At 43.3% G+C, this 120,943-nt stretch overlaps 10 protein-coding genes across 14 annotated transcripts; 4 read left to right on the forward strand and 6 right to left on the reverse strand.

The window, feature by feature from the left end:
• Positions 1-22,374: 22,374 nt before the first annotated feature.
• On the reverse strand, positions 22,375-26,403 carry slc22a2 (solute carrier family 22 member 2). Its single transcript, XM_024378676.2, has 11 exons — positions 25,642-26,403; positions 25,423-25,526; positions 25,045-25,199; positions 24,662-24,830; positions 24,444-24,558; positions 24,198-24,298; positions 23,850-24,064; positions 23,646-23,754; positions 23,294-23,406; positions 22,984-23,083; positions 22,375-22,833 (listed from the first exon to the last, which is right to left on the reverse strand). Exons 1-11 carry the CDS (start codon positions 26,062-26,064, stop codon positions 22,731-22,733), a joined length of 1,707 nt encoding a protein of 568 aa, XP_024234444.1. The 5' UTR covers positions 26,065-26,403; the 3' UTR covers positions 22,375-22,730.
• Positions 26,404-27,602: 1,199 nt separating this feature from the next.
• Positions 27,603-61,374, reverse strand: igf2r (insulin-like growth factor 2 receptor). Its single transcript, XM_042300716.1, has 48 exons — positions 61,134-61,374; positions 59,748-59,887; positions 55,383-55,507; positions 54,764-54,862; positions 54,092-54,224; positions 53,869-53,980; positions 53,575-53,680; positions 53,215-53,374; positions 52,818-53,013; positions 52,602-52,705; positions 52,332-52,499; positions 51,960-52,106; positions 51,598-51,747; positions 51,307-51,444; positions 51,045-51,195; positions 50,685-50,862; positions 50,421-50,536; positions 48,787-48,946; positions 48,305-48,481; positions 48,073-48,174; positions 47,654-47,755; positions 47,377-47,551; positions 47,039-47,212; positions 45,751-45,900; positions 45,263-45,438; positions 43,139-43,226; positions 42,809-43,018; positions 42,559-42,689; positions 42,350-42,453; positions 42,092-42,222; positions 41,706-41,902; positions 41,491-41,617; positions 41,170-41,301; positions 40,623-40,885; positions 39,757-39,972; positions 39,469-39,618; positions 39,118-39,276; positions 38,788-38,989; positions 38,404-38,556; positions 38,058-38,292; positions 37,786-37,922; positions 36,860-36,977; positions 36,292-36,438; positions 35,550-35,734; positions 35,116-35,302; positions 34,737-34,880; positions 34,537-34,606; positions 27,603-31,267 (listed from the first exon to the last, which is right to left on the reverse strand). Exons 1-48 carry the CDS (start codon positions 61,274-61,276, stop codon positions 30,833-30,835), a joined length of 7,503 nt encoding a protein of 2,500 aa, XP_042156650.1. The 5' UTR covers positions 61,277-61,374; the 3' UTR covers positions 27,603-30,832.
• A 371-nt stretch (positions 61,375-61,745) lies between these two features.
• Positions 61,746-64,678, forward strand: lg18h1orf198 (linkage group 18 C1orf198 homolog). Its single transcript, XM_024378023.2, has 4 exons — positions 61,746-62,268; positions 63,113-63,163; positions 63,270-63,929; positions 64,155-64,678. The coding sequence occupies exons 1-4, from the start codon at positions 61,963-61,965 to the stop codon at positions 64,209-64,211; spliced, it is 1,074 nt and encodes a 357-aa protein (XP_024233791.1). The 5' UTR covers positions 61,746-61,962; the 3' UTR covers positions 64,212-64,678.
• A 737-nt stretch (positions 64,679-65,415) lies between these two features.
• On the forward strand, positions 65,416-67,307 carry clec11a (C-type lectin domain containing 11A). Its single transcript, XM_024378022.2, has 4 exons — positions 65,416-65,636; positions 65,896-65,995; positions 66,096-66,287; positions 66,407-67,307. The coding sequence occupies exons 1-4, from the start codon at positions 65,526-65,528 to the stop codon at positions 66,805-66,807; spliced, it is 804 nt and encodes a 267-aa protein (XP_024233790.1). The 5' UTR covers positions 65,416-65,525; the 3' UTR covers positions 66,808-67,307.
• Positions 67,160-71,484, reverse strand: selenol (selenoprotein L). 2 transcript variants are annotated; one of them, XM_024378020.2, is made up of 9 exons: positions 71,271-71,484; positions 70,828-70,906; positions 70,524-70,577; positions 70,365-70,434; positions 70,140-70,267; positions 68,868-68,982; positions 68,227-68,349; positions 67,950-68,087; positions 67,160-67,766 (listed from the first exon to the last, which is right to left on the reverse strand). In XM_024378020.2, the coding sequence occupies exons 1-9, from the start codon at positions 71,374-71,376 to the stop codon at positions 67,632-67,634; spliced, it is 948 nt and encodes a 315-aa protein (XP_024233788.1). In that variant the 5' UTR covers positions 71,377-71,484; the 3' UTR covers positions 67,160-67,631. The 2 variants fall into 2 exon arrangements, with proteins under 2 accessions (XP_024233788.1, XP_024233789.1); XM_024378021.2 differs by having other exon boundaries at positions 70,365-70,410; positions 71,271-71,483.
• Positions 71,485-71,658: 174 nt separating this feature from the next.
• Positions 71,659-89,007, reverse strand: LOC112217602 (tetratricopeptide repeat domain 13). Of its 3 annotated transcripts, none has more exons than XM_024378018.2 (23): positions 88,842-89,007; positions 86,670-86,764; positions 86,490-86,565; positions 86,337-86,407; positions 85,325-85,390; positions 84,982-85,074; positions 84,540-84,656; positions 84,326-84,436; positions 84,128-84,210; positions 83,856-83,997; positions 82,881-83,055; positions 82,020-82,176; positions 81,680-81,810; positions 81,250-81,382; positions 80,991-81,083; positions 80,772-80,855; positions 80,155-80,239; positions 78,695-78,801; positions 75,660-75,795; positions 75,174-75,253; positions 74,927-75,005; positions 74,672-74,751; positions 71,659-72,840 (listed from the first exon to the last, which is right to left on the reverse strand). In XM_024378018.2, the coding sequence occupies exons 1-23, from the start codon at positions 89,005-89,007 to the stop codon at positions 72,726-72,728; spliced, it is 2,475 nt and encodes an 824-aa protein (XP_024233786.1). In that variant the 3' UTR covers positions 71,659-72,725. The 3 variants fall into 3 exon arrangements, 2 of the variants coding, with proteins under 2 accessions (XP_024233786.1, XP_024233785.1); XM_024378017.2 differs by having other exon boundaries at positions 78,695-78,804; XR_002948481.2 differs by lacking the exons at positions 71,659-72,840; positions 74,672-74,751 and having other exon boundaries at positions 75,660-75,869; positions 78,695-78,804.
• A 141-nt stretch (positions 89,008-89,148) lies between these two features.
• Positions 89,149-96,517, forward strand: arv1 (ARV1 homolog, fatty acid homeostasis modulator). The gene is made up of 5 exons (XM_024378019.2): positions 89,149-89,286; positions 89,647-89,766; positions 89,923-90,076; positions 90,293-90,514; positions 94,548-96,517. The coding sequence occupies exons 1-5, from the start codon at positions 89,194-89,196 to the stop codon at positions 94,673-94,675; spliced, it is 717 nt and encodes a 238-aa protein (XP_024233787.1). The 5' UTR covers positions 89,149-89,193; the 3' UTR covers positions 94,676-96,517.
• Positions 96,518-104,557: 8,040 nt separating this feature from the next.
• On the reverse strand, positions 104,558-108,525 carry LOC112217601 (family with sequence similarity 89 member A). The gene is made up of 2 exons (XM_024378016.2): positions 108,104-108,525; positions 104,558-106,860 (listed from the first exon to the last, which is right to left on the reverse strand). Exons 1-2 carry the CDS (start codon positions 108,353-108,355, stop codon positions 106,600-106,602), a joined length of 513 nt encoding a protein of 170 aa, XP_024233784.1. The 5' UTR covers positions 108,356-108,525; the 3' UTR covers positions 104,558-106,599.
• A 1,733-nt stretch (positions 108,526-110,258) lies between these two features.
• sprtn (SprT-like N-terminal domain) lies at positions 110,259-114,140 on the reverse strand. 2 transcript variants are annotated; one of them, XM_024378015.2, is made up of 6 exons: positions 113,869-114,140; positions 113,431-113,747; positions 113,145-113,244; positions 112,885-113,013; positions 112,486-112,804; positions 110,259-112,361 (listed from the first exon to the last, which is right to left on the reverse strand). In XM_024378015.2, the coding sequence occupies exons 2-6, from the start codon at positions 113,739-113,741 to the stop codon at positions 111,373-111,375; spliced, it is 1,848 nt and encodes a 615-aa protein (XP_024233783.1). In that variant the 5' UTR covers positions 113,742-113,747; positions 113,869-114,140; the 3' UTR covers positions 110,259-111,372. The 2 variants fall into 2 exon arrangements, with proteins under 2 accessions (XP_024233783.1, XP_024233782.1); XM_024378014.2 differs by having other exon boundaries at positions 113,431-114,140.
• Positions 114,141-114,389: 249 nt separating this feature from the next.
• Positions 114,390-117,000, forward strand: LOC112217599 (exocyst complex component 8). Its single transcript, XM_024378013.2, has one exon. The coding sequence runs from the start codon at positions 114,578-114,580 to the stop codon at positions 116,642-116,644; it is 2,067 nt and encodes a 688-aa protein (XP_024233781.1). The 5' UTR covers positions 114,390-114,577; the 3' UTR covers positions 116,645-117,000.
• Positions 117,001-120,943: the final 3,943 nt, after the last annotated feature.

Here is a 120,943-nt window from a genome sequence, read left to right on the forward strand (position 1 = left end):
GGACTCCAGGCAGCTCAGGACAGATGGGGGACTCCAGGCAGCTCAGGACAGACGGGGGACTCCGGCAGCTCAGGACAGACGGGGGACTCCGGCAGCTCAGGACAGACGGGGGACTCCGGCAGCTCAGGACTGACGGGGGACTCTGGCAGCCGCTGGAGAGGAGGAAGGATCTGGCAGCGCTGGACAGGCGGGAGCACCTGTAGGGAGGAGACAGAGAGACAGCCTGGTGTGGGGGGCTGCCACCGGAGGGCTGGTACGTGGAGGTGGCACCGGATAGACCGGACCGTGAAGGCGCACAGGAGGTCTTGAGCACCGAGCCTGCCCAACCTTACCTGGTTGAATGCTCCCCGTAGCCAGGCCAGTGCGGCGAGGTGGAATAGCCCGCACTGGGCTGTGCTGGCGAACCGGGGACACCATGCGTAAGGCTGGTGCCATGTACACCGGCCAGAGGAGACGCACTGGAGACCAGATGCGCTGAGCCGGCTTCATGGCACCTGGCTCGATGCCCACTCTAGCCCACAGCCGACAGGAGGAGCTGGGATGTACCGAACCGTGCCTGCCCGGTCCCTCTCTCTCTCCGGTAAGCAAGGGAAGTTGGCGCAGGTCTCCTACCTGCCTTCGCCACACTCTCCGTGTGCCCTCCCCAATACATTTTTGGGGCTGCCTCTCGGGCTTCCAGCCACGCTGCCGTGCTGCCTCCTCATATCACCGCCTCTCAGCTTTCGCTGCCTCCAGCTCAGCCTTGGGGCGGTGATATTCTCCAGCCTGTGCCCATGGTCCCTTGCCGTCCAGAATCTCCTCCCATGTCCAGGAGTCCTGCGATTCCGGCCGCTGCTGCTGCTGCCCGTTACCATGCTGCTTGGTCCTTTCTTGGTGGGTGGTTCTGTAACGCTTGTCGTCTGGAGATAGAGAGGAGGACCAAGGCGCAGTGTGGTAAGTGTCCATATTTTAAATATTTTTATGAACACTGAAAACAAAACAATAAACAACCAACGAACAGTCCTGTAAGGTGCAACACGACACTAAACAGAAAATAACCACCCACAAAACACAATGGAAAACAGGCTACCTAAATATGGTTCTCAATCAGGGACAACGATTGACAGCTGCCTCTGATTGAGAACCATACCAGGCCAAACACAGAAATAGAAAATCATAGACAAACTAACATAGACAACCCACCCAACTCACGCCTTGACAATACTAAAACAAAAGAACTAAGGTCAGAAAGTGACACCCGGTATGTATAGTGAAACATATATTTAAATACCAAAATCGCTACAACAAAAAAATAGGATTCACATCATGTTTTTGGAAACAACAAATGCAACAAACATATTGTAGGATGTAGGCTATGCTACATAGTTTCATAAATATGGTATAGGAGGAAGACCAATCAGATGACTGAAGATTCTGTGTTGGTTGCCATGTTAGTGGGCAAGAGATTTGTCAGCTGTTGACTCTTCAGGTGGTTTTCTTTGTTTCCGATCACCAATGGAATATGTAAATTAATTAATATTCCCCATATAACTTTCTAAAATGCAACTTAGTTTAGTTTGAACAATGTTGAAGTAATCTCACCTGTTTGGGAACTCAATGTCATCATTGGTCTCAGGAAGTGGAACACCTCTGGCCTCCAGCTACGAATGCTATTGCCCCTATGTGGTACGTACAACACAACATATGAACACATTGAGTTTCACCCAGCAATGGACTCAGGTGTATAAGCATCTTATAACAGGTTAATTCGTGTTTTAATTATGTACCGAAGATGATGAGTGGCAGCTCCAGCCAGATGGCAGCGAGTCTGTAGAGCAGGAACGGGGCCACGATGCCTCCGATGTCACACAGATTGGAGCACACTGACACAACCAGGTTCCTGAAGAAAGAAACAGTTGTCGTATTTCCAAGCAGTTTCCATACATTTTGTCCTCTCTTAGTTATTAGTTCTCCATTTTGAAATGCTACCTCTTCGTTTTGTATGTCCCCCTGGTTACACTTACCTGACAACAGTGTGGTATAATTCACTGTTCACAAACATCACCATATCAAAAGCCATTGTGATGCTCAACCGGCCTATGCAGGCCAGAACTGTCTTGACCCATGACCCTGAAGTAACCTGTTAGAGAGAGACATTATGTACCGTATGCACACTGCACATTAAATAAGATGGGGTACTGTATTTAATCAAATCTAATTTTATTGGTCACAATCGCTGAATACCACAGGTGTAGACTTTACAGTAAAATGCTTACGAGCCCATTCCCAACAATGCAGAGTTAAAAAGTAAGACAAATATTTGTCAAATAAAAAGGAAATTGTTACACAATAAAAACAACGAGGCTATATACAAGGAGTACCAGTACCGAGTCAATGTGCAGGGGTAAGAGGTAGTTGAGGTAATACAGTATGTATAGGAGGGTAGGGGTGAAAGTGACTAGGCAATCAAGATAGATAATAGTTACAGGAATTAAATTGCTCTATGTTTTAACACCCAATTAAAATTAAACACTCTGTCAATTCATAAGGATTTGTAAGACCCTTATTCTATAATAATGGACAGAGCCCAGTCTTAAAGTCAATCAGCAGAGTTTATGCACGAGAGTACTGAACACGATACAGGTTACCACAGGTTATAAACTGAAAATGACGTCATTAGTTCCAGTACCAACCCGTCTCTTCTCCCACCCTGGTACAAAGGCAGTATCTCAAGCCTTCCCACATCGTCTCCCTATCAATTTAATATAATTTATGAGCCAGGGTCTTCTTGTGTAGATAAGCATTCTAGCCAGTCTGAAGATATCGTTCATTCATTTCTACCAAGGAACAGACAGTCATTGTTCTAATTCTTGATTATATTTACACACATTATATTCAGTACTAGGATTAAGAAAGAAAATTCATACATATACAGTAACATAATAGTATTCTGATTAGTACGTCCTGATTGAAATGTATACATAGTCATTATTGATAAAAATTCCCTTAACAGATAATAAACAGAGTAGCAGCACTGAGTGTGAAAGTGAGTGTGTATAGCATGTGTGAGGGTGTGAAGCATCAATATGCATGTGTGTGTGTGTGTGTGTGTGTGTGTGTGTGTGTGTGTGTGTGTGTGTGTGTGTGTGTGTGTGTGTGTGTGTATTAGAGTGTTAGTGTAGTGTGTGCATAGAGCCAGTGCAAGGGAGTCCGTGCAAAACAATTAACCTTGTACTGTAGTGGGATAAGTCAGGGTCACAGAGTGTTTCTTGGTAGTCTTAAACAAATCTACTTTGAAACAAAAGTATTACACCTCACACACATGGTTATCGGCTTAAAAAAATAAGTGTCACGCGGAACAGGTGAACCCAAGAGCAGACTCAGATGAGGAGACTGGGATGAGGTAACCAAGGTATTTATTGAAACACCAGGGAAGACAGAGTGCAGGCCAGGGGAAGCTCGGGCGGGTTGCTGGAAACGGGTGCGGAGGCTGAGGCTGGAGCGAGAGGTGTGGGGACAAGCTAAGCAGGTCCGGAGGGGAATCCAAGGGAGTAGTAGAGTGGGGAATCCAGGACAGAGTAGCACGATGACGATACGTTGAACTGGAGACAAGGACCAGAGTCAGAGCAGGCAGAACTGTAGTGGAGAGGAAAACAGCATCAGGCAAGGGAAAACAGGGACAACAGGAACACATGGCTAGAAACATGGACTGACTGAGCAGAGATTACGATCTGGCAGTTTGGAAGTGGCAGGATTGAGTACTTGTAGAGGTCTTGATTATGGAACAGGTTGCAGCTGGTGGGGATCTGCTCTGACTCCAGCATACCTGTCTCTGCCCACACAATCACACACACACACACACACACACACACACACACACACACACACACACACACACACACACACACACACACACACACACACACACAGAGAGAGGGAGAGGGAGAGAGCACTGGAGGAGTGGCTGAAGATCAAGGAGACCCTGGATGAGCACTAGAGGGCTTGGCAGGAGCAGATGTGAAGACACCTGTAGCATGTCAGATATAGAATAAAAATGTATTACATTTTGAGTTTGCATCCCAATATTACACTTTATATACTGTACATCACAGAACACAGAAATATAACAAAACCGTTTAACATAGAAACACCAGATTTGCGACATGAATACAATTATGTTTATTAATTATGAAATTATGAAAAATATTAATAACATTCCACCCATAAGGCCACTAGGTCATTTGGCTGCAGGAAAGGGCTACGATAAAGAAAGAAATAATAAAAGGGGGTCAATGTAAATTGTCTGGGTTGTCATCTGATTAATTGTTCAGCAGTCGTACTGCTAGGGGGTAAAAGCTGTTCAGGTGCCTTTTGGTCCCAGACTTGGCGCTCCGATAACGCTTGCCATGCGGTAGCAGAAAGAACAGTCTGTGACTTGGGTGTCTGGAGTCTGACATTTTTAGGGCCTTCCTCTGACACGCTTGGTGTAGAGTTCCTGGTTTGCAGGGAGTTCGGAAGTAGTGATGTACTGGGCCATACGCACTTCCCTCTGTGGCGCCTTACGGTCGGACGTCGATCAGTTGCCATACCAGGTGGTGATGCAACCGGTCAGGATGCTCTCGATGGTGCAGCTGTAGAACCTTTTGGAGGATCTGGGGACCCATGCCAAATCTTTTCAGTCTCCTGAGAGGAAAAAGGTGTTGCATCCTCTTCACGACTGTCTTAGTGCGTTTGGACCATGATAGTTTTTTGGTGATGTGGACACCTTGAAACTCTCGACCTGCTCCACTACAGCCCTGTCGATGTGAATGGGGGCGTGGTTCGGCCCTCCTTTTCCTGTAGTCCATGATCAGCTCCTTTGTCTGGCTGATGTTGAGGGAGATGTTGTTGTCCTGGCACCACACTGCCAGGTCTCTGACCTCCTCCTTATAGGTTGTCGCATCATTTTTGGTGATCAGGCCTACCACTGTCGTGTCGTCAGCAAACTTAATGATAGTGTTGGAGTCGTGCACAGTCGTGGGTGAACAAGAAGTACAGGAGAGGACTAAGCACGCACCCTTGAGGGGCCCCTGTGTTGAGGAGCAGCGTGGCAGATGTGTTGTTGCCTACCCTTAACAACTGGGGGTGGCCCGTCAGGAAGTCCAGGATCTAGCCTTTAGCTTGGTGCGGTTGTTGCCTGTAATCCACGGCTTATGGTTGGAATCTGTACATACGGTCACTGTGGGGACAACATCATCAATGCACTTATTGATGAAACAGGTGACTGAGGTGGTATACTCAGGGCGGCAGGGTAGCCTAGTGGTTAGAGCGTTGGACTAGTAACCGGAAGGTTGCAAGTTCAAACTCCCGAGCTGACAAGGTACAAATCTGTCGTTCTGCCCCTGAACAGGCAGTTAACCCACTGTTCCTAGGCAGTCATTGAAAATAAGAATTTGTTCTTAACTGACTTGCCTAGTTAAATAAAGGTAAAATAAAATAAATAAATAAAATGCCATTGGATGAATCCTGGAACATATTCCAGTATGTGCTAGCAAAACAGTCCTGTAGCGTAGCATCCGCGCCATCTGACCACTTCCGTATTGAGCGAGTCATTGGTACTTCCTGCTTTAGTTTTTGCTTGTAAGCAGGAATCAGGAGGACAGAATTATGGTCAGATTTGCCAAATTGAAGGTGAGGGAGAGCTTTGTATGCATCTCTGTGTGGAGTAAAGGCGGTCTAGAGTTTTTTTTCTCTGGTTGCACATGACATGCTGGTAGAAATGAGGTAAAACGGATTTAAGTTTGCCTGCATTAAAGTCCCCTTCCCCTAGGAGCGCCACTTCTGGATGAGCATTTTCTTGCTTGCTTATGGCCTTATACAGCTCGTTGAGTGTTGTCTTTGTGCCAGCATCGGTTTGTGGTTGTAAATAGACGGCTATGAAAAATATAGATGAAAACTCTTGGTAGATAGTGTGGCCTATAGCTTATCATAAGGTATTCTACCTCGGGTGAGCAATACCTCGAGACTTCCTTAATATTAGACATTGTGTACCAGCTGATATAGACAAATAGATACCCCAACCCCTCGTCTTACCAGACTTAGCTGTTCTGTCCTGCCGATACACGGAAAACCCAGTCAACTATATATTATCCATGTCGTTGTTCAGCCATGACTCGGTGAAACATAAGAAATTACAGTTAATGTCATGTTGGTAGGATACTTGAAAAATTAAAGGAGAGCCGCACACTCTAGGTACTCAGATGCAATAAATTAATAACCAACGTTTCGACAGACAAGCTGTCTTCATCAGGGTATAATGAAGGCAGCTTGTCTGTCGAAACGTTGGTTATTAAATTGCATCTGAGCTCCTAGTGTGCAGCTCTCCTTTAATTTTTCAAGTGTTCTGCTCAGCTAGCCAGCACCTCGCCCAAATAGGTCTGCGTTTCTTTCGCCTCTAGATTAATCCGTTGGTAGGATAGTCTCGAACGGAGATCATCCACTTTATTTTCCAGTGATTGCACGTTGGCCAATAGAACAGATAGTAGAGGTGGGTAACCCACTCGCGGACAAATTATCACAAGGCACCCCGATCTCCGCCCCCTGTATTTCTATATTTTCTTCACGAGAGTGATGGTGTTAAAGTGGTGAGTAGCCACGCAGTTGTGGGTGAACAGAGGAGTGCAGAACCGGACTGAGCACGACACCTGAGGGCCCATGCAAAATCTTTTCAGCCTTTTGAGGAAAGAGGCATTGTCGTGCACTCTTCACGACTGTGTTTGGACCATGATAGGTCTTTAGTGATGTGGACACCGAGGAACTTGAAGCTCTCAACCCGCTGCACTACAGCCCTGTTGATGTGAATGGGGGGCGTGCTCAGCCCTCTGTTTCCTGTAGTCCACGATCAGCTCCTTTGTCTTGCTGACGTTGAGGGAAAGGTTGTTGTTCTGGCACCACACTGCCAGGTCTCTGACCTCTTCCCTATTTGCGGTCTCATCATCATCGGTGATCAGGCCAACCACCGTTATGTCGTCTGCAAACTTAATGATGGTGCATGGCCATGCAGTCGTGGGTGAAGAGGGAGTACAGGAGGGGACTGAGCATGCACACCTGAGGGGCACCCATGTTGAGGATCAGCGTGGCGGATGTGCTGTTGCCTAACCTTACCACCTAGGGACGGCCCGTTAGGAAGTCCAGGATCCAGTTGCAGAGGGAGGTGTTCAGTCCCAGGGTCCTTAACTTAGTGATGAGATTGGAGGGCACTATGGAGTTTAACGCTGAGCTGTAGTCAATGAAGAGCAATCTCACGTAGGTATTTGTCACGAATCTCCCCGAAGATGGTGCCTCTTCCTGTTCAGGCGGCGCTCTGCTGTCGTCTTCGCCGGCCTATTAGCTGCCATCGATTCCCTTTCCATTTGTTTCTGTTTATTGGGTTTAATTGGGTACACCTGTTTTGAGTTAGTGTTGTTTGGAGGCTATTTAAGGGCACTAGGCCCGCTGGGTATTTGTGCGGGCTTGTTCTCTGTTATTTTGGTGTTGGTGTATAAGTGTTCTCATTATTTTCCAGACAGTTTTAGTCCTGTGTATTTTGGACGGGTGATTTCATACGCCCTAGTGTTGGCATGTCCATGTCTCCGCTGTCATTGGAATAAATATATTCACGTACGATATTACCTGCTCTCTGCGTTTGACTCCTCCACCGCACCATTTATAGATGTCGTAACAGAAGCCCGCACCACCTATGGTGTCAGCAGGAGCAGCGACCACCCCTCTCCCAACTATGGAGGAGCGTGTACACCATCATACAGCTGTCCTCCATCGGATCGGTTCAGCGATGGACCAGATGATGGAGAGGATAGAGCGATGGGAGAGGAGTGGTCTACCGACGTCTACCCCAGCTCCCCCACAGACGACGCCACCTACTCTACCTACGTCGTCCTCTGGGTCCAGCACATTGCGTCTCTCCCCCCCGAGGGAGTACGATGGAGCGGCGGCTGGGTGCCAGGGATTTTTGCTCCAGCTCGAGCTCTACCTGGCTACCGTGCATCCAGCTCCCTCGGGTGAGGAGACTGTGAGCCTCCTCGTCTCCTGTTTGAGGGGTAGGGCAATGGACTGGGCCAACGCTGTCTGGAATAGCCCAGACTCGGCACCACTACCCGGTGTTTACCCGCCGATTTCGAGCTGTGTTCGACCACCCACCAGAAGGCAAAGCGGCGGGTGAGCGACTGTTCCACCTCAGACAGGAGACAAGGAGTGCGCAGGACTTCGCGTTGGAGTTCAGGACCCTGGCTGCTGGTGCTGGGTGGAATGACAGGGCCCTGATGGACCATTACCGTTGCAGTCTCCGGGAGGACGTTCGCCGGGAGCTAGCTTGTCGGGACACAACACTCTCCCTTGATGAACTGATAGACATGTCGATTCGACTGGGCAACCTGCTAGCTGCCCGCGGGCGTTCAGAAGGGGTCCTGTCAATTCCACCTTCCAGCCCTCCCGCTCCAACTCCTCAGAATATGCCGATTTGGCTATCGCGTTTAGTAAGAAAAAAGCGACCAAATTACCACCCCATCGACGGTGGGATTGCGTGATGAACCTCCAGGAGAACGCTGCACTTCCCCGGAGTCACGTGTACCCACTGTCACAGGAGGAGATGTTGGCTATGGAGACATATATCACGGAAGCTCTGAGACAGGGGTACATTCGGGCCTCCATGTCACCCGTCTCCTCGAGTTTCTTTTTTGTGAGGAATAAGGAGGGAGGTCTGCGTCCGTGCATTGATTATCGAGGTCTCAATTCGATCACAGTGGGATTTAGTTATCCGCTACCTCTCATCGCTACGGTGGTGGAATCATTCCACGGAGCGCGTTTCTTCACAAAACTGGACCTCAGGAGCGCGTATAATCTGGTGCGTATTCGGGGAGGAGACGAGTGGAAAACAGCGTTTAGTACCACATCAGGCCACTATGAGTACCTCGTCATGCCGTATGGGTTGAAGAATGCTCCAGCCATCTTCCAATCCTTTGTAGATGAGATTCTCAGGGACTTGCACGGGCAGGGTGTGGTAGTCTATATTTATGACATCTTGATTTATTCTGCCACATGCGCCGTGCATGTCTCCCTGGTGCGCAAGGTCCTTGGGCGAATGCTGGAGCATGACCTATACGTTAAGGCTGAGAAATGTGTATTCTCCAAACAAGCCGTTTCCTTCCTGGGTTATCGCATTTCCAGCTTGGGGGTGTGACCGCGTTAACGTTGTGCGTAATTGGCCAACTCCGACCACGGTAAAGGAGGTGCAGCGGTTTTTAGGGTTTGCCAATGACTACCGGAGGTTTATCCGGGGTTTTGGCCAAGTAGCGGCGCCCATTACCTCACTGCTGAAGGGGGGGCCGGTGCGTCTGCGGTGGTCGGCAGAGGCTGATGGAGCCTTGAAGGCGCTGTTCACTGAAGCTCCCGTGTTGGCGCATCCGGACCCTTCGTTAGCATTCATGGTGGAGGTGGATGCGTCCGAGGCTGGGCTGTATGGTTAGTGAGAAAGTCCATATTGCAAATGTACGGTTCCTTACTAGACGTCCGAAAACGTTTGTAAAATTCGGCGTCGGGCCGTGCGGCAGGGCCGGACCTACCGGGAAGTCATCAAACGAACTTTCTCGGACATACGGTTTCCGTTTTATAAAATAATCAAATTTTGGTCATTTTTCCGCTGTCCCGGAAAATCCCACAAGAGGGCATAAGCAATCATATTGCAATTGTACAAAACATCACGAATCACGACGGGGCCTTATCTCCAAAATGGAAAATATTTCAAAGCCGAAACTTGGTGAGCGTAGGCTTGGCATAATTGGCAGGTGGCCCCGAACAAGATGGCGTCTAGGCCTCAACGGTTTTTGAGTTATGGCCATTTCTCTGGGATTAAAGGTCCAAAATGAAAATAGAGAAATAATTTTTCAGCTTCACGTCAAAGTCAAGGAGCCTCCGGTGTCAATAAAAAAGAACCAGCCATTTATCTATCGTCATTTAAGAGAAATCGCACAATGACAAATTGGTGATGTTCAAAGATAGGTGTTTTTTTTTTAAAAAGTTACAGATCCAGTTGCAGGGTGTTCATACGAATCTTTTTAAAGTGTGATGCGGAGCTCTGTGAGATTTCTGTGATTTTCTATGATTTTCTGAAATAACACACACTCACTAAACCCTCCGTAAATAACTCAGTTCTTAACGTAAAGACTTAAAACTCAGGATTCTGTAAAGGCATACCCCAATGAGGATATGTGTTTAGCTATAGCTTCCTGTGCCAACCGGAAGTGCCTTTAATTGGGTCACACTGTCTGTTTTGAATGGTTAAAAAAGGCACATCTCTCCAAAACTTCATATGTGTGACTAGGTAACCCTCCTGAACTGTAAATCAGTCATTTCTCCCAACAGATGTCAAAGAAAAGCTCTCACACACACACAGCAAGGATGGAGTGATAAAGTGCGGTGCTTAAAGACACAGAGAGCAGGCAATGGCATTACCATAATCCCTAGGCCGTGCCGAGTTCAACGAGATATCCCGCTTGACCGTAGCTCGCTCGGTCTAAGCGCAGCGACCACTAGAATAGTAGGCCCAAAATGAAGCCTGCCCCACAACGTCATTTGCTTTTGGGTTACAGTGAGAGAACCGTTAGGGTGAGAAGCACAATTCGACCTCAGGTACGTTCCTAAGGTCCTCCCGATCCGTGCAAGCCTAACCGTGACAGTGTGGCATTAACCCTTAATAGTTAAAAGAAGGTGTTTACATCAAACAGTTTGCATTGACTTCTCTCCCCATAGGAATACATTGCCTGCACTCCTAAATTCAACCTGAAGCCTATGTGGGTTATGAATGCCGTATGAACCTGTCTTCGGTAACAGTCCATCAGGCCACTACGAGGTCTACCTGTGTTGATTCAAAGCTTCCTGGACCAACCGGAAGTGGTTAAAATCGCCCTAAAAGTGTATATCCATACCCTGCCAACAGTTTGATAGACATAGTGCATTCAACCCTGTGTAAATCAGTCAGTGCTTAACGTAAGGACCTAAAACTCAGGATTCTGTAAAAGCATACCCCAATGAGGATATGTGTTGACTTATAGCTTCCTGTGCCAACCGGAAGTGCCATAATTGGTGTCTCAGGGGCTGATTCGAGGGGTTAAAAAAGTCAGATCTGTCCAAAACTTCATATGTGTGATTAGGCAACCCCCATGTACTGTAAATCAGTCATTTTTCCCATAAAATTTCAAAGGAAAACTAAATCACACACACACAGCTTGGAAGGAGGGACATATTGGGGTGTGTAGAGACATACACTGCCTGCATTAGTTAACCTTGTTGGAAGTTTTAAAGAACCGTCAGACCTAGAGTTCCGAAACTTAAGAATCCTGTTCTAGACCTCAGGTCGATAGTGCGTGGTGAGTTACTTGGCTCTAGAAGGTTCTCGGACCGAGAAACAGCCTTGTACATTTGCAATGACTTCAATTCATTTTTGCATCACGAAAATGACGACATTTAGAAATGTCCCAGAGTCGCAAGACTAGGTGCATTGCGACCGTCTCGGCCCATATAGACAGACCCCAACGTTTCTGTCCGATAACTCATTCAAGGACCCCGTAGCAAGTCATGGAAAAAAGTGGATTTTCAGCACCAATTAGGGTTTTGCTCGGGCACCAAATGACCTATCAAGCCGAAACTTGGGATTCGGGGTCGCCTCAGCTAGGCCTACACATGACATCTGAACTGGTCCCGCAGCTGGAACGTAACTACGTGTTTTATGTTTTTATTATGGTTTGAATAGAATGCGTTGTGAATTTTGGGCCATCTCTGTAGTATGTGATAGTTGGCTACTAAACAAGTTGGAAAAAGTGGGTTTGGTGTCAGTTTGTATCAGTTTGGTGTCAGAATGATATCTAATTGACTGATGGATGGTGACTTGCTGGTGACTCTTGTCCATTTGCAATATGTTTAAACAGTGAGGTACCATCACCAAAGTGACATTCTGAAATCAACCCTAACGAGCGATTGAGAGGAACCAGAATCACTGCCCAGCCATCCCGAGTTCATCGGGCCAGTCAATTTCGCATTCCTGCAGGATTTTTATAGCATGACAAATTCGTGATGGTAAATGCCCATTGAACCATATTGCAAATGCACAGTGACTGCAAAAGTGAGAAAACATAAACAAATGGACATAATGAAATCAACACAACGAGCGATGGAGAAGACCCACTATCAATGCCCGGCCATCCTGTGTTCATCAGGCCAGTCAATTTTGCATTTCTGCAGTATTTTTGAGCATGTCAAATTTCTTATGGCATTTGGCCCCAAAAAGAGTGACTTTTGACTTTGACATTTGACTTCCTATGAAATCATATTGTGAATGGACAAAACATAAGCCTTATGCACAAGTTTAAGAAAAAAATATATATATATATGATAATAAAATACGATTAAAGTATGTTGATACAGTTCTTATACGTGTGTAATTGACACAAAATTCGAAAGAATTTCGAAAAACGGTCCAGAAAGCACTTTTTTAAGGGTGTGTGAAGTTTTTTATAAAATGTTGCTATTAATTGACTTTTGACTTTTGACTTCCTATGAAATCATATTGCAAATGGACAAAACATATGCCTTATGCGCAAGTTAAAAAAAATGCAAAAATTATGATAATAAATTTGGACAAAAGTATATTCATACAGTTCTTACCCATGTGTAATTGACAAAAAAAATCTAAAGAATTTTGAAAAACGGTCCAGAAAGCACTTTTTTCAAAATACAGGACTTCTTACAGTTTAATTGACAAAAAAATCTAAAGAAAATTTTTTTAAGGGGTGATAAGTTTTTGAAAAAAATTCACTTTTTCAAAATGTTGCTTCTGGATGTTGACTTGGGTTGCATTTGCAATTTGAAAAACCACAGGTGGAGCGCGCTCGCCACTTGTTGGATTTTCAAAGTGTTACAACTGGCATTTGCCATATGGCATTTGCAATCAACTTTACACGAATCAACGCCACATTGGGTGGTAATTGGACACCGTGTATATGGTTTGTCCAATGCCAATGACTTCCCATTCATTTTTGTCCATTTCGCTATGGTAAAGGCCCTGAAGGTGCGGAGACACTGGCTAGAGGGGGCTAAACACCCTTTCCTCATCTGGACTGACCACCGCAATCTGGAGTATATTCGAGCAGTGAGGAGACTGAATCCGCATCAGGCTAGGTGGGCCATGTTCTTTACACGCTTTAGATTTACGATCTCTTATAGACCAGGTTCCCTTAACACTAAGGCCGACGCGCTGTCCCGTCTCTATGACACCGAGGACCGGTCCATCGATCCCACTCCCATCCTTCCAGCCTCTCGGCTGGTGGCCCCAGTGGTATGGGAGGTGGACGCGGACATCAAGCGGGCGTTGAGGGTTGAACCTGCGCCTACACAGTGTCCGACCGGTCGTAGGTACGTGCCGCTTGGTGTCTGTGATAAATTGATTCGTTGGGCTCACACACACTACCGTCTTCGGGTCATCCGGGGATTGATAGGACAGTGCGGGGTCTTAGGGGGAAATACTGGTGGCCCACCTTAGCTAAGGATGTGAAGCTCTATGTCTCTTCCTGTTCGGTATGCGCTCAGAGTAAGGCTCCTAGGCATCTGCCTAGAGGGAAGTTACAACCCCTCCCGGTTCCACAACGGCCATGGTCCCATCTCTCGGTAGATTTCCTTACTGATCTTCCCCCATCTCAGGGGAACGCTACTGTTCTGGTCGTTGTGGATCGGTTCTCTAAGTCCTGCCGTCTCCTCCCATTGCCTGGTCTCCCTACGGCCCTACAGACTGCAGAGGCTCTATTTACCCACGTCTTCCGGCACTACGGGGTTCCAGAGGACATCGTATCTGATCGGGGTCCCCAGTTCACATCCCGGGTTTGGAAGGCGTTTATGGAGCGTCTGGGGGTCTCGGTCAGCCTTACCTCTGGTTATCACCCCGAAGTAATGGGCAGGTGGAGAGCGTAAACCAGGAAGTGGGTAGGTTTCTGAGGTCGTATTGCCAGGACCGGCCAGGAGAATGGGCGAGGTACGTCCCGTGGGCAGAGTTGGCCCAGAACTCACTTCGTCATTCATCCATATTGGACATGTTGCCATTCGAATGCGTACTGGGCTACCAGCCGGTCCTGGCATCAGAATCAGACCGAAGCTCCTGCGGTGGAGGAGTGGGTACAGCGCTCTAGAGAGACCTGGCGGGCAGTCCAGGATTCTCTCAGGCAGGCCAGTGAACGGCAGAGAAGAAACGCTGACCGCCACCGCAGTGAGGCCCCGGTGTTCGCACCAGGGGACAGGGTCTGGCTCTCGACCCGAAACCTGCCCCTCCGCCTGCCCTGCCGGAAGCTGGGGCCGCAGTGTGTGGGGCCATTTAAAGTCCTGAGGAGGATAAACGAGGTGTGTTATAGATTGCAACTTCCCTCTTACTATCGCATTAACCCCTTGTTTCATGTGTCTCTCCTCAGGCCGTGGTAGCTGGTCCCCTACAAGACGGTGAGGTACCGGAGGTCCCTCCACCCCTCTGGACATCGAGGGGTCCCTGGCGTACACAGTACCAGCTATTCTGGACTCGAGACGCCGGGTGAGGGGCCTGCAGTACCTCGTGGACTGGGAGGGGTGCTGGGTACCGGGGAGGGACATTTTAGATCCTTCCCTCTTGAGGGATTTCCACCGCCTCCACCCGGATCGCTCCGCACCTCATCCTCCGGGTCGTCCTCGAGGCCGGGTCGGCGCACTGCGGGAGCCGGGGGGGGTAGGGGTACTGTCACGAATCTCCCGAAGATGGTGCCTCTTCCTGTTCGGGCGGCGCTCGGCGGTCGTCGTCACCGGCCTATTTTTTAAATATATTTTTTTACCTTTATTTTACTAGGCAAGTCAGTTAAGAACAAATTCTTATTTTCAATGACGGCCTAGGAACAGTGGGTTAACTGCCTGTTCAGGGGCAGAACGACAGATTTGTACCTTGTCAGCTCGGGTATTCGAACTTGCAACCTTTCAGTTACTAGTCCAACGCTCTAACCACTAGGCTACCCTTGCCGCCCGATTCCCTTTCCGTTTGTTTCTGTTTATTGGGTTTAATTGGGTACACCTGTTTTGAGTTAGTGTTGTTCGGAGGCTATTTAAGGGCACTAGGCCCGCTGGGTATTTGTGCCGTCTTGTTCTCTGTTATTTTGGTGTTGGTGTATAAGTGTTCTCATTATTTTCCGGACAGTTTTAGTCCTGTGTATTTTGGACGGGTGGTTTCATACGCCCTAGTGTTGGCATGTCTATGTCTCCGCTGTCGTTGGAATAAATAGATTCACGTATGATATTACCTGCTCTCTGCGTTTGACTCCTCCACCGCACCATTTATAGAAGTCGTAACAGTATTCCTTTTGTCCAGGTGGGAAATAGTAGTGTGAAGTGCAATAGAGATTGAGCCATCTGTGGACCGGTTGGGGCAGTATGTGAATTGGAGTGGGTCTATGATTTCTGGGATGATGGTGTTGATGTGAGCCATGACCAGCCTTTCAAAGCATTTCATGCCAACAGATGGGAGTGCTACAGGGCGGTATTACCATTTTATATCAGGCTTTCTCTCAGATATTGCACACTTACTATCTTTGATCATAGCTGGGATGAAGCAGGATGCTCAACATGAGTATTTTAGAATCATGCAGTAAAGTAGGGCATTGCCCATGGACAGCAGGCCTTAACGATATATATCCTTACTAGAAGTAGGACAGAAAAAAATAAGTATGACACAGTGAAGGCCATCTGTAGCCAGTGGCAGTCAGTGATGAGGTAGGCAATGAGGGTCAGGATGAAAATGCCCACACTGAAGAACATCTGTAAAAGCACATCCACCATCCTCATCTACTCAACTCCCACCAGCTCAGTGACTGAGGAGACAGAAAAGACACTTACTTTATAGTAAAGCAAGTAACTTTAATCAAGCAAGAGTTATTACTAAAACATACTGTAATTTCACCATCCTCCTCAGTTGAATGTTGTATAAGAAATCAAATATAACTTAATATTTGCTAAAACAGACTAATTTGCTGTTGATTATTTATCAAAATCATATACTCTGTAGTTAATCTATTAACTTTTACAATATATGCCATTTAGCAGACACTTTTATCCAAAGCGACTTAACGTTATGCCTGTGTGCATTAACTTTTGTGGGACAAATTGTGTTTTTCATACTAAGCACATATCCAGACATCCAGCATCCCTTGACAGCAAAGCCAAAGATTGTGCAAAATACAAGCATACACTGAACAAAAATATAAATGCAACATGTAAATTGCAGGTCCCATGTTTCATGAGCTGAAATAAAAGATCCCAGAAATGTTCCATACGCACAAAAAGCTTATTTCTCTCAAATGTTGTGCACAAATTTGTTTACATCCCTGTTAGTGAGCATTTCTCCTTTGCCAAGATAATCCGTTCACCTGACAGGTGTGGCATGTCAAGAAGCTGATTAAACAGCATGATAATTGCACAGATGCACCTTGTGCTGGGGACAATAAAAAGCCACTCTAAAAATGTGCAGTTGAGACACGCAACACAATACCACAGATGTCTTATGTTTTGAGGGAGTGTGCAATTGGCATGCTGACTGCAGAAATGTCCACTGGGAGCTGTTTCCAGAGAATTTAACATTCATTTCTCTACCATAGCTGTCTCCACTGTAATCTTAGAGAATTTGGCAGTACGGGGTGCTGAGGAGTATTTCTGTCTGTAATAAAGCCCTTTTGTGGGGAGAAACTAATTTTGATTGGCTGGGCCTTCTCTGCTCACACAGCATAATGTAAATTCACAGAAACAACACAATCCATTCACTTCTATAGAATGGCATGTAAGTAACTGTCAAAAATACACTCACTGTTACAGTGCATTCAGGAATGTATCAGACCCGTTCCCTCTTTTCACATTTTGATACATTACAGCCTTATTCTAAATAGGATTAAATAAAAAAAATCTTATCTACACCCAATACCCCATGAGTGAGAAAGCAAAAACAGGTTTTTAGAAATGTTTGCAAATGTATAAAACAAAAAGAATATGAAATATCACATTTACATAACTATTCAGAGCCTTTAATCAGTACTTTGTTGAAGAAACTTTGATAGCGATTACAGCCTCAAGTCTTCTTGGGTATGACGATAAAAGCTTGGCACGCCTGTATTTGGAGAGTTTCTCCTATTCTTCTCCGCAGATCTTCTCTCTTCGCCAGGCTGGATGGGGAGCGTCGCTAGACAGCTATTTTCAGGTCTCTCCAGAGATGTTCGATCGGGTTCACATCCAGGCTCTGGCTGGGCCACTCAAGGACATTCAGAGACTTGACCCGAAGTCACTCTTGCGTTGTCTTGGCTATGTGCTTATTGTCGTTGACCTGTTGGAAGGTGAACCTTCGCCCCAGTCTGAGGTTCTGAGTGCTCTGGAGCAGGTTTTCATCAAGGATCTTTCTGTACTTTTCTCCGTTCATCTTTGCCTCGATGTTGACTAGTCTTTCAGTCCCTGCCGCTGAAAAACATCCCCACAACATGATACTGCCACCACCATGCTTTACTGTAGGGATGGTGCCAAGTTTCCTACAGACATGACACGTGGCATTCAGGCCAAAGAGTTCAATGTTGGTTTCATCAGACCAGAGAATCTTGTTTCTCATGATCTGAGAGTCCTTTGGGTGCCTTTTGGCAAACTCCAAGCTGGCTGTCATGTGCCTTTTACTGAGGTGTGGCTTCCGTCTGGCCACTCAACCATAAAGGCCTGATTGGTGGTGCTGCAGAGACTGTTGTTCTTCTGGAAGGTTCTCCCATCTCCACAGAGGAACTCTGGAGCTCTGTCAGAGTGACCATCGGGTTCTTGGTCACCTCCCTCACCAAGGCCCTTCTCCCCCGATTGCTCAGTTTGGCGAGGCGGCCAGCTCTTGGAAGAATCTTGGTGGTTCCAAACTTCTTCCATTTAAAAATGATGGAGGCCATGTGTTCTTAAGGACCTTCAGTGCTGCAGAAAGATTTTGGTACCATTCCCCAGATCTATGCCTCTACACAATCCTGTCTCGGAGCACAACAGACAATTCCTTCGACCTCATGGCTTGGATTTTGCTCTTGAAAATAAAAGTGCCGAACACTCTAGGAGCTCAGATGCAAAAACCAACGTTTCGACAGCCAAGCTGTCTTCATCAGGGTATAATCACAAACACTGCAGGATAACTCGTTTATGTAGTGTCAAAAGACACAGGTGTTTGTAATCATGGCCAAGAGTGGCCTAATATCATTGGTTAATTTTTAAATATTAAAATGGCATACAAAGAACAGCATACAAACAACAAATGGATAGCATACGATCATAAATACCTTTTAGACTACACAAGCTTACAAACAATTACAATGGCAAAGTCACAATAATGGCTTCAGATCAGTCTACGTTGAGACCGAAGGGAACAAGGGTCTTTAAGTTAAAGATCCAGACAGCCTCTCGTTTTAACAATAAATTATCAAGGTCACCCCCTCTCCTAGGGAGGGTGACATGTTCGATGCCAATATAACACAGAGACGAAATCGAGTGGCCTGCCTCCAAGAAGTGGGCCGCAACTGGGTAAGTAAAGTTTTTACACCTACTGGTGCTACAATGCTCTGAGATACGTACTTTTAATTCGCGCTTTGTTTTACCCACTTAATTTTAACCACAAGGACAATTTATAAGATAAGTAACTGCCTTAGTGGAGCACGTGATAACACCTTTGATTGGGATCGATTTCCCTGTTTGTGGGTGTTTGAAGGATCTACATTTGTAAGTGCCATTGCATTGAGCACAGGCATTACATTTGTAATTTCCATCCAGTAGGGGCGCAAATAGACGTTGTTCAGGAATATCTTGGGGTGGTAAATCAGTGTACCAATTGGTCTCTGAGATTTCTGCCCCGCGAGAATACGACAAAGGGAAGGTCCGAAAACACATTACCGAGACTATCATCGGATTTTAGAATGTGCCAATGTTTGTGAACAATCCCCTTAATTTGTTCAGAACGCTTTGAATAGTGGGTAGTTAGTGTTGTGCACTTGAGTGAGGACCCAAAAGCGGTTTAACAAAAACAGAGTCCTTTAATGTAAAAACACAGGGAAGACATAGATCCTCTTCAGATGTAGAAAATGGCAAAATAGACAACCCTCAGAGGGCGACAAATGAAGCAGAAAGTCCTTCTGATATTTACAAAAGAGTCCCCTTCTTAGCAGCAGAGGAGAATAGCTGGGTTGCGGCGACAGACTGCTGGTCTCTCTGGGTAGGCGCGGGTCGTAGCGGACAGAGGTACCTGATCACACGTAGCATCAGAAGAACAGGCAGATTCCGACAGGATGGGACAAGGGTGAAGCAAACGAGACGATAGTTTGGTTCTGGCATGAGAAACTCAAACGAGAATCTGACAAAGAAAGAAGCAGGAACAGAGAGAGAAATAGAGACCTAATCAGAGGGAAAAAGGGAACAGGTGGGAAAAGGGTGAACGAGGTAGTTAGAGAAGATGAGGAACAGCTGGGGGAAGGAGAGGAAGAGAAGGTAACCTAATACGACCAGCAGAGGGAAACGGAGTGAAGAGAAAGAACAGGAACAAGACATAATATGACAATACATGACAGTTAGAACGCAAGAATGCGTCTTTTTGCGAGACTGACCTTGAAAAAGGTCATGTCTCGTTTTGTTTAGAATTTTCTCAATGGCAATATTAATCTGATCATTTTTGTAGCCCCTCTCCTTGAACTTTCTTTGCGTCTCAGCCATATTTCTGTCCAAATCGGATTGTTTTTTGCAAATTCTTCTGATTCGACAGAATTGGCTGTAGGGCAAACTATTTTTCAAGGGAAGTGGGTGACAACTATCAGCCCTCAACAAACTGTTACGATCAGTAGGTTTCCTGTAAAGATCAGTGTATAGAACATTATCTTCACACAAGATCAGAAGATCAAGGAAACTGATTTGATGTGTGTCAGATTGCATAGTAAATCTCAGATGCTCAGAACAGGAGTTAAGAAAAGCATGGAACGCCTGGAGCTGTTTTGCATCACCACTCCACAGAACAAAAATATCATCAATATACCGTTTCCAAATAATGATGTTAGGCAAGAAAACTTTTTTGAGAGGATTGAAAATAGACTGTTTCTCCATGTAACCCACATACAAATTAGCATAGTTAGGAGCCATGGGTGATCCCATAGCAGTACCCTTCATCGGAATAAAGAAATAATTTAGAAACATTAAATATTTATGTGTGAGTACTATTTCAGCCAATGTTATAATGCATGCACTGGAAGGTAGTTCATTAGGGTCACGTTGCAGAAGAAAATGTTCCATAGCTACAATACCGCCCTCGTGTGGAATATTTGTGTATAATGACTCAACATTAAAAGTAACTAACAAGGTATTCTCAGGGAGAGGATCAAGAGATTCAATGATAGAGATCATACTGCTGGTGTCCTTTACAACGGAGGGGAGCTGATCTGCCAGTGGTCTAATAAAAAAGTCAACAAAAGTAGATAGAGGGGCCGTTACTGCATCAATGCCCGCTACAATATGGTGCCCTGGAGGTTTTGTAACATTCTTGTGTAATTTCGGCAAAGTATAGAAAGTGGCATAGACAAAAAGTAATGTTATTTTTTGGTTATCTGACCAGAACTTAAATACCCATCTAGGACAGTAAAGATAGTATTCTGAAATTGGGGTAGGGTCACTTCTGAGTTTATTGTAAAAGGTGTTGTCAAGCAGCTGTCTATGACACTCATGTACATAAACTGTCCTATCCATGAGTACAACTGCCTCACCCTTATCAGCAGGACGAATAAGGACTGACGTATCGGATTGTAAATCAAGCAAAGCTTGTTTTTCATCCTTAGGTAAATTATGGAAAGATTTGGACCCCTGTTTATTCTCAAGGAGATTTCCAACATCTTTTTCCACAAGTCTGCAATTTGTCTCGATAGAGTGATTGCGATTTGCTGGAGGTATAAAACAACTCTTGCTTCTAAAATGAGTCGGAGTATGTGCAGGAGAGCCACCTACTGGTTCAATAGTAGTGTCAGAATTAGGGGAGCTAAAATATTCCCTTAAATTTAAACATGTCTACCGTAAGAATCAAAATCGTTGCACTGGGTTGTAGGCACAAAAGATAACCCTTTATTAAGCAAAGAGACATGGGCAGGGCTCAATATCTTGCTTGATAAATTAAAGACACTCAGTCCCGTGGGTTCTGGGACCGTGGGAACGGTCTCCTCTGCCTCTGATAGTCGTTTCTTCTTACCCCTTCTGGTGCGGCATCTCATCGATGCGCGTGCCTGCGGCCACCTCCGCCCTTCCAGTCTCTCGTTGAATAAAAAACTGGAAGCCGATGAGGCGCTGGTTGTAGAGCGTTGATCAGACGAGGGTGGATCGAAGTAAGCGGCATCCCTCCTGCGTCTGCCATGGAGAGGAAGAGGCAGGACCTCCCTTGTCAGGGTTTCTCCAGAAGTAGACTTTATCCTCGGCCTTGTCTTTTTTGTCTTAGTTGAATTTCTTGATTTTAAGTTCCTTTATTTCTGTTGACAACTTGTCCTGGAGCGCTTGGTTAGTTTTCATCAGTTCATTGAATATGCCATCATCATTAACAGCTATTTGTAGAGCTGTGCGTTAGTCTTTAATCGTGTTATCCATTTCAATAAAATCCTTCTTCAACTGGTCAACAATTAATGTCATTAAATCAATAGAGCATTTGTTCAGGATGGAACACCAGCGCTCACAGAAATCATCTGTGCGCTGTCCCAATGATGGTTCTTTTTGCCACCTGATGCCCGGTGGAATATTGCCTTGACGCACATAATCACTAAGAGTGACTATATGTAGATGCGTTCTCGTCTGGCGCTTAGATAAATTTAACAGTTCTTTCGAGAGGTCAGAATTACCTCCCGGCATGTCAAAAAGCGTCTCCGAAATAATGATCTTATCACGCTCCCTTTGGCTACATTCAAAGTAATCTTGTATGGGTCTATGACCAGTGTCAGGAAAATAATTATCTTTCGGCATCGTTTAAGAGTTTTTTTTGTCGGTAGGGTGCTGCTCTTTTGGATTTTGCTCTGACACGCACTGTCAACTGTGGGACCTTATATAGACAGGTGTGTGCCTTTCCAAACCATGTCCAATCAATTGAATTTACCACAGGTTGACTCCAGTCAAGTTGTAGAATCATCTCAAGGAGGATCTATGGAAACAGGATGCACCTTTCGAGTCTCATAGCAAAGGGTCTGAATACTTGTCAAAATAAGGTATTTCTGTTATTTTTCCGCTTTGGCATCATGGGGTATTGTGTGTAGATTGATAAGGAAACATGTGTATTTAATCCATTTTAGAATAAGGCTGTAATGTAACAAAATGTGGAAAAAGGGAAGGGATCTGAATACTTTCTGAATGCGCTTTATATGACGACAATATTACCAACATTTATAAAAAAGCTTGGGCAAAAACGACGACAAAAAAAAAATATGTAAATTGCTTTAAACACATGATTAAACAAAACAACGCGCATGATCTGAGAGGAAAATCATACTGTAACTAACGGATAAGTAAAACCAGGAAACATGGTAAAGGTGAAGGAAATCCTTAATTCGTATTAGAGACAACAAATGAAACAAACAGGTCATTTTAACATAAAATAATAAAATACTGCTCATCACTACTTTCTCATACTTTCATCACAAAAACGTGAAGTTCCCAGGAAGGAATCAGACAGTCTCGGGTTCTTTGTTGGTCATCGTGGCGGTGGGTAAGAGCATTATCATCTCTTTCCTCCTCAGCTCTTTACTCCTCAGAGCTTTTTCTTCGCATCTGAGACGGTAAGAGGAACACAGACATACACAATGAATAGATTGTTCACCGCTGACATTTTATTGAAATATTAACCTTACTGTTTGAAAGCATGATGTTTCAACACAGTCACTTGTAGAAATAATAGAAACTGATGGTTAGACATCTCACTTTTCTGGAAACTCAATGTCATCGATGGTGTCAGGAAGTGGCACACCTCTGGTCTCAGGCAACAGCAAGACCAAAGCTCCAGCCAGAAACGCAAGGGTACCTGTGTTGTACAACACAAATAAATCACCATCAGCATATGAGTGCCTGCATTCCCTAAACAGCTTGAGGCTACATTAGCCAAAATGATTAGTTTCAAGCTCAAGATATTGAGATACTGGTACAGTACATGATTCAACTTCTTACAGCGTTGCCGTGTTAAAATATTACTGACGCATGTGTATAATCATCTTCTAACATTGTAATTAGGTACCAAAGATGATGAGTGGCAGCTCCAGCCAGATGGCAGCGAGTCTGTAGAGGAGGAACGGGGCCACGATGCCTCCGATGTCACATAGAGTGGAGCACACAGACACACCCAGGTTCCTGAGGATGGAAACCACTGTCACTGTCTGGAATTTCAGCTTTAAACTAAACTGTCTGTTATGCGTAATGTCAGTATTCAGGAAAGGATTTTAATAGAAAAAAATAAATAGCTTCTATTCCTCAGGTCATTGACAAGTCATTGGAAATGGATGCCGTTTTTTTTTTTTCAAATTTTGAATTGTTACTTCAGTTTACTTCCTGAATTGACTGCCTTCAAAAGCCCTGCGGGTTACTCTTACCTGACAAACGTAGGGTACAATTCAGTGTTCACAAACACCACCATCTCAAAAGCCATGGTGATGCCCAACCGGCCTATGCAGGCCACCGCTGTTTTGAACCAGAACATGGCTGTATGTGCGAGAAAGAACAATGAGAGGAAAGTGTAACACAAATTCAACCAGGCACGTCATTGCCATTTGACATCGACGTTATCGTAGACTCACTCTCGGGGATCATGGCAGTAATGAAGCAGGCTGCTCCAGCTACAATGTTGGCTGTGGCAAAGGGAAGACGCCGTCCGATACGATCGATGGTAAAGAGGATGAGGAAGGCAGCAGGGAATTCCACCAGACCAGAGATGAGAAAGTCAATGTAGACATTTCCTCCCAGGATTCCTAGACGCATGATAAGACCCTGGTAGACGACAGCACTAGTGAACCTGGAAGAAAGACACCAGTTATTTACTGAGGGGTCTACGGTGGCTGTAAAGGCAATATTATAGTTGTGAGCTGTGACTAATAAGGCCATTAAAGTTCCAGTAATGTTCTTGCTGTTTGTCGAATAGATTTTACCAGTTGAAACTAAGGATGAAGGTGTGTTTTCTCATTTTTGGAGTTCTGATTAGGTCCATGAACGAGGCGGTTGAGGTATCGGCATTGTCGTCTCTCATCGTCTGTAAGTACAGTAGTATTATGTAAGTTACAATACAACCTACTTTACCATGAAATGGCATCTTTGAGTATCTGTAAGATACAATGGCCAAATGTGAGTCATTTTAAACTACATTTCAGTTACTCATTTCAACCGTAATTTCTCACCTCAATGTTCTTGGAGAGGGTTTTCTTGTTTTCTTTCGCTATTGCCTCAGTGATCTCCACAGCTTTCTTTGCATTGTGCTGAGAGAGAAGCCATCTTGGAGACTCCGGGATAAACCTGCAAGCCAGAACAAAAAACTCATTATAAAAAGCTTGAAGACATGAAACATAAACTTAAATATACCTGAATATCTACAGTATGAGGCAGTTCCAGGTCTTACCAGTAGTAGGACAGGAAGAGGATATAAGGTGCAGTGATGACCACCTGCAACCAGCGCCAGTCTGTGATGAAGTAGGAGATGAGGGGCAGGATGAGAATTCCAACACTGAAGAACATCTGGTAGACGACTCCCACAGTCCTCCTGTACTCTACTCCTACCAGCTCAGTGACTGAGGAGAGGGGAGAGAAGCAGGGCATGAGGACAGGACCCCGAGAATACATAGGGAAAGTGAGGTAGCTTCTGACATGAAGCTGAAATATTATCTCCACAAGAGCAAAACTACAACTTGAAATGTAAATATTACAACTACAATATGTAAAACTACAACTTGAAATGTAAAATTAAAATTGTAGACATTGTTTAAGTAAGTAATGTTGTCTTACTCAGAACATATCCAGCCACCCAGCCTCCCTTGACACCAAAGCCATATAATGCTCGGAAGACCAGCATGGTTACCCAATTTGGAGACCATGCCACAAGAATTCCAAAAATCCCATTCAATAGGTTGGACACCAAGAAGCTCGCCTTTCTGCCAAATCTAAAATGAAAGAGAAGAAGGTAAATACGGGGATGTAAATTCAAATTTCATGTTTCCATCTCCGAACATACAGTATTTCAGAAGTTTACTTCTTTGATTCAGGGTTCACTCTTTTAGCAAGTCCATTTCCCTTCACTTTGCTGTTTTTAAGTCATTCTAAAAGTCAGTAAGACATCTGCACTGGTGGGATCTTCTGTCTGACCATCCACATAGACTTCCTTACCTGTCAGCTAGGTATCCAATGGCTATGCTCCCTATGAAGAAGCCCACGTTGAGTGTAGCCTGGTACATGTCCACCACCCAGGCATCAGCACACACCAGGTCAAACTGAAATGAACAAATACCTTGTCATTTACTGCCATCTTAATCTATTCTTTGTTCTGACATCCAATTTAAATGAAATGTCTTGAACATTTTCAGGAATACTTCATGGAGTTCTCACCTCTGTCACAAAGGACTGTCTCCCCTTGTAGTCATACTCCCATCCTTCCTTGCAGGAGGTCATGGGAGCTTTGCTGCGAAGGGCGTCAGTGAGGTCAGACTCTGGGTTGTCACATGTCAGACCCGTAGCATTCCAGTTCAGTTCATACTGCTCACACTGGCTGTGGACCAACACTCCTGAGGTGTTGACCACCGGGACCGTGATCTTTCTAGTGTCCATCAGGTTCCAGCCACAGCTCTTCCGGATCTGACTCACCCCTGAGTCTCGGCACCAGTGCTCTGGGGTGAACCCTTGGAATACAATACCTACGTAGACACCAGCCCATGGCATGGAGACCATGCATAGCAGGGCAAAGATACGCTTCTGCGATCGGCCGAACTTGCCCGCCTCCTCTAGGATGTCATCAAAAGTGTATGAGTACATGGTAGCAGTTCTTTCGGTCTCAAAGACATTTGTGACTGCAGAGGGACCTGTGCAGGGTTTTTAACTGTGTGAAGACATCAAGGGTCCAACAGAGAAGTTGACCTTCGACCTACCAGTGACCAACAACGCATTTAGACATGTTCACTAGAGCAGGCTGCAGACATGGGGAACTTTGAACATCATTTTAGAATGATTAGCTTTTGGTTTTTGGTAAAGTTTCCAATCCAATTACATATTCACTGATGGTCCATCACAAACCACAAAGGATATCCATCAGTTTTTCATTGTTACATTATACACTGCTCAAAAAAAATAAAGGGAACACTTAAACAACACAATGTAACTCCAAGTCAATCACACTTCTGTGAAACCAATCTGTCCACTTAGGAAGCAACACTGATTGACAATAAATTTCACATGCTGTTGTGCAAATGGAATAGACAACAGGTGGAAATTATAGGCAATTAGCAAGACACCCCCAATAAAGGAGTGGTTCTGCAGGTGGGGACCACAGACCACTTCTCAGTTCCTATGCTTCCTGGCTGATGTTTTGGTCACTTTTGAATGTTGGCGGTGCTTTCACTCTAGTGGTAGCATGAGACAGAGTCTACAACCCACACAAGTGGCTCAGGTAGTGCAGCTCATCCAGGGTGGCACATCAATGCGAGCTGTTGCAAGGCTACCTCCGCCTTTGTGCAAGGAGGAGCAGGAGGAGCACTGCCAGAGCCCTGACAATTTACCTCCAGCAGGCCACAAATGTGCATGTGTCTGCTCAAACGGTCAGAAACAGACTCCATGAGGGTGGTATGAGGGCCCGACGTCCACAGGTGGGGGTTGTGCTTACAGCCCAACACCGTGCAGGTGTTGGCGGATGCTTTAGTCCAGGTCTGGGAGGAGATCCCTCAGGAAACCATCCGTCACCTCATCAGGAGCATGCCCAGGCATTGTAGGGAGGTCATACAGGCACGTGGAGGCCACACACACTACTGAGCCTCATTTTGACTTGTTTTAAGGACATTAAATCAAAGTTGGATCAGCCTGTAGTGTGGTTTTCCACTTTAATTTTGAGTGTGACTCCAAATCCAGACCTCCAAGGGTTGATAAATTTGATTTCCAATCACAATTTATGTGTGATGTTGTTGTCAGTACATTCAACTATGTAAATAAAAAAGTATTTAATAAGCATATTTCATTCGTTCAGATCTAGGATGTGTTATTTTAGTGTTCCCTTTATTTTTTTGAGCAATGTACATTAGTTTTTATACTTCTCTTTGTTTACTTGCTTGATTACCTGGTCTTGGGGAGTTTTAGAAGCAACAGCAATGTAGGCCCACCTCAAGTTTGCCATGTGAGGCCTCAGTGATTTATTACAATAGGGAAACGTGTAGTGACTTAAAAAAACAAACAGTACTGGTGTACAGTACAGAGACTTCTGAGGTTCTGTTTAATACATGCATCAATGTGTTGAGGTCAAACGGTTGACCTTCAAAAAATCTCCACAATCCTGGAAGTGATAAATGTTACTCTTTAAACTGTCAGACAGCTGATCTCTTTATTTATTAAAATAATGCAATATTTTTTTTTTTACATTTGAAATATGAAAAACAGAAAAATGCAGTAAAACACATTTGAGAACATAACATACAAGAACAAAATCACCTCATCAGAATGGAGCTCAAGGAGCCCCTTCCCCATGTTTCGTATCCAAATAAATGAACCAAGCAGACGTGCTTTAGTGCTTACAGCAGAGCTAGACATGATGCAACAAGCATTACTCGTTGCATCATTACCACACAGGATGAGTTTCTATCGCTTCAGAGAAGGTACAGTAGCAAGTGCTCTTTCCCCATATCAAAGTACCCTTGTGCAGTTATGTCACAAATTCAATTCATGATCTTGGAGGTGTGGAAACATGAAAATAAATACAAAATGTGATAAAAAACAAACAAAAAAAAACCCATGGAAAATATTGTGAGGCTTTTTCTTCTGCTGCGGGGAGGACCACCTCGGCAAAACTTTTCTCCTATTAATAACGTGTACAAACCTTAATACCCTGAAAGGTGAACCATCATTTTTTGGATAAGGTCGCTATGTGGCCGGCCGTTTGCTACGGTGTGAATATTAGCTTCAACACTAGTGATAAAACACTGGCATTACAAATAAACTCTCCATCTTGAAGTATGACTTGAAGTCCAGTCCAAGAGAGAGAACTTTGTCAAAGAATCATATAGTCAGACTTGTTAGTGAGGTGAGTTCCACTTCAAAAGCATTTTCTAATTTCTATTCTGTACCACTGACATTTATGAGACATTGTCCCAACTAAAGATACATGAGAGTAGAATTAGTGACTGCCTGTGTACATATGGTTTGTGTACTGGTGTGTGTGTGTGTGTGTGTGTGTGTGTGTGTGTGTGTGTGTGTGTATATGCCAACTGATAAATGCTAAATTAATTTCAAATAATCCATACAGTGAGCTCCAAAAGTATTGGGACAGTGTTACACTTTGTTGTTGTTTTGTCTCTGTAAACTTTGGATTTGAAATTATACAATGACTATGAGGTTAAAGTGCAGACTGTCAGCTTTAATTTTAGGGTATTTTCCCAAATACCATACCCCCCAAGACATGCTAACCTCTCACCATTACAATAACAGGGGAGGTTAGCATGTTTTGGGAGTATAATTTGTATTTATTCACAATCCCGTCAAGACTCTCAATAATCATGGTAGTATCCACATTAAATGTAGAAGTGTTGAGAATCATATTCTATTCTTACTTACAATAAAAGTGACTCCAAAATACATTATTACCATTCATTTCTATTGGGCAAAAAATTATCTGAAACACAACCAAAACAAACCGCAAACGCATCCAACAAGTTTGTAGAGCCATCGTGTGCTAGGAATATGGGACTAAACACTCAATTTTTGAATACTTTAATGCACACAAGTGAATATGTCACAATATTTTTGGTCCCCTAAAATGGGGGGGACTATGTACAAAAAGTGCAGTAACTTCTAAATGTGCTGGAGTACTTAGCTAAAACAACAACAAAAATGTGTCCCAATACTTCGTAGCTCACTGTATTTTCCTAGAAAAATACTCACACTGCGATTGCTGCTGTAACCCCATTCCATGGAGGGCCGGGTGCCTACGGACTTTCGCTGTCTCCCTTGTACTTGATAATTAAGGTCACTAATTAGTGAAGAACTCCCCTCGCCTGGTTGTCTAGGTCTTTATTGAAAGGAAAAAGCCAGTCACGAGGCCCTCCATGGAATGAGTTTGACACCCCTGCAGTAGAGACTGCATGGGATAGATACTGCTGAGCAAGACTGAAAGGGGATCTCAAGCTCACAAATACATTTAATCATGGCACTACAGCGTTCCTTACTTCCATTTATGAGGGATAGCACATGCAGTTTGACAAAAAGGGGAGTTGTAGCTCGACAGAAAACTTCCCTTTTCAAATAAACTTGGGTCATGACTTTGACAAGGCAACATCTAGAACCCTCAAACTCATCTCTGGACCTTGAAGCTAGATCCACTGAATTCTTTCATTGTTCACCTCTAATCAGGGACTAATTTAGACCAGGTTGGTAGAAGAGAAAACCCAGGCTCTGAACTTCATAGGGTAAGAGTTGAATAGCCCTGCTCTAGAAGCAGAGTTAATGTTTAGCACTTAACAGATACAGCAACTAGCTGTGCCTGTGATGCATATTTGGTGCGCAAGTACAAAACCCCATAATGATTTGAGGATCTCTGAATAATAAACCTAACAATCCTATTAACCAATGCTATGATTCATGAAATGAGCACCACAGTTTCCAGTCCCTTTCCCCCCCCAATAAATTAAGAGGTTTTTCATTCCCAAACCTTGCAAGGTTAGCAGTATAGAGATTCAACGTGAAAATCAGTCCACAAAATTAATTTAAAATGTGAATAAGTGATTCTCTGGTAAATGCAAGTGACAAATTTTAAATCCATATATGCAGTGTCTTCAGAAGGTATTCATAACCCTTGACTTCTTCCACATTCTGTTGTGTTACAGCCTGAATTTTAAATTGATTAAATTGAGACTGTGTCACTGGCCCCCATACAATACAAAATTATGTCAAAGTGGAATTATGTTTTTAGAAATGTTTACGACTAATTATACATAACAAGCGGAAATGTTTTGAGTCAATAAGTTTTAATTTTCCATATTACATTCCCTTTGTGATTGTTCTGAAGAAGGCCATTGAAGTCCGAAATGTCAATCTTTTTAAACTTGTCCAATACAACTCTGTATCGCACATTTCCCTGTCCAATTACAGTATGTATTTCATTTTCCAAAAATGTGCTAAAATTTCTAAAAACATGTTTTCACTTGTTCATTATGGGGTATTGTGTGTTTTTAATCCATTTTGAATTGAGGCTGTAACAACAAAATGTGGAATAAGTCAAGGGGCATGAATACTTTCTGAAGGCACTTTATAACATTACCTATGTACATCAACTAAATCAAATAGTCCAAATACAATTATTTGATGAAAACACCATTTGTCATCAGGAAGGAATCAACTTTCTTTTGAAGAGGGGACAAAAACAAATCTGCTTTTTAAAACTGTAAAACAGCCAACAGACATTCTGCATCGTTTTCTTTAGAAAAACAAGCCTCTAAGGGTTTCTGCTTTCTTGCGTTGTCATCGTTGTGTGGAGACATTCAAAGAGAGAGGAGAGAAGAGGAGAGAGATAATAGTTTAGGTGGAAAGGGGGAGGATGGAGAGTCCCTCACACTGTCAGCAGGTCCTCATCGCTGTCATCCTGGGGGTCTTGTTGTTTCCTGTGGGGGGGTCTGTTGTTACGGCAAGGCTTGGCCCTACCCCTGCTGTCCCCGTCCCCCAGGAGCCCCACCAGGTCCTCGTCAATCTCCTCCTCCAACAGGGCACTGCGGAGGGGCCCCGAGGAGCGGGTCCTGGATCCTGAGGGCCGCAGGGTGGTCCGACCACCGAGGACGCAAACCCCGGGGACGGACAAGACCTCTTCCTCGCTGTCCTCCTGCTCTTCCAGGGAAAAGGAGCGTAGGGCGTCGGCATTGACGGGCTTGGTGGTGATGTGGCCGTTTTCCTGGTGCTCCTTCCCCAGGCGGGAGGACATGGCTGGTGCCTCAATCTCCTCCATTAGCCACTCCATCTCATCCTCCCCTCCCTCATCATCCATGTTCACCTGCAGGGACAGACAAGACAGACAGGGGTGAGATTTAGCACTGGGAACTCACCACACCAACACCTACAGTCGTGGCCAAAAGTTTTGAGAATGACACAAATATTAATTTTCACAAAGTCTGCTGCCTCAGTTTGTATGATGGCAATTTGCATATACTCCAGAATGTTATGAAGAGTGATCAGATGAATTGCAAATAATTGCAAAGTCCCTCTTTGCCATGCAAATGAACTGAATCCCAAAAATACATTTCCACTGCATTTCAGCCCTGCCACAAAAAGGACCAGCTGACATCATGTCAGTGATTCTCTTGTTAACACAGGTGTGAGTGTTGACAAGGACAAGGCTGGAGATCACTCTGTCATGCTGATTGAGTTCGAATAACAGACTGGAAGCTTCAAAAGGAGGGTGTTGCTTGGAATCATTGTTCTTCCTCTGACAACCATGGTTACCTGCAAGGAAACACGTGCCGTCATAATTGCTTTGCACAAAAAGGGCTTCACAGGCAAGGATATTGCTGCCAGTAAGATTGCACCTAAATCAACCATTTATCGAGACCTTAGTGCTGCTTTTGATACCATCAATCACCACATTCTTTTGGAGAGATTGGAAACCCAAATTGGTCTACACGGACAAGTTCTAGCCTGGTTTAGATCTTATCTGTCGGAAAGATATCAGTTTGTCTCTGTGGATGGTTTGTTCTCTGACAAATCAACTGTACATTTCAGTGTTCCTCAAGGTTCCGTTTTAGGACCACTATTGTTTTCACTATATATACACATTTTACCTCTTGGGGATGTCATTCGAAAACATAATGTTAACTTTCACTGCTATGCGGATGACACACAGCTGTACATTTCGATGAAACATGGTGATGCCCCAAAATTGCCCTCGCTGGAAGCCTATGTTTCAGACATAAGGAAGTGGATGGCTGTAAATGTTCTACTTTTACACTCGGACAAAACAGAGATGCTTGTTCTAGGTCCCAAGAAACAAAGAGATCTTCTGTTGAATCTGACGGTTGTACAATCGTCTCAAATAAAACTGTGAAGGACTTCGGCGTTACTCTGGACCCTGATCTCTCTTTTGACGAACATATCAAGACTGTTTCAAGGACAGCTTTTTTCCATCTACGTAACATTGTAAAAATCAGAAAGTTTGTCCAAAAATGATGCAGAAAAATTAATCCATGCTTTTGTCACTTCTAGGTTATCCGGCTAAAACACTAAATAAACTTAAATAGTGCTAAATACGGCTGCTAGAATCCTGACTAGAACCATTTTTAAAAATCATATTACTCCAATGCTAGCCTTCCTACACTGACTTCCAGTCTTATCCGGTGTCCTGTATGAATTTAAGTCACTCACTCACTCTCACCTGGCCGTGCTGCTGCTGCAGTTTCAACTGTTCTGCCTGCGGCTATGGAACCCTGTTCACCGGACGTGCTACCTGTCCCAGACCTGCTGTTTTCAACTCTCTAGAAACAGCAGGAGCGGTAGAGATACTCTCAATGATCGGCTATGAAAAGCCTACTGACATTTACTCCTGAGGTGTTGACCTGTTGCACCCTCGACAACTACTGTGATTATTATTATTTGACCATGCTGGTCATTTATGAACATTTGAACATCTTGGCCATGTACTGTTATAATCTCCACCCGGCACAGCCAGAAGAGGACTGGCCACCCCTCATAGGAAGAAACCAGGCTGTGTTTTGACCTTTCTAGGGAGTTTTTACTAGCCACCGTGCTTCTACACCTGCATGGCTTGCTGTTTGGGGTTTTAGGCTGGGTTTCTGTACAGCACTGACATATCAGCTGATGTAAGAAGGGCTATATAAATACATTTGATTTGATCTGATCAGATCATCAAGAACTTCAAGGAGAGTGGTTCAAATGTTGTGACGAAGGCTTCAGGGCTCCTAAGAATGTCCAGCAAGCGCCAGGACCGTCTCCTAAAGTTGATTCAGCTGCGGGATCGGGGCACCACCAGTACAGAGCTTGCTCAGGAATGACAGCAGGCAGGCTGCACAGTGAGGAAAATACTTTTGGAGGATGGCCTGGTGTCCAGAAGGGCAGCAAAGAAGCCACTTCTCTCCAGGAAAAACATCAGGGAATGACTGATATTCTGCAAAAGGTACAGGGATTGGCCTGCTGAGGACTGGAGTAAAGTCATTTTCTCTGATGAATCCCCTTTCCGATTGTTTGGGGCATCCGGAAACAAGCTTGTCCGGAGAAGACAAGGTGAGCGCTACCATCAGTCCTGTGTCATGCCAACAGTAAAGCATCCTGAGACCATTCATGTGTGGGGTTGCTTCTCAGCCAAGGGAGTGTGCTCACTCACAATTTTGTCTAAGAACACAGCCATGAATAAAGAATGGTATCAACACATCCTCCGAGAGCAACTTCCAACCATCCAGGAACAGTTTGGTGATGAACAATGCCCTTTCCATCATGATGGAGCACCTCGCCATAAAGCAGAAGTGATAACTAAGTGGCTCGGGGAACAAAACATTGATATTTTGGGTCCATGGCCTGAAACTCCCCAGACCTTAATCCCATTGAGAACTTTTGTCAATCCTCAAGAGGTGTGTGGACAAACAAAACCTCAAAAATTCTGACAAACTCCAAGCATTGATTATGCAAGAATGGGCTGCCATCAGTGGCCCATAAGTTAATTGACAGCATGCCAGGGCGGATTGCAGAGGTCTTGAAAAAGAAGGGTCAACACTGAAAATATTGACTCTTTGCATCAACTTCATGTAATTGTCAATAAAAGCCTTTGACACTTATGAAATGCTTGTAATTATATGTCAGTTCTTTTCCATAGTAACATCTGACAAAAATATCTAAAGACACTGAAGCAGCAAATTTCGTGGAAATTAATATGTGTGTCATTCTCAAAACTTTTGGCCACGACTGTACATTGACATAGAATCAATGGCTGTGAAAAAAGAAACACTGAATTGAAAGAGAAACTATAGCATACTGTGAGTTAACATAGGAGCTACACCCGATGTGTAACGTTTGCAGAGCATGCGCCGGCTTATCAAGAGACTCGTACTGCTCTAACTTATGCTTCGGTTCCATTTTCAAGATTTCAAAGTGCAGCTCACGCCTGAGAACAATAGGATAAAGTGGCTCATGCTAGCTTCCAGTGCCCCCCCCGACACCTAGTGTAGCTCCCATAGGCCATACATCAGGATTCTACATCTATGGAAGTACATAGCTATGTTGGTTTGATTGGTGTACTATAGTTATTAACATGCATACCTTTGAGTATTTATAAGAGACAGGATTTCCTCTCCTACAACATCCAGTAATTTTCTGCATCACCAGCTCCCTGGAAACAGAACATTTGAGATTTAGGAAAAGATTATAGAGGAGCTTTTTCTATATTTTGTTTTCAAACATAGATTTTGTAATAACAGTACAAAGCTGTGGGGAGGAAAAGAATGGTAGGTATCTCTTACCTCCGCTCTCGTTTGTGCAGTAGCAGAACCAGCAGACAGATGGCCACCACAACCAATAGCATGCTCAGGACTGCCCGTCTCCTTCCAGACAAGCCTGTACTGTCCTGCCCTCCATCGTCAGTAGTCTTCTTGGACACGGAGGTTCTGTATGGCACACCAGACAAAATGTCACACCTCTTTACTTTATACAGCATCTTTCATTCAAATTCAAAGTCCAATTCAATGAATGGAAGAAAGAGCTTTAAAGTGTAAGATGAAAATCGTAGCATTTTTATAGGACAACTTTAGGTAGTACTTCCTCTGTTTCAAAGCCCTTTCTCCTGTATCGAGACAACTGAACAGTACCCTGATGTCCGTGTGTAAAGAGTTGTCGACTCACACTAGACCACAAACAGTGGCGGTGTGCCAGGTAAAGAGGTACTGGCATCCATCCGTCTCCAACAGGAACTCTGGGATGCCCTCTCCTGCTGAGGGGTTACAGTGGAACAAGATGGCCGACGACACCATCGTGGACTTGTCCCGCCCACACACAGACTCAGATGGGACCAGCACGTCCAGGTTACCATCTGAGTAGAGAGAGAAAGAGAGTCCATCTGTCAATCACAAGCAGCTTAAAGGAGTGCGCTTGTTGCATTACTTGATTGCCAAGTACTGTATCTTGTGAGTGATGTTGAAATCCGTTTAATCTTTAATAAAACGCAAGGTGAGACACTGAGGACAATCAAAACTATTCCCCAAACCCACTCACACTGTATTACCCAAAAGCCCAGACCACTTTGGAGTAAACCTGTGTCTGGCACGTATGTCTTTTACCTTTGATGTAGTACTTGGCCTTGCTGGAGAAGCCGATCTTCCTCCTGTGGTCTCCATTGATCTTCACCTGGCAAATGTTGGCCCCCAGACACTTGGAGGAGGAGCTGTTGGTGATGCCTGACAGCTGGATGTCATAGATGTACTTGTCCCCGTTGGCGCGGATGTCCCCAGAGGCCTGGTAGAGCCTACAGAGTGGACAGGGGGACAAAAAAAACAGTCTGAGGACATTTATAAAAGGTTTATTTCATCTTTCCTCTAGTACATTGATAAATGTTTTTTGTTCCCTGTTGCAACCGTAGAGAGGTTCAACTGTGTCCAAGGAGGCCCACTGTTGTTGTGATAGGCGTTCATGCAGTTCTGACTATCTGATATAAGAGGCTTTGACCTGTGATCTCGCTCTGTCTGGGTTCAGGAAATCCTGATGTGAATCCATTCACAGGCACTCCCGACTTGAGTTTGCATTAATTTAGCAAGTGAGGTCGTTATGTGATACCGATTGGATGCAAAGAAGCTTGTTTTGCAATATATAACCTCAATGACCTGAAGAAAAACAGGTTTTTGGCCCAGCACATGAACTTGACTCATAACAGGTTTCAACATAAGATGTTTTAACTCTGGCTGAATGATGGTTCCTGTATGTCAATATCCTCATTAGTGGATCTGAAGGGTGAATGTGATAATTGGCCTGGATTGTTGTGACAAAGTGAGTTGATTGAACTGTGTTGATGATGAGAGGTTTCACCTGTGGTAGAGGGCCCCCAGGCTGAAGTTGGCCCCTGTATCGGGGACTTTGATGGTTCCATTGACCATCACCACCTCATGTTGTTGAACAGCGCATGCCGCACGCGTCTCCCAGCCCAGCACGAATTCACACGAGGCATCATCCACGCTAGGCACAAAGAGACAGAGACACTGAGAGTGTGTGTGTGTGTGTGTACTGTATGTGTGTGGTACAGTGAAAGTTAACAAACATCCTTCAAAGAGTGACAAATGAAACCATGAGAGACAGAAAAGTTTAACTAGAAAATTAAATATGACCTTTAAAGTGGTCAATTTTCAACTTGAACATTCAGTAACTTTTCCTAGTGTTATTCAGTTGGATACAGGTTTATTTTGGCCACATGGCTACATAATTTTGCTGGCTGGAGGCCAGTTGGCTTTCCTCTGTAGGAGAGGTAACCTGGTCCCCAGATCTGTTTGTGCTGAATAGCCAACAACAATAAAAGTTGGTTATATAAGTCACAAAGAGATCTGGGACAGGGTTACAGGAGAGGAAGCTCTCCCAGGCTAGCTACTCACAGCTCACTCACCTCAGCAGCTTGGGCTGGCCTATATTAGGACCACATGTCAGCTGGACCACTGTCTTGGCCTGGAGGCCGTTCCCACACACAGTGTCTCCCATAGCGTAGCTCACTAGGATCTTCTTATCTGGGAAAAGGAGGGTTGGTTAAAGGGGATAAGTCTACCAGAACTAATATTACTGGGATCCTTAAAGGGGATAAGTCTACCAGGACTAATATTACTGGGTTTCTTAAAGGGGATAAGTCTACCAGGACTAATATTACTGGGTTCCTTAAAGGGGATAAGTATCAGGACTAATATTACTGGGTTCCTTAAAGGGGATAAGTATCAGGACTAATATTACTGGGTTCCTTAAAGGGGATAAGTATCAGGACTGATATTACTGGGTTCCTTAAAGGGGATAAGTATCAGGACTAATATTACTGGGTTCCTTAAAGGGGATAAGTATCAGGACTAATATTACTGGGTTCCTTAAAGGGGATAAGTATCAGGACTAATATTACTGGGTTCCTTAAAGGGGATAAGTATCAGGACTGATATTACTGGGTTCCTTAAAGGGGATAAGTATCAGGACTAATATTACTGGGTTCCTTAAAGGGGATAAGTCTACCAGGACTAATATTACTGGGTTCCTTAAAGGGGATAAGTATCAGGACTAATATTACTGGGTTCCTTAAAGGGGATAAGTATCAGGACTGATATTACTGGGTTCCTTAAAGGGGATAACTATCAGGACTAATATTACTGGGTTCCTTAAAGGGGATAACTATCAGGACTAATATTACTGGGTTCCTTAAAGGGGATAAGTATCAGGACTGATATTACTGGGTTCCTAACAAAACACACAAACCTAAGAAGAACGTAAGACGTTTCAGTTCATTACACAAACATGCAACTTGAAGTAAGTGTCAGTAAGTAAGTCTGTAAAACCCACCAGAGACTGCCATCTTCTGGGTGTAGATGAGGCCCAGGGTCTGAGTCTTCCCATCGCTGGTCTTCCGGCACACCGTGGCGCCCTCGGGGCAGTCTGGCAGGCCCCCATGGATCCCCTGGCACAGGTTGATGTAATACCTGGAGATGGCAAAATGTTTTCTAGTGCCTAACCACTACTGTGCATGTTCAATCCTCGTCAAGTGGTACAGAGGGAGAGGAAGAAAGGGAGAGGAGGAGAGAGAAAGAGAAGCAGTAGGGAAAAGCTAAACATACGCTGCTTTGTTGTGGCTGAACTTCCACGGCTCGGTGAGAGAGGAGAGGGTGCGCAGGTTGAAGGTCTGGTGCTGGTTCACCAGCTTACACTCCATCTTCTTCGGTGGGCACACAGCCATGGTTTTCCACTGGAAGGTGGCAGCGCAGCCCCCAGTCTCACTCAGCAGCTGTGGGGTGCCATGCCCGGCTGACTGGTCACAGGTGAACAGGATGGACGACTGCCTCTTCCCTGTCACTGAGACACGACACACACAGCAGAGTTGAGGACAACTACGCCCAGAGCCCCTAAGGAGACACACACTCAAAATAGTTTCTTTTTTTACACACATTTCAACACAGTCATTACCGTGAACGCAGAATCCCCATTTCTTGTCCTTGTCAAAGTCACTGGTGGTGGCACACCATAGTCTCCCGTCCATCCTGCCCTCGGTTGTACACACCGTATACGACTTCTTCAGGAAGTTGAAGGGAAAAACGCAAACCTCCTCATTCTCAGTCACTGAAATGGAGAAATGGAAATCATATAAGGCCCAAACGAGCTTCCGTTTGAGATACAGCACAACAGGCTGATAAACATCAAATCATTACAGGCTGCACTCTTATGTGACACCCTATTCCCTATAAGCCACTGCTACACTGGACAAACATTGTGCAATATATGTGGCGTGAAGGTTGTCATTTGACTTGCCCATAGACACCAGGGTGTGGTACTGAGGATAGCCTGTCTAACCTGGAGGGCAGACGTCTCCTCCTCCGTACTGCATGATGACAGCCTGCTCCTCGTGTTTGTAGTCCATAGTCATGGCCTGGCTGATGCCGTAGGAAAACGCTGATCCGCCCGGCGACTGCACACACACTGCACTGTTCTTACAGCTGGGGTCTGCCACCTCCCCACACACATTGATCTTATAGGTCTCTGAGCCGACAGGCACCTGGAAGAGAAAGACAATGGATGAAAAGGCATCATGAAAAAGGAATACTTTCCACGTATAGCTAAGTAGAACAGAACATGTAGATATGTTGAGGGTAAGAGGTCGCATATATAAAAAGGTCTACCCACGTGAATCTCCCCAGAGAGGGGTGAGAGGTCAAAGGTGAACTGCAGCTGAGAGTCTGTCAGGGTGCAGCCTTTGGTCTGCGTGGCGTCAGAACAGACCACGGGAGTGGCCCACTCAAACACATACATACACTTGTGCTTCCTGATCATCTGGGGTGAGCCCTGGGGGGGACAGGACAGGACAGGAGAGTGGCTTTAATACCACAAAGACTAAACATGCACAAGCTTTCCAAGACGCCAAACCTGATTTTAGAGGAAAACTATTTCAACACAAGAGCAATCAGTGAGAAAACAAGACAATGAGAGGTCTCTAATATACAGACACGTCATCTGTGCCACTGATGTGGTACCGACCAGCTCCAGGCCCCTCTGGCAGGTGAACATGATGGTGGAGGTGTAGTTCTGTGTGGGGTCAGAGGGGCAGGCGGTGGTGCTGTTGAAGGTGATTGACACCTCATTGGTCACGCTGTTGAACTCTGGACCGGAGGTGATTCGACCAATGTCCTGTTAGCAAGAGAGAGAGACACAGGGAAATATATAATTGAACATGTTGGTTTGTAAACACAGACGGAATACTATTGATGAGTGTTCATTTCTGCTGTGTGTGTGTGTGCGCGCATGTTTCTGTGTTTGTCGACTCACTATGGGGGGCCCTTGGTCGGGGTCCATGCAGACAGCGGCCCCTGGGGGACAGGTGACCCCAGGGATGGGGTTTAGGGGCTGGCAGATGTTGATGTAGAAGTCAGGAGACTGGTCCTTGTCCACCAGGTCCTCGTTGGTGGCTGTGTAGTAGCCCGTCACGTGGATCAGAGGGGTCAGGTCGATTAGGGTAGAGCCGTTCAGGACTGAACACTTGACCTACGGAACACATCACGATTGTGAGACAGACGAGGGGGCTAGCAAGGACAAAATGCATACCTCAGGCAGCAAAGTTGATGTTTAAATATTAAAGTCGCTATTACAAAAATGTACAGATATAATACACCTATCACAGTAAACCAATTCTAATGCAAAATTGACAGCTGTTAAGATTTGTACACCTCTATATGTCAGGTTAAACTCAACATACAAGTAATCTCTAATGGTCTACCATTTAGCAGACTAAACATGATGTATTCACATAGCCTTTTCTCTTCCACCTCATAGTGGTAACTCACAGTAGAGTCATTTACGTAAATAGCACATGAACTACTTTGTTTAGTTAGTCAACACAGACAGTGAGCCTCAGTGATCAGTTACAGTAGATGGGGCCTCTATCTGATGGCTACCACACTGCTACTTTATCAAGCAGCACACTGACTTGTTTGAAATGACTCTAAATCAAGGACTCACTGGTTGCCTGATCTGTATGGCATGACTGGTAAGCACGGTTGAAGAAATCCCAGCTAGCGTATCAAAAGGTAAATTGCCATAATGGTTACATCTATCCAATTCTTTCAGATCTACTAAGTTTAAGGGGTAGGAGGCTACGGGTTGTTTTGGAATTGGGAAGCGCCACCGGTCATTACCTGGTGTTCACACACCAAGGGCGTGTGCCAGGAGAAGAAGTGTGTGCATGTGTTCTTGTCCGAGTCCACCAGTACCGGCCCCGTGCTGGCCTCACTGTGGGCCTTGCACACAAAGCTGATGATGCTCTTGTGTGTGAGGGCGGGGTTGGCGGCACACACAGCCCCTCCCTCATAGGTTAGCTCCACCACCTGGTCCAGGTATGACAGCTCCCTGCTGGCCCGCCCGCCACTCAGAGCACTCTTGGTCTCCTTGATACACACACCTGCACACACATCAAAACGACCATAAGTGACCGTCTTCGTTGATACATTTCAAGACAATAGGGACTACATTTTATGCAGAGCCAAAGCCCATTACATAACCCAGCTGCATGAACCACCATCTTCTTGAAAAGTGGGTTTAATCTTTAAACAGCTGTCTTGGGACCCGTGTCTGGTCCATGGCTCAGTGACTGTCAAATGATTGCTGTGGGAATCAGGATTTTACCAGTAAGGGGCAGAGATTTCCCAGCCAAACCAGAGCCTGTGAGATATAACATTGTTGTACCGGTGTCTGGTCCACAGCCTGCGTTGGCTATTTCCCCACACACGTTGAGCCGGAACATCTTCCTAGGGTCCAGGTTGTCGTACACAGTGTAGCCTCCCTCCTGGCTTAGTCCGTTCAGGTCAAAGAGGTGGCCTGGGGTCAGGAGGGCAGCACAGTACAGACAGGTGTCAAAACAATAGCACATGGAGAAGTTGCTCACTAACTCTTTGCAGTGGCCTGCCTGACTGCACTGAGATCCTACGTTAATCCCATGTTAATCATACTTAATGCAAATACCTTTTCAGAATGGTAACATGGCCTAGTACAGGCAGTGTGACTAACCGGTGACTGGATTGGTGACTCTGCAGTCTCCGTGCTGGGTGCTGTTGAGGGGGCAGGCGGCTGCAGTGAACCACACAAAGGTGTAGACACACTCCTCTATGGCCGTTATCAGTGTAGGCCTCGAGTCCTGGGGCAGGGACGGGAGAAACATGTTCAGTCTACTCAGCTTGTGTTACGTGTGTGTGTGTCTGTGTGTGATGTCTTTGATCCCTTACCACTTTGTCCCGGTCACATTTGAAGCGTACAATGGTACTCTTATTCCTCTGTCCACCGGGACACATCTCTCCGTTGGTGTACTTGAGTACCAGGATGTTCTGGTCCCACTGTGGCGCCGACTCGGCCTCTCCCAGACTCACATAGTGTTCCCCGCTCTTCAGACAGGACGCTGCGTTGGATGGACACTTCCAGGAGCCTACAACATGAGGAGAGGAAAGAAATATGTTTCCCATGGTTCAGAAGGCGAGCATAATTGCACCACATTCAAACTGAAGACTTTACGAGAAGGTTGATGTTTGTTCACACAAATGGGTCAATTAAAGCTACACAGGAACCACCAGTGTCCTTCATATAATGGATGCTGGTGTTGAGGATAGGCACTTACCCCCCTGTTGCACCAGAGACTTGCAGACGTTGATGTAGTATCGCTCCTGCTTCCCAGTGCTGGGCTCCACCACCCAGTTTCTGGAGTCCAGGGCCAGAGAGGAGAGGTCGTACGAGTTCCCATTAGAATCTCTGTGTGGGGAAAAATACCGAACAGTCAGTCGGAAATAACTGACAAAGGGGGAATGGTCATTGTCTGGGAGGAAGAGGAGGTTGTGTCGGGAAGAGAGCTCCGAGAATGGAATAGGACTATCCATACTGGTAGGAGCAGCTGGTAGTCTTGACTGGGATACAGGCGAGAGCAGTACGCCAGGTAAACAGGTAGGTGCACTCCGCAGTCTCCTTGATGAACTCTGGCACCCCCTACAGGCAGAAACACCACAACAACCCAGTAACTCCCACATTCACTTTGGGACGAGCATAGGATGTCATATTACACGTTTGCTCTGTAACTTCACTTCGACTCACTGGGTTCATTTTAGGATGACAGGAAAAGTAGATCTCTGTGGATCTCTGGTAGATCTTGTGGCACGTCTCCCCACCAGTGTAGTTGAGGACGATCTGATCTCCAACATAGCTCAGAGTCTGTGAGGCCAACCCTGTGATGAATAATCAACCAGCCGTTTCTCAGAGGTTTTATCAATTACTACCAAAAGAACATCAACGCTTTATAAAGGAGTTGAGCCAACTCTAGATATTTCTGGACAGATTTACATACCAGCGATTCTGTGGGTGCTGCCTTTCACCTGACAGGCTGACACCTGGTCACTTCCTGTGTCTTTGTGTGTGCAGATCCCTCTCTTAAGCCCCCCGCAGACAGAGAAGTGGTATTGGTACTGGCCACTCTTCACCATGTAGTCCTTCCCTGACAGGGAACTCATGTCAAACATGTAGCCACTTCTGGGGTCCTTGACTTTACAGTTTTCACCTGCAGGAGTCAGGGAGAGGAGAGTTACCTTAAGCACGATGATGACACTGGTGGAGAAAAGTACCAGTCTTAGCCAGAGCCAGGACACTAAACATGGCAGCCTCCTCCTCCAAAACCTACCCTGAGCACTGGTGAGAGGACACGCCTCGGAGGTTCTCCAGATGAACACATACTCACAGCCGTCTTGACGGTCAAATACAGGAGAGCCCTGTTGGTAAATGAACCAAACATGAAAAATATACCGTACCAGATAAAAGTTTGGACACACCTACTCATTTAAGGGTTTTTCTTTATTTTTACTATTTTCGACATTGTAGAATAATAGTGAAGACCTCAACACATATGGAATCATGTAGTAACCTTTTTTTTTTTAAGAAGTTTTTTTTTGTGGAATTTCTTTCCTTCTTAATGCATTTGAGCCAATCAGTTGTGTTGTGACAAGGTAGGGGTGGTATACAGAAGATAGCCCTATTTGGAAAAAAGACCACGCCCATATTATGGCAAGAACAGCTCAAATAAGCAAAGAGAAACAGTCCATCATTACTTTAAGACATGAAGGTCAGTCAATCCAGAACATTTCAAGAACTTTGAAAGTTTCTTCAAGTGCAGTCGCAAAAACCATCAAGCACTATGATGAAACTGGCTCTCATGAGGACCTCCGCAGGAAAGGAAGACCCAGAGTTATCTCTGCTGCAGAGGATAAGTTCATTAGAGTTACCAGCTTCAGAAAATGCAGCCCAAATAAATGCTTCACAGAGTTCAAGTAACAGACATATCTCAACATCAACTGTTCTGAGGGGTCTGCGTGAAATCAGGCCTTTGTGGTCAAATTGCTGCAAAGAAACCACTACTAAAGAACACCAATGAGAATAAGAGACTTACTTGGGCCAAGAAGCACAAGCAATGGACATTAGACCGGTAGAAATCTGTCTTTTGGTCTGATGAGTCCAAATTTGAGAATTTTGGTTCCAACCTCTGTGTCTTTGTGAGACGCAGAGTACTGTAGATGAATGGATGATCTCCGCTTGTGTGGTTCCCTACCGTGAAGCATGGAGGAAGTGGTGTGATGGTGCTTTGCTGGTGACACTGTCAGTGATTTATTTATAATTCAAGGCACTTAACCAGCATGGCTACCATAGCATTCTGCAGTGGTACGTCATCCCATCTACTTTGCGCTTAGTGGGACTATCATTTGCTTTTCACCAGGACAATGACCCAACACACCTTCAAACTGTGTAAGGGCTATTTGACCAAGGAGAATGATGGAGTGCTGCATCAGACAACCTGGTCTCCACATTCACCAGACCTCAACCCAATTGAGATGGTTTGGGATTAGTTGGACTGCAGAGTGAAGGAAAAGCAGACAACAAGTGCTCAGCATAAAGCCAACAAGTGCTCAGCATAATGGGAACTCCTTCAAGACTGTTGGAAAGCATTCCAGGTGAAGCTGGTTGAGAGAATGCCAAGAGTGTGCAAAGCTGTCAAGGCAAATATATTTTGATTTGTTTAACACTTATTTGGTTACTACATGATTCCATGTGTTAATTCATAGTTTATAATTTTTTTTAATCAATAATGACTAATTATGTATACATTTCAAATCAGGACTGACTAATCCAGATACTATTATGTTACAGTATAGATGTATGAATTTTAATCCTAGTACTGAATATAATGTGTGTAATTATAATCAAGAATTAGAACAATGACTGTCTGTTCCTTGGTAGAAACGAATGAACTTATCGTCAGACAGGCTAGAATGCTTATCTACACAGGAAGACCTTGGCTTGGTCATAAATTATCTAAATTGGTGGGAGACGATGTAGGAAGGCTTGAGAACTATACTGCCATTGTACCGGAGTGGAGGAGAGACGGGACAGTTCGAAAACTAATGACGTGATTTTCAGTTTATAACCTGTTGTATCATGTATCATGTTCAGTACTCTCGAGAATAAACGCTAGTGCTCGATTTTGAGACTGGTCTCCGTCCATTTTACGCAAATACGTTTCTTACAAATCCTTAGAAATGGGCTGACTGTATTAATTTAATTGGGTATTAAACATAGAGGAATTAAATTCCTATAACAGTGTCCAAACTTTTGACTGGTACTGTAGGGATTAGGAAGGAACATATGGTAAATGGGATCAGCAACATCGATAAGTAACATTTCAAACAGATTCTTGCCACTCTACGGCCATAACATGGAAGAGCATTCCCATAGAGAGCAAGTGTAGGTCACTCACAGGGTTGTCGTCACACTGGAAGATGATACGTGTGGAGTGGTGGCCTTTGTCACAGCGGTCCCCGTTGAGGTAGACGATGCTGATGGAGCCGTCAGAGGCCACCTGGGGGCTGGACTGGATGTAGCCCAGGTTCACACCTTTACCCTCCAAGGTACCACATGCACCCAGGAGAACATCTGCAGACGGAGGAGGACAGTTAGCAAAGGACGGCATTAACACGGACAATACCTCACACACGGAGAGACAAACTAATCGACTCCTTCGTGGTACAAACGTATAAAAAGACAAGACACTCATCTGTTCGTATACAGTCTGACTGAAACACTTAAACACTCTTCTATACTGTACACATGCATGTAGTCAAACGCAAAAGCTGAACATCAATTAATACCGATTGACGGATGGAACAGCACCCTTTTTCATCCTCGTAAAGGCCCAGCGATGACTCATTGCCTGGCCTTCACATAGGCTAATTGCATGCGACTCACCGGGGCATCCCTGGACCGGGGGCAGAGGTTTACACACGTTGATGAAGAAGCGGCGATTCTTGGCCTGCTCAGACGTGTCGATGGCCACCCAGGGACTGTCGTCACTGTCCCTGCTCAGGTGACTCAGGTCATACACGTTACCGTGGGAATCTGAAAGAGTCAACAATCACTCTGTGAATCCAGGATGAGAAGCTGAACAATATCTTTCAATGAATGTGAAGACCCATTTGTATGACCAGAGTTTTCTAAAGTGAATAAAACGTTAGAGCCATACTGAAGACATCGATACCGTTTTGAAGAGATTAATACAGGGGTTCTCAAAATTCAAGCGATCCCAACCACGTGAAAGAAATATGTCACTAACAGCCAATGTTCACTTTTTTATTTGGGTAGTCAATTGCTAAAAAATTATAACAGTATTTCTGATTGTCTTCTCACCTCACTATCACATACAGTACATTTAATGTGGGGCTATGACAGTCAATTGCTAATTAGTCTAACATGTCTCTAATGCCGCGTTCAAAACAACTGGGAACTAGGAAATCTCAGACTTCCAAGCATTCAAGACAACTCGTAAAAAACAAGCTCCGGCTGGGAAATATCGTTTTGAACGGTCATCGAACTCGGAATTCCAACTCGGGAACTCGTGCCTTTTTCTAAAGTTCTGACCTGAAGATCACTGATGTCATGATTTGACCTAGATGTCTTGAAAGCACCACTATCTTACCACCACTAATGAGATGGGTGTGCTTGATGCATGTCGCGTCAGAGCTTCTCAAAGTCAGGGGGCGTGGTCAACAGTGCGCACCGCATCTCTGCTGTCACATCCAAACTGGATTGATACTTGGTTTTAATGCAGACCTTAGATCTGAATCCAGCTTCACACAGATATGAGCTGGCGAAGGGTACCATGCGTTTTAACGCTCTGTGGGAGGAGGCAGGGTATTATGCCCTTTGAGTCAGGAACCAAAAGTCCTCTGTAGTGACCCGTGAAACCATTGTCTGCAGCAGTCGGTCACATGACAGCTTGAGAGGCCCCACTTGACTTTGCGCTTGAATCGGAATGATTAATCGGTCAAGTTGCGGCCTTTTCCCACCATCTAAGGGCTCTCTATGGTGGAATTGTATGTTTTAGATTTCAATACAAAAACAAATCTTAGATTTTGAAGGTTAACCATATTACAATGATTTTGAGATGCATTTTCTTATACAAAATATGTTTTTTGGACCCCACATGGGTTTGCGACCCCTAGTTTGGGAACTGCTGCCTTAACAGTTTTGTTCCTACCAGTGACACGACAGTCCACAGGGGCAGGGATGCATGCCAGGGCTGTGGAAAACTCAAATAAGACATCGTGTGTGACGAGTGTGGACGAGCTGAGCTCCTCTCGGACCAGTTTCAGAGTGCCGAGGTGGGCGTCCTGGTCACAAACAAAACTAATGGTGAAGGTGTCCCTGGTGCCTGGGGGAGGGAGGAAACAAGTTAGTGCTCAGACTAAAACATTCATAACCTGACTTTAGTGTCACAACATGCATTTCGTTCAGACTTCCATATTCCAGCAATGCTAATGGAGCCCCCAGGGTTAGCCCTTAGTGAGTGATGATGGTTGGATCCATTGAATGTACCTGTAGGCTTGTTCATGTCTCCTTTGTATGTGAGTGTGAGCAGGCCATCAGTAGAGTACTGTAGAGATCTCTCCACTCCCACAGGACCAACAACCAGGCCATTGTCCAGCTCACACCCAGCTACAGGCTTCCCCTGGTCCTTCCCACACTCTGCCACCTCGCCACAGATATTCACCTGGGGGGCAAGCCCGGGGAAATGGATTGGAAAATGCACATTATTCACAATTTCTGCTATTACCCGAGGCCACAACACAGAGAGTGCTTGACTGTGACTTACCACAAAGGTTTTCCCATTGCCTTCAGCCTTGTAGCCAGTCTTGGAGGCCAGAGGAAGCAGATTGAACTCAAAGCCAGTGTTGGGATCCCTCACAGAGCAGGTCTGCCATACAATAGAACGATCAAGAAAAATGATTGATGAGACTTCGGCCAATCTAACAGGTCTTTACAGACATCATGCGCCCATTTCAGGGGAAATGGAAAGAGAGCCTGTGACGCAACGCTTTTGGCCGTAACAAAGCGAAACTCCATCTTAACTCCTCCACATTTACTGGATTGGTTGAACAGTGAAGAGAACCTCCCCCGACAGTTACTAGAAAGAAACCCCACTCAGGCATTTATTTTACACCTGCTATGTTAGGTTAGACATCATGACAAACACTATAATGCATCCAGTTGATGTGGAATGTAACAGCTCACCATGTTCTGGTCGTCAGCAGTACTGATGGCACAAGCTGCCCCGGTCTCCCACATGAAGTTGGCAGTACAGTTCCCATAATTGAGGAAACGAGGGCTGGACGACTGCAAATACAGAAAAAGTCAAGCACATCGCAGTGTTACAATCCTAGGCAGACATAATGACATAAAAGATACAACTAAATCTGATTTCTTTTTGACACAGGGCCCTAAAAAAATATGCCATTCCACTTACCACAAATCCTCTGGAGCAGACCAGGTGGATACGTGTGGTGTAGGTGAGTTTCAGGCCGTCTGAGATGCACTCGGAGCCGTCTGAGTACTCCAGCAGCAGGCGATCCTTCTCCTCGATCGCTGGACCTCTCTTAGCCAGGCCCATATTACTGACAGACACTGTTTCAGACAGAATGCCCTGATGACAACAACACAGAGAAAGTCCAGTCACATCGAGCTACAGTCCAGTACTAAAAGACAGACCCACAGTGGATGGCTACCAGAACCAGAAGAGGGATACTACCAACCTTACCTTCAATTTATATCAACAACTAAAATTGTAATAATTTTTTAGGAATAGTCTCTGAACTTTTTAAATACTGTTTATTAATGAGCTATTGTCAGAAATTGTGAAACTGACGTTCCATGACCCAAACAGTGTTTAGCACACATCCTAGTGTGTGAAACTCATCCTACAGGATATCCCACAGCTCTGACACTAACCTGCTGAGGCTGGTATTTCATCTGGCAGACAGAGGCTTGGCGGTCACAGCCCTGCACGGCATTCAGAGGGCGACACACGTTGATGTAGTACTTCCTCAGGTTGTTAGGGTCAGACAGGTCCATGGCCTGCCAGTTCCTCCCTCCACTAGACCGGGAGAGACTGGGAGAGAGGACAGAGAGGAGGGTTACACACATTATTCCTCAAATATTGCTTAATGTCTGCCTTCTACGGACTTAACTAGGACTGGGAGTTTTTCATGACCTGACCAGTACAAATTCTAAGCCGTAGTCATTGACCACGTTTACATGCACACAGTATTCCGAATAGTAACTCATATCCCGATTAAGGTCTTATTCGGGATAAGCGGTTTACATGCACCTTTGATATCCCACTCACGAGTATCCCTGTATTCATGAATAAACAGAATGTTCCTCATTTAAGTTCATATGGATTAAATGGAACAGTAACTGAAATGTTTCAGGGAACAGGAGTGGAGAAAATGTGAATGCACATATAACGTGTTTTCTTTGACACTTATGCAAGCAGACAGTATTTCAAAACACATAAAATATGCAGCCAAGATAAGACTTCGGGTTATCAGTAAAGTGTTTCGTTTTCTCAGCTTTTCATTTCCATAAAACCGGTCAAACTGTTGACATTTGGACATTTTGCACAGGAACAATCTGTTTTGGAGTTGTTGCATTCCCTAAATGAAACAGACCAGTGTCGACTAGATCACGAATATATTCATTTTTTCAATGTAAGACGTTATTCTGGTGAACACATCTTTATTTAGTCTTCTGGGGGAACAAGTTATGACAGAAGAGAAGCTGCATATATCTAACAAACTATACTGCCCTACCAAGCAAAAAGGCAGTAACTGCTCATAGTGGGGAACTGAGAAAAATGGCTTTTATTTAATTTGGTTTCACATTCACTTTATGCAGTTACTGTTAACATAACCCCCATTTTCTCCAAAACACAATACGAGGCAGGATACTTGTCCACGTGATTAAGCATGTATTTAATGTAGCAAAAATGACTAACTAATTTTTCGACCAAATGAGCAGTTACTGCCTTTTTGCTTGGTAGGGCAGTATAGTTGACAAACAAATGGCCTACCAAATGTCGGAAATTATAAGCAGAAACATTCCTAAATCCAGGGGGAAAGTAGCCAGTAGGCTGTACGGTCCAGTACGGAGTATGAGAAAAGTATATTATTATGGTGGATATGCAGTAACTGCGCAAGTAGCCTACTTTAAGTTATTTGTTTAACAATCAGATTAAAACATCACACAACACCCACACTATGCAAAACAGAGCCTGTCCAGACAGCGAAAAACAAGATGTTTACATGCCACAGTATCCCGTTTAAGATAGCATATCCCAGGCATCTTATCCAGGTTTCTCATAACCAGGATTACAAGCTTTTTTCAGGTTACTGTAAATGGGATATGATGATTATATGCATCAACTCAAAAACAGAATACTTGAGTAACCAGAATAATAACGGGATATTAGTGTGCATGTCAACGTGGTTACTGTCTATACCTGGAGTTTTCCCAGATCAAGCTTTATGGTTCGGGAAGATTCCCGGCTCTAGTCATAACATATCCTTGTGCAGGGGTCTCACCTGGACAGGTCATACTGATCCAGTGTGTTGGGGTCTGTCACCACACACTCATGTGGCCTCTCTGGGCAGACATAGGATGTATACCACCTGAAGTTATAGGTGTACTTGTCCTCAACCTGTGAGGATCAATATGGTTATGAAAGTAGTATATTCATGGTAAATTATTTTACAGTTTAATCACTGCATAAGTGAACCATACGAGGAGCTACTTATTAGAGATTGGATGAGCTCTGTCAGCAGCACATGACAGGACCCAATCAGTACCTGGAACTCAGGCTTGCCGGCGCCGGCCTCTCGGTCACAGAGGAATGAGATCATGGTGGAGCGCAGTGTGTGCTGCACGTTGTTGTACCGAGAGCCGTTGCTGTAGGATAGCTTGATCATCCCGTCATAGTAGGACAGCTGTGAGTTAAACTCCCCCAGGCTCCATGAGTTAGAGCCACTGTAGCAGACAGACACACCAAACAGAAGAACAGAAGCTAAAACATTCAGTCCACCTCAAACATTCGTCAGAACTCTAAAGCACATTTACAAAGCCCAGATACAAGCTTTTCCTACTACTGTTAGTGGGCATGTCCACCTCCTCTATATTTAGAAGGATTTATTTAGTATGATAAAACATGCCTCTGGTCCACCTGACAGGCCCCGGCTTTCAGAGGGCATTTGGCTGCAGTGACAGAGCCACAGACGTTAATGAAGTAGTCATAATCTCCGTTGGACATATTGTAAAAGCCTCCTCCAGGTTTAGACAAGGGGGACAGGTCAAATGAAAATCCTGTAAAGAGAAGACAAGAGAGTGAGTAGTATTATTGCATTAAACAACCAATAGTGTATCATATCACCATCGCTGGTAGGCATCTGGGTCCAGTGGGTCCGTGTGACCTACCAGCTTGGGGGTCTTCCACCTTGCAGTTGTCCCCGACTGTCCTGGACATAACACAGGCTGCAGCCGTGTACCACTCAAACTCATACACACAGCCATCACTGGACATGTGCCGCATGATGGGAGCACTCTCTAGATCACCTGGATAGGAGGACAGGAGGGTTGGGGGGAGGCACACAAAGAAAGTTAGGAAGAGTTGAACAAGTAGACTGAACGCTAGCTAGCTCCACTTTCAGGCACTTCCTTGTTCACCTTCAACTCTGCAGCTAACTTACAAGTCTATCTAACACTCACCTGGCTTGCATTTCAGAATCATGATGCTCTTCACTTTCATGTTCTTCCTACATTCATCTCCCTCTGTGTAGACCAGGCGTATGTCGTTGCTGTCATTTCTTTTTGTCGGGGAGGTGAGGAATTTGCCCAAGCTGATAACTTTGTCTTTTCCTAAAAGAGAGGATTGAATACATGTTAAGGACAACAAATATCTTTGTTTCTCAGATTTGATAGAACGCTGTGTATAGATTAGCGTCTCAGAGTAGGAGAACTGATCGGGTCCCCCTATTCTTTCATCATTTAAATGGCTAAACTGATCCTAGATCAGCACTCCAACTCTGAGATGCTTTATGAAAACAGACCCAGATCTTCTCCAGACTTACCCACGGCGCAGATGGCAGCGTCCTCAGGGCATGTACTGGTGGCCCCCTGCTGGAGGACTTTGTGACACACATTGACGTAGAAGCGCATTTTGTCTGACTCGGAGGCGTTGGCGTCCACAGCCTCCCAGTTCTGGGCCGACTCAGACTCTGAAAGACAGATAACACCACGAACAGAATGTTACGTGGTTTAACCTCCATATTTAAATGTGTTAGGGCTCGGATCACTTTCACTTCAAGTGTAAAATTGGAAGTCAGGTCCTGGGCATTTACATTGATAAATAATGATGTTCAACTCAACGTTTTAGTACTATGTCTGCTACAGCCCATGCAACATCTCTCTGTGAATAGAGATTAACCAGGACTCCATCTTACCAGGGTAGCGTGTTAAGGGGGACAGGTCATAGTGTTTATACTGGCTGACCCTGCAGAGTAGATCCTCCTCCTCCTCCTCTTTGACACAGGCGGAAGCCGTCTGCCAGTCAAAGTAATAGGTGCAGTCTGTTTCACCAGCGAACACAGGCGAGCCTCTGCCGTCGTTTCCTGTGAATCACACAAATGAGGAAATGAGGAAGAGGGATAATGAGAATGTGATGGATAAGGCGAGTGACCTCTACGGAAGAAAGTATTGTTCATTATGCTCACCCGCTGTTTTGTTGCACTCAAAGTTGATGATGGTCATGCGCTGAAAGCCAGAGCTGCACCTGCTCCCATCTGGATAGATCAGTGTCAGGTCGCCATCAGAGTACCTGGGATAGAGCGAAACAAAACGTTGAGTAATGTTCCAAATTACAAAGAGAAGGAGACACAAGCTGAGATGGTGAGAGATGAAGAGGAAATATGTATTCCTATTAAAACAACCTTAGTGTTTGATTGTGGTATCTCCCAGCGATCTTTCTGCTTTGATCTCCCGTTGCTTTGACTTGGCAAGCGGACACATAGTGCGGGTCGCCACCGCACTCTCCTGCCTTGATTTCCCCGCACACATTCAGGTAGTAGAAATAGTTGTCCTTCCCATCGCTGCTCTTGGCCTCAGCCATATAGGGGTTGTCTGTAGCTACACACACAGAACGTGACACAATGATATTAGTTATGTGTATCTCAACACATTATCATTCACTGTTAGAGGAACTGGCTTCAACTGTGAATTGAATTAGTCAGTGAGAATTAGAAAGGTCACATGATTATGCTTCGCATTGCATTGCATTGCATTGTCAAATGTTTCGCAAAGCCTGTGTGTGGGGCTGGGCAGACTCACAGCCAAGGGTGAGGTGGGTGAGGTCTATGTTGATGTCGTGCTGCTTGCTGGTCAGGGTGCAGTTGTGACTCTCTAGGTAGTCTCTGTGGCAAGCATACTCCGTCACCCACTCTACCTCATACCTGCAGTTGGACTTGGCTGTCATCTTGGGGTCAGTACCCTGTAATGGCAAGGTCAAAGGTCACACACACACAACAAAAATTAAGGAGATATTGTACTTTAATATGTGTAGGTTGACATGCGGAGCATACTTCTATTTGATGAATTACCACTATTCTATGTGTTAATTCTGTAGTATGATGAATAGTATGGTTTGATCAATGGATGATCCCACAGGTCAGACACCCAGGTCTCTCTTACCTCCTGCCTGCGTGAGGGGCAGATGAAGGTGATGGTGACAGCAGGGGTGTGGCCGCTGCAGAAGTCCGGCGTGCTGTCCGGGGCTTCCTCGTATCGCAGCCTCAATCTGGCACGGTGAGAAAACGAGAGAAATCAGCCATTCAGAAAGGCAACGCTCTGGGGCCGGTCGATAACCGGTCAGCATGAAGGTCGCACAGCAATTATCAAGCTTGAGGTACGCTAGAGACAGAGGATGCTAGCTAGCGGTTAGCATGGTCTTTGTGCGTGGACAGGTTAGCATTAGCATGGCTATACCTGTCACTGGATTCCAGCTCTAGCTGGGTGGTGGGTAGGCCCATGCTGAAGGAGCCCTTGCTGGTGGTCAGGCAGGCAGCAGAGCCCGCGGGGCAGAGGCTCCCTGGACGGTCTGGGGAGGAAGCAGAGCCATTTTTGCCACAATACGAAGCAATAAGAAAAACCACTGGCACTAACATCTTCAATTAATCATAAGATAATTACTACTATTAAAGAAACGTACTTAGGCTTCTGCATATGTTAATATAAAAGTGAACTTCATCATCGGAGTCATCCACCAGGTAACCATCTGTGAGTTTGATGAGTGGGTTCAGATCATGCTTTTTCCCATCCGTGTCAAAGACATAGCAGGGGACCTAGACACAGAGTTAAAAAGGTAGAATTACAACATGACAGGAAGAGTTTCAGTGTGTTTTGGCACATAATAGTAGAATGAGTTGATATTTCAATTTAAACACATTTCTTTATTCTTTTTTTTCTCTCTACAGGTAGCCTAGTGGTTAGAGCGTTGGGCCAGTAACCGAAAGGTTGCTAGATCGAATCCACGAACTGACAAGGTAAAAATATGTCGTTCTTCCCCTGAACAAGGCAGTTAACCCATTGTTAACCTAGGCTGTCATTGTAAATAAGAATGTGTTCTTAATTGACTTGCCTAGTTAAATAAAGGTTCAATAATAAATAAAAATACACAAGAGACAGCGAGGGACTTTTCCACAGTGGAGAATGTGCCAGTCACAGACTCACCTCCCCCCACACATGGAGACCACTGCGGCCTCACACACTGCCACGCGCGCGCGTGCGTGCCTGCATACAAACCACTAAGAGGTGACGGTGACACACGGTGACACACACACACATCCTGTTGTGTCCACTGCACTTCACTATTCAGACATACCTCTTTATCGGGCTTGTATTTATTATTTTTGCAGGCTGCATATGTTCTCCATTCAAAGTAATGAACACACTGGGCCACAGTTACAAACTCTGGTGTTCCCTGAGGGGGGGGTAAGAGCAAAAACATAGTTTTAGTTGACATATGACATGACAGTTAGTTTCATCTCCTCTCTGCTACAATACATGTGATGACATACAAGGAAGTCACTACTAGAGGAACTGGGCTACCATGATAACTGTTTTTGTTCTGTTGCAAAGCTACCATTCAAGCTATGATCACTGTCAATACTGCAATCACATGGTTACACACCACTGCTTATCAATAGGCAGGCCAGGTATTCATTCTAAAGATATTACATCACTATATGCTATTTAATATCATGTTTCATTCACACTTCTGTTTCTAGAGAGAACTTAAAAATGTTAAATAAAAGAGACCACCACAGTATTTGTAGTTTCATTTCACCACCAGACTGACAAAGAACAGACATGCTTTGCGGTAAAATCCTTCTCAACCTAAACCCACAAGTGTGATCTGTCAGGAAAGTCATAAGTAGCCTTCAATACGTATCATTTCCACGTCTTCATTTGTAATGACAGGTGCGACTGGGTGACTTTACCATTGTCTTCCCACACTGGAAACTGATGCTGCTCTGGACATTAGTCACACTACTGCCTGGGCACTTCTCAGTGCTGTTGAAATCTATCACGCTGCTCTCAGTCGCCTTCTTCAAGGACAGATCACCTGGAAATAGAAGTGGATGAGTGAGAAACGCATGCCTCTTTAAACATGCAAACGCTAAAAGTTGTAATATAATTGTTTAAGGATTTATTTCAGTAGGCTATACTGAACACTGCACTACCTACAAAACAAACAGTTCACCAAAACCCAGAACTTTCCCAGTGGTTTCTAGCAGATGATTAATACAGATTTCAACAGAATCTGAAGCCTCCACCAACTCCCACAGTCCCTACAGTGGTGGGGTCAAAGCATTACGGCACAGGGTCAGGGAGGTTAAGTAGTCGAGGACATTTTTTCTGCCGAGCTGTCTGGCTGTGTACAGCCCAGAGAGATAAACAGCATGGGAATATGACCCATTGGACAACACTGCCTATCTCTGTCTGGTCTGCCAACAGCCCGGCCCCTGGGCAGGCTCCATACATACAGTTAAACTCCAACTGGAGAGAGAACAGAGCAGAGAGAACAAACTTTATGACCAGTTATTCCCCTCTAACCACATTGGCTGGACTTTCTGTTTCCCAGGGGCAGAATACAGCAAGGACTAACTGCTTTTCACGGCAGAAAACTCCTTCTCAGGGATAGGTGATGAGGTTTAGGGTGCAGCACCAACTGCAAAGCTGTAGGTAACCATCGCTAGTCTATTTAAACATGTTCTACCGCTTGTCCCAGATAGTACTGAATAAACAGACGCCGCTATTAGCTTTTATTGATTGTACTGTAATTGGATTGCAGTCACTGTATACACCTCTGTGTTATTGAACACACTCACACGTTCCATTGTAATCCCCTTACTGCTCGCTGCGCCATACTTTATCGCTCATATATCATCAGATATCTGCCGTGTCATAAACGAAAGCTACTCAGCAGAGCCTGGAGCTGACAATTTGCTACTCCGCTGACCCAGTAACATAAATTACTAGAGGTGACCTAGATTATTTTTTTGTTCAATTTTATTTATATTTTTTTACTCAAACCATAACAACCATACATCAACAAAAGACAATGTGCACACAAATTTCAACTAAAATCAATGACATCACACCTGCTCAAACCCACATGTTCCCTCCGCAAGCATACACATCACGTATCTCACAACCACACTCCATCTCATCCTTCCTCTGGAACTTTCCAGTAGTTGTAGCACTCTCTCTCCTTTAAATTGCATTGTTCTAGTTTCCTCCGTAGCCCACAATTTTCAATATTTAAATACAACTAAATTTGATTAATCCGCTGTTGTAGTGATGGAAGATCATTTGATTTCCAGTTTTTTTAAGTAGATTTTTTTTCAAAATCATTGACAACAAAAGTATGGTCTACCCCACTGGGTATCTCACTGCACCCTCATATGCCATGTCTTAAAATATGCAGTTAGAGGGATTAAAAGTAAACTTACATTGTAAAACTCCTGACAGCCAACGTTCTAACTCCACCCATAGCTGTTGGACTTTATAGCACTCCCAGAAGGCATGAATTATTGAGTCATTGTTAGTTTTACACTTAAGACATGACTCTGCTGTTGTGCTGTAGAATTTGTATAATACATTCTATACATTAGTTTATACTGGATTAAGAGTACATTTTCGTTGACTGTAATTCCGTTAGTTATGTTCCAACACTCCCTCCATTTTGTGCCTATATCAGTTATTTTTAAGTCTTGATTCCAATAGTTTATATATATTTTTTTATAAGAGATTGTCAGTTGGATAGGCTCTCTGAAAGGTTTTGTTTATCTTACGTATGATACGAGTAGCTTTATCGGAGCCAAATAGGATTCCCTCAACATTGCTCTGATGTCCAAAAGCTTTCAGGCCGAAATCATGATTTACAACATTTATAGGTGCACTATGCAGAAATTGCTCCACCATTTCCTGGTGGCTAAAATTATAACAGTTTCCCACAAAACCAGCATGCATAGTGTAGAGAATCATTGTACGCTCTAAACTGCTGCGAAATATAGCTTGTGTTCAAAACCGAAAGTAAAAGACGCAAAAACGAAACACAAGAACTGGAAGCATAGAAATAGCGCACATAGAACATATATACTGCTTTTTAGAGTTGCTACAATTACAATGACAGATCAATAACTCACATTTCTGTGTGAATTTGGTCAAGCTGCCCAAAAAGTTGAATATTGAAGCTTTAAATTGTATTTCCTATTACCATGTCATTAACGGTTTCTATGCCTTTAGTTTTCCATGTGGGCCAATTTATCGGTAAATTCATAAAAGCTATCCAAGGATTGTTCCATAGGGGTGTGTTTTTAGGGAGTGATATTGGTTCTTGTAAAAATCTGATTCATTATCTTCCATGTTGTTAACTGTGAAGTTGTTAATTATCTTAGCTCCATTCTTTGATAATCTACACGCGAAAAGAAAACCTCTGATTATTCCTACACAAAAGACAGGTTAGTCGCTACAGTAGTTATCAGCATTAGATCCCCTTCCTGTCCTACTCTCACACTGAGAGATTGTCGAGTTGAGACCATGGTGTCATACCAGCTGCAGGCATTTATCGCATGTAGACTTTAATCATGAGGTCACACGACCCAACTGTTTCTTCCTGAGCGTGACGTAACACTGATTTGTCACTGAGCGAAGGTCATGACCAAGTGCCCCGGGCCGGGACGTATAGTCATCATGTTTTGGAATAGTCTAGCCCAGTAGCCCTGTTCTCTGACATGGTCTTCTTACAAATGTACATTCATTCATAAAGGTTCATTTGAGCTTTAAAGAAATGTATGAGTCCATGTAAACCACCAAAGATTTATAGCTGAAAGAGCAAAACCACTTCTCTGAAATGCTTAGCAACATCAGCACTAAAGTGAAGCAAAGCCAAGTGCCAATCTGTGTGATCAATTAGTTTGATATCAGTGCTTCCTCTGTTTTACAGCAAAAGCTGAGGATAAGGTGTATTCAGTTTGAGGATTTTATGACATTCATTACAAATAGTACAGGAAAAGCCAAGCTTCTGTCATCATTGAGGAACAGTCTGATCAGATAAACTCCCAGTAAAAGGTAGCCTGCCTTTTAAGTTGTTTCACTGACCAGACATTACTCTTGACATTTAATCATTAAAGCATACTTTGTCCTTTATCACAAATTGTGTCTTCGTGGAACAGCACTAAACCGACACATCACTGAAACAAACAAACTGAATCAAAGGACATTATGACTTGACTGGCATCTGACTGGAAGCCTTTAAGGCCCACCCTGACAAGGTGCTCATGTTGCTACTGCTGTCCCTTACTGCGTCCTGACAGCAGCATCTCCTACAGTGATCTATTTTCCATCAGAAAAACATTCTGCCTGGTCAGCAGGGCAGCTCGTCAGATGCCAACCTCACTTAATGAACCATCAGCACATCCTCCTGACAGAGCCAGAGCCCTGTACTAGACTTTGGGCCAGTCCTTTAAAGTGCGACCAATTTTGACGGGAGCAACTACACTACCAGGCAGCCGTATTTGACATGAAACAGCTAGCAGCCCAAGCTGGTCAACAGGCAGAGCTAATTGAGATAGACATTTAAATTAACACAGCTTACTGCATTTCCAAAAAGGAGAAGGCTTTTACAAAATTCAGGCCCATGTTACCCACCCAGAAAAATGATGGATTACAAATCAACCCGACATATGGAAAGTGTCCTGCAAAAACATTATTGGTACCATCGCGGACACTATACGGGAAGAGGGTTAGTGCTATCTGGGGTCCTTGGGACATCCCTACTCAAAACCCTAACCCTAAAAGCAAGTTGATTAGTTATTCTGAGAGGAGATTAAACATTTATGTAATTATCCAAGTATAAGTTCTGTCAGCATGTTTCCTTGTTACAACATTAATATTATTACACTGTTTTGTATTGTTAGTTTTATGATTATTAGTTATATTAGCTGAATGCAGTAATGGATAACAGTTTACAGTTGCACTTTTAAATACAATTGAGGTTTTTTTAATCACCTATATAAAATATAGTTGCTATTGCACTTTTGAAAAGCCTTGCTCAATCTATAGTTTTTCTCAATCTTGCTCAATCTATAGTGATGCATTCTATATCGTCAAGGTAACAACTGATGACAATTAAGAATGATAGGACAGTCAGTAGGACAGTCAGTAAAATAAAATATTATTATTATATACCAGACCAGTAAAAACTCTGGAGCCTTCTAAGGAGCGACAAGGGCCTGTTCCCAGTTGGTCCTGACCAAATCACCTTATCAGGGAAAACTCCTGTCCCTAAATATACTCACCCACTGACTGATTCTTTTGACTGGTGAGGTTGCGGGCACAGACAGCACTACCGGCTCCACATTCTGTGTTAGGTGAGGAATCACAGAGCTTCAGTGTGTATTTCACTTTGCTGTCCCGGTCTATAGCCTCCCATTTGTAACTTGAGCAAAAGTGGAGAAAAAAAGAAAAAAATCAGATTTCGAATTCCTTTGTAAACATTCACACAATCTCAAAGCTTACACAAAGCACACATTTTACTGTTTAGTTGTCTATGTGTCCTCAAAATATGGAGAAAAAAAAAAAAAAAAAAAAAAAAAAAAAAAAAACTCTTCTTGGGTCCAAACACAACAAATAAAATACATAGCACTACATTTACATCACAATTTAGTCATTTAGCAGATGCTCCCATCCAGAGGGACCCACAGCTAGTGCATTCATTTCAAGATAGGTGGTTGTCTAGCCTGGCTATCACTCACTACACAATACAAAATACATAAAAGTGTCTCATAATACCCTGATCAGCCAACTGACTAGAGACACCGCCTTTCTATCCAAACTGCCTTGTCAAAACTGGACCAGGAACTACGCTTGCCTAATAAATCAGACTTTTAATACCAATTGGATCTTGGATACAGTCAAACAATACACTGCAAAATCGTGGGAATGTGCCTTACAAGATAGAATGTTGAATACAATTACATTTGAACTTACTCTACCGGTTGTCCTTCAGCTGCTCGACATTTGAGACAGAAATGTCAAGTTCAGTAGGCCTAATGACGGTCTAAAAAGTCGGGTAAACAATATTTTCATGTGGATATTATATCACCTGGCACATGCACAAACCAATGTTAAACACCTGTTAGTATGCATGCATCGCGTGCATGTACATATTGCGCATCTACCTCCGGTCATGAGCAAACATCTTGATTGCCACATAAATATACCCGCGTTTTGTAGTTGGTTTAATAACCATTTCCTGTGGATATGTGTCTAATTTCGACTAGCTGAAAGACCATCACCACAGACAATAGACAAAGTTCAAATATAATTGTATTCAACATTCGTGTCAGACGTGCGTGGTGTTGCCTACACAATTGAAGACATCGCCACGTTTCGTGACTAGGGTTACAACAGATAAGGAGCTGCTGACAATAGGACGGACACACACACACACACACACACACACACACACACACACACACACACACACACACACACACACACACACACACACACACACACACACAGACACAGAGACACAGACACAGAGACACACAGACAAAAAAATTGTACTGTATCACTCTAAATGCACTGTATAAGCTGCGTTTGTTGCTAAATACACTTTCCATTTGCGAAGAAGCTTTATACGCCCTTGTTTATTGCCATGAGAGCGAGCAGTGCCTTACCTGCAGAGGTCTTGGTACCACTGGCTGACATCAGAGCCCGTTGTATCCGAGGGAAATGTCACCAGGACCGTTGTGATCGACACAAGTAACGCTACAACGGTTTTCCAAGGCACAGCCTTGTTCCAATTGCACCGCGAGTCCATGCTTTGTATTCAGTATTAGAAACTAGACTCTAGAGCACAATGTCCGACATCATTCAGCAGAAGTCCTCGGGTCGTCGTACAGGAACTAGGTGAATCACATGATAAACTCAACACGCGAAAGAAGACGTCACGTGGTATGACCTTCCATGAGTCATCGTGAAAACATATATTTGAATTTAGAGCACAACAAATGTCTGGAGGAACAAAAGACAGCCAAATGAAATGGGGTTAAAATCACAAGTCATCTATGCTCTGTTTGTATTCTCAAAGTGCAACAAAATGAATACTAGACAGTCCATCATCAGCCTTTGATGTTGCGCTGTTACACTTTTTCCATTGTGTTATTTATTCCTACCGTAGAACTAGACCAACTGGACACTAGATGTCGCTATTACTCCTTATGGACTACCGTAGAACAAACATTTCTACAGAGCGAGATGGCTGAACTGCAATTCAGCCGCAGAGTTTCTAAATCTGTCTTTGGTGTAGCTTTAAATGATCCACTGTTTGTTGCGATGAATGATTTGAGAAACTACTTCCTATCCTAAAATGCACATAGGGCATCGTTTATTTCTGGCGCCAGATGGCGCTTGCACATCCGTGAAATGATCATGTTTACATGCAAACGTCATCAATGACTGCTCCATTTCAACGCCCACGGAGAGTACTGTACAGCTGGTAGAGAAATGACTGCGCCGTCGATGGAAGGGGCCGATGTCCATAGGATGGAGCAGAAAAAGTTGGAGTATTTCTCATCCATCAACTCCATGGCCAGGAAAATAATGCAAGAAAGGGAGAACATCAAGGAGAGACATGGATCCGATTGGGAGAAAATGACACCGAATGAACAAGACAGCGCAATCGACAATGGAATGATGGACCCTCATATTAGTGCTCGATATGCTATGCATAGGGTTGACCGAGAAGAAGTAATTTGTTATCCTAAGTTACTCATTCAGACAGGACAGAAAATAGTCCATTTTGGTGACGAGGTATGGACTTTTACCCCATTTGCATTGGTAGCCACATATTAATTTGAGAGAATTAGCTACGTTTTCTTGCACGATTCCAGCTAGTTAAAATGGCTAAAGTAGCATGCCAGCTAGCCACGACGAATATTTGGGCTGGTGGTAAACTGCTCGACATTTCAGACAGAAATGTCAAGTTCAGTAGGCCTAATGACGGTCTAAAAAGTCGGGTAAACAATATTTTCATGTGGATATTATATCACCTGGCACATGCACAAACCAATGTTAAACACCTGTTAGTATGCATGCATCGCGTGCATGTACATATTGCGCATCTACCTCCGGTCATGAGCAAACATCTTGATTGCCACATAAATGTACCCGCGTTTTGAAGTTGGTTTAATAACCATTTCCCGTGGATATGTGTCTAATTTCGACTAGCTGAAAGACCATCACCGTAGACAAAGTTCAAATATAATTGTATTCAACATTCGTGTCAGACGTGCGCTAAAGTAGCATGCTAGCTAGCCACGACGAATATTTGGGCTGGTGGTAAACGTCACACCAACAACACAATGCAAGAGAGCGAGTTGGATCTGATGGCAATTTTCATCATGGTCTTTGCCTTCCCCATGGGAATAATGATTTATACGATACCATGCGCTGTCTGATTTTGACAAAGCTGGGGAAATAGACATTTATGTTGTGCACTCAATTCGCTGGATTATCAAAATATTCAGACAGCCAGGTAGTACAGTCCTATAATCCAGTAATTTGACTGGCAGACTGTTTCTGCATGTGAAGAGTAGTGGTTTATCACGAATCATCACACTTTTACGATAACATCTGTTTTTGTGTTCAATTTCAGGACATAACTTGGCAAGATGAGCACTCTTCCCCATTCTCCTGGGAGACCAAGGTGCGTATGACTGTGTTTTCTTCTATCATTCACAAGAGGACCTTAAATTGATGTAGGACTACACATTTTATTTTATGTCAACACATCATCTCCCCTCATTTTACAGAGCCAGTTGGACTTCAACCTGACAACAGGTGAATCGGTGCAGGGCATCTCCTCTTCGGCAGCTGATTACAAGCCAAGCAAAGTCACCCAGTGCAGCCAGGTGGGCAAGATGACCCAGAGCAGCAAGGTGTCAAATGGCGAGAGCCTTGGCAGGAAAGAGGAGTCCTCCTCCTTCTGGAAGATCAGTGCTGAAAGGTCCAGGCTGGAGGGTGAACAGGCAGACTTCCACTCCCTAACCCCCAGCCAAATCAAGTCCCTGGAGAAGGGGGAGAAGCCACTGCCCTCTTATCTCCGTCAGGAGCCCACCCCCAAGGAGACAGAGGAGACTCCACCTCCACTACGAGTAACCAAGCAGCGAGCCACCAGGCCGCCTGCGCCTCCTCCCCCTGTACCCATCAGTGTGCCCCCCCTAACAGCCATAAGTGTGACCCCTATGAGCGTGACCCCTACCCCTGCTCCTATCAGTGTGTCATCCACAGTGGCTGGCTGGGAGCGTGCTCAGAGCACCCTCCCCTCAGTCAGCAACACAGTGGAGGAAGTCTTCACTTCAGGGCTGCCCACCAAGTCCCCTGCCCGCTCAGGCAACACTGCCAGAGACCGAGAGGAAAAGGCTGCTGCTCAGACTGAGTCGCAACTGGCAACCAGTCCCACCTTCGCTCAGGTGAGTTTCTGGAACAACCTATTGTGAGCGTCCACTGAATGACTAAAATATAAATGTTAAAACTGATTAAAGATATTTTGATCCAGATAAATTGGCAACAGCACTTACCTGTGTATTAGCAGTCTAATTACACTACTAACAACATTGAAATAACATGTTACATAGTACATTTACTTCAAGTTGTGTGCGCAGTTCTAATTGAGATTTCCTATTTTCTCTTACCAGTTTAATACCAGCAGTAACCTCCTGAAGACTGGATTTGACTTTCTTGACAACTGGTAACAGCAGCTTCAAGCAACACAACTTGAGTGACTGGATCAACTCAACACTAGAAGGACCCTTGTGATCACCATTTTATGGAAAGCCAACTATTGAACTGACCATGTCTATTTATCTTAAAATGGCTTGTTATGGCATATCTCACTACATGCGTGCTTTTGTTTCCCCACTGCCAGAACCCCCACCTTTCAACTGTTTCTCTACCTTTATTACTCAGACCTTGTATTAGTGCTAAGCATTACAGTAGTGTACACTAATGAGAAGCACTCAAGTTGGTATGTTTAGGTAAGCCAGCATGTTAAGTGATTTATACCACTTGCAATGTAGATCTACAACCATTTTACAATACTAGAGAGTACTATTTTACTGAATTTTGTATGTAAACTATATTCATTGTATCATAATATGCTATATTGCACTCATGCATTTTGAAAACACAGATTCAAAGCAAATAAATTAAATGGAACCAGGTCATTGTTCAGGGATGAAGTTATTTTTAGACACTGTGACAATATCAGTCCACCATGTGGCAGCAGAAAACTTGTGGGTTCAGTTGAAAGAATCTCTAAATCCACAAATAGAGAATCAACTGTGAACTATCAATTATTGCAAAGGGCAAACATTTCAACAGAACTTCCCTTGCCCTGATGAAATTGTGATGTAAAACCAGCAAAGCATCAGACCTATAGGTACTTTATATCTCTATTGGTCAAATTCCTCCAATCAGAAGTATATACTGTCAAAGACATGCAGACTGAGGATACTGCAAATCCCTTTTAATATTTTTTTTTATTGTACTGAGTTATTCTCTCACAGCAATCTGAACATTTCAGTTAAGCCACACACCCAGCCCTTTCAGTGTCTGGCTGTAGCCACATCCTAGCAGACCTAGCTAGCTCATATCCAAGTCCCGGGGCCTGTGAAATGCGAACTGATTTGTGTGGTATTTTAACTGGCGTTCCTCATGTCTGCCATGGCTTCAGCACATACATTGACTCTCATTTCCCCTGCAATTTAATCACCACAACCCTGCCTCTATGATTTATTTCCATTGGCAAAGCCTCAAAGGTTAGCCCTAATAAGACCATTAAAAGTGGACTGTAGGAACATGTGTGCCACCAAAGGTCCTTCTCTGTAAAAGTACACTTAATACAAAGCGTGGAAGTGGGAGGTGATAGGAAAAACAAAGAGATTTCCTGTTGTTGGGGTGGTGCGCTCAGGACAAGTCAGAACGACAGAGTGTGGAGGGAGTGAGATTGAAAAAGAGAGGGCAGGACAGAGGGATACTGAGGAAAAACAACGTTATTACAGAGGAAAATGGGAATAGCAGCCATCCTAGTCACCGTCTTGTGTATGTGTTCACTCAGCTTGAGTGCTTCGGACGGCGACACCAAAGTTGGAGATCCTGTCGATGCAACACCAACTGAGGTGAGTACTCGCTTGCAAATTTTGAGCTAAGACATCAAATCAGTTGAGGTACAGCAGCACCTTGCACATAAACACAAATAGAGTACTGTAACATCTTTGTGATGTTGTCATAATTACATGGAAACCCCTAGACTAGTTTTGTGTGTTTTTAACTCGTGTCTTTTTGTGGAATAAGTATAACAATCTCACCATTATAAAGACAATCATCAAAGGAGCAGGAGTATCGGTTCCACGGTTTACTCTTCACTGTTTCGTTCAGATCCCAGAGACTCAGGGGAAACAGGCAAGAGGAGATGTACCGGAGGAGCCAGAGCCAACCAGTCCTGTCTCAGATTTTGACAACACATACAACTATATTTGTACGTCTGCACAAACTCATCAAAAGTATATGCTACACACGGTACAAATGATTGCTGAGTTGTCAGACATTAACATCTTGCGAGGTCTTCTCTTGCACAGTGTCCAGGCTGTCAGCGATGGATCAGGCCATCCACAGGCTGAATGTGGGCCACTATACACTGGACGTGAAGGTGACCCAGCTGGTGGACAGAGTGTCCCAGCTGGACGGCACCATTGGAGAGGTACAGGACACCATGCAACAGATATCCCTCCTCACCAAGGAGAACCGCAAAGAGATTGGCCGCTTGGAGGGTATGTCTTCATATACCTCCCTTTTCCTCTGTTTAGTTGAAATGTTTTACAATGGAATACTGAGAAACAATGACAAAATCATGAAAAAGGAAAGGTGAAATGTTTCCTCCACTTCCTAGGATGTCAGAAGGGCCGGCGGGTGGGGTATAAGTGCTATCTGATCTACCGCACATATGAGACGTACCCAGGTGCAGCTCAGAAGTGCATGGAGCGGGGCGGCAGGATGGCCATGCCTCAGGACAGGAAGGAACAGGAAGCCCTGGCAGACTACGTCAAGGCTTTCTTCCAGCCAGGGAACTGGCCTGTGTGGCTGGGCATCAATGACCTGCGCTCTGAGGGACTCTACCTGTTTGAGGACAACACACGAGTCACCTACTTCCAGTGGCGCAAGCACTTCCTCTCCAGCCAGCCGGACGGAGGCAAGCGGGAGAACTGTGTGGCCATGGCGTCAGATGATGGGGACTGGTGGGACAACTATTGTGACAGGAACATGTATTACCTCTGTGAGTTTGATGCCTGATCCTTTTTCTTCAAAAGTATCAGAAATGTCAGAAAAACAAATCCAGCCAAGCTTGACGACAACTTTGAGTGGATAGTCTATCATGGGTAGTCGTGCGTCTTATATATTTCATGTAAAATCTTTTTCTTAAAGCAATAGGGGATGCCGCTGATCGACAAAGAAAATGTTTACTAGCTGATGGTGCTCTTGTTGAATAATAATTCACAACACATTTAACATACTGTACACAAGTTAGACAGATGGTGCTCATATTAATCCACACTGAAAAAAGAAACATACAGAACTCATTACTCACAGTAAACTAAGCCAGTCTCTTTGGCTGAATACTTTGGATCAAAGACTCACACAATTGTTTTTATTATCAATATATTTATTAAAAGGTATCATGATTAAAAGTATACCATTTACTACTGTACTTTTTCACAGTTAGTGTAAACCCAAGAACAGCATAGTTCTAGTACAAATATTGTGCAATAAAATATTTGAAAAGGCTCATTTTTTTCACATGATCAAGATCTGGATTATTTTTACTCAGTTAATGATTATCCTTAAAAATCATAATTAAGTTCGGAATTCATTTAAATTAAATGTCAGTAAACATTAGAATCTACAATCTTAGAATTCATTCTGGAATAATAGCAGTAGCACAGCACTGATCCCTCAGAAGGAAGGGCGGTTGTCATTGGCTTATGAGTTCCCATCAGACACTGCTCTTCATGAGGTCATGAGTGTGATCAGTGTCTTCATCCACATAAGCCAAGGTGGTGCGCTTCCTCTGAGGGGTCAGTGCCATGTTTACTCAGATGGAGTGAGTCACTACTACATTAGAAGCTGGTAGGACGGCCAACAGATGAGATGGTAGCCACCATCTGTGCTACTTCAGGCCTGTCCATTGGATTCTTGCAGGGATGAGAGAGGATCACTGTCCCGCCTTCATCCAGGACAAAGTCCCCGCCCATCTGAAATCATATCAAAAACGGAGTTAGAATGAGGACATGGATTATACAAACCTATCCCAAAATAATTGGGCATTGTATGGATATTCTTCATGGAAAGAGGAAATATTTTATGTGTTTAATGTATAGCTACTGTAGGTCGTATCTTAAGTAGGATTAAATATGTTCAGTTATATATCTGAATACCTGATAGAAGTCTTCCAGGAAACGTGGTGGGATGTCAGGAAACTCTTGGCCTAACACAACATACTCTGCATATTGAAGCAAGGAGTCGAAATTCATCACATTTGAATAGGAAGATCCCAAGCCAAATGCCTTGTAAATCTGAAACAGAGAATATGTATCCAGTTGTCTAAACATTGGCATAGCACTGAGTACATAAAAGCTTTACATTCAGCTACCAGAGGTCAATAGGTCATGATCAACCCTGAGTGACCCTCTATAGTGGCTGCACAGCTCTTACCTTCCTCTCTGGGTCAAGCAGCATGTCGTACTTGCAGCCCGTCTGATCTAGCCAAATCTGAGCACCTTCCCGACAGCCAAAGGAGACCACCAGTACCCGAGCTGACTGAGAATCTAGAAGTCCCTGAAAATGAAGGATGGGCATTTGAAAGAATGTCTGTGTTTCGAGTGCTCTTGTGCAAATCATTTTATGTACTCAAGTACTCGCTTGTTAACGTATAAAATGGGTTTGAAATACAAAATAAGTTTGTGCTATGCTATCGGTTGTTCCAATTAGGTCTACAGGTTGTTCCGATATACACCTGAAAACGAAATGTAAAATGTTTTCACTGCATTTTACATACTCCACAAACAATAAACATCTTAGAGATTGACATTTTGTCAGTGCTTATTAATTCAACCTGCTAAATAGTTGCATTTGTACATTGAGTACTTGTACTTGATCATTAGCAATCGAATACAAATCTTGAATCGAGTACTCGCGCCCATCCCTACTGAAGATACATAGTACAATAAGGGCACTGACACTAGGCTGCTAGAGGACGTTACAAGTTAAGGGCACTGAAAGAGGATAGGTGATGTTACATGAAGTCAGAAGCACTGAGAGATGATAGGAGACACGCTCCTCTCAGGTTGACTGACCTGTTGGGTCGCAAGCTCAGCCACGTGCTCGCGTCACGGTAGTCATCCAAAGTGTCGGATCAGGACCAGCAGCAGATTCTCCCCTTTCCCAAAGTACATTCCCAGAGTCACATTCCTGCACAACACAACAGAGGGTTTGTTTGGGTAATTTCTGTCTAAATAGCAGACACAATTTTCTCTGTAACTTTCTCCTAGTTCTTCGGAGAGGTTATTTAAAAAAAAAAAAATACAAATATACTTAACAAAAATATAAACGCAACATGTAAAGTGTTGTCCCCATGCTACATGAGCAGAAATAAAATATCCCCAAAAAATGTCATACGCACAAAAAGCTTATTTCTTGTTTACATCCCTGTTAGTGGGCATTTCTCCTTTGCCAAGATAATCCATCTACCTGACAGGTGTGGCATATCAAGCAGCGTATTAAACAGCATGATCATTACACAGGTGCACATTGTGCTGAGGACAATAAAAGGCCACTCTAAAAATGTGCAGTTTTGTCACACAACACAATGCCATAGACTCATGTTTTGAGGGAGCGTGCAATTGGCATGCTGACTGCAGGAATGTCCACCAGAACTGTTGCCAGAGAATTTAATGTTAATTTCTCTACCATAAGTCACCTCCAATGTCGTTTTAGAGAATTTGGCAGTACGTCTAACCAACCTCATAACCGCAGACCATGTGTATGGTGTCGTGTGGACGAGCAGTTTGCTGATGTCACGTTGTGAACAGAGTGCCCCATGGTGTTGGTGGCGTTATGGTATGGGCAGGCATAATCTATGGACAATGAACACAATTGCATTTTATCGATGACAATTTGAAGACACAGAGATACCGTAACGAGATCCTGAGGCCCATTGTCGGGACATTTATCCGCCGCCATCACCTCATGTTTCAGTATAATGCACAGCCCCATTTCACAAGGATCTGTACACAATTCCTGGAAGCTGAAAATGTCCCAGTTCTTCCATGGTCTGCATACTCACCAGACACCAATTGAGCACGTTCGGGATGCTCTGGATCGACGTGTACAACAGCGTGTCCCAGATACTGACTGGTTCTGATCCATGCCCCTATCCTTTTTAAAAGGTATCTGTGACCAGTAGATGCATACCTGTACTCCCATTCATGTGAAATCCATAGATTAGGGCCTAATTTAATCATTTGAATTGACTGATTTCCTTATATGAACTGTAATTCAGTAAAACCTTTGAAATTATTGCATGTTGCATTTATATTTTTGTTCAGTATCTATCTATGGTGACTCACTCTCCACTCCTGGCATCTGTGAGGGGTGTATCAGCACTCAGATTCTGTGAAGTTGGGCCTCCTGTGAGCCGTTTGTCACTTGTCTTCAGCTCAGTGTCTATGCGGTCCAGAAAGGCATCCCATTCATCCTTTAGGAGCAAAAGCACACACACACATCCTCATGTCTTTCCAAGGGTACACCTCAACCACATAACAATGGACCATTGTGCAGACTGGAAGACTAACCTCCAACTGCAGGAGCTCCTCTACTTGCTCTTGCACCTTGGCATGGCTGGTGAAATATTGGGAGAGAGGTCTGTCAAAGAGGTGTCAGTTTCTTCTGAAATAACATTTGTTTGTAGATTTGAGTCACACAGTTCTTTGATAATTGATCTTCAAACTCACTGATAAGACTTCTTCCACACGTCTTCAGCGTCGATCCTCTTCTTCACACCAATACTAACAAATGATAACAAAATTATTCAGCAGAATTGAACCAAAATGACCCCAACCCTCAGTATGTCAGCAAAACAAATGAGGAAAATAAAATTAGGCCAAACTTCTCTAAAATGCACCCACCTGTTGTAGAAGTTGGCATCAAGTCTCTAAAATGCACCCACCTGTTGTAGAAGTTGGTACCACAACCTCTCTAAAAATGCACCCACCTATTGTAGAAGTTGGTACCACAACCTCTCTAAAATGCACCCACCTGTTGTAGAAGTTGGCAGCACAAGTCATTAGTCCAAATAAAGTTGTAATTTTATTTGGGACAAAATCTTCAATGGAACCTGAGGAATGACAAAGGAACAATGCAGCCAGCCGATTGTGCAAACGTCAGTGTTGGCAAACGCATGACAGGGCTTAGTTCCCCATTGTTCAATTATTAATCCCTAACACACTTTCCTACTTAAAGAACATGCCCTGTAGGCTACAGGTAATGTATCAGATGATTTCAGGGGAATAAAATAAAAAAAATTGATGGTAGCAAAATTCACTCTAGTGCTTACAGACACCACACTGTCAATATTAATAGCTATTTATAGTCTACTGCTTTTGCCTTACTTCACAATTTTGCGTAGGTTACATGCGAGTTAGATAGATAATGTAACACGATAGGTACAGAAATACTGGTAGTAACGTTATATACTGTACCTGCTGCTTCTTGCTTGCCATTTTCAAGTAGGATTCTTCCCATAGTATTCAAGCCTGTTAAACCATAAATAAGAGTATCCTCTGCCTCACTGATATCTTCAGCCATGTATGGACCCGGTCAGCCTCCTCCAGCAGAGCAGAATCACTAGTGTTGAACTGCTACTGTGCAGCAAGCAAGCAAACCATATCCTTGCTTATCGAACGTCACATGACTTGGCTAAAGGACGGTGGTTTACAGTATTTAGGAGCACTTGTGCGACATCTAGTGTGTTGGAAAGGTTAAGCAAGCAAGATCATTAAATTAAACATCTTTGTGGGTGATGTGGCACAACTGTAAATAAACATGTAATTATCACCTCTGGTTGAATTGAAATAAGAAACAAACCACTCATTTGTCAACCAATTGTATTGAACATACCAATTCCCCAAAATCTCCAGATTTCATTCCTTCAAGTTTAAAACTTCAAGATGGGACATATTGCTCACTTAAAAATCCACATTTGAGCTTTAATAAACATAGCTAATTCACCCAGTGCTAAAATAAAATAAAAAAATCCCAGCAATTCAGCACAATCATTGATATGGAAACATTATTAAACAGTAGTTCTGCCAAAAAAAGACAATTAAGCAGTGATCCCTGTTGTTGTGATCCTCTGGAGCTCATTCAATAAGGACCCATGCAGGCAATGCATATTCTATCCTGTCATTAACAGTAAAAGGGTAAGTGGGGAACATAAACTGAAAACCAAAGCTTGTCCTGACATGAGGTTCTTCAGAGCAATTGAACAAAATCCCCAAAATGAATCCCTGAACATTTGTTCTAATGTTGTGTCTAAGACCATGGTCAAATTATTCAAACATTTTACAAAAAAAAGAAACGCAACAATGAAAATCACAGAGGTCTCAAAATAAACCCAGAGGAATGATATCATGGCACAATGTGTTATTTTCCCAAAACAAGTTGGACACAACCTGAAACCAACCCTTCCTCGTGCCCTTTTTGGGTCAAGATAAAAACAATTCCAGAAAATGGCAATGGCACAGAGCAACACTGTCCAATATCAACAAGACTAAATAAAAGTATTGCTTCACTTTTCTAAATGTTCAAGTATCCCAAGTGGAACTGCATAGCCCTGAAGTTAAGTTTACATCTTAGAATCTCATCCCACACTTTCTCTGCTTAGACTGAATAGCTGTGAGGGTTGTTAAAAACAGAATTGTGGCAATCACAATCGAGAGATTACCTATCATTCAAATGAATGTAATTAGTTACATTTCGTAGCTTTTACATACTAGACACTAGGGTTTTGCTGGTATTGCATACATAGGGCCATACCTGAACAACATGTAGTTGCTCTGAATCATTTTTAGACAGACATTGTGCTTTGGGGGTTGAGCTTGGCCAGAGACTATGAGCAGACAGACAGGCCCTTGTTCTCATCAGAAGAAGTGGTGTTAGGACTTCTTTGGACAGTGCGATGTGGAGTCCGTGTTGAGGACCTCAATCATGGTTCTAGTCGTTGGGAAGGTTCCTGCTACTGACGGAAGACTCTGGTACCACACTGGTAGGCTAAGAGAATAAATATTAAAAAATAAATATATACACAGTACCAGTCAAAGGTTTGGACACACCTACTCATTCAAGGGTTTTTCTTATTTTTTCTTATTTTCTACATTGCAGAATAATAGTGAAGACTATGAAATAACACATATGGAATCATGTAGTAAGCAAAAAAAATTAATAAAGCAAAATATATTTCAGATTCTTCAAAGTAGCCATCCTTTGCCTTGACAGCTTTGCATTTTCTCAACCAGCTTCATGAGGCAGTTAGCAGGAATTCGTTTCAATTAACAGGTGTGCCTTGTTAAAAGTTCATTTGTGGAATTAATTTCCTTCTTCATGTGTTTGAGCCAATCAGTTGTGTTGTGACAAGGTAGGGGTGGTATACAGAAGATAGCCCTATTTGGTAAAATACCAAGTCCATATTATGGCAAGAACAGCTCAAATAAGCAAAGAGAACAGTCCACCATTGCGTTAAGACATGAAGGTCAGTCAATCTGGAACATTTCAAGAACTTTGAAAGTTTCTTCAAGTGCAGATGCAAAAACCATCAAGCACTATGATGAAACTGGCTCTCATGAGGACTGCCACAGGAATGGAAGACTCAGAGTTACCTCTGCTGCAGAGGATAAGTTCATTAGAGTTAACTGCACCTCAAATTGCAGCCCAAATAAATGCTTCAGAGTTCAAGTAACAGACACATCTCAACATCAACTGTTCAGAGGAGACTGTGGGAATCAGGCCTTCATGATTGAATTGCTGCAAAGAAACCACTACTAAAGGATACCAATAATAAGACTTGCTTGGGCCAAGAAACATGAGCAATGGACATTAGACCGGTGGAAATCTGTCCTTTGGTCTGATGAGTCCAAATTTTAGATTTTTGGTTCAAACCGCTGTGTCTTTGTGAAATGGAGAGTAGGTGAATGGATGATTTCCGCATGTGTGGTTCCCACCATGAAGCATGGCGGTGGTGGTGCGATGGTGCTTTGCTGGTGACACAGTCTGATTTATTTAGAATTCCAGCATGGCAACCACAGCATTCTGCAGTGATACGACATCCCATCTGGTTTGAGCTTAGTGGGACTATCAGTGGGACAATGACCCAACACACCTCCATGCTGTGTAAGGGCTATTTGACCAAGAAGAAGAGTGATAGAGTGCTGCATCAGATTTTTTAAATTTAACTAGGCAAGTCAGTTAAGAACAAATCCCTATTTACAATGACAGCCTACCGGGGAACAATGGGTTAACTGCCTTAACTGTTCAGGGGCAGAACAACAGATTTTTTTACTTTGGCAGTTCGGGGATTTTATCCAGCAACCTTTCGGTTACTGGCCCAATGCTCTAACCACTAGGTTACCTGCAGCCCCAGATGACCTGGCCTCCACAATCCCCCAACCTCAACCCAATTGAGATGGTTTGGGATGAGTTGGACCGCAGAGTGAAGGAAAAGCACCAAACAAGTGTTCAGTATATGTGGGAACTCCTTCAAGACTGTTGGAAAATCATTCCTTATGAAGCTGGTTGAGAGAATGCCAAGAGAGTGCAACGCTGTCATCAAGGCAAAGGGTTGCTACTTTGAAGAATCTAAAACATAACATATTTTGATTTGTTTAACACTTTTTTAGTCACTACATGATTCCATATATGTTATTTCATAGTTTTGATATCTTCACTATTATTCTACAATGTGGAAAATATTCAAAATAAAGAAAATTAGTAGGTGTCTCCAAACTTTTGACTGATACTGTATATGGTTATCAATACACATAGAAATAAATAATTGGCCAACTTATGTGTTTAAAGGTGATGCAAGTGGATATGCCGAGCTACTCACCTCTTTAAATTCATCCAGTTTTTTGCTGTTTTACTAAAGCTGTCAGGACTGTGTGTTGTCATGGCTTCAAAATCAACCAACTGGAGGAATAAAAAATAAAAATAAATCATAAACAAGGAAAATGCTTAAAAACAGGCTCATTGATAACTACATATAGTATACATGATTATGAATAACACATTTTCCACCACTGGAAAATGTAATGTATTATAATGACGTGGTGTAAAGTAGAGCAAAACTATTCAGCAATATTACCTTCCCTTTGGGGATTCTGCCTATCACCTCCTTTCCACTGGCCATCAGTGCTCCCATGACAACAGAGTATGCCACAACACTGTAAAGGGAAACGGGGACAAAATATAGAGAAATTAGACAGATTTCATAACTAAAAAAACGTTCACAAAGTAAAATCACAATTCAGACCGAACCAAACTGAAAACTGTGTCGTTACATCATGTCTTGACGGTCACAGCAGAAGAAAATGACTTGGATAACACCTTACCTAGACCCTCTGGAGAGGGGCATGAGATTACAGAAGTAGTAAACCAGGGAGAGAATTAAATTACACACTGCATCTGCATCCTGAAAGAGAGAAAACAAAACCAATTCATACTACAGGGTCCACATAGAGGTAATATCATTATACAACCATGGGAAACTGATACTGCATGTGGGCCGTCATGATTAAGTCATGTCTGAAGTTTGTTAACTGAATTTTAACTTGGGAGGGATCTACTAAGTCCAATAAGGAACGGAATAATGGACAAGGCTAGGTAGCCTCGTGCAAAACTGTCCGCTCCCAATTTTTCAGGGGTAGAGAGTGAATCTATCAACACGACAAAAGTTTTGGATTTACATCAGATAGTAGAGCAACATTATGGATCGGATTGTTGAGATGGCAATTCATTTCACAACTGGAAGCCAAAACTGACAACCAGACAAAAGAAAACAGAGTCAATGGAAAACAAGTGATGGAGGGAGAGCATACCCCAAGTTCAGTGGACAGCATGAGAGCCTTGCCCTTGGCAGTCAGGTCTTTATAGATGGACTCAATCTCAGACTGGTACTGCTGAGTGCGTTCCTCTGTGGTCTGGGTCTCCACTGAGAACAGCATGTTGCCCACTCTAAGGCCACACAAATACACACCGTCTGAACAAACACTGTGGTCTGTAACATGGTCCATATAACCGCCGTGGTGCTGTACATCAACATTCATCAAGGGACAGACAACAAGGTGCACTTTAGTGAAATCTGAATCATAGTATTTCAAGCCTTGCATTCCAAGGTGTCTTAGAAAGCTTGAGCTGAATGACAAAGAATTCATATCAGTTCAAATGATTTAACTAGGCAAGTCAGTTACAATGATGGCCTACACCATAGGGGCTAGGCTGTTTATACACTGCTCAAAAAAATAAAGGGAACACTTAAACAACACATTGTAACTCCAAGTCAATCACACTTCTGTGAAATCAAACTGTCCACTTAGGAAGCAACACTGATTGACAATACATTTCACATGCTGTTGTGCAAATGGAATCGACAACAGGTGGAAATGATAGGCAATTAGCAAGACACCCCCAATAAAGGAGTGGTTCTGCAGGTGGTGACCACAGACCACTTCTCAGTTCCTATGCTTCCTGGCTGATGTTTTGGTCACTTTTGAATGCTGGCGGTGCTTTCACTCTAGTGGTAGCATGAGACGGAGTCTACAACCCACACAAGTGGCTCAGGTAGTGCAGCTCATCCAGGATGGCACATCAATGCGAGCTGTGGCAAGAAGGTTTGCTGTGTCTGTCAGCATAGTGTCCAGAGCATGGAGGCGCTACCAGGAGACAGGCCAGTACATCAGGAGACATGGAGGCCGTAGGAGGGCAACAACCCAGCAGCAGGGCCGCTACCTCCGCCTTTGTGCAAGGAGGAGCACTGCCAGAGCCCTGCAAAATGACTTCCAGCAGGCCACAAATGTGCATGTGTCTGCTCAAACGGTCAGAAACAGACTCCATGAGGGTGGTATGAGGGCCCGACGTCCACAGGTGGGGGTTGTGCTTACAGCCCAACACCGTCCAGGACGTTTGGCATTTGCCAGAGAACACCAAGATTGGCAAATTCGGCACTGGCGCCCTGTGCTCTTCACAGATGAAAGCAGGTTCATACTGAGCACATGTGACAGAGTCTGGAGACGCCGTAGAGAACGTTCTGCTGCCTGCAACATCCTCCAGCATGACCGGTTTGGCGGTGGGTCAGTCATGGTGTGGGGTGGCATTTCTTTGGGGGCACGCACAGCCCTCCATGTGCTCGCTAGAGGTAGCCTGACTGCCATTAGGTACCGAGATGAGATCCTCAGACCCCTTGTGAGACCATATGCTGGTGCGGTTGGCCCTGGGTTCCTCCTAATGCAAGCCAATGCTAGACCTCATGTGGCTGGAGTGTGTCAGCAGTTCCTGCAAGAGGAAGGCATTGATGCTATGGACTGGCCTGCCCCCCCCCCAGACCTGAATCCAATTGAGCACATCTGGGACATCATGTCTCGCTCCATCCACCAACGCCACGTTGTACCACAGACTGTCCAGGAGTTGGCGGATGCTTTAGTCCAGGTCTGGGAGGAGATCCCTCAGGAGACCATCCGCCACCTCATCAGGAGCATGCCCAGGCGTTGTAGGGAGGTCATACAGGCACGTGGAGGCCACACACACTACTGAGCCTCATTTTGACTTGTTTTAAGGACATTACATCAAAGTTGGATCAGCCTGTAGTGTGGTTTTCCACTTTCATTTTGAGTGTGACTCCAAATCCAGACCTCCATGGGTTGATAAATTTGATTTCCATTGATAATTTGTGTGTGATTTTGTTGTCAGCACATTCAACTATGTAAAGAAAAAAGTATTGAATAAGAATATTTCATTCATTCAGATCTAGGATGTGTTATTTTAGTGTTCCCTTTATTTTTTTAGCAGTGTATTTCATTTCTCAAGCGCAACTATTTATTTTTTGGATGATGTTCCACACTTGAGGAATCCTATACAATATGTTTCTCACTGCAGCTCTTGCCTCTTGCAGTTTGTGTTTTTGTTCTGCAACCCCAAATGGACTGATTGTCTGGTTCTTTCCCATCACGGGGCTTTTTGGGAAAGGTAGATTTTATTTCCCTGTTCAACATGGTTTTAGCAAGGAATGGATTAGTTGTTTCTACTACATAATGTAACTGGAATGCAATGTCAACAAACAGACCTAGAACATTTGTTAAAACGTTCCCTGACAGAAACATCTGAGCTGTGAATTCAAATGAACAAAAATGTTATTAATTGAAGCACAGGTAACTGCCAAAATAAAGGAAACACCAACATAAAGCGTCTACATAGAGCGTTGGGGCACCACGAGCCGGTGAACAGCTTCACAGCACCTCGGCATAGATTCTACAAGTGTCTGGAACTCTATTGGAGGGACGCGACACCATTCTTCCACAAGAAATTCCATCATTTGGTGTTTTGTAGATGGTGGTGGAAAACGCTGTCTCGGGCTCCACTCCAGATTCTCCCATTAGTGTTCAACTGGGTTGAGATCTGGTGACTAAAACGGCCATGGAGTATGGTTTACATCATTTACATGCTTGTCTAACCAATCAGCAACCACTCGTGCCCTGTGGATGGGGGCATAGTCATGGTAGCCAAAATAATGGCCTGGCAAGCATTTTTATACATGACCCTAAGTATGATGGGATCTTAATTGCTTAATTAACTCAGGAACCACAGCTGTGTGGAACCACCGGCTTTCAATATACTTTGTATCCCTCGTTTACTCAAGTGTTTACATTATGTTGGCAGTTACATGTATTTAACTGCTTTCAACTAACCCAAGTTGACATACCAAACCCTGCCATCTTCACACAATAAATGATGTTCCATGAAGGGAAAAATTCTCAAATTTCCATTTGATTGGAAAATCTTAGGTAAACCACTGATGGAGGTAGACTATAATGTCAAGAGCTCAGTTCTTTATTCATGTATTAGAACCAAATAAACTGACCTGTCTCCTGTTATGGTGATTGTGAAGCCGTCATATTCTTTGCCAGGGTCTTTTAGACTGGGCACCTTGGAGTTAACTGTGAAGCCATCTCTCGTTTTACTGTTAAACTGCTTCAGGATAGAAATGCAAAACAGCAGCAAATCAGACATTCTATCAGCGTTGAAACACAAGCCAAGTTGACCTAGATCTCAACTCTGATCTACATGATATCACACACAACTCAGTAGTTCCTAGATGCAATTCCCATGAATAAGTCAGGCCTCAAACCGAAAACACTATCATACTATTTTGAGGGCTTGACATTCAGGTAAATTTGCCAGTGGCTCCCCAGGACAGGGCCAACTGAAAACTACTGACGCAAATGAAAAAAAATACTGTCCAGAGTCAAGATCTGACAGGAAAGTGAATGATGCTCCCATAATTTCAATAGCAAGTGATTTTATATTTCATTTGCAGGCTGAGCAAGTAGCCGTATACACAGTTCATACTGGCAAGCCAAATTCAACGACCTACATTTTACATTTCATTGTTGTTAGTCTATAGATCCCCGCCACACCCACAAGAAAAAAGTATCATTACCACTTGATGAATATTGCATTTTTAACATCCCTACACAATGTAATTATGCATTGACATTCACATTATGTTTACACTCTAAAATGTGTCAGAATAATGTGGGCATTGACTGACTAAATACAGCAATAGATTATCCTGACACAAACACACTAATGGAGTCTGTCCATGTGGTAGCTTTACTCGGTCTTGCCCTTTGAGAAGAGTTATTGAGGGGTCATTGTATCATGTTCTAAAACGAGAAAGCGAAATAAAAATGAGTACCCTTTGTAATTGAACGCTTTGTATGGAAAAGCAAGTTGTGGCCAACATTTGACATTGTCTCTCTTGCTCATAATGCTCGGCTTTACCTTATTAACGAAAGCAACAGACTAGCGCAACACCCGTCAATTGAAACAAACAAAAGCGGCAACATCTCTTAAAAACCGATCAGAAATGAAATCCCGGAATAAGTATATTGCTACAAGTGTCTGGAAGCATATTCAATGATGCCTTCATTGTGAATCGCAAATATTCAACCAAGACTTTGAAACTTCAAAAGCCTTGCCTTAGAGCGTTTACTGGTGAGCTAGATATCTTTCCTACCCCTACTGTATCACTGTCGGTCTTTGATGAGCTGCTCCACCAAACAACCAGCTGTTTGACAGCTGTGCACCCTCTCTGCCTGACAAATTATCTAGGCTGTGCAACGCGCATGTGATAAATAATCAACAAACTAACAGCTTCGGGAATTTAGTTTTTTGAATCAATTATATAGCCTAGATTAAAAATAGCATTACTACAACAACAAAAATCACTAGCCCATGCGAGCCACTGATGGGTATTATCGACTGGCCCGGAGGGTTTCCTCAACCCCCCCTGTATGTCTAACCCTGTGTTCTTATTACCTTCATTATGGGGAGAAGGTCTTCCACCGTGTTCACATTTTCCAGTGCTTGTCTGACTTCCAGTAGGCCTCTTGGGTTGTATGCCCTGAGGACAATGCATCAGTAAGTCAACATACAGTGCATTCTGAAAGTATTCAGACCCTTTCCCTTTTCCCACATTTTCTTAAGTTACAGCCTTATTCTAAAATGGATTATATTATCCCCCCCACCCCCCATAAATCTACACACAATACCCCGGAGACCGGAAAATAGCTGTGCAGCGACACTCCCCATCCAACCTGACAGAGCTTGAGAAGATCTGCAGAGAATAATGGGAGAAACTCCCCAAATACAGGTGTGCCAAGCTTGTAGTGTCATACCCAAGAAGACTGTAATCGCGCACAAAGGTGCTTCAATAAAGTACTGAGTAAAGGGTCTTGTATACGTTTGCTTTGTCATTATGGGGTTTTGTGTGTAGATTGATGAGGAAAGCAATTTAATCCATTTCAGAATAAGGCTGTAACGTAACTAAATGTGGAAAAAGTCAAGGGGTCTGAATACTTTCTGAATGCACTGTATATCACCGTGTAGAAAATATTTCTCTAATAAACAATCTGTATTTTCTTTAAAAGGCACACCTGTGGTAAACCAATATTCTGTCTTTGATGAAATTGAGTATGTTGTCAAAGTAGGCCAAGTATCTTATGTTGATGATTTGTCCTCTGTGGAAACAAACAAAACAGGAAAACCACATAATGAAAAGGAATATCTAAAAATACAACTTGACTCAACAGTTGTGTCAGATTCACACAGCGACTATCTTTGAGACGATTTGACGTCATTTTCCTTTAGGTTACCTGATGAGGTTAATGTGGTTATTGAATCCTCGGCTGAGACTTCTGGCAGGCATCTGGTCCAGCCACAGAACAGGCTGGTCCGGATCAGCGATCCTTCAGAGGGACAGAATACCACAATGACTTGAAACATGTACCAAACCTCCGACGGACAATACAGAAACAGACAGGGTGGTGATTGACACTGCAGATGCCCATTGTGGTAATAACATTTTGTTTAAAACAAAAGTTACTATAAAACAATCTCACACCCAAGCCTCACCTCCTCCATTTGACGGCAATATCGAACATGTCTCTCCACTGCATCTGCCTGGTTTTGCCGTTGACTCGCACCTTTGAATTGCTCCAGGTGCGCTGCATAGCCTGCATGACCTCCAGGGTTGCTAGGCCCATGGCTATTGAGGTGAAACACAGCACACATTCAATTTCAGAACTTGGAAATATACTGTTATGGAGCTACTGGATTAAAGCCGTAGGATGGGGTGAGACAATATGTATTCTAGAAAGACCAACATGTACAATAGTTTGTTATGTTGAAATGAGTTCCAGCATGCACATTGTTTTTAAACAAAGGACATGTTGTTCAGGGCTGATAGTCACATTGAAACTGACAGAATGACTTAATCTGATTTCAGCCAAGAATGTACAACAGATTTGAGGCTGAACTCAAATGTGCTCGGGATCTCACCCACCTCTGTGTATTCTGCGATTGGGAAGAAATCCTGGTGTGTCGTATTGCATAAGGGCACCAAGGTGATCAGCAGCGCAAATGAGCTTCTGAACTTCAATGTTGTAGCTTTCAAAGTTCTGAGGTAGAACATCCCTACAATGGCAAGGCACGAAACAAGATCAGTTGGGCAGGTTACAAATGGGTTGAATAGCACAAACACTCAGTAGGTCAAAGTCATCTACTGTAAATGAGCCTGCTCCATTACCCATCAGTTAGCCTATACTACTATTTTACTACCTATACCTGGCAGAAAATACTGAACTATGTTCAGTCAGCAGCAGGTGCTATCCTTTTAAACTCACTTAATATGAGGCTGCAGTCCTGGCTGCTCCTCATAGTCCTCTATAAGGAAAGGAAGGTGTTTTGCCCAGTGGTTTTTGAAGTTCCCTGGAAGATCCTGATCAACATTGTATTCTGCCACAGGTTTGTCGAGATGTGAGTGCAAGTAGCGAGAGTATTCTGTGGGGGGGAAATGACATGAGGAAAATTCTAACCATATCTCCATAGGCAAGAAATGATCAAAGACACAACATTCCGCTCCAGGTTGAAATGTTAGTTCGGGAGGTCACTATAGCTGGCTAAACTCCTCGGTGAAGGAAGTTTCTGATGAACTCCACCAAAGGAGTGGAGCTGAGACCAGGCTTTGTGGAATTCAACTTAGGCTACATCGACTCGCTCAAGGTCAATATTTACATTTCAATGATGAAATGCTTACCTTGTACCCATGTTTGTCCTCCGTAGTCGCGTGACTTTCTTCGTTTGCTGAAATCCACACTTTTTCAATAAACAATCAAATACAACCGCCGACTGTTTGCTCATTGCTGTTGCTCTAAAATGGCAACTCAGCGCAAATGCGGCAATTGAATCTCAACAAGGAAACAGTCGGTGGCTGTATTTGATGAACGTTTACAGAAAAAGCATGAATTTCAGCAAAGAAAGGCACGCAACTACAGAGGACAAACATAGGTAGTACACATAGTAAGAATTTCATATTTTACATTTCTTTCTCTTTTTTCTTAAAGAATTGACCTTGTGGGTGAATCGATTTTAGGTAAGCTGAATTCCAGAAAGCCTGGTCTCTTCTCCACTCCGTTGGTGAAGTTCATCAGAAACTTCCTTCACTGTGGAGTTTAGTCAGCTACGGTCCCTAATGCTACCCTCACCTCGGAGGTATTTCACTTTGAGATATTCCGAGCTTGCCTTCTGGCCCAGCAGAGGGTCATTCAACATGACTTTAGTCTGAGCCTTGATGCCTTCATAGAACTGCCCCATGGACACGTGGCTCAGACCCTTCATGTACTGACATACCTCGTTGTAGGGCTCCAACTGTAGACACCTCTGAAAAACACAACACGGAGATGTTACACATCAAGTCCAATGACACACATAGGTGTAAGAATTAAAAAACAGAGGGAGGGAACCTCAAATTAACTCTGACTCAAAGTGGATGTCACTGCAGTCACTTAACCTTTCGGTGTTGACTGTGTGAACAGCCGGAGGCTAACAGCTCTAGCCTGGTGAGTCATGACCCCCACCAAAACACATTCTCCACAGGCAGCCTGGGAAGCACATGACAAAGTCATGCAAGGTGATGTAACAGTAACGTCCTAGTAACAGTCCTAGTAACGCGTGAGGCCTACTGAGTCGCCACAGCGGGGCTGCTGATGGGACAGTAGGCAAATAGGCAGGGCGTTTACACTGCCAAATGCTATCATGGGGACAGAGAGGATATGGAATGATGACGACAGTCAAAGTGTGGCCTACGTGACATGAGTCTGATCAGGGGCACGGCACTGCTGTTCGTTAGACTGCGATGCCATCAACCGCCTGATGCCACAGTGAAAACAAAGCATCAGCAGAATCGCTTGTAACGGCTGGATTGATATTATAAAGGGAGTGGGACAAGTATTGATCCGAGGGGGTTCTCTCTAGGCAGCATGCTTAGAAAAACTGATGCAAATGAGAATCATTTGAATGGCAGGCCAGCCCCACCCTAGCCAGTACTATTGCACATACAGCCCAAAGTAAAGCAGTCTGTTATCATGAGAGGGGAGATGCAGAATAACTAACTCAGCTGTACTGTAATTGGTAGACTGATATCGTGTCCAGAGAAAGAAACTGTGCGACGCGGCCATTACCTTGAAGTTGCCGACTGCCTCCTGGAGACTGCCATGGTGGTACAGCATCATGCCTCTCAGCTGCAGAGATTGGATGTGGTTCTGGTTGAGCATCAGGGCTTTCTGGAAGCTCTCCATAGCTGCCTCAAAGTCTCCAAGCTCCCTACAGACAGGACACAGGGATCACTCACTGCATCGGCCCCATGAGTACTAAGGCCCTGACCTTTTCCTGACCAACGATGTGAACTGACCAGGTTGGAACCAAAGCAGGTCATAGAGCCTCCCCACTGTACCTGTAGGCCTGTCCGAGACTTTTGTATGCATCTATGAAGTCAGATTTTAATTTCAGGGCCTCCTTGAATGTTTCGATGGCTTCCTGAATGGGGGACAAGATTGTGTTGTAAACATGCAGTGATTTAACCAAAAAAAACGGGCTACACTGGCAGTACTCAAAGTTGACCAACTATGATTTTCTACAAAAATGTCTATACCTTTAGCATTCCTCTGTGGAAGAATGTTAGACCTTTGTATAGCATGGCAATGGGCTGATTTTTCTTCAGATCCAAAGACTGTTGAAAATCCTCCATAGCTGCCACATAATCCTATTTGGGGAAAAACAAAATCAGAAAACCAACTATGAGAACTTTATATATCAACACCACCAATCAGAGACCCCATATACAGATCATGGTTTGTCAGTCTGACCTCGGCGATAAAGAGCAGAGTTCCTCTGTGTCTGTAGAGGCGGGCGGAGGGCTGGAGCTGGATGGCTTTGGAGAGATCACTCAGAGCCTCACTGATCCTCCCAAGAGGAGAAAGGATCTGCAAGTATATTATTCAAGTAAAACTTGACACACATGAAATCCAAAAAGGTCTAATGGTCTAGTAACTAGACTACTTTAAGGCATAGTGTTAATACAACAGCAGTTGCCTCCTGTGTAAGATTTCTTTTTAAAGCCTGCTTAAGAGAATAACACTGCCCTCACTCATTTGTAACCATTTTGCATGGGGTGACACAGAAACTTGCCCCATTTAAAAACAGACATGCAATTCAAGCATGATAGTAAACACCAATACCCTAACGCAAGGTATAACACAAACAGCGGGTTAACCCATGAAGCATTAACAGGCCTAGCATTATCCTCACCTCTGCCCGCTGTTCGTATACCTCAGGGCGGTTGGGCTCCAGAGTGATGACTCGGCTCAACTCGAACAGTGCCATGTCTGCATTCTTGATGTCCTTCCATAGAAGGAGAAAAGAAGAGAGACAGTGTGACCCCTATTGGACACACCAGGACACAAAAAAAGAAAAAAAGAAGGCCACTCGCAGCCTTCATCAATCACATCCACTGACAAGCACATATGCTAACTGCTGAGCATCGCAGATTAGATTTTTATTTATGATGTGTCATCCTGAAAACATTTGCTGTGAATAAAACTGCTGGTATCAACATTATGTGAACTAGTATCATGTCGCTGTGATCACTTACCTGCAGACTCTTTTTCCCGTATGCTATCCCTCTCCCGTAGATGGCACTGACTACCTCTGGATCCCCCTAGTAGAGGACAACACACACTGACATGTCCTCCATTGCAAACCGCACAACATATTCAAAGCAGGGAGAAAAGAGGGGAAGCAATGTAACGTAAACAAGGCAACAGTAAACATGTCGGCCCCACGAATGATGCAATTAGTGACAACAATTCAAAGCAGACTACACTGACAGTAACAAAATGTGTGCCCGTTATAGCGCCATGAATGTTCTCGTCGATATGAATGTTCTTGCACATGTTGTGTCTTGACAGTGTTTGCAACATGTGTACCAAATGTTGTTACAGTATGATTATCTGTGACTGATTTAGATGCATTTATGTGCCAGACCACGCCCACGTGAATGTTCATTGGTCAATCGCGGCCATGTTATTTTAGGTACTAGTCTGGAAAATATTGCATTGAGAGACCTTTGTCCTTAGATGCCGCATAACAAGTTTCATGCGGATTGGTCATTCTTTGCTAGAAGAGTACCGTTTTAAGTGTTTAAAAAATTCAAAATGGTGGAAAAGCCATCATGGCGGGCCATAGGGGTCCCTGGGGCGCATTTGTCCCTTGTGAGGAGAGGGACCTACATACTGAATTTCATGACTTTATCTCAAATGGGGTGAGGGGCGTGACCTTTCAAAGTTTGCATTTTCAATCGCTTGTTATAGCACCACCATATGGCCAATCAGTGTAATTTATTAAATGCAGGATCTCTACGGCAAGACGCATCATTCACCCAAGTTTAGTCAAAATCGCACCAGTGCTGTCTGAGAGATTGAGTGAGACGAACGGAGACAGATCGACAGTTCGGGGGCCGATGAAGTCTGTACGTCTGTCTCTCTACTATTAATATATTTGTCTAAACAAAAAAACATGCATTATTCAAAACTGTCAAGAAGGCCAGACCAAGACATGTACAAAGATGAGTGTTGTAATTCATGCATCTATGAATGTTAACCAACCTGTAGTAACAAGGAGAAGTGTTTGATGGCTTCATCGTACAGGCCATTGCCAATAAGAACATATCCTATAGCTGCAATGAAATGAATAATGAGAGTCAAGCAATGTATAGCTAACACTCCACAAACCAAACTCTTTCAGGAATAACTTCTTACCAAGCTCCTCATTTGTGTTGTGGTTGTCCACTGCAAAAGGGAATCGCTTCTGCTCTATGAACAACTTGGCTTGTCTCTGTTTGAACGAAGACAATGGTAGTTATTCCACTACAATGAGTCAGTCAAACAGAAATGCCCAGGCAAAAGCACTGAGATCTCAGTGAATTTGCTGCATCTCACCAGGATTTTCTCTGCGTTAAGAGAGAAGACAGACTCGCATGGTGGGTTGCTTCCTTCCTCACAGTCTGGGTCCTCCAACTGTAGAATAAAGGACTCTGTAGGGAAATATACAGCATCAGACAACAAAGCACCCAGACTGCTGCCAACTTGGTCATTATGGTGACACAAACACATAAACTCAGGTGTGATGTTCGGATGTACCGATCCTGTGCAAGTGTTGTTACACGTGGTCTGCCACTGCGAGGACGATCAGCTGTTTGTCCTGTCTCCCTTTAGCGCTGTCTTAGATGTCTCACAGTACGGACATTGCAATTTATTGCCCTGGCCACATCTGCAGTCCTCATGCCTCCTTGCAGCATGCCTAAGGCACATTCACGCAGATGAGCAGGGACCTTGGGCATCTTTCTTTTGGTGTTTTACAGAGTCAGTAGAAAGGCCTCTTTAGTGTCCTAAGTTTTCATAACTTTGACCTTAATTGCCTACTATCTGTAAGATGTTAGTGTCTTAACGACCGTTCCACAGGTGCATGTTCATTAATTGTTTATGGTTCATTGAACAAGCATGGGAAACAGTGTTTAAACCCTTTACAATGAAGATCTGTGAAGTTATTTGGATTTTTACAAATTATCTTTGAAAGACAGGGTCCTGAAAAATGGATGTTTCTTTTTTTTGCTGACTTTGTGTGTGTGTGTGTGTGTGTGTGTGTGTGTGTGTGTGTGTGTGTGTGTATATATATATAAAACCACACACACACTAGTTTATTAGGTACAGCCATCTAGTGGGTTGGACCCCCTTTTGCCTCCAAAACAGACTGAATTTTTCAGGGCATGGAAATGTTGCTCAATTGGTATCAAGCGACCTAACGCGTGCCAGGAAACATTCCCCACACAATTACACCACCAGCACTAGCTTGTACTGTTGACACCAGGCAGAATGGAGCCATGGACTCATGCTGCTTAGGCCAAATCCTGACTCCATCAGCATGACGCAACAAGAACCGGGATTCGTCGGACCAGGGCATATGTTTTTCCATTCCTCATCTGTCCAGTTTTGGTGATCGCGTGCCCAGGAGCTGCTTCTTCTTGTTTTTAGCTGATAGGAGTGAAACCCGGTGTGGTCGTCTACTGCAATAGCCCATACGTGACAAGGGCAGACGAGTTGTGCGTTCCGAGATGCCGATTTTCACACCACTGTCGTACTGTTATTTGCCTGTTTGTGGCCAGCATGTTAGCTTGCTCCATTCTTGGCCATTCTCCTTCAACGGGCCGTTTTCACCCACAGGACTGCTGCCGACTGGATGTTTTTTGTTTGTCGCACCATTCTTGGTAAACTCTAGACACTGTCATGCGTGTCATCTGTTTCTGAGATACTGGAACCAGGGCACCTGCCACCGACGATCATACCAAGCTCAAAGTCGCTTAAGTCACTCGTTTTGTCCAATCTAACGTTGAATCAAACAGTTACTCAATGTCTGCTTTATATAGCAAGCCATGGCCTCGTGACACTGTAGAAGCGAACCATTTTCGTGAACAAGGTGGTGTACCCAATAAACTGGCCCTGAGTGTACAAGGATCAAACATTGGCAGGCTTCAAGGCTTCTTTCTACCTGCAATGAAGGGACTGCTCATCAAATACTAATCCTGTATTGTTGATTGAGTCATAAAAGCCTCAACAAGTTGTGACACTTCAGTGGGAAACCCATAGGATGATCTCATTCATTCATTCAGCTGGATATTTTTTATTCATTTGCAAAGTAATTTGATTTTCTTTCGCTACACTGCACATTCCAATACATAACCTGTTCCAACAAGACAATGAATGAGTCCGCCGGAGTTTTGAGGTGCGCTCTGGGTTACATTCACCCTCAGGAAAGGCGTGTACTTGCTGACATCGTGTTAAAAACTTAGATACATAAGGATATCATAGCACTGCATTATTCGGGGAAACTGGGGACCTTGTCGAAGTACTTTCTGTTAGTCTTGAAAGATTAGTTGCGGGGTCTATGATTCCACCCTGACCTTTACAATCAAATCCTAACCTCTACGAGTTCTCTCTCGCTTGCTATGTAACTTCCTGTTAACGGGTGCGGAAGAATAGGTTTGGTTAGTTTAGCTAGCTGCCTACACAGCGACTTACGAGGACGTGGCAAAACTGTGTTAAAAGACCGCTTACCGCAATCCGTTGTGTATTCCTCCCACTCTGACGGAGAGCTGCAACCATGTTTGTGCAGTTCGCTATTGAAGAAAGTGAGCGTAGAGAGGTATTCCGTGGAAAATATAGCACGGGATAAGTACAGAAGTGAGAGAGCTACCACAACAACACTGCCAGCAGGTGCCATGTTGTGTTTGATGTGTAGGTGAGGAGCGCTGGAGCTTTGGTAATGTAGTTCCCGTGTTCCTACTCCCCACCGTGAACTGAACTACCAGTCAAACTGTAAACGACTACAACTCCCAACCTATCACGCACAAATCCAGGAAGTCAGGATTTTCAAGCCGGTTTCTCCATCGTTTCAACCTAAAACAGAATGGCAAAGCGGTTTAGATGTGTCGAATGCAATAAGGACGCCCACGAGCTTCACAGAGATTACAGTAATGGGATCTTGAAGATAACCATATGTGTGAGTTGACTAGCTGGCTCATGTTGATTTATTGGTTAAGATATTAGCTAGCTAACTGGTGATGCTAGGCTTAGCTAGAAATTAAGCCAAAGGGACCTGTGACTGCCAGCTGTGTAACTTAGCTAGCTGGGTTTCTCTGCTGTTTCTATTCAAGTTATGATGCCTGATGATGGATTGCTAGCTGAAATGTATATAGACTTCGTGGTTGGGTCTCTACCCTTATAACAGAGTAAACAGTAAGCTAGCTATTTAGTTTAGCCATAAAAGTTGAAGACTTTTTTTTTTCTTTAAAAATGTTTTTTTTAAACCTTTATTTAACTAGGCAAGTCGGTGCTTGTGGTCTGTCTCTATTTATTTCAGGGATCCTGCCAAAAGCCGGTAGACAAGTACATTGAATATGATCCCGTCATTATTCTGATTGATGCCATTTTATGCAAAACTCAAGCATTCAGACACATTCTGTTCAACACTACATTGAACGTAAGTACAGTAAGACACTGAAACTATTCACTAGAGTCAGAGTACAGTGCACGCTTTAGACAATGTATGCAGCTTCATCTACATTGCATTGCATTTACTCTGCAGACAGAGGACTCAAGAAATTATGCCATGTCTTGTTGATGGTTTCTTCCACAGATTCACTGGAAGCTGTGTGTGTTTTGCCTACTGTGTGAGGCCTACCTGAGGTGGTCACAACTTCAGGGATCTGAGCAGAGCAATGACCCTGCAGACATCATTAGATACACCAAGGAATGGGATTTCTATGGCATGTTTGGGGTGGCAGCTCTTGGTGGGTATATAAAGCATGGAAAAAGGACAGTCACATTATTATTATTATTATTACTACAACTCATGCATTTCATTAGCAAACATGCATATTCAATGTTAATAGCAATGTTATAACAATGTTTCCAAGTGTAGTGGAAGTGACAAATCCTTCTTTATTTACACATTGATTCCATACAAATGACAGGTTTGTACTGATTTCATGTTCATTTGTCCACAGAATTGGGTGCGTTTTCTGTCGGAGTGCTGTCCTTCCTGTGGCTGGTTCAGTGGTTGCTTGGCTTTGACTTTGAACTGAGCTTACTGCTGAAAGCCCTCCTGCTGTCCAGCTATGGCAAAGTCCTGCTCATCCCTGCAGTCATATGGGAGCATGACTACTCCCCGCTCTGCTTCAGCCTCATCAAGCTGTTTGTGCTCACGTCCAACTCTCAAGCCATAAGAGGTACATTAAACAATTCCTCCATCAGTGTTGCAATGCTCCCATTAGTCACTCACATCTAGCTCCATCTCTGTTCTTGACAATTCAGCGAGGGCTTTGGAGGGGAAACTGATTGAAAAGTTCTAATTTCTCATTATTGATACTAGAATATAACCTATTTCAAAGTATGTGGACACCTGCTCGTTGAACATCTCATTCCAAAATCATGGGCATTAATATGGAGTTGGTCCCCCCTTTTGCTGCTATAACAGCCTCCTCTCTTCTGGGAATGCTTTCCACTAGATGTGTGAACATTGTCTGCGGGACTTTCTTCCATTCAGCCACAAGAGCATTAGCTAGGTTGGCCACTGATGTTGGGTGATTAGGCCTGGCTCGCAGTCGGCATTCCAATTCATCCCAAAGGTGTTCGATGGTGTTGAGGTCAGCACTCAGTCAAGTTCTTCCACACCGATCTCATCAAACCATTTCTCTATGGACCTCGCTTTGTACACGGGGGCATTATCATGCTGTAACAGGAAAGGGCCTTACCCAAACTGTTGTCACAAAGTTGGAAGCACAGAATCGTCTAGAATGTCATTATATGCTGTGGCGTTAAGATTTCCCTTCACTGGAACTAAAGGGCCTTAGCCCGAACCATGAAAAACAGCCGCAGACCATTATTTCACCTCCACTAAACTGTACAATTGGCACTATGCATTGGGACAGGTAGCATTCCCCTGGTGTCCGACAAACCCAGATTCATCCGTCGGACTGCCAGATGGTGAAGCGTGATTCATCCCTCCAGAGAACGCATTTCCACTGCTCCATTATCCAATGGCAGCGAGGTTTACACCACTACAGCCGACACTTGGCATTCTGCATGGTGATACCCCTAATTTGAAGGGGTGTCCACATACTTTTGTATATATAGTGTACATAAATCACCATAGATATCACATTTTCAATTAAAGGGTAAATGGACGGCTCACAGGGTATTGATTGGGAGGCTAGGAGCACTAGTGTGCACCAGCAGATGGCAGCTCTTACTCCTAGCTTGAGTCTATGTTAGAACATGAATTTAGTTGTTCTCTAGAGTTACTAAAATAGGCAGTTTATACATTGTTCCAAAACTGTCCAAAGCTAATCCATTAATTAACTGGCTTACTCTTGCATTATGCTTTTTTTGTTGTTAAACAATCAGCCGTGCAAGGAAAGCATTTGTCTCTGTGTGCCGCTGTGATTTGTCACATTTCACAGGATAAGGGCCTATTGGATTTTTGTATCTGTTTATTGCACTGATGGGTTATTCAGTTTCCTGACGATAATGATTAAATTGAACTATTTCTGCAATGGATTGGATAAGGTGATCTAATCATTAGACCCTATTTGTATGGGATTCGTTTTACTGGGGGGGGGGACGTTGGGTAATGTAACTGTGTACGATCACAAAACACCACGTATGTCATTTTAGTTCCGTCCAAATCTTCCGTGTCAGTAATTTTTGGATGGCAGGAGAGTAACAATTCCAGACAGAATAAACTACTGTTTTTTGGTAAACTCCAAAGTCCTCTGATAATATTAGTCCCTTGCGAATAGACATCCCTGTGTTTTGAGAGTAATGTCTGAGTTTGACAGGTGTTGCTCACAGTTTGAGCAAGAAAACAATAACTGATTTGATAAATTGAACAAAGTGCTGCACATAGTTTATATATTGAACGGCTTACATGTATCAACATTCACAGTGAATGCTTTTATGTACGATGCCTTCAGAAAGTATTCAGACCCCTTGACGTTTTCCACATTTTGTTAGGTTACAGCCTTTTCCTGAAATTGATTCAATTGTTTTTTCCCCTCATCAATCTACACACAATACCCCAATGATAAGCAAAAACAGGTTTTTAGACATTTTTGCTAATTTATAAAAAATAAACAAATATCACATTTAAATAACTATTCAGACTCTTTACTCAGTACTTTGTTGAAGCACCTTTGGCAACGATTACAGCTTTGACTTCTTGGGTATGACTCTACAAGCATGGCACACCTGTATTTGGGGAGTTTCTCTCATTCTTCTCTGCAGATTCTCTCAAGCTCTATCAGTTTGGATGGGGAGCATTGCGGCACATCTATTTTCAGGTCTCTCCAGAGATGTTCGATTGTGTTCAAGTCTGGGCTTTGGCTGGGCCATTCAAGGACATTCAGAGACTTGTCCCGAAGCCACTCCTGTGTTGTCTTGACTGTGTGCTTAGGGTTGTTGTCCTGTTGGAAGGTGAACCTTCGCCCCAGTCTGAGGTCCTGAGCGCCCCAGAGCTCTCTTCATAAAGGATCTCTCTGTCCTTTGCTCCGTTCATCTTTCCCTCGATCCTGACTAGTCTCCCAGTCCCTGCTGCAGAAAAACATTCCTGCAGCATGATGCTGCCACCCATGCTTCACCGTAGGGATGGTGCCAGGTTTCCTCCAGACGCGATGCTTGGTATTCAGGCCAAATAGTTCAATCTTGGTTTCATCAGACCAGAGTTCTTCCATCTCCACTGAGAAACTCTAGAGCTCTGTCAGAGTGACCATCAGGTTCTTGGTCACCTCCCTGACCAAGGCCCTTCTCCCCCGATTGCTCAGTTTGGCTGAGCGGCCAGCTCCAGAAAGAGTTTTGGTGGTTCCGAACTTCTTCCATTTAAGAATGATCTGTGCCTCGACACAATCCTGTCTGAGCTCTACGGACAATTCCTTCGACCTCATGGCTTGGTTTTTGCTCTGACAACTGTGGGACCTTTTTATTTAGACATGTGTCTGCCTTTCCAAGTCATGTCCAATCTATTGAATTTACCACAGGTGGACTCCAATCAAGTTGTAGAAACATCTCAAGGATGATCAATGGAAATAGGATGCACCTAAGCTCAATTTCGATTCTCATAGCTCCCGAGTGGCGCAGCGGTCTAAGGCACTGCATCTCAGTGCTACAGGAATCACTGCAGACCCTGGTTCGTGTACAGGCTGTATCACAACCGGCCGTGATTGGGAGTCCCATAGGGCGGCACACAGTTGTCCCAGCGTCGTTAGGGTTTGGCCGGCGTAGGCCGTCATTATAAATAAGAATTTGTTCTTAACTGGCTGCTATTGTTAAATAAATAAACAAAAATAAAATCATAGCAAAGGGTCTGAATACTTATGTACATAAGGTATTTCCGGTTTTTATTTGTAATAAATTTGCTAAAATGTCAATAAACCTGTTTTTGCTTTGTCATTATGGGGTATTGTGTGTAGATTGCTGAGGACTTTAAAAAAAAATGTAATCCATTTTAGATTTAAGACTGTAACAACAAAATGTGGAAAAGTCAACGGGTCTGAATACTTTCCGATGTTTTGGGCGTATGAATTGAATACTACCAAATGCATCAATTAAAAAATATTGTGCCTATTAAATGTAACCCTTGCTGTTAATAGATGGCAATGCAGCATACAACTGACCTAAACTTTTACTTTTTCATCCATAAAACGCATCTCAAGTGCATGTGCACTGTTTAGCTCATACCTGAAGCCTGGGGGACATTTAGGACATCTACTGCAGATCGCTAAAATATCCGAATGATTATGTTCACACTGCCTCAATTCAAATATTATGGCAACACTATACCAATGATGGCTGGTATGGTTTAGAAACTCGGGAACCAAGCTCAAGTTATCAGTGTAGCCCTGTTATGGCCTGGACCTATTGAAATATCTTCACACCTAGAAAAAAAACCTCCAAGTTTCCATCATAACTGTCAATATATTGAAAATAATTAAGAATTACAGGCTGCAGTTTTGAAAAAACGAATCCTGTCTGAATCGTCCTCTCGAATAACGGACATTCTGGGGTAATAATTACATAATCAACGTTCTCTAGTAATACAAGTCCCGTGCGAATAGGGCTTTAATCTCATTCGTATAAATGTTTTTCTATTCTACACCAAGTAGGAGTTTAACATGATTCCAAAGATGTTCAGAAGAAGTACTTTTCCTGCATATTGTCATGTTTGTGTCCTTGCAAGACTTGATCATTTTTTCTCTCTTTTTCCAGTCATTCTAAACTGCAGCAGAAGGCTCTCCCTGATGGCTGTGTGTGTGGGTCTGCTGTTAGAAACGTGCGTAGCCCAGGCGTTGCAGACGCTTCCATGGAGCATACAGGACATCCTGCCGTTCCAGTGACCTGTTTCAGGCCAGTCCTGAAAATCACACTGTTACAATGGCACCTATTACACCCTGGACCAGAGTGGTGAGGAGAGACTGGCAGTGCTGTGTGGAGTGTGCCTAGTGATATACAGTGATTTCCAAAAGTATTTGGACAGTGACAGTTCTTTTGGGTTTGAAATTATACAATGACTGATGTTAAAGGCCCAGTGCAGTGAAACATTATTTTTTTCCTGTTTTGTATCATATTGTACAACAGCTGATGAAACTGACACTGTAATAATGTAAACAATTTATTTCCTGATTTGCTAGTTTTCTCTTCCCTACTCAGACCACTCCCAGATTGTCCTAGCAGAATTCCTGCTTGAGAAATATTTGTTTGCTAAAAAAACTATTTTTGTGAATTTTGATGGAAAACTAATACAGTAAGGTACCTAATTGTTACCCAGAAATTATTTGATCTTATTATAAAAAATAGTTGCATTGGGCCTTTAAAGTTCAGACTGACGGCTTTAATTTGAGGCCATTTTCATATCAGTTGAACCGTTCAGAAATTACAGAACATTTTGTACATTGTCCCCCCATTTTAGGAAACCAAAAGTAATTGGACAAATTCACTTATCTGTATTAAGGTATTCAAAACTTTAGTAATTGTTCCCATATTCCTAGCATGATATGACTAGATCAAGCTTGTGACTCTACCAACTTGTTGGATACATGATATTTATGCCTCTATCCTTCTCACTCATCATTATTCACGATTCATTCAGGATTATCTGTAATCATGGTAGCATCCACATTAATGTAGAAGTGTTTAGAAACATATTCTATTCTTATTTACAATAAAAGAGACTCCAAAATGACAGAATACATTATTTACCCTTCATTTCTATTGAAGCACAACCAAAACAAACTGCAAATGCATCCAACAAGTTTGTATTCATTCACAAGCTTGATGTAGTTAGTCATTGAGTGCTAGGAATATTGTACCAAACTGCTGATACACATATAAGTGAATTTGTCCAAATACATTGGTTCCCTAAAAGGGAGGGACTATGTACAAAAAGTGATGTAATTTTGAAACGGTTCACCCAAAACATTTATAATAATCAAATAAAAAAGATGATAGTCTACATTAACTGCAATTGAACCTCATAGTCATTGTATCATTTCTAATCCAAAGTGCTGGAGTACAGAGCCAAAACAACAAAACATGTGTCACTGTCCAAACACTTCTAGGCAAATACTGACACTATGGACCTGACAACAACCTCTCTGTTGGGATTGGAGTTACTGAGGCCACGGGACATTCCTGAGGCTATTTGTCAAAATATCCACCACTATAGAAAGCGAGGTAGCACATAGTGAATGTATTCTTAATTCCATGCAATGCCAAAAACCACAAACTGTGTATAAGCAAAACCTACTTTGATATGGAACAGGTGTGTGTGTGTGTGTGTGTGTGTGTGTGTTACAGAAAGAATTTGCAATGATGGGCTTTACAGTAATCACATTTATTGTCTTAAATTGTTTTGAATTTAAGATGTAAAAAAAAGAGCAATACTCTCTTGGTGATCAAGCCTGTATGATTAAGACTAGGAACTGTGGAATGATAAGCATTTGACACACATGCTCACAGAGGCTGGCTTTATGTGCTATGGCCCCTTGAGACCATCTAATCGGTTATGTAGTGCATAGCCAGCTATCAGTCTGCATATTTCCTGACCAAAGCCAGCTGCTTTGTTGGTATTTCTTAACTGTATAAAGCACATAAATCTGTCCACTGGGAATGCTGTTGTTGTATGCAGACAGAGCCTAAAGTCAGTGTGAATAAAAGTATATTTTTGATAACTCACCGATTTTTTTTGTTTTCCAGCAGGTCTCATTTGTTGCTTCTCTCTTCCTTTTTTTACAGCGATAAAAAAGTATAAGAAAATACATGTTTCTCATTCCTGCCATAACTCGGGTTCAAATGTAATGCCAAGATGCATGGTGTGCTCACAAGTTGTAACAGGACTTTACATTGTTGAGTGAACTTTGCCTTGGAATGTTTTGTTTGGTGTCTTTACCCGGATACCTCAACTGGATCTGAGCATCTTGTCAGTCTGAATGGTCCAGGATGACAAACAGTCATTGTTTTTAGACCGCACGCCTTGCAAGCAAATGTGGAATGAGAAGAGAGAAGATTTAAAAGGTGTATCCTGAATAAATACTGAGTATCGGTATCTTATCCAATCAAGAAGGCATGTCAAGTAGAAGCTAACAACCTGTAGCCTGCATTGCTAGAACAGAGACTCATCCCCACATGTTCTCAGGGCACATACTGTTAAAACCAATAAACAGAGATCTCCTAAAGCCTTGCGTGCTGACCCAGCCCAGTGCTTTCAAACAGTGGGAACGTGTTATGAAAGGCCTCAGGTGGTCGCGGGTAATTGTAGATCCATGCTTTGAAAGATTCCACTGCATGTGAAATTGACCGATGTGCCTTAAGGACATGTCAAAACTGGTTTTAAACCCCTGTAATAATCCTTCCAAATAAAATACACATACCTAGCTCAGTGTTCCAGCAAGCTGGTGGGTGAGATTAGCAAGCTTGTAGTGAGTGTTGTACTAGCATTATTCAACCTGAGGGGTATACTACAAAGCAGCATCGAGTTAGCCAGCTATCTTGCCTAAATATTCTGATATATATACAGTGTATTCAGAAAATATTCAGACCCCTTGACTTTTTCCACATTTTGTTATGTTACAGCCTTATTCTAAAAAAAATTTTTTTTTTATCCTCATAAATGTACACACAAAACCCCATAATGACAAAGAGAAATCTGGTTTTTAGACATTTTGCGAATATACTCTATTTTGCGAATGAGTCATTAAAACTCATTTTTCAACCACTCCACTAGTTTCTTGTTAACAAACTATTGTTTTGTCAAATCTGTTAGGACATCTACGTTGTGCATGACACAAGTCATTTTTTCAACAATTGTTTTACAGTCAGATTATTTCACTTATAATTCACTCTATCACAATTCCAGTGGTTCAGAAGTTTACAGACACTACTATGCCTTTAACAGCTTGGAAAATCTCAGAAAATGATGTCATGGCTTTAGAAGATTCTGCTAGGCTAATTGCCATCATTTGAGTCAATTGGAGGTGTACCTTTGGGTGTATTTCAAGGCCTACCTTCAAACTCAGTGCCTCTTTGCTTGGCATCATGGGAAATTCAAAAGAAATCAGCCAAGACCTCAGAAAATAAATTGTAGACCTCAACGAGTCTGGTTCATCCTTGGGAGCAATTTCCAAACGCCTGAAGGTACCACGTTCATCTGTACAAACAATAGTACGTAAGTTTAAACACTATGGGTCAACACAGCCGTCATACCGCTCAGGAAGGAGACGTGTTCTGTCTCCTAGAGATGAACCTACCTTGGTGCGAGAAGTGCAAATCAATCCCAGAACAACAGCAAAGGACCTTGTGAAGATGCTGGAGGAAACCGATACAAAAGTATCTATATCCACAGTAAAACGAGTCCAACATCAACATAACCTGAAATGCCGCTCTGCAAGGAAGAAGCCACTGCTCCAAACCGCCATAAAAATACCAGACTACAGTTTGGAACTGCAAATGGGGACAAAGATTGTACTTTTTGGAGAATTGTCCTCTGGTCTGATGAAACAAATATAGAACTGTTTGGCCATAATGGCCATTGTTATGTTTGGAGGAAAAGGGGGGATGCTTGCAAGCTGAAGAACACCATCCCAACCGTGAAGCACGGGGGTGGCAGAATCATGTTGTGGGGTTGCTTTGCTGCAGGAGGGACTGGTGCACTTCACAAAATAGATGGCATCATGAGGATGAGACAATTAGGTGTATATATTGAAGCAACATCTCAAGACATCAGTCAGGAAGTTAAAGCGTGGTCGCAAATGGGTCTTCCAAATGGACAACGACCCCAAGCATACTTCCAAAGTTGTGGCAAAATGGCTTAAGGACAACAAAGTCAAGGTATTGGAGTGGCCATCACAAAGCCCTGACCTCAATCCTATAAAAAATGTGTGGGCAGAACTGAAAAAGCGTGTGCGAGCAAGGAGGCCTACAAACCTGAGTCAGTTACACCAGCTCTGTCAGGGGGAATGGGCCAAAATTCACCCAACTTATTGTGGGAAGCTTGTGGAAGGCTACCCTAAACGTTTGACCCAAGTTAAAAAAGGCAATGCTACCAAATACTAATTGAGTGTAAGTAAACTAATGACCCACTGTGATGAAATAAATAAATAAAAGCTGAAATAAATAATTATTTCTACTATTATTCGGACATTTCACATTCTTAAAATAAAGTGGTGATCCTAACTGACCTAAGACAGGGAATTTTTATTAGGATTAAATATCAGGAATTGTGAAAAACTGAGTTTAAATGTATTTGGCTAAGGTGTATGTAAGCTTCCGACTTCAACTGTAAGTATTCAGGCCCTTTGCTATGAGACTCGAAACTGAGCTCAGGTGAATCCTGTTTCCATTGGATGTCTTTGAAATGTGTCTACAACTTCATTGGAGTCCACTTGTGGTACATTCAATTGATTGGAGATGATTTGGAAAGGCATACATCTGTCTATATATGGTTCCACAATTGACAGTGCATGTCAGAGCAAAAACCAAGCCATGAGGTCGAAGGAATTGTTTGTTGAGCTCCAAGACAATATTCTGTCGATGCACATATCTGGGGAAGGGTACCAAAAAATATCTGCAGCATTGAAGGTCCCCAAGAACACAATCACCCCATCATTCTTAAATGGATGGAGTGTGGAACCACCAAGACTCTTTCTGGAGCTGGTTGCCCGGCCAAACTGAGCAAACGGGGGAGAAGGGTGGTCAGGGAGGTGACCAAGAACCCGTTGGTACTCTGATAGCTCTATAGTTCCTCTGGAGATGGGTGAATCTTCCAGAAGGACAACCATTTATGCAGCACTCCACCAATCAGGCCTTTATGGTAGATTGGCAAGATGGAAGCCATTCCTCAGTAAAAGGCACGTAACAGCCCTCTTGGAGTTTGCCAAAAGGCTCCTAAAGACTCTCAGACCATGAGAAATAAGATTCTCTGAATCTTGACCTGAATGCCAAGCATCACGTGTGGAGGAAACCTGGCACCATCCCTACAGTGAAGCTTGGTGGTGGCAGCTTGGTGGTGGCATATACAGTATACAGTAGCAGTCAAAAGTTTTGACACACCTATTGTAGAATAATAATTGTGAAGACATAAAAACTATGAAATTACACATATGGAATCATGTAGTAACCAAAAAAAGTGTTAAACAAATTCTTCAAAGTAGCCTCACTTTGCCTTGATGACAGCTTTGCACACTCTTGGTATTCTCTCAACCAGCTTAATCTGAAATGCTTTTCCTACAGTCTTGAAGGAGATCCCACATATACTGAGCACTTGTTGGCTGCTTTTCATTCACTCTGCAGTTCAACTCATCCCAAACCATCTTAATTGGTTTGAGGTCAGGTGATTGTGGAGGCCAGGTCATCTGATGTAGCATTCCATCACTCTCCTTCTTAGACAAATAGCCCTTACACAGCCTGAAGGTGTGTTGGGACATTGTCCTGTTGAAAAACAAATGATAGTCCCAATAAGCGCAAACCAGATGGGATGGCGTATCGCTTCAGAATGCTGTGGTAGCCATGCTGGTTAAGTGTGCCTTGAATTATAAATAAGTCACTGACAATTTCACTTGCAAAGCACCCCCACACCATCTCACTTCCTCCTCCATGCTTCATGGTGGGAACCACGCATGCGGAGATGATCTGTTCACCTACTTTGCGTCTCACAAAGACACGGCAGTTGGAACCAACAGACTCAAATTTGGAATCATCGGACCAAAGGACAGATTTCCACTGGTCTAATGTCCATTGCTTGTGTTTCTTGGCCCAAGCAAGTCTCTTCTTCTTATTGGTGTCCTTTAGTAGTGGTGTCTTTGAAGCAATTCGACCATGAAGGCCTGATTCATGCAGCCTCCTCTGAACAGTTCATGTTGAGGTGTGTCTGTTGCTTGAGCTCTGTGAAGCATTTATTTGGGATGCAATCTGAGGTGCAGATAACTCTAATGAACTTATCCTTTGCAGCAGAGGTAACTCTGGGTCTTCCTTTCCTGTGGCAGTCCTCATGAGAGCCAGTTTCATCATAGTGCTTGATGGTTTTTGCATCTGCACTTGAAGAAACTTTCAAAGTTCTTCAAATTTTCCGGATTGATTGACCTTCATGTCTTAATGTAATAATGGACTGTTGTTTCTCTTTGTCTACTTGAACTGTTCTTGCCATAATATGGACTTGGTCTTTTACCAAATAGGGCTATCTTCTGTATATCAACCTTTACCTTGTCACAACACAACTGATTGCCTCAAACACATTAAGAAGGAAAGAAATTCCACAAAAGGGTGGCTACTTTGAAGAATCTCTAATATATATTTAGATTTGTTCAACACTTTTTTGGTTACTACATGATACCGTATGTGTTATTCCATCGTTTTGATGTCTTCACTGTTATTCTACAATGTATAAAAAATAGTAAAATAAAGAAAAACCCTTGAATGAGTAGGTGTGTCCAAACTTTTGACTGGTACTGTATATTTTTTTAAGATAAGATTAAAATGGGTATGGTCTAATTGATTTTAAAAAAAACAACATGTACACTATATATACAAAAGTATGTGGACACCCTTTCAAATTAGTAGATTTTGCTATTTCAGTCACACCCGTTCCTGACAGGTGTATAACATCTACCATACAGCCATGTAATCTCCATAGACAATCTTCAGACTTTGGCTGGAGAATGGCCTTACTGATGATCTCAGTGACTTTCAACGTGGCACCATCATAGGATGACACCTTTCCAACAAGTCAGTTCGTCTAATTTTGGCCCTGCTAGAGCTGCCCTGTTCAACTGTAAGTGCTGTTATTGTGAAGTGAAAACATCTAGGAGCAACAACGGCTCAGCTTTGAAGTGGTAGGCCACACAAGCTCACAGAACGGGACCGCCGAGGGCTGAAGTGCGTAACGAGTAAAAATTGTCTGTCCTTGGTTGCAACACTCACTACTGAGTTCCAAACTGCCTCTGGATGCAACGTCAGCACAAGAACTGGTCGTCGAGAGCTTCATGGAATGGGTTTCCATGGCCGAGCAGCCGCACGCACACAAGCCTAAGATCACCATGAGCAAAGCCAAAGGCTGGAGTGGTGTAAAGCTCGCCGCCATTGGACTCTGGAGCAGTGGAAAAGCGTTCTCCGGAGTGATGAATCACGCTTCACAATATGGCAGTCCGACGGACGAATCTGGATTTGGTGGATGCCAGGGGAACTCTACCTGCCCCAATGCATAGTGCCAATTGTAAAGTTTGGTGGAGGAGGAATAATGGTCTGGGGCTGTTTTTCATGGTTCGGGCTAGGCTCCTTAGTTCCAGTGAAGGGAAATCTTAATGCTACAGCATACAATGACATTCTAGATGATTCTGTGCTTCTAACTTTGTGGAAACAGTTTGGAGAACACACTTTCCTGTTTCAGCATGACAATGCCCCCATGCTCAAAGCCTGGTCCATACAAACATGGTTTGTCAAGATCGGTGTGAAAGAAATTGACTGGCACAGAGTCCTGACCTCAACCCCATCAAACACCTTTGGGATGAATTGGAACGCCGACTGCGAGCCAGGCCTAACTGCCCAACATCAGTGCCCGACCTCACTAACGCTCTTGTGGCGGAATGGAAGCAATTCCCGCAGCAATGTTTCAACAGCTAATGGAAAGCGTGGAGTGTAGGCTGTTATAGCAGCAAAAGGGGGACCAACTCCATATTAATGCCAATTGGAATGAGATATTCAACAAGCAGCTGTCCACATACTTAGCAGCTGTCCACATACGTTTGGTTATATAGTGTATCTAAGTTTAGCTTTGTTAATGAATCAGAAAATCAATAGTAATTTCTGGTTGCTTGTCAACATTAGCTAGCATATTGATCCTGCTTTTCAGTATAACCCTTTGGTGAAGTGATTGATCATGAGTCTGGATAATCAGATTAGTATAACAAGAATCCCATCAGAGGCATTACAATTTTGAGACCAGTGTATAAATGTGCCCTTAAAGGGAAATAGCATTTGATTCATAGGGACAAAAGATGTCATGAAGAATAGATAATGTGTGATTTATAATTCTCTATGTCAACAAGTGCTCAGTGTAAGCTCATGATCATAATTCCAGCCAGGTCCAGGGCTCAGAGAGTAAAGGTCAGACAGGATCACTGAAGCAGAGCTGACTGTTCTGTGCCATAGCCAAGCTGTGAGCTCTAGACAAGTTAACCAAGGACGGTAGGTAGCCGAGTGGGCGGCAGGTAGCCTAGCGATTAAGAGTGTTGGGCCAGTAACCGAAATGTCGCTGGTTTGAATGCCTGAGCTGACTCAGTGAAAACTCTGCCGATGTGCCCTTGAGCAAGGCCCTTAACCCTAATTGCTATGCTTAATCAACTTGGTCTCATAGACTAGACATAACATAGTAAATCTAAATCCGGGACACTCAAATTAGTATGATATGGTAACATAAAAAAGAGGTTACTAAAGGCAGAAACAAAAGGAGGACGTCTCGTGGTAATGGCTTAAGCGGAATTAGTGGAATGGTATCAAATATATCAAACACATAGCTTCCATGTGTTTGATGCCACTCCATTCTTAACTCTATTGCAGCCCAATGCTAGAAATGTGAAATAAGCAATAGGTTGTGTTCTCCATTATTGTGATTCTACGCAAAACACAGCCCTTATTTGAAGCGTTTGTAAAATCCCCTATGGGAAAAATGAATGATGTATACTACTTCATCTGAAAACTCCTAAACTGTACTAGTTACATGGTTTATACTTCAAAGTGTTTAATGGCGTTAGTAAAACCACGGGAATTTAATTGTGTTTTTTCCCATTTATTGATTAAGCTTTGAGGTGAGTAGTGTGTTTGTGGTCTGAGTGTTGGCACAGCCCGGTTGCACATAGCCCAGTGCTTGTGTGGCAGAGTCACGCATACTGTACCTTGGATTTGCTTTCAATCAAGATTATGTTAAGCCACCACAATCTCCTAAACAAATGCTCAGCCCAGCACAGCACAGCACAGCTCAGCACAGCACAGAGGCGTGTTCAGTACAGGCTGCATTCCAAAAGGTCACTTCTCATCTGAATACATGCAGCCCATACTGTACTCTGAGGAACAAGCGTAAGTCTGAGTGTGTGGAGAGGGGATTAGTTCTGCCCTGATTTTAACTGACCAGCTGGGTTGCTTGGTATATGACAACGACGGTTGCCGCTCACTGCCTGTGAGAAGATACAGTAACAGGGAAACTATCCGAGGGTCCACCAGTGTTGTTCACATGATTTGTCTACGGAGCCTTGACCTAAGAAGAAAACACTTGCAGAGCCAGATTGTGCAATAGCTCGCTACTTTATCTGAGCGGGACATTCCAGAAGCTTTGCTTCTCAGTTTTCACTATGAGATAGAAACAATGTTATCTTCAGCAGTACATATACAGTAGATGTCTAGTTACATGTCACACTTCATATACATTAATTGGTGCTTATTTTGAACAAGACAATCATTCTTTAAACTATGTCAAACAGCAATAGTGTTGAAATAGCGCACAATTCTCCAAACAGAGTCAAAGAAGAATGTCTCTATGGCAGCTATAATAAATGATCCAGTCACTCTAAAGTGCTATGATGCAATGTTCTGTTGGTGCCAAAGGTGGCATTTGATCAATACCCTATCAAGTGGTGCATGCTGACCTGTAAAGCCAAAGCTAATTTTAGAGCTACAAAGTAGAGACAGTTATGTTCCGTTGCCTGTGAATGACAGTTTCATGCAGGAATAACAGACAAATTTGAAAGTAATTTTATTAAATCCATAAGAATAACTATTACATAAAAGAGCATAAAACCAATTTTCCAAAAACAGTAGTATGGTCATTCACTAAAAATAACAAATATGAGGAATGGATTGAAACTAAACAAACCCTTCAAATATTGTCTTTGAGTTCTGTCAGAGGGAACAATCAAATTTACATCATAGATGAAAATCATATTACATAGATAACAGATTCATTCATCTTGACCTTTTTCACTCAAAATATGGACTGAAATCATTGGGCAACTCCTTGAAATGACTGTGGTAAAAGAACAGCTTTCTGATTGGATGAAATCAAGACCAATCAAATGTATTTATAAAGCCCTTTTTTACATCCGTAGAAGTCACTAAGGGCTATACAGAAGCCCAGCCTAAAACCCCAAACAGCAAGCAATGTAGATGCACAAAGACATTGTTCATCTGAATATCACCACATGAAACCAAATCTCATCGGGATGCAGTTGTATACATTTCACATCTGTATTACTCTGGATTATTGACGCTAGTGAAGAAACCTCTTTTTTCCTTTTAAGGTAGGAATTGAACAAGTAACTCTGCTGTAGTTACAGCATACTATGCACCACGTGTGCCATCAGACCATCCGAAGGACATGACCAGGTTGAGAAAAGTGCTGTGAGATGAAGGGACAGATAACAGCAATAGCCAAGGTTGGAGACCTAAAGGGCACAAAAGGCACTAATTGTGGCGATTTCTGTTTAGTGTGATGCAGAAAAATAAGAGACTGCTATCCTGTAATACTGACTTTCAATGTGGGGCTGGTGGCAGCAATATATACATTTACTGTGAAGTTGGAGGTAGAAAATTCAGTACATAACACATTGAGGCATAGGAGTTACCGAGGACATTTTCTTTTAACTCCCCATTTTGAAAGATTTCTGTAGCTGACCTCCAGTCAGCCGCTGGTGTGTATATTGTCAAATGGCATTAATCATAGTCAAGAAAACACATGTCTAAACAGATCAACCTCCTGTACAACACATTCATTATATTGTGTAACATCAGAGAAAAATAAAACTGACTAGGAGCATCTAGAAGAACATTGCACAGTATCATTCCTAAAAACCCATTACAAATCAACCCAGGTGAGTCAATTATACTCTTTGGTTTGCGTACCACAAACATGAATTGTGGACCAGTTAACACAACAAAAAGTCTGGATACAAAACCAAAATTTTACTTCTCGACTAGACTTCCTAGCCTATATTATTTTGATGAGCAGTCTATGCAGCTAAATGTTGAGAGTGCAGACTTGGTGACAGTTGGCTGTGGAACACCGTAATGGACACAACTGCCATACATGCATGTCCTAGTGGGGGTCAATATATGAATTCATGAGTACCCTGTATTGATTTGTTAAATTAAAACAATGGTTATGGTGGTGATAACTGTACTTAAGTCAACAATCTAGTTTCATTGAAGAACTGTTAACTGAAAAGGTATGGAGCGCCACAGCACAATATGAAATTAAGCATACCATTGGGCTTCAAAGAAGCACATGCGTACTTGCCCTGGTATAAAACCATTCCAGAAGTAAGCATTTCCAGCATTTTAATACTTTTCTCCAGCCTACTCCACCCAGACCACAAATCTGTAACAGTCAACATTGCCACTACATGCCATCTAAAAGTTAATTTCCTCCCTCACTGATTGCAGGGACAGGAATCCCATCCCTTTTGTTTATTAAGACCTTCCCAGTCTCCGGATTTCAACCCTGTAAACATTGTGTTGACAGAGCTTGGAAGTACTCACAACAAATCATTAAACTCAACTAAAAATGTCCATAGTTATAGGAGAAAAAACATCCATAGTTATAGGAGAAAAAAAAACATAATTTATAATAAATAATTAACCTTTATATATTTTTATGAAAAGGTCTGCTGAAAAAGTACTATAAGCCAGCAAAACAATGCATGGCACAGCTCTTTATTAAAAAAAGCATATTGCCTCAAATGTGTGGAGTCAAGCAAGCAAGCAAGCTCAACTCTTGAGTCTCTCAGATGGTGATGTGGAAAGAGTCTCCTAACCAAGAGTCCTTGCTAGTCCCATTTTTGGGAGATGTCGCCTCACTTCCCTCCGGTTGGTCAGTTGGTGTTGTGCTCGTCTCCTGGTAGTATTCATCATCTTCATCAAAGTAGCCATTCTCTATCCCGTGCCCGGCGCTGAGGTCATGGCAGCTGCCCTTGTACTCCTGGATTGACTCGTGAAGGGACCAGAGCTGACACAGCAAAGACATATCCTGCTGACGCAACCCCACCTGGAAAATACAAAATTAAACCAGAATTATTTTAAGCGCTCAAAAGGGTGTTTTATACTATACCTAAAACTTTAGAGATTAGACAAAAGAGCAGATGGTGCTTAATGCCTAGCCCAATATTGGACTAAAAAGAGCCTAACATTGCTTCTTCTCTACCCAACAACTAAGGAGTAAAGGTGCAGTCTATGCATCTAATGTTCTGTTTGAAGGGTGAATTGGCTCAGGAAGCCAACAACTCCATCGAAAAGGTGAATCAGTTGCCAATTGTAGATTGGTTCTTGAAACATAAATCCCTCTACTTCTATAATACATCTAAATAATTTCCCAAGTGCAAAACACACACACTTACTGCTCACTTAACCGATTAACAGTTGCAGCAGACAGTATTTCAGTGACATCATGTGTATGGCTCCTGTCTTCTGCAGACAGCCAATTAGACGGGATAGCTCATTAGAACAGGTAGTTAACTCTATTCCATCTGTTTTCGTAAACAAGTGCTGTAGCATAAAATATGGCCGTGTGGGAACCCTACCCCTATAAAGTTGTATCTCAATACAAAACATGTTGCATTATGTTTCGCCGACAATAGCTCCTTCATATTATAAATGAGAAAGTCCTTATGCTTCCAAAACCGTACTGCAAGTGATGCCTGTTAATGTTCAGACCGAGCGTCGCGGCTTCCACCCTACAGAAGATTACACTACACTCACTGGATGAAGCAATGGAACAGTCATGATCAAGGGCTACTTCCTGCCTTCAGCTAGAAATATTTGTTTCTATCCATTCAATCAATATTTTATGGGATACAATATTCATCATAAGATAGGCCTACAGTGAGGCTGAACGTTCGATTTGTAAGCCTTCAAATAGCTACTCAAAGAAACATCTGTTCACAAATCAAAGTCACAAATTTAGTATAGACTGTAGGCTATCAAAGAAATCCAAACTGGCATCAAATCCTACAAGCAACAACGTATCGTGTTTCATCGTGGTCTTGCCACCGTTGAGTATTGGCTACAGAGTTGCAAATCTTATCACAGAAATTGGCAACTGCCAGTGTCAAATTTCTGTTAAAATGTTTCAGCTGACTATAAGAGCAACCGTACTAATTAGACCATGAATTAATGAAGTCATTTGGAATAATTTCGTGATTGGTGAAATCATGAGAATAGCTGTTCTGACATTCTGCCTTGTAAAATGAGAAGGAAAACAACCCATCACAAATCACATCTCCTCCACTTACCATTTCTTTTCGGAGGAGTGCTAAAGCCGCATCAAGGTTGGCCGGTTTATTCGCAAGCAGATTGTCGGAATTATTTCGCCCACGACTAAGGTCGTCTTGGATCATGGTTTTCTTTGCATACATCCTTTCCATCTCTCTCCAAGACCCGCCGCTTGAATTCAGCAAGCCGCTTAGGCTCTTCGGCAGTGGTGGTAGCCCCTCAATGAAGGCCAGTGTTCCGCCCGCTGTGCCGTTCGCCGATTTACCGTTCATCGTTATACCTTTACCTTAAATTCAATACTTTAGTGGGAAGAAGTTTTAGTGGTTATAAAAACCACATTCGGTAAAGAAATTCGCCTCTCCGACGAGCACCATGCAACAGTAGAATTATTCGTTGACGCCAACAGCCGTAATCTCCTTTATGACTCTGGCTCGCACTTCCTGTCCCTTTAACACAGTTCGAGTTGGATTGGGCGTCACCCGCGGTGACGGACAGGAAAGTGTGGTTGAATATTTACAACCTTTGACAGTAGTTGGTTTTTTTTTTGGGGGGGGTTAGACGCTCCTATCTAATTCATGCTGTTTATTGCTGAAGTGAGTCAAAGCTCTACAGTGTGAGGATTTGATTTACTTCTAAGACAATTGGCTGGATTCACACAGATAGTCCAATTCTGATATTTGTTTTCACTAATTGGTATTTTGACCAATCAGATCAGCTCTGAAAAACAGCTGCTGTGAAAATATCTGATGTGATTGGGCAAAGGCCAATTTGTGAAAAATGTGTAAACGCAACCAATAATGATGAGGAACCACCAAATAGACATAATTTAATATTTTATCAAATGAAAGTTATCAAGCTTATTTTCTTGCAATTCTCCAATTGTGGGATACAAGTGCATTGATATAATGTTGTTTAGTATAATGGCACACTTCGCAAAGAAACAAACATGACATATGCTACATGAATACGGCAGAGAATAGTTCAAAAGGCATTACTTAGGCTGAGGTCTTCATGACATGTGTCTGCAGAACAAAGGTTTTCCGTATGAAGGACAGATGGTGGGATTTCCAACCATGGTCCTGTTTCATTAACAGCCCCTCAACAAAGAGACAAAGCCCACCCAACAGAGGCACATGTGGCCTATACAAGGGCAGATGTCATTGAAGAAGCAAGGTCTCAACAAATGATGTGTAATTGTAAATGTGAAAAACGAAATAAATCGATGTATTCCCTTAAAAAACAAACATTTTATACTCTATGAATTGGCCGTGCGTTAATACGAGTTGAAATGTACTCACAATGTGTTTTTGATGATACACTGCACAGTTAAGACAAGGACACCCCATTAGGCCTTCCGAAGTGTTGGTGCCTTTTGACTGCAGTGCACTCAAGATGAACGGATTATGAATTTACCCCTGTGGACATGTGATTTAAATACAGGCTAGAGGAAACAGGTACAACTTATCTTCAAGCTTCTCATTTGTGTGTCTTCTCACTAAATTGTATTGTATGCTATTTTTCACTGTGCTAATCATCTGGGATGTCCTCAGAATCTAGCAGGTCAGGATGAGCAGAAGTTGTGACATACAGTTGCCTGCCTCATTGTTGTGCCTTGAACTCTACTGCCCTCCCTCTCTGCCCCTCTGCCACGACATATCTCACCCCACTGCCCCTGCATAATCCTTCCCTAAATAACATATGCCTTGATTTTATTCCAGAATGAACCAGAAACCATTCAGGGAAAACCTTCCTTTGTACATGTAAGACCACAGACAAAAATAGTACTATTGGTATTATATTGCACAAGCAGTTTCTTTTCGGAAACTGTCATTGCTCTCTTGGCCCGGTCTAGTTAGGTCCTTATAAAATCTTCCTGTATTCATTGAATGTGAATCAAAAGAAAATTCTCAACAATGCTCTATGCCCTTGGGAGGGCAGGAAATCTATTCAAATGTGTCTAAGCATGTAAGGGTATTGAAGTATGTGTCTGAGAATTATGTCATTTTTCAGTTAATTGAATTAGTATAGTTACAGTGGGGCAAAAAAGTATTTAGTCAGCCACCAATTGTGCAAGTTCTCCCACTTAAAAAGATGAGAGAGGCCTGTAATTTTCATCATAGGTACACTTCAACTATGACAGACAAAATGAGAAAAAAAATCCAGAAAGTCACATTGTAGGATTTTTAATGAATTTATTTGCAAACTATGGTATATGATGAAATGGTATTTGAGACCATCTTATTGATTGGTATTAGTCTGTTATTGAGGAAGGAGGACTATGAAGTCACATTCAGTCAAAAGACACATAAAAGGTATGAAAGAACATTTTATTTTCCCTTTATAAACATTCCTATTAAAACATGAATGTTGGTCTTACTTCATCAGAAACAAAACAAATCCAACATTCAACTTAACATTTATACCAGCAGCACACATGCAGAAAATAATCTGCAAATACATTAATACTATTCAATGATGGTATTACTAATGACAATAAAAAAACAAGACAACTAAAACACTAAATATATTCAATAACAGCCTTGTTACTGGTTGGCTACACACTTCTCCTACGGGTAATTTACAGAGGCTTAAGAGAAATTCACATTAGTGCTTTCCATTGAACAAGGCATTAAACTATTATTGATGACATGAGTCAGCACATGCCCTTGTAAAACACTTGACCCTGTCGAATGTGACAAATTCTAAGGCCTAGAGAAGTGAATAGCAAGCACGTGTGAAATTCAATACTGCCCGATCAGCATACGAGGAAGACACTTTCCAAATTCAAGACCGCAGCAAATTGCCTATGTAATGGCAACATTGCCTTGACCCATCAAGTCAAAGTGGCACCAATGAAACCAATTATACATGAGCGAAGACCAATGCTAAAACATTTGGAACATTTTCTTAAACATGGTTATCTGAGGCAGCATGTCACAATTGATCAATGTTTTTGGAAATATTTACATGGATCTACTAAGGCACAAGTCTCTCTGCCAACTACCATAAACGTAACAACCCGGTGCAGTCCAGATGTTGTTCTTTAAGACTTAAAACAACAGGCTTTTTCCAGAGGGTTTTACATGATGTAGGAGATGCAAACTGGAAAACCTCAAAACTGTATCTCTAATTACAGCAGTACTACATGAGATACAAATGAAATTTAGACTTATTAGCAAAACCGTCTTTCAGGGAAACAAACTCTATACAACTTAACCTACGCTTAGACCTGTTAGAGGTTGTGCAATATAAAACAGCTGCAGGGCATTCTCCTCACATTTCAGTTCTCTCACAAGAGACAGGAATCTAAATGTTGATTGATTTTTGACTCTTGCACCATGGCTTGGCATACAGGGCAGCTGACGTTCACAGTAGGGCTTGCAGAGCTGGCAGAGTTGTTCTGAACTGCAGGATGGGCTGTTGGGGTAGTCGGCATGTCAATGTCCTGCCTTGTACTCCTTGACGTTGATGGTGATGACTCACCAATTGTCTGCTGAAAGAAGTCAAAGATGTGAGCAGAGGTGCGGTCTTCCCAAGGCCTCTTCCTAGAAACTGGAATGTTGACTCCATTAGGCTTTTTAGGGCCTTTGAAATATTTGGAGGGGTGAGGCTCGGTGGACACGCCAGGTTTTGATGTGGCCGGAACAACAGAATGATGGCTGTCCAGTTGTCTGGTGTCTGAGGAACTGACAGCTTTGGCTGGTTGTCCAAAGTTCAAACCACCCACAGATGAAAATGCACTTTTAGTCTCATCTGGAGGTTTTGAGACAGTGGAGGTACTAGAACTAGCTGCACTTCCAGACTTCCAGCCACTGGCGTTAAAGAGGTCTTGGACAGACCTTTGCTCTGTTTTGGTCTTGAAAGTGTCTGAGGAGTTACTATCTGGCTTGGACACAGTGGTGTTGGATTTGTAAATCCTAACAGGTGAGCCACCGATGTTGACAAATGCCTTGGTGTTGCTGACAGATTTTTTAACAGGGGGTTTAGGTCCTCTGAATGGACCGTGTGCTGCCCCTGCTATGGAGGTTGTGGTGCTTGTGCTCCCCTTCTTCTGTGGGCAGCTCAGACCTGGCCGTCCAGGCGAGTCAATTCCTTTTGCCGTCGCCTGAGCTGGAGGTGACAGCACAAGCCTGGGGGACACAGAAGTAGTGAAGGGTGTTGTGGGACTGTTGACAATAGGTTTCTTGAGTTGAAATGATGATGGCTGCGAACTCCCTCCAAGCAGAAAGCCTTTGCCACTGAATGGGATTATATTCCTTATGTCCTGTGAACCAGAGCCTGAGACAAAAACATTGGAAATAAAATGTAGATTCACCAAAACACATTCACTAAGCCATATTTTGAATTATAAATGATATTACTGCCCTCAGCATTCATCAAACGAGAAAGAGACTTGTATTACCTGCAATAGCTGTACTGGAAGGCTTGCTGTTGCTTGTGGGCTTGTCTGTAGGCTTCTTGTCTTTGCTGGTGTCTGTCTTGCCTTGGCTGGTGTCTGTCTTCTTGCCTTTCTTTCCATAACCCTCCGGCTCCTTGACCTTGGTATAAGTGCCCCCACAGGAGCGCAGGTGGTCCCCCCACCATGTGTCTTGGGCTGAGGGGGCACGGTTCATTGCCCTCTTCACGTATCCAAAGTAAGGCTTGCGAGTTCGACAGGGCCCATCACAGCGCCACCAGTGCTGACGGTAGAGATCCACTTCATCGTGGAACGTGTGATAGACCTGGTGGAACACCGTTGATTCAGAAGTCAGATGCATATCAACACAAAGTACACTTTGACTGGACACAGAGAAGAACCTACTGTGATTTTAGTGCCAGTAGCTTGATTGATTCTGTCCATGTGCTTGCAGAACTCAGGTCCATGCCCATCACGATCCCTGTTGTTTAGAGTCACGAAGAGCAGTGCATGGATCATCTCATGCAGAAGTGTCTGGAAAAATTAACAGAGTATTTTTCATGCTATGCTATACTGAAGAAATTCCACCACAGCCACTTTGCATGTGTTACATCTTATAGAATTGTAATCAATCTGAGAAGGTTCAGGTTGGTTAGTCAAAGTACCTGTACAAGATCCCGACGGGGTCTGAGTTTTAGTAAAGGTTCACTGAGTCGAATAGAACACAGTCCACCTCGTCCTTCATAAGAACACACACCTGCACACCTATAATTTAAGATTTTATGAGGGGACAGGCATTGAACAATATAACATAAGGGAATACTCTAACCACAAGAAAACAATCACAGTTCGAGTTATACATGGATAGTGAATAGGCAACATGTTCTGATGTAAGAGCTCCAATAAGAAACACGTGAATCATATCTGATGATGGATACAACAATGACTTACAGTGTCATTCGGGGGCTCCATTTGACTTCAACACCACTGAGCTTTCCCCAGAAGAATGTGTCATTGAACTCAAGGAACATCGCCCTCACATCTGGGCTTGGGTCAAGCGTCTCCCACGACTCATCCACGATTGACATTGGTTTCTCTGGAGCAATAGATGGACGTGAATAGGGGATGACATCGCTGCTAGACTCAACTTTCCGTTTTTTGGAGGTTTGGCCATAGCTGTTGTCATCATTTGTAGAATTTGAAGATGCCTCGGAATTAAATTGCTCTTGCAGCTGAATGGCAAGCAGGAAATCGTCGTCCATGTTCAACTATTGATGGATGAACATATAATTCAAGTTAGATGGATATAAGATAGCTAAATTAGATAGCTTGTGATGTAACGTTGACTAGCTAAATAGCTAACGTTAGCCAGTAGGCTAATGAACGCACCAAAAAACAATCATATGATTTGGCGCTGGATAGCTCTAACTTTAGCAACCATCAGATGACTGTCATCGCGGTCTAATCAATTTGATTGTCATATAGCTATATCTACGTAAGAGTATCTCAATATTCAGCTTAAGTTAAATGTAGATTCATTTCTGTAATTATTTAGATAGTTAACGGGAAATACTACAGAAAAAATGTTTTCGCTCTTTTTCAAAATACTTCCTGTTTACGTGCTTTCCTAGTTTACGGTGATATCCTTCATTCTATGGTACTGTTGGGAACTCTGGGATACGTTATTCCGCCACAGTGGCACTCGCGAATAAATGTTGTCCAACTGAATAGTTACTCGGGATTTTATATAAATACGCTAAAATGAAAGAACATTTATAAAATACAAATGTTGACTGTAATTTTGAACTCTCAATATGACTATAACTTAAATAACTATGCACATTTTATTTTTATTTATTTTATTTTACATTCATTTTTTAACCCATAGACCTTCTATTGGCCACCTAATTTCCGTCTCGTGACGTTTTGGGCAAAGATGTTGTTCTGTCTGTGTTTTGGGTGTTAACATATTTCCTGTTATCGCAGCAGCTAAAAAACATCACATATTCATGTATATTAATCAGAAGAAGACACCTTTTTTTTAATCAGAAGAAGACACCTTTTTTTAATCAGAAGAAGACACACAGTAACCTGGGAGATGGCAGAGCAGGCGAACAGAATGCGCAAGCAATTAGAATCAGCTAATTTCGACCCGCAGAATTATGTCAAGAATCTCTCACAACAATCTGATGGCGACAGAGATTTGCAAGAACATCGTCAAAAAATACAGACCCTGGCAGATGAAACGGCTCAAAACCTGAAGAAAAATGTCTACAAGAATTACAGACAGTTCATCGAAACTGCCAAAGAGATTTCATACTTGGAGAGTGAGATGTACCAACTGAGTCATATTTTGACAGAGCAGAAAAGTATAATGGAGAGCATTACCCAGTCTTTGCTCTCAACAGATAAGGATGAAACTGCGAAGGAGATGCTGGCAGCATTCCCTAAAGACACAGAGGAAGTGAAACAGAGAACACTGACTACACTGCTTGAGAAAGTGGAGGGGTGCAAAAACATTATGGACACCCCAGGCAGGTATTTAGTGTACAATGGCGACCTGGTTGAATATGATGTGGACAACATGGCACAACTTCAAAAAGTGCATGCCTTCCTGATGAATGACTGCCTTCTTATTGCCACCTGGTTAGCAAATCGCCGTGGTACAGTGAAGTACAAATACAATGCACTGTATGATCTGGAGAGCTTTGCCATTGTCAACGTGAAGGACCACCCCCCAATGAAGGACATGTTCAAAATCCTGATGTTCCCAGAAAGCCGCATATTTCAGGCAGAAAACAGCAAGATTAAAAAGGAGTGGCTGGAGATCCTTGATGAGACCAAGAAAAACAAAGTGACAAAAGAAAAACACAAGGAAGAGGTAGAGGTTCCCAACTCACCAGTGAGACCAGAAGCCTTGGTTTCGACCAACCCTTTTGATGACAAAGAGACCAACCCTTTTGACTCAGAGGAGGCAGTGGATCTGAGTTTGGAGTGGATCCAGGAGCTTCCCGAGGACCTGGACGTGTGCATTGCCCAGCGGGACTTTGAAGGTGGCGTGGACCTCCTGGACAAGCTGAATGACTACCTGAAGGACCAGCCTGTCAATCTGAGGGTGAAAAACCTCAGGGTGAAGGTGGATGAGCGTGTCCGACAGCTGACAGAGGTGCTGGTGTTTGAGCTTTCTCCTGACCGTTCCCTCCGCGGAGGGCCCAAAGCAACCCGTCGGGCTGTGTCTCAGTTAATCCGGCTGGGGCAGCCCACCAAAGCCTGTGAGCTCTTCCTTAAGAACCGAGCCGCTGCTGTGCAGACTGCCATCCGCCAGCTGCGCATTGAGGGGGCTACTCTGCTCTACATACACAAGCTTTGCAACATCTTCTTCACTAGCTTGCTGGAGACAGCCAAAGAATTTGAGATGGACTTTGCCGGTAACACAGGCTGCTACTCTGCATTTGTGGTATGGTCCCGGTCATCCATGAAGATGTTTGTGAATGCATTCAGTGGGCAGGTGTTTGACAGCAAAGAGAGCCTCTCCACTGCAGCTGAGTGTGTCAAGGTGGCCAAGGAGCACTGCAAGCAGCTCAGTGAGATTGGACTGGACCTCACCTTCACACTGCAGTCCCTCTTGGTTAAAGACATCAAGTCAGCCCTGCAAAGCTACAAGGAGATCATCATTGAGGCCACCAAGCACCGCAACTCTGAGGAGATGTGGAGGAAGATGAACCTGATGACTCCAGAGGCTCTCACAAAGCTGAAGGAGGAAATGTGCAGCTGCGGCATGAGCAGCTTCAATCAGTATACAGGAGACGACTGCTGGGTCAACCTCAGCTACACCCTTGTGGCCTTCACCAAACAGATGATGGCTTTCCTAGAGGAGGGGCTGAAGCTCTACTTCCCAGAGCTGCACATGGTGCTGCTGGAGAGCCTGAGGGAGATCATTCTTGTGGCTGTACAGCACGTCGATTACAGCCTGCGGTGTGAACAGGAGGCAGAGAAGAAAGCTTTCATTCTACAAAATGCGTCCTTCCTACACGATACTGTACTCCCTGTGGTGGAGAAGAGGTTTGAGGAAGGAGTGGGGAAACCTGCTAAGCAGTTACAAGACTTGAGAAAGAGTGCACGGACCATTCGTGTCAATCCTGATAGTACTATGTCTCAGGTCTAGTGGGTGGATTATTACCTGGTGTGAACAGCACTTTGATGACACTGTTGAACTTCAAATCTTTGGCCAGAATTGATGAAATCTATTATTTCTGTCGTATAGCCTATTCAGTGATGATTCTTTCTGTTTAATATGATGTTGAAGAGAATTACATCGAGATAGTTTGTAATTTTGAATTTCCCTTATTTTTTCTATGCTTGATGATATAGCATAGTAGTTATGAATAGTAGGCTAACTGCAATAGGATGACTGATTGTTTTATCCTAATGCATTGACAATGTTATTGATTTGTACAAATACGCCTCTGACACTGGTTTCACACAAATTCTCTCACAAAATAAAAAGGGAATGCATTATAACAATTTTGTCCAGTTTATTGAAAAAAACATTGTTTATATATACTGTTTGATTTCTGCAAAACAATTGAAATTGTAAGGATTATTGAGCCAAATGCTGAAAAAGGATTTAGACTTTATAATATAGCTTTGGACCTAGGCGTTGCAAAATCTCATGATTTTTAAATAGGTAATGGATTGGATATTTAAAATATTTCAATAGGTTGAAATTTGTGCCCTGCCTTGAACTACATGCTGGGATTAGGCTATGGGAGTGACGCTTGCTTTTGGGGATCACCTCACCCCACCCATTAAAATCTTCTAACTGCAGTCCTGAGAAAGGTTTCAAGTTTTATCAGTCGTATGTATGGGATACGCATGGTATTCATCGTCTAACGAAATGCTTACTTGCAGGTTCCTACTCGACAATGCAACAACAATAAGAAATAATCAAATATAAGAATACGAACATATACAGTTGAAGTCAGAAGTTTACATACACCTTAGCCAAATACATTTAAACTCAGTTTTTCACAAATCCTGACACTTAATCCTAGTAAAAATTCTCTGTCTTATGTCAGTTAGGACCACCACTTTATTTTAAGAATGTGAAATGTCAGAATAATAGTTGAGAGAATGATTTATTTCAGCTTTTATTTATTTCATTCCCAGTGGGTCAGAAGTTTACATACACTCAATTAGTATTTGGTAGCATTGCCGTTAAATTGTTTAACTTGGGTCAAACGTTTCTGGTAGCCTTCCACAAGCTTCCCAAAATAAGTTGAGTGAATTTTGGCCCATTCCTCCTGACAGCTGGTGTAACTGAGTCAGATTTGTAAGCCTCCTTGCTTACACATGCTTTTTCAGTTCTGCCCACAAAGTTTCTATAGGATTGATGTCAGGGCTTTGTGATGGCCACTCCAATACCTGGACTTTGTTGTCCTTAAGCCATTTTGTCACAACATTGGAAGTCTGCTTGGGGTCATTGTCCATTTGGAAGACCCATTTGCGACCAAGCTTTAACTGATGTCTTGAGATGTTGCTTCAATATATCCACATAATTTTCTATCCTCATGATGCCATCTATTTTGTGAAATGCACCAGACCCTCCTTCAGCAAAGCACCCCCACAACATGATGCTGCTACCCCCGTGCTTCACGGTTGGGATGGTGTTCTTCGGGCCTGCAAGCATCCCCCTTTTTCCTCCAAACATAACAATGGTGATTATGGCCAAACAGTTCTATTTTTGTTTTATCAGACCAGAGGACATTTCTCCAAAAAGTGCGATCTTTGTCCCCATGTGCAGTTGCAAACCGTAGTCTGGCTTTTTTTATGGCGGTTTTGGAGCAGTGGCTGCTTCCTTGCTGAGCGGCCTTTCAGGTTATGACGATATAGGACTCGCTCTACTGTGGATATAGATACTTTTGTATCTGTTTCCTCCAGCATCTTCACAAGGTCCTTTGCTGTTCTGGGATTGATTTGCACTTTTCGCACCAAAGTACATTAATCTCTAAGAGACAGAACGCGTCTCCTTCCTGAGCGGTATGACGGCTGCGTGATCCCATGGTGTTTATACTTGCGTACTATTGTTTGAACAGATGAACGTGGTACCTTCAGGCGTTTGGAGATGGTTCCCAAGGATGAACCAGATTTGTGGAGGTCTACAATTTATTTTCTGAGGTCTTGGCTGATTTCTTTTGGTTTTCTCATGATGTCAAGCAAAGAGGTACTGAGTTTGAAGGTAGGCCTTGAAATACATCCACAGGTACACCTCCAATTGACTCAAATGATGTCAATTAGCCTATCAGAAGCTTCTAAAGCCATGACATAATTTTCTGGAATTTTCCAAGCTGTTTAAAGGCACAGTCAACTTAATGTATGTAAACTTCTGACCCACTGGAATTGTGATAGAGTGTATTATAAGTGAAATAATCTGTCTGAAAACAATTGTTGGAAAAATTACTTGTCATGCACAAAGTAGATGTCCTAACTGACTTGCCAAAACTATAGTTTGTTAACAAGAATTTGTGGAGTGGTTGAAAAATGAGTTTTAATGACTCTAACCTAAGTGTATGTAAACTTCTGACTTCAACTGTAGGTATAATACAGGAAGGCACAATTTATCGTCCAATATTTACATGTGTTTTGGGGAAAGGACACGAAGAGTGCAGATTTTTCAAGGATGCTCTTCAGCCACTTGCTGAGTGGTTAATTTAGAGCAAACCAAATGAACCAGTGAAACTTATTGTAACAAACTCACATAGTAGGCTAGGTGATAAATCATATTCTGTGTGATGAAGCTTTTCGAGAGACAATTATTTTCCATTTGAAATAACTGCTATGGATATGATTGACATTTTGGGGGGGGAGAGTTGTGACAGCTACCATATTTCCTGCATAATTGGAATCAAATATTACTCTTGAAATCATTAAATTAAAGATAGCCTAGTCTTTTTCTGATGGTCTAATTTGGGATTGTGTCATACAAAGCATTAATTATGAATTGTTCATGTTGTGATGTTTTTCCCATTGCATGAAGCAATTAGAATCCTAATATGACACCCCTTTGATTAGATCTCAGGTAATCTGAGACCAATTGATTTATAAACTGCCACAATGGATGTAACTGCTCCAATGCACATGTTAGGGCCAGGGGACACATTATATTGTCCTGACTGGTTAATTATGCCTGACAGTTGCACATTTCAATGACAGTGACACAGTAATGCCAACCAATTTGGCAAGAACAACGGGTGCGTACGCAAAGCATGTGATTCATGGATAGATATACAGTATGTGAAGTATGTGGACACCTACTTGTTGAACATCTCATTCCCATATCATGGGCATTAATATGGAGTTGGTCACCCTTGCTGCCATAACAGCCTCCACTCTTCTAGGAAGGCTTTCCACTAGATGTTGGAACATTGTTGCTGGGACTTGCTTCCACTCAGACACAAGAGTACTAGGGAGTTTGGCTACTAATGTTGGACGATTAGGCCTGGCTTGCAGTTCAATTCATCCCAAAGGTGTTCGATGGGGTTGAGTTCAGGACTCTGTGCAGGCCAGTCAAGTTCTTCCACACCAATCTCGACAAACCATTTCTGTATGGACTTTGCTTTGAGCATGGGGGCATTGTCATGCTGAAACAGGAAAGGGTCCTTCACCAAACACTTGCACAGAATAGTCTAGAATGTAATTGTATGCTGTAGCATTAAGATTTCCCTTCACTGGAACTAAGGGACCCTAACCGTAAAAAACCTCCCCAGACCATTATTCCTCATCCATCAAACTTTACAGTTGGCACTATGCATTGGGGCAGGCAGCGTACTCCTGGCATCTGCCAAACCCATATTCGTCCATTGGACTGCCAGATGGTGAAGCCTGATTCATCACACCAGAGAACGTGTTTCCACTGCTTGTGTGCTGCTGCTCGGCCAGTTCTTGTGCTGACGTTGCTTCCAGAGGCAGTTTGGAACTCGGGAGTGAGTGTTGCAATGGAGAACAGACAATTCGTATGTGCTACACGCTTCAGCACTCAGTGGTCCCATTCTGTGAGCTTGTGTGTCCTACCACCTTGCGGCTGAGCCGTTGTCTCTCCTAGATGTTTCCACTTCACAATAACAGCACTTACAGTTGACCGGGGCAGCTCTAGCAGGGCCAAAATTTGATGAACTGACTTGTTGGAAAGGTGACATCCTATGATGGTTCCATGTTGAAGGTCACTGAGCTCTTCACTAAGGCCATTCTACTGCCACATTTTGTCTATGGAGATTGCGTGACCTGTGCTCGATTTTATACACCTATCAGCAACGGGTGTGGTTGAAATAGCCGAATCCACTAATTTGAAGTGGTGTCCTCATACTTTTGCATACATAGTGTAGTTCTGTCTATATGTATGTTAGTGAGAAAAGGGAAACATTCTGGGTAAATTGCCAATTTTATTAATTCAGAACATGCTTCTTGA

The sequence above is a fragment of the Oncorhynchus tshawytscha genome, linkage group LG18 (genome assembly GCF_018296145.1).
Source record: "Oncorhynchus tshawytscha isolate Ot180627B linkage group LG18, Otsh_v2.0, whole genome shotgun sequence".
NCBI classification, from domain to species: Eukaryota; Metazoa; Chordata; class Actinopteri; order Salmoniformes; family Salmonidae; genus Oncorhynchus; species Oncorhynchus tshawytscha.

Coding starts and splice junctions, on each gene's coding strand:
- slc22a2 (XM_024378676.2), bottom strand. CDS start 26,064: ATGTACTCATACACTTTTGATGACATCCTAGAGGAGGCGGGCAAGTTC. Junction 24,831..25,044: donor GGTGGCTGGATATGTTCTGA/GTAAGACAACAT, acceptor CCCTCTCCTCAG/TCACTGAGCTGGTAGGAGTA. Junction 24,065..24,197: donor TTCATCCTTAGTTTCAACTG/GTAAAATCTATT, acceptor TCTTTCTTCCAG/GTTCACTAGTGCTGTCGTCT.
- igf2r (XM_042300716.1), bottom strand. CDS start 61,276: ATGGACTCGCGGTGCAATTGGAACAAGGCTGTGCCTTGGAAAACCGTT. Junction 38,990..39,117: donor CCCTCTCTGGGGAGATTCAC/GTGGGTAGACCT, acceptor TTTCTCTTCCAG/GTGCCTGTCGGCTCAGAGAC. Junction 35,735..36,291: donor CTGGGGGCCCTCTACCACAG/GTGAAACCTCTC, acceptor TCCACTCTGTAG/GCTCTACCAGGCCTCTGGGG.
- lg18h1orf198 (XM_024378023.2), top strand. CDS start 61,963: ATGACTGCGCCGTCGATGGAAGGGGCCGATGTCCATAGGATGGAGCAG. Junction 63,164..63,269: donor CATTCTCCTGGGAGACCAAG/GTGCGTATGACT, acceptor CTCATTTTACAG/AGCCAGTTGGACTTCAACCT. Junction 63,930..64,154: donor CCAGTCCCACCTTCGCTCAG/GTGAGTTTCTGG, acceptor TTCTCTTACCAG/TTTAATACCAGCAGTAACCT.
- clec11a (XM_024378022.2), top strand. CDS start 65,526: ATGGGAATAGCAGCCATCCTAGTCACCGTCTTGTGTATGTGTTCACTC. Junction 65,996..66,095: donor CAACACATACAACTATATTT/GTACGTCTGCAC, acceptor TCTCTTGCACAG/TGTCCAGGCTGTCAGCGATG. Junction 66,288..66,406: donor AGAGATTGGCCGCTTGGAGG/GTATGTCTTCAT, acceptor TCCACTTCCTAG/GATGTCAGAAGGGCCGGCGG.
- LOC112217602 (XM_024378017.2), bottom strand. CDS start 89,007: ATGGCACCTGCTGGCAGTGTTGTTGTGGTAGCTCTCTCACTTCTGTAC. Junction 84,211..84,325: donor TCCACAGAGGAATGCTAAAG/GTATAGACATTT, acceptor TCCCCCATTCAG/GAAGCCATCGAAACATTCAA. Junction 81,084..81,249: donor ATTGCCGTCAAATGGAGGAG/GTGAGGCTTGGG, acceptor GTCCCTCTGAAG/GATCGCTGATCCGGACCAGC.
- arv1 (XM_024378019.2), top strand. CDS start 89,194: ATGGCAAAGCGGTTTAGATGTGTCGAATGCAATAAGGACGCCCACGAG. Junction 89,767..89,922: donor TGTTCAACACTACATTGAAC/GTAAGTACAGTA, acceptor TTTCTTCCACAG/ATTCACTGGAAGCTGTGTGT. Junction 90,077..90,292: donor GTTTGGGGTGGCAGCTCTTG/GTGGGTATATAA, acceptor ATTTGTCCACAG/AATTGGGTGCGTTTTCTGTC.
- LOC112217601 (XM_024378016.2), bottom strand. CDS start 108,355: ATGAACGGTAAATCGGCGAACGGCACAGCGGGCGGAACACTGGCCTTC. Junction 106,861..108,103: donor CACTCCTCCGAAAAGAAATG/GTAAGTGGAGGA, acceptor TGTATTTTCCAG/GTGGGGTTGCGTCAGCAGGA.
- sprtn (XM_024378015.2), bottom strand. CDS start 113,741: ATGGACGACGATTTCCTGCTTGCCATTCAGCTGCAAGAGCAATTTAAT. Junction 113,245..113,430: donor TGGAGCCCCCGAATGACACT/GTAAGTCATTGT, acceptor CTTAAATTATAG/GTGTGCAGGTGTGTGTTCTT. Junction 112,362..112,485: donor TTCCAGTACAGCTATTGCAG/GTAATACAAGTC, acceptor TTTTTGTCTCAG/GCTCTGGTTCACAGGACATA.
- LOC112217599 (XM_024378013.2), top strand. CDS start 114,578: ATGGCAGAGCAGGCGAACAGAATGCGCAAGCAATTAGAATCAGCTAAT.